Source organism: Pezoporus flaviventris, unplaced genomic scaffold, assembly GCF_033815535.1.
Source record: "Pezoporus flaviventris isolate CSIRO_AGI_PZ_B2104156 unplaced genomic scaffold, CSIRO_AGI_Pfla_v1 ptg000025l, whole genome shotgun sequence".
In the NCBI taxonomy this organism is placed as follows: domain Eukaryota; kingdom Metazoa; phylum Chordata; class Aves; order Psittaciformes; family Psittacidae; genus Pezoporus; species Pezoporus flaviventris.
In genome coordinates this window covers 17,659,021-17,780,916 of record NW_026892573.1, presented here as the reverse complement: position 1 = coordinate 17,780,916, position 121,896 = coordinate 17,659,021, and the positions used below count along the sequence as shown (strand labels likewise).

Sequence of the window (121,896 nt, the reverse complement as noted above, 5' to 3'; positions counted from 1 at the left end):
GGTTGTGCAAAACAGACTCCATCTCCAGAAGCCACACTGCAGGTACGTGTTTCCAGCACCATTTAAGCCCTGATTTTGTGTTTATCATTCTGGAATTAATATTAAAATTCCTGAATAAAGTGTTGGCAAATGCAACAGGACTGCTATTATATTAGTTTGTTTGTATTTTTATCTTGGAGGGAAGCAGTATTAAACCTAGGAAAATGCTAATGCTCTTGAGGAACTGACTCATGAGCTATTTTAGATTGTATTATGAAAAATGTATCAGTCACAATATTAAACAGTCCTCAGTTAATCTCTCAGACCTGGGATATTCTGTGAGTCTTCTCCAGCATGCACTGGATTCAGTTAGATGCAAAGGGATCTTTCTCTTCACATGTATGAAAAATGTCTCTTTGTACAGTCATGACCCTATGAGTCACTGTCATTTTACAAAACAGAGAGAAATTCAGTTTCCTTGGATAAAGGTGGAAAGTAATCCCGGTAATTCTATCCCTTGACACAGACATTTGTCTTGATTCTCTCTAGAGTTTTCTGCGTCTATTACTGCTTCAAAAGTGGATGGGGGAATAATTCCTTTGAGAATAACCTCTTAGAGCAGCAGCTTTGGAGGCTAGTTGGTTACCCTGGTGATGACCAACTTGGCAGCATAAGTAGCCAAATTTAACTGACTACCTGGGTAGTAGTTTGTTTATTTCTAAACAAGGCTAACTGCCTAGTATCAAAGCATTCTTATTCACACATTGCATGTTTCACACTGGACTTCCTTCACTACACACTGCATAACTCATTACTTCCAAAACAAAGCTATTGTAGAGTAACATGGAAATTGAAAGCTGTACAAAGAAACGGTAAATAGTTCTGAGAGTCTTGTGACAGACTGTTTCTTTTCTTGGTTCCTTTGAAAGTGTAGTATGAGGCCATAAGAAATTTATCTAATTTCCTAAGATTTGATTGGTCTTGATTTCCAAGGCTCAGATGCTTAACTTTTCAATGGGAAGGCTGTTTTTAACCTGTTTGCTCCTCAGTTTCCTCCTTTGCAAAGTGAAGGTCATTAAGGACTCTCCACTTTGCAAGAATTCAATTTTGAAAAGCTAAATGGCCTAAAAGCTGTAAAATATGCTGAGGTCATGCTGTAAAAGATGCTATGCTGTGGAAGCTGCTATGTGCTTCCACTGCAAAAAAAACAGTACAATGCTCACAAATGCAGGGAGAGGGAATGGGAACAGAATCAGCAGTTTGGGTGACAGTTTGTCTGCAAACAGAATGTGAGGGAGAAGGACATCTTCGGGGAGTAATTTAATTCTCTGCCTGAAGATTTATACCTGCTGGTGATGCCAACTGAATGTTTGTTTCATACAACAATATGAGTTGTTCATCCTGAAGGTCTATACAATGATTTTTAAATGTTTTTCACATCATCATTTGCAATAGAGATGGTTTCTCATTAATGTACACGCTGCTGTAGCAGGATGGGGATGAACATTTGGAATACGCCAGTTTAGGGCAATAGTATCATTGCTGTGACAAGCACATTACTGTGGCGTCATTCATAATGCTTGTCACGATAATGTGCTTTATTTATGTGTGAACCATAGTATCTGGAACTGGCTGTCATGCCAGGGCAGCTGTGGAAGACAACAACCCCAACCAAGAGAAAGTCCTGACAAGGTTGCTTGTTGGTGTCTGGGGAGGACTACATTCCTGCTGTCAGAAATGGCGACTACCTGCTGTAAAATCGCACCTGAAACAACATGGTGGTCCCTGTTGTGGGAGGGTCTTCCTGCTCTGAGGTCCCTGTAGGGCTGGCGTGAAGGGATGGATGGCTGGTGTGAAGAAACGGCCATGAGCCAATCACAGAGCACATGAAAATGAGTGGGTCACATTTTACAAAATGGCACTCGGTGCCATTACAAAATAGCAAAGACTTACGTCCTTTGGTCAGCAGGATGAGGCACGACACTGTCTGTGGGCTCCATGCTGACCTCACCACCAGGTCAGCTGTTGTCAAGGGCACAGGAGGGGTGTTCTGTGCTCTGTCACTGGGAATTTTCACATGAGGCCATCAAAGGAAAATATCTCATTGGCTTGTCTGTTTTCTCTTAGAAAGAGAAATTCCCTATAGATTCACATAAAGGTGCATGTGGCTGCTATTCTGAATTTATTGATTGGAATACTATAATATATTACATCAAATCCAGGACAGACTTTTTATTCTGAAAGATTTTTTTCCCCAGTATTTCATTATACAGGTATTTTAAACCCCCTCTAATTCTGAGAAATTTATAAATCAAAGTCAATGACAATGATACTGGTAGTTTAGTAATATCATAGTAACTTCTCAAGCCATGGAAGAACCTTTGTTTTGCCAAAGTGTAAAAATGTATTTTTTATGATTCAGATGTCTTTGCCATGAGAACTGGCATAGCTCTCTTTCAACTCCCATGTAATGGAATCTTTGCTGCCCTTCTGTGATTCTTATTGTTATTTGAATCCATGAGATAGCTAATCAGACAATATGATGCGACTAATGTACAGAATGAGAATGTTGTCTAGATGAGGCTCAAAGCCTTAAACTCACTGACAATTCGATGTCTGTGCCACTGTTTCCTTCTGATGTGATTTTTTGAGGTGGACCACTCCCAGTAATGTCCATGCATATGAAGGAAGTTCATAAAAGTCATGTTTTGCAAAGCCAAGTGTGACATCCTCACAGTACTCTGAAAGCACTAAGGAAAGATATCATAGGAAGAGTAATATAAAAAGATCTGTCATGATAAATATTAGTCATGTTGCCACACATATCACTTTAAGGTGTTGAAGTAATACATGACCAGATGTAGCGCAGAGCTCAGGGGTGAGCCTGGACTGAGCTAAATGGACAACTACCTTGCCCCAGCCTGAGAATACAACTGCAAAGGAGAGTTCCGAATTCAATTTTAAACAAAATCCTCCCTCAGAGTTGAAACCTGATTCGAATCCCATACAGTTCAAGTTTAAGATACTGCTCATGAGTGATACTGACTTGTGATGAATAAGGTACCAAACCCACTAAAAATCACAGTTAGATTCAACTTCATCACTTTTCAGAAATCATGAAATCATGTCAGTTCATCACATGGTGAATACCAGGTCATTCTGTTTTAATTCCAGCCTGGTCTGTGAAACTGATGTCCTCTATTTCTGTGGTACCAAGCTGGGGTTTCACAGTCCTTGTATGACTTATGAAGCTATTTCCCCCTTATTCCTGACTAGTATTTTCATATTTAACTATCCTTATACTAAATGCCTCAATGGACATGCAGGGCTTGTCTCTTGAGGCATTTAGTTTAGATACAAAGAAGTTCTTCCTGGTAGGGTGGTGAGGCACTGGCACACGTTGCACAGAGAAGCTGTGGCTGCCCCTGGATGGGGCTTTGAACAACCTGCTCTAGTGGAAGGTGTCCCTGCCCATGGCAGGGGGCTGGAACTGGATGAGCTTTAAGGTCCCTTCCAACCAAAACTATTCTGTGCTTCTGTAAAATATTTGATTCAAGTGATAAAGCCTGGTTTTAGTGCAAACAGTTTCAGTGAGGCACATCTTTTATGGCGCAGAGTACTACAGATGCTTATTTTTGTGGGTTGCGTCATAGACCCTGAATACATTGCATTATGTGTCTGTTAAAAGTGCCAGTAAACCAGCCCAGAATGGATGGAGCAGTCATCAGAATTGAGACGGCAGTTTCATTTAGATATGTACAAGTTTCTCTTGTTCTAAAGTAGACTTTATTTTTAGGCAGCAGAGTGACACTGCAGTGGGTGCCTGTGGTAGGCCACCTCAGCAGGAATAACGAGTGCATGGGGCCTTCTACAGGCAGCTGGAAGCCACCTCATGTTCACCAGCCTGTGTCTTCCTATGGAACTTCAACCACCTCTGTGTCTACTGGAGAAACAACACAGCAGGGCTGTTTCTGGAGAACCAGACCAGAGGTGCTACCTGGTCTGTGATCCCAACCCCTTACAAGGGACAGTGCCAGTTTCTCCACAGTGATCGAAAGAGCCCGGACTGTAGCAGTTCCCTCCTCAGCTGCAGTTACACAGCCACAGTTACGCTGTTTTCAGCTGTAAATCACATCATTTTTTCCTCATCATCCTTGACACTTTAGCTCCGACGGGGAGGCTTTGCCTCAATCCCGTGCCCTAGCCCCGTGAGTCCCACTCGACACGGCTCGTCTCCGACCCACGGATGCTGTGAAAGGGAGCGTCCGCTTCCTGACAAAGCCCCGGCAGCCGCAAACCCGCAGGGAGGGCCGGGCGGGTGGCTCCGCGGGGCAGGAGAGCGCCTGGTGTGGGACCGAGCCGTCCCGTGCCCGAGGTCCGTCCTAGCGGCGGGGGGCAGGGTGGTGGGACCGTGCGAGTGCGGGACCGGCCAGCTCAGCGCTGAGCGCTCTCCTCCTGCGTGAGCGCCTAAAATGTTCCTGGCATGCGAGGCCAGGGGAGATGCAGTGAGAAGCGGGGCACTTTTCCAACAGCTCCTCCGCCGAGAGAACCAGTGGCACGGCACGGCTCCGCAGCCCGCTGCTCTCCTCGGCTTCCTCAGGCAACCTGACCGCCATGCAGCGAGTCAGGGTAAGGGGCTGCGGGCTGGGGCCGGGCAGGGCGGCCCGGGAAAGCGCCCTGACAGCGGGCCGGGGACTGCGGGGTACTTGGGGGGGCGCCCGGTCCCTTCCCCGCTGACGCCGGCGTCGTTGCAGGTGCTGGCGGCGCTGCTGTGCGCAGCTCTGCTCCCGCTCCGCCCGGAGGCCGTCAAGGCGCACAAGCGGCCGACGCGGACCCGGACCTGCGGCGAGCGGCCCGAAGAGCTGCTGGAGCAGCTGTATGGGCGGCTGGCGGCCGGCATGCTCAGCGCCTTCCACCACACCCTGCAGCCCGAGCCCGCGGGCCGCCCGCACAACGCCAGCTGTCCCGCCGGGAGCCGGCACGCTGGCGACAAGAGGTTCCGGCTCCCCGTCAACCTGCGAAGCGCCTCGCCCTGGGCTTACAGGTGACTGCGAGACACCGGGGGAAGGAAGGAGGGAGGAGGTCCAGCCACGTCAGGGGGCGAAGCGGTGTCGGGTCCCCGCGGGCTGAGGAGAGCCGGGTGTGCTGTGCGGGGCGCCCCGTGCCGCCCTTCCCCGCGCGGTGCCCGGGAGGCGCCGGTCCTGGGGGAGACTGCCGCAGCGGGCAGCAGCCGGGGGGAAGCGCGTTACAGCGGGCGTCCTGACAGGCAGAGCTAACGTAAATGTGTAAAAACTTGTGTGGGGAATGCAGTTAAAGGGCAGAAAGAGAAGCGACCGAGGTGGAGCAAGGTGTGAGATGGGGCGCGCACGCACCCGGGAGAGCACACCGCCCCTCAGAAAGTCACTTATGGCAAACTGTCATATGTGAAGTGCACTCACAAGACCCTCAGCAAAGGACCATCACCAAGAAAGCGCTCCTGGCTCCATAGCACCCCAGAGGACTCGGTTGCTTTTCACGAGATGTGATTCCAGACACGGTGCTGGTTTCTAAAGTATATCCGAGTACAGTGTGTGTGTCGTTACATACCAGCAGAACCGTGTCTTCACTTACCCGCCACAGACACACCTAAGGGCTTGCTGTTCGCTTTGCTGTGGGATAGGCAGGAATAAGCACTGCAATTCTCTACATCAGCTCTTTCAGCCTACACTTTGGAAACCTGCCTCCCCTCCCCAGGGGCTGACAGGCTGTTTTTAAGGGGGCATAAAAACAACTAAATAAGGCAGATCTGTTACTAGGCTGGTTAATACACAACAGAGCACATTATCTGTTATTAGGCTGGTTAATACACAACACAAGGGTCTGCACTTACATAGGGAGCTCTGGAAAAGCTTGGAAATCATTGGTTTAGCACACTAAATGCAGGGTGTGATCACATTCTCACTATCAAGTCTGCTGGTAGTTCTGTCTGAACACCGGCAGAATTGGGTTTTCTGTTTTCAGCTTTCTATAAAGACTCTGCAGACAACAGGAAGCTAAAAAAATGTACAAACTTAAAAGGAACTGACTTCCTTGCTGCTTTATGTGTATTATCTTTTGTATATACCTTGATGCAGTTACTGTGTATTCATCAAACTTAAATATCTCCTTGTTAGTGATCTCCAGTAAACATTTATTTTGTGGCATGGGTTTTGCCCACTTTTAGCTTAAGAAGTAATCTTACTGAGAGAAAAATCGTTTATTTGCTCAATAAGCCTTTCATAAACTAAGTATTTTTAGAAATAGTATTTTTAGTAATACCTTTTTTGTAAGCAGACTGAGGGTTTCTAAGCTACCTAAGTGTACAACAAGCAAGTATGATGAATGGAACACCTACTGTTAGGCTCCGTTATTTGCTATGTTGGTCTTGCCAAATACTAGTGCTATCAGACAATTGTTCTCTTGGTCTATACCAGTGCCTGCCGTGCTCACATCTTGTTGGGCAGGTACTTATTTTCAGTGGGAGCTCCGCAGAGGCTTGCTTCTTAACTGAGAACCAGGTGCTATTTGGAGCCTGGCTCACAGAAAGTTCATTAAAAAACTTTGAATCACTGTTCTTTTCATCAGAATGTTTTCAAACAGAGCACAAACCATTCACATACACGTGTCTTGGTGACATCTCCAAGCAGAAATTTTAAAAGGTAGTGCAAAAAGTTACTACATCGTTAAAGGCAAAATCTAAAATTACATTTAGGGGAAAAATTATTTCTGTAGGATGAAGAGGCCTGAGTAAACTGTCTAGTGAACAGATCTCATTTACAGCTTTTTTCTTGATTGCTTTTTTACTGTATCAGTAGTGTGCAATGGGACAGCAACAGACAGGCAAGATGCATAATAACAGTGTAAAACTTTCATAAAATTGCTCATTATGAAGGGTAATGTGCATTTGCTATTACAACTTGCTGTTTCATAGATTTTGAAGCCAGGTAAAAGCAACATGAACATCTCATCTGACCTGTGGTGTTCCACCCCTTTACCCCGGAAGCAAGCTCCCAAACCCAGTGAGAGCTACTGCCTGTCTATAAAAAGGATACACAGCTCTCCATTAAAGATTGCAAGTAGTGGCACGTTACGTCCTACCAGTGGTTAACTATCGGGTTAACATCCTCAAATCATGAGTTTGACTCTGTGAAACCTGTGCCAAGATCTTGCCTGCCCCGTTTCAGCATCTCACAGACGTCCTGCTCTCCAACTTGTTTTCTGCCCCTAAAGAGTTACAGTGCAATTGATTTCTGCTGTGTGCATAAAGGGTCTTTTTTGTTCTTGACTTGAATTTTAATGTCTGTGATACCTCATGCTGTTTCTTTGTCTTCATTGGTGTTGCAGCAGTTCCCATTGTTACCATCTGCAGATTTCATTAACATACTATTTATACTCCCTATTCCAAGTCATTAATAATAAAGATATTAAGTCTGGCTCTACTTACCTTACCCTGTATATCTCCCTAGGCACCTGCTCCCAGCTGCTTAACACTGCTCCTTGTAATTCTGCTTATATGACCGTTCAGATCAAGTTAACTGAAATTTTTTCATATCAGCATTTGTGAGAAAGAATCAAATACATTACTTAGAGATCTGTGTATAACATTCACACGTCACGTATATCCAAGTTTGTTGTTCTGTTTATTCATGGAAGAATGGATTGATTCAGACCTTGTGTGGCTACTTTCCTTGTCTTTGTTCTGTGCTTACTATTCATTTTCTATTACTTGGTCTTTAATTTGGTTATACAAAAATCAAGACTTACATCATTTTTGGCTTGCTACAACCCGGAGATACAGTAGTTGCACATGTATTGCACCACAGATCCATCTGGTCCACGATCCTGCTGTTGGCAGCAACCGACAGGTGGTATTTGAGGCAAAAGTTAAGGGAAAAATATTAGTTCATCTGTCTGATCCTGAAATTCCATCCTGATGGCCACAGGAGATCAGTATATAACTCAGGGCACAAAGTTCAATCGTATGAATCGCTCTTTACTCTGCAGAGCTATAAAGAGACAGCAGAGTTCCCTGAAGTCAGTTGAGCGGAGTGGAATCTCCAGCATACTGGATTTGCTCAGCACTGCAGGAAGTTGGTCCAAGAATTACCCAGTTTTTTTTAAAAACAGGGCCAGCAGCAGAAGCTCTGCTGTGAAATCATCGGGCTGACTGTGTGCCAGGGTCTGACATCCATCCAGGAGCTGCTTGTCCTTTCTAGCATTATTACGTGAACAGCCAAACCCAGAAGGCATGGAGGCTGTGTACATGGAGGTACTGGCAAGGGCTGTGGTCCTTGGATGCCTCTGTGGTTCACAGTTTCTTCACAGGAGTTAGTGATACGGCTTGTCCTGTCACCTAAAGATCCCTGCCAACAGCACAGGGTGGGTGCTGTATGGTAAAAATTAGAGAAGCCATAATAATGGTGAAAGTTTAACAGCTCCAGAGGTGCACACACAAGCTGCTCGTGGACAGAAGCCATGATAAAAAGGATTAATTTTAAATGCGTGCCTAAGTGTTTGCAGGGTCTGATCATAAAACTCTTGAGTAATGCTTGAAAAATCTGATCCCACCAAACTCAACAGCACATTTACAGGTTGTGTGATTTGGTGTTAAAGGCCAGGTCGGACGGGGCTTTGAGCAACCCTGCTTCGTGGGAGGTGCCCCTGCCCATGGCAGGGGGGTTGGACCTGGATGAGCTTTAAAGGTCCATTCCAACCCAAACCATTCTGTGATTCTGTAATTCTGTGATTGGTGATTCTACTTGTGGTGCTCCAGAACATAGGTACCATTCATTAATCAGCTGTATACACTAGCTTTATTTTTATTCTCTGTTGTTTTAAGGTTATAATAACATTTGTAGCTAGTTTGTAGGAATATTCAGACTTCTGCAAACACACTTTGCACAAATTTAGCAAAAAGTCTTCATGTGTATTCAAGAAGTCATTCTGGTTTTGAATTTTCAAATCTCATGGCTTCTGTGTTTGTCTCTGGGGCCTAATCCTGCATTTACTAAGGCTTAATTTAAAGAGATCGTGTCAGTGTTGATCTGATAGTGAAATCCCATGTTAGCCAGTCCTTCTCTCAAACACTGCCCAGCTTGTTTTTTCTACTTTTCAAAACCCAGTTTCTTTGGTTTAGTGCTCATCTACATAAAATCTTAGTAATACAGGCAAGTCTTTTATTACTGATAAAAGCCAAGCTTGTCTGCAGTGCTTTTGAAAAAAGTTACTCAAGAGGGGGGCTTTCCTTTAAAGGATACTCCAGTGATTTTCAGGAACCTTACCCAACATATTTTCCAGGACTTAACATTATCATGTGGCACAGTATGCATATCCCAAATATGCAGCCAAGGGAAAGAACAAGGGGATACAGAGCTGCCATCATTTGAGTACTTTTCATTTGAGTACCTATTAATACAGCTCTTCAGAAAATGACTGTTAGCACTAGGTTATTTTATGCAAGCATTGTACTTACTACCTGTATATTAAACAAAGTAAGCAGAATATGAACAAAAGAACACCTGCTATGGAGAAATAAATGTCTTGCCAAGAGGGAAAAGAAAGTTGTTAGCTCTTAATCCTGTAAGTATTTCAGTGTTAAGTAAAGGGCTGATGATCAACTTGTCAGACTTCTGATAACATCCAGCTGTTAGCCTAGCACTCACAATCATTTTCTGAAGGGTTGGCTGTATCTGCCTGCCCTAGCTCAGCATCTGACCCACAGGATTTAGAAGCTTGGAAACTATGGAGTGATAATAAAAAAACTACATATGAAGGTAGCGGTACAGGGCAAGACAGATTAAGTCTTTCCAAGAGTTTTACTTCTGACAGAAACTTTTCTCTTGACTTTCCAGGCTTGGTAAGTAAAAGGCAGGAAGTTTGTTTTTAACTGAGAGCTCTCAAAGCACTCGTAGGGCCATAAGAAAAAGCAGCCTAGAAGCAGTCACACTTCATAAGCAGTTCCAGTTCAGTACAAAGCCGTTGCTTGTTCCAGCAGCCTGGCACAGCTCACTTCTATCATTTGTAAATCAGTGCCTTGCCAGTGCAAGGCAGAGTTAGCCCTCTATACTAGTGACCTCAGTTCTCAGGACAAGGGTAACCCTCATCAAAGTGGCTGAGCTGTCTAGTTTGCAGCAGTGGCCACAGCAAATGACACCACATGCAGGGGACACTTAGGTTCCAGTGGAAAGTTGCTCTTCTCTGGTCTTTCACCACTCTTCCCAGCTACTTCTGTGAAACTATCTTTCACTACACATAGGAGAGCGTCAGTGAAAACTTGGAGCATGCATTTTACCCAGTTCATTAACCTGATTAAACATGTTTGCCCTGTTCTAGGAGAAGATGTAAGAACATGACATGTAGTGCTTTGGCATAATGGAGATGCACCAACCTACAGAAGCTGAGGCTGTGGTCATTATAAGCACAGAGTGATTATGTGCAATACATGCAAATAGAGGAAACGTGTATTTACATGGCTGATATTTGTTAGTGGTTCAGATCCAAATCAGTCTGGGTTGCCCAGAAAGTTAAACATGAGACTTCAGTTATATGGCCTTTCGTAACAGGTGTAAACTGAAGAACCTTGGATACAGCTCCAAATTCCAGTGACTTTTGAGTTAAGCATTTAATTTCAGGAGGCATTACTTAAAGCCTTTAGCCTTAAATTCTGGTATGAATGCAAACCCATGCCTGTATTTTTGTCCCATCTTTGGGTTTGGATTCCTTCCAGTCCTCACATGATAGAGTAGAGGTATCTGCATCAAACTTAGTAATATAAGGTGTTTTTCTATGGAAAGTAGAAAACCACACCACACCATCCTTCCAAAACCCCCTCATTTATACCTGACTTTTGCCATGTGAGAATTTGGAGGGGGAAGTTTGTTGTGGACCATGATTCCAGTGACAGTGTGCTCTTGTTTTTAGTGAAATCTCTTATGTTTGCATTCAGAAGTGTGTTCATGCTTTCCAGTAACATCATAAACCAGGTGCTAGAGATAATACAGTAGAGGAAATACCAGTGACTTGACATATGGTGTGTTTAACAATCCACCACTGAAATTCTTCACACTTGACTTTGAAATGGGAATGTATCACGGTAGAAAAGCCTGTATTTCACATTCTTCCCTTCTGCTGGCTACCAGACGTTTTATTTCACATTGGTGTGAGATCCTGTAACATGAAGGTATTTCCTGGAGAAAGTAAGTGAGTATAAATGGGACAGAGAAGCTTTGCAAAAAAATACCTGCGACATCGCAGATGTCTGGCTGTAAGAGAACTGGTCGGATTTTTATGAGAGGAAAGCAGATTTCTGAGAAAGACAATACAGATTGAATGGTCACTGGGAGAAGAAAAAGTCTCTTTTCTTTGATGACAGGATGATCAAGTTTGTGTTTGACCAAAGCTGTGATTTCCAGGTTTGTTTTAACCTGATGAACTTGTGATACTTCTGAAAAGGGCAGCTCCTTTCTTCCCCGATCTACAGGTGCTTGTTCACACTGCTTGTTTGTCTGAGGCTCTGTGTATACGTGGCAAGACAGCTGAAGGACCAAAATGCAGCTTTTGATGAAGTTACCGTTCAGCTGAATGAATTCCCTGGTCAATCATGTGAGCAGAACATCAGTATCAACCCAGGCAGGAGGGAGAGTCAGGCTGCCTCATTTGGCAAGCGCACATGTTGTTGACTCTTAAGTGACTGCAATCACAGCTCGAGGCAGACTATTGCAGTCTCTCCCTCAGCTGAAACCTCTTCTCATCTCCGGGACCACCTGAAGAGATAAAAGGCTATCTACTACTTTGGTACCTAAGGGAGAGGTACAAGCCCTGGGAAACACAATGTAGGGATCACTTTTAATCTATTGTGGTTTTCAAATGCAGTTATTTTGAAACTTCTGTGGGAAGAGGGGGTTGTGTACCCTGTAGTTTGTATCATCCCGTAAATAATTATACTGATGACAGGTATTCAATTTATTCTTTTTTCTTCTGTAGTTGCCCCACTTGATCGGTGGTCCTATCCTGATCCCCAGTAGAGGATGGCTTAAAACCCAGTGCAAGAGTTTTTACTGTTTTCGCAGCACTTCACATCACAGTAAATATTACAGGCTTGAACATTCTCTGGCATTGCATATCTGTTACTTGGGTTTTTAGCCTCAGCTGCTGTAATTTCCCATCTCAACATGGGAAATGATTTAGTGTGCAAGAAAAAGGATGTTCCACTTCACTGTTAGGAAAGCTTACCAAAGTAAAGAGGGGGAGAAGTGCTGCAACAGAGCCTTTGGTAGGCTGGCCATCTCCTCTGGAGGTTCTCAAGAACAGGCTGGGCAGACATGGGCAAGGACATCTGAGCTTTTGGAGGCATTTGGACTGGGTGACCTCACAAGGTACCTTCATGCTCTCTGCCTGCCAGTAACAGCCTGTAAGATACTTCTGCTGTGCACCATGTGTAGTTCTGACCATCTGCTGTGTGGAAGTAGGAGCGGGGGGAAAGGGCAGAAAAGGCTTTTATGTTACCTGACAGGTGGGTAAGTGCTTCTGATAACATATAGGGGGATGTCAGAATCCTCCCAGGGAGGGGAAGCACCAAGAGGCAGGCGGAGGTGCTTCTGGGCTGAATGCTTCTCCAGCCAGAGAGCTGTCATCCTGCTCTGGATGGACAGTGAAGCAGGGCTAGGTTTGTAACAAGTCTGAGAGCAGAAGGTCATCTGGATGAAGCTTAGAGGTACAAAGAGGACAGCTGGCATAGACTTGAAATCCTCTTTTTCTGGAGGTGCAAACATCATTTCTAGAAAATTGACACACAGCTGTAATAACGTACAAGTTACAGCCATGCCCAGCAATTGCTTCCAGTATATAAGCAGGGAAAGAACAAACCAACAGATACATCCCCACCACAATAAGCAGTGTGGCTCTGTACTGCAGTACCTACACTCCTTGTGTACTTACTCTTTTATTGCCAAAAAGAAAAAAAAAGAAAAAGCAAAATTTATCAGCTTTTACTCTCTTTGCTAAAAACAATGGCTGTAGGTCAGCCAGGATCTGTGTGACTTGAGACCATGTATCACATCTTCATTCTGCATCCAACAACATCCAGAGAGGAATGATGGAACTTGGACTTTGTTGGTCCAAGCTGTACTTATGTAACAAGACAGGCCATTGGTGAGTAAAGAGAAAGGGTAAAGCAAACTGTAAGACAACAAAAAAGAGAGGCAATACTGCTGAAGCTTTGGGGCAATGCTTTACTTCAAAATGTAGCAGGTGAAGGCAGAACGTTGACCTCAGTGTGGGCATGGAAATGTTACTATTCTCTGGTTAGAGAGAAAGACAGTGAAGATGAACTACAGAAGGAAATACTGGTTCTGCTTTCAGAAGGAAGGCACCTTTATAACCCTGAGTATACTAGGGAGCAGAAGCTATTGCAGAAATAACAGTACAATGTAATTTTAAAAACATGATGTCAGAGCTTCAACAATAATAATGTTAACAAGGATTTGTACCAATTTTTTAAGAAGGCAGATCAAAAGTTTGGAAATGCCCAAGTGTCCTTCTTGATGCCCTGTTTACCCATTCAGTCCAAAATGCAAAACTTAACTCTGCTGCAGCCCCTGAATCACAGTGTTAGAAAGCCAGTCACTTCGTATTTCAGTGTGCGCTGCAGGACCTGATCAGTTCTACAAGTTGTCTGTGGTTTTTATTTTTATTTACAAATAAGAAGGCAGACAGCAACAGCAACAGCTATTTTTCCTAGCAGAGAAACTGAACATTATATAAATGTTTTTGGTCAAGTCACATAATAATAATGTTTTCCAGATGAATATATCTATTTTTAGGGACACTAATGAATCTTTATTATTTGCTTCCCTATAGAATTTCTTATGATCCCACGAGATACCCTAAATACATTCCTGAAGCATACTGTCTGTGCAAGGGCTGCCTCATGGGGATCTTTGGTGAGGAGAGTTTCCACTTCCGCAGCACCCCTGTGTACATGCCGACAGTGATCCTCCGCCGCACCTCCTCCTGCGCAGGGGGCCGCTATGTCTACACAGAGGATTATGTCACTATCCCAGTGGGCTGCACCTGTGTACCTGAGCAAGAGAAAGAGGCTGAAAGCGTAAATTCCAGCATAGACAAGCAAGAAATGAAGTTGCTGGTAAGCCAGAACAAGCCGTCATCAGAATGAAGAATATATAAAGTGTCACATTGCAGTAGTGGCTTCATATCATTTCACCACGTCAGGAAACTGCACCACAGCAGCAAACACACTGACTTACATTCTTTTTCTACTTACAGTTATAAGATGGAAAGTTTTGTCCAGTCACATCATTAGAGATGACAATTCATGTTAAGAACTTCTTTAGTTCATGTAAGTATTTGTTGCAAATTTCAAAGTTTTTTGGTTTTTCTTAGAGCAGAACACTTTCACTTTATCCTTGCTTATTCACAGTATGTTTTAGAATATGATGCAGCAGTAAGACACATTTGCTATTACTTTAGCAGACTACTGGTTGTACATATTTTTAAGGAGTCTCTTATACTTTACTTCTGAATACTCTTATATGAAGATCATATAGCTGCCATACACATGCCAGTTCAGGAAGTAAAAGGGTATTTTTCATGCTGGGAGAGCCTCCCTTTATGTTGCATATCTCAACTCCAAGCAGTGTTCTTGGCTGTTACATCCTTGGCTGTTTATACCCTACAGCAAGGAAACCTTTGCTGATTTTTAGCCATTCATGAAACAATATTCTATCAGTTTGCTATTTCTAAACTTGCCAAATTTCTAAGGGTATTAAAGCATTGAGAAAAAGCATGCTAGAATCTTGGAAAACTGCAGTGGACTTTTTGGATGTGGACTAAGTCTCATTACACAGAAAACATTAATTGGAAAAAACACAGTTTGGGTCCCAAAGACTCTGTATTAGATTTTATTAATCATTAACTGCCTGTTTCTTGTGACAGAACTGTATTCTGAACCCAGGACAACAGTTGAAAAGCCAAAACCTGTTTCCTGTTAGGAGATTCCCTATTAAAAAAAAAAAACAAGTTAGAAGGATCAGGCTTCATTGCAGGTCCACTGCAGATGAGTGAACAGCCTAGGTCTGGACTTTGAATGCTACAGAAGTCATTGAGGTAACTCCCAGCCAATCCAAACTCATATCCAAGTGATTGATACAATGAGCGTTGCTCAGTTTTCTTTATGCTACACATAATAGACAGTTGCCTGCAAATGATGCTAGTCCTGCAGAAGAGCAGTCATCTATCCTTGCAGCTTGTAGGAACTTGATGGCTAGCCCTAAACAGAGCCCCTAAATACAAAAAAACTTGCATTTCCAGATCAAGAGACTGAAAGTTGGCTCAGTCTAGTGCTTGAGGATCAGGAGTAACCAGGCATACCTTGCACAAACAGAACTCCTCAGAGGGCCATATTTGTCAAAGTTGATAAATCTCAGAATACACAGCAGAGAATGTCTTTTACAGCTGAAGGATCATGACTGCAATACCATTACAAAAACCAACAAACACCATATGCAGCAATGTATCTGCTACATCAAGAATCTCAAAATTGGGCTTAATGCATTGCAGCTAAAGTCCCTACACAAACACAAACTCCTTTGGAATGTCATTGGATGAAGAATGGAAAGACTAAGAGCTAACCAGAATTAGCAAGTTATATAGAGAATGAAAATCATATGATAACTCCTTGTCTTGGTGCCTTATTATTGACTCTGCTTTTTATGACTCAGTCTAGTACAACAGTATTTTTACAGTGCAATCTGTATAGCTTCTTACAAAGCCTAAAACAACTTTAACTCCAGAATCCAATAAAAGATTCCCATCACAATGTCAGATTGAAGTTTATAACTGCGTTTCTTCTGCAAATGCTTTTCCACAATTCTCCTTGTCATTAGATCTGTGTTTCCTCAAATTGTGATGCTTCTATCTCAAGGGTCTCCTCAAAGGAGAGTTCAAAGAAGGTCATAAAGTGTTTATACTGCTCAGAGAACAGCTAATTGCCTAGCTGCTGCCAGGAGTGGTAGGTAGTTACCTGGTCTCTGGAGAATGTAAATACTTGCAGCAATTACATCCACTTTTCCTTCCTCCTAATGTGGAAGAGCTTCTCACCCTCTGAAGAGAGGAAAATGGTAATCAAAGACAGAGGGGCTGAGAAGTGAAATAGACGCACAAACCTGGAGGAACACTGCAAGAGATGATGCTTGCTTAGGCAGTCTGACTTTAGGGGTTCATTATTGCGGGTTTTTTCTACACACACTTCAGACAGGATAAAGTTGGACTTTCAGACTCCACAGCATAGAAAGCAAAGTCTTCACAGTAAAAAAAAAACCAAACAACAACAAAAAAAGTCAGGGCACACAGCCCTTAACCTGTAGTAAATACGCAGAAGGGCTACCAGCTACAGCTCTGGATAAACACTGTCCTCCAGCAAAATGCATCCCTCTGCCCACACACTTACCTTATACAAATTTGTCTGCAATATATGAGTTGCCAGAGCACATGGACTCATTTGCATGATATGAAGAAAAAGAATCTTTCTGTGGCAACTCCTGTCCTTCAGGCATAAATTATGGAATCATTTTGAGGTTTCCCAAGTAACAAGAGCATGTTCTGGGAATTCGTGGGAGCTGCAGGCTAAGATCAGGTAAATGGAACATAATTGGTCTTGCCAATCCAGAAAAACAGATGCTTTAGTTTACATATAACTTCAGGAATTGGATGACTGAAAGGAAAGTACTAGAGAACTACAAAACCTCAGTGGATCAATAGATTATGTTGGCGACCTCCTTCTCGTCATACTGCAACAAGTGCAGAAAGCTTCCTGTGGTTACAAGCAACCTCATGTTATCTTACTTAGAAGCCCATTTTCCTTTTTTAATCCTTGCTCTTGTCTGTGGCAGACTCTTTAGCTGAGCTAATTTGCTTCCAGCTTTCCAGTTAGGTGTCTGTTGAAGCCTGTGTTTGTGTTCTAGCCTGAGCAACTGTTTGATAAAAATTTGTTGGTGAACAACTGTTCGTTAATACTTAACATCAAGAACTATTAGCTACACAAACATTTGTTAACCTTCAAAATACCCCTCCATATATAAACCCTTTCTACATTACTCATGTGGAAAACGTTGAGTATCAAATGTAGTTTGCTTTTGTTTGGATTTTTTTTTTAAAGAGATCATCACATCATGGATTTATATCAGTTTCACTTCAACTGTGGTGTGACATTTCCCAGCTTCTAGTCCTCTGGTTACAGCTGCTGCAGCCTTGCCTTTAATTTGCATGGGGGGAGGGAGGGTTCACTGGAGTTGCTTCAAGGCTTCACAAACTGTTGACAGAAGGCAGACATGAAATGCCTCATTGAACCAACTCCAGGCCCAATAAATGCAAACAATTCAAAGCTGAAACTATCTGGCAGCTGCAGCTGATTTCAGAAATTTTTTGTTGTGCCAGGAAAATCTTTTCCTTCAATGAGGTTGTCACTGGAATACATTAGGAGACACAAAATACAGAACAATATGCTTGCTATTTTCTTCTCTGTAGTATCACTTAAGGTAGGTTGGAAAATTCCTGTTATTTAGGAAGGCTGAGAAAAGACTGAGATGTTAGTTTTGGTTTACCAGACAGTCATTATGTGAAGGTGTTTGTCTGAACAGGGAGACATCTACAGCTGCAAGTAAACAAGAAATTGCATGGAGGAATATTAAAACAGGGAAGAAGGGAACACGGCTGTGGTGTGCTCAGAAAGTATGAACACCCATTAATCTCACTGGGATTAGGAAACAGCCACAACTACCTGGACTAGGGCACAAGAGGGAGATCTAGTTAATCCTATGTGTTTTGCTGAGTTGTGGCATGAGATACCACTTGGTTTTGCTGTGCTTCTGTCTGAGGGGGCTGCAGACCATAAGCAGACCCAGAGCAGCAGCAGAGCTCTGACACTGCTGAGGAGAGACTTCTGCAACCTAAACCCCAAACCCACTGGACCTGTTTCCCACCTGCCTGCATGGCACTGGGTATGCACCATGTAGGGAACCAGTGTGGAGTGACAAGATCAACCATCAGAGATACCTCCCACTGGTACAGGGGGGTATGGACAGAGCAGTGAGGACAGTTGTGCAGTACAGAGATCGGCTAACTGTGCACTTTGGAGGTGAGAGGCTGAGAGCAACACTATTCCTGTCAGGAAGCACAGATCAGACATCAGTGTAAGCAGTACCTTGGACTTCATGCAATAGCAGCTCTAGAAATGCTTCAGTTGTCATCTGGGGTGGGGTGCAGGCAGCTGCAGTACATCCTCTTCCACCATCAAGATGTCCTGCTGCTGCATGATGCCCATTACTGCAGCCATGCAACTCTGCAGTCATAAATGCCAGTGGAAAAGCAGCACCGTGGTAACACTTCCCCACAGCCTGTTCCAATAGAAGGTACATCCATAAGACACCCACAACAAAGCGAGCCAAGCATTAGTTGATACTGAAGGTTTGTTTTCATTCTTCTATTACAGAAGAGAAGATTCTGCTGTCACGTATTTCTTAAAAGTTACTGCAGTGGCGTAAAGTACAAACTCACTATGCATTTGTGTGACTTGCAGGCTTCTCAGAAACACAGCTACTTCCTTGGAAACAAGCATGGTAAAACCACTTTACCTCCTATCACTGATGAAGGCTGTGAATGGCACCACTCAAGCTGTGCTTGGGCAGCTGCCGGCACTCACAAGGCTGTTTAAGCAGGAGGCCGGTGAACAGCAGCCTCCTCTGTTGAGCACATCTACAGTTTTACATGTACCCTCATTTTCAGAACTGTGCATCTTCACAGTGCCTCTTTTCAAAACTGTCTGACCTACATGTGAGAAGCAGCAGTTACTTGCTTGGTAAACTGAAATTCTTGGTCTAACTGAACGGTGTACTTTTCATTTGTTTAAGAAGGGTCTCTGATGCAGTTAGCAAAGCTGTCTTGCAATTCTGATACAGGGCCTAATACACATTTACCAAAATGAAGCAATTGAAGCAATTAAAGCAGCAACATAAGCGAAGCTTGTATTTGAACAGCACATTCTAATTTAGGTGTGTGGCAGAGGAAGAGTATCGTCCCTTCTGACAGTCATACCTGTTCCTCTTGAAGTCCCTGCATATAGTTAAAAATATAGTTTCAGTAGTTCCTTCATTGTCTCCATCTGCTTGGTGTGCAAGACATTGAGGTAATAAACATAAAACAGTTTATGACTGTGAAGGATAGATTTGTGCCAATAGCTATGCATTTAATTCTGGTTTGCTTTATTTTGAAGCTGCCTAAGTAAAAGTAATGGTGTAGCCTCCTGGAAAACACCTAAACCCAGCTGTACATCACCTGTGGACAGTCATTTGGGGGGAGTGTTCTGGCTTCATCTGGCTCAGCAACAAGGCTGGCTGCTGGTCTGAAAAGTATCAGATATGGGCTCTCAGAGACTTGTCAGCAGAGCCTGGTCTTCATTCTCCCTGACAGCTCTCCCTCTACAGCACCTTTCCCATTTTAACAATACCTATCACTAGTCTGATAGATACGAAGGCACATGAAAGAGAAAGAAAACTGGTATGATGAAACTCAGGAACATTGTATGGGGGAAAGAGGGCAGGAAGCATCAGGTATAAAATGTGAGGAGGGGAAAAGCCTTAGGAAGTAAACATCTCATAGAAAATGGGGAAGAGCAGTGGTGGGTTGGATGGGTATTTATAAAACAGTGTTGTCTCCAGCTCAGAAAGCATGATTCTCTGAGCACTGACAGAGGATTATATCCCATCTATGTTATTCCTGCTCATTTATTTACTCCATCAGACAGGAAAATCTGCATTCAAACAGCAGAAAAGCACAGAAACATGAGTATATACTTCTGCCTTCTTAAAAGTCTTGTCTCACATGCTTAATTAGGTTTATTCCCACCACAAAGTAAATTTCTTAATACTTCATTTTACGTGATTTATTTTGTAGATGCAGCATTTCTGTAGTCTTTTACATAATCCCAACAGATACCTATGATATACAAGTACATATGTTTTATATAGTATATTTATAGCTGATAAAACTGTTGAGAGCCTTGGAATTTATGAACCAGCTTTCACCCAAAAATACATTAGAAGTGTAGTCAATAGGATAGCCAAAACTGGCTTTAAAAATTCCCAGTTACCAAAAATCTCTACTGTCCCAAAGCAGGGTTTTTCCAAGTATCATCTATTTTGACTGACATACAGCCCAAACCTTGGGCAATATAAAATTTAACATTTATTAGAAAGAGTGTGAGTTTATCAATACACTGTTATACCTCAGTGGCCTTGTATGATTCAGCAATTCCCAAGATGCTCCTATACTACTGCTCTGCAGCCATCTGTGGAACAGGAGGCAAAGATAAAACTGAGCAATTGGAAAAAAGGCCTGTTCTTGTAACTACAAACTTGACATACTTGTAAATCATCTTAGCTTGATATTGAAATCCACTAAAAAGCAGGCACTGTATTTAATCAGATTACGATTCAAGATTTAAGGGACTAGTGTATATGGGTCACATTGCTACAGAAGTATCTCATAACCAACAGTAACTCAAAGGAAGAATCAAGGAACACACAGCCTGAAGCACTAACGCAAGGACTGGCTCATGTGTTGTATTTTTATTTAGCAATTAGTTCATATTCCAGTTGATTTGGCCTGACTAATGTATAGGATTCTTAACGCCAGTAAAGCTCTCTCTAATGGGGAAATCCTTACTGTGCTTTTTTCAAGGAGACATTTGGTTTATACCACCTCAGGAGATAAGCTTAACTAGTCAATAGAACAACCCAGTTGTGTGAGGGTTTTTAAAGTTTAAAAGACTTTGTGTTGCACTAACACATAAACAACACAAAATAAATGCACTGTACTTCTGCAAGGAGATGTGTAACGACTTAGTACAGCATGCATACGTACACGAGTTTGTATGGTGTAAGTGATGACAAAATAGATCTTTTCACAAAAAGAAAGTCTGGGTTTGTGACAAAGCAAGGTGAAATAATAATCACAATATTTTAAAAAGCCAATCTGGCAACAATAGCGAGAGAGTAATTCTTATCTTACTTGGCAACTTACTTACTAGTAAGTAGTAAGTACTTGGTAGTTCTGATGATTATTAAGAGCAACTGGAGCGGCCTCTCCAGAAGGAGACCTATTTTCTCTTCCAGTTATCCTTTATAAAAACATCAGCCTGCTGGCTAATGAATCTGAAAACATATGACACATTCAGAACAAACATCTCTCAAGCCTTTTACTCAGGGAGCATCTCTCAAGATTGAAAGGAGACCACTGGTCATGCTTTTTCAACCATCCACTAGCTAGGAAGTCATCAGTTCTGATGCAGTGATGATTCTGGTGTCTGTGAGGCAAGCACCTGTGTGTTGTTATACACCAACCAGCTAAAATCACTTTGCAGGGGTCACTGAAGAGTCCTTGAATGGTAAAACCTGACAGTTTGAATGAACCTCTAACAGAGAAGCTTCCATTGTCTAGCACCTGAGCTGTTTGGTCCCCATTTACCAAAAATGTACAATACAAAACACATTTAAAAGAGAGAGGCTATCATGATTAGAGCTGGCCCAGAAAACAGTACTTGGAGCTGAGTATTTCAGCACTGAGAAATATGGAGTCACTGCTAAAAAACAGAAAGGAGCATGACTGAGAAATCTGTAGACCTTCTCAGGAGGCTCACTTCAGCCCAGAAGCATAATTCACGTAACACCGAAATTCATTGGCTAAATTTCGTGCGTGTTTTGGAATAAACTTGCAAATCTTCACACCAAGATTCTTTGCTGCCTGTTCCTCCATGACTGCACCTGCAGCAAAAATAATTAGCATTTGATGAGAAAAACAGTAACAGAATGTCTGGGTATTTTAATAGCTCCTCCCAAATGCATATAAAGCAAGCCTGCTTTTTTTAAGGAAGCAAGGCTTAAAGCAGCTCTACTGTCAGCCCTCTTTGACAACTGAATCTATTTCGAAATGAGAATAAATCTGAAAGAATGGAAGATGCCCCAAGGAAATGAATGTAAATGAAGTTTCATGGAAGTAGGTAGAGGGTAAGCTCTGTATAGAAAACAGAGATGAACTCCATCTTCTTGCTACATGCCAAACAAATTACATGGTAGGGAGGCATGGGAAAGGCAAACAGATTACATATACTCTTCCACTTAAATAAACGCAATGCGGTATTTACAGCTACACACTGAGAAATCACTTCCTTGAGCAGCATTTCTCAAACTCTGTAAACTTAAGGACCACCTACCCATTTTAGGGAAGAAATTCTGAGAACCATCCTTGTGCGTGATTGCCATGTGCAATTAAGCAAAGGTTTTCCGTGACCACATTCTTCTTCATTTCAGCTGCTTGGTTGACTTCCCTCACATTATATTTATAGAGGGGTTTTGTCCTTCTTTTCTTTTTTTTTTTTGCAAAAGTTTCCCAGATGTCTTGTAGTAAGATTACAGTTTAAGCTTAAACACCATGGGTAAAGCAGATATAGCAAATGCACCTCCATAAAGAAGGCCCTACAAGTACAGCTGGTAAATTACCTAGTTTCACTGCACTTATCACTGGTTTTCAATTCCTCCTGCTGTATTTCAGTGCCCAGAATCTCCTTGCTTGAATCACAGTGGCAGAATCTCCCTCACACATTCATTCACATTACAACTCCTGTGCTTACCAGTACGGACAGGTAATGTGGAGTGGGGGCAAGTTTACTTTGCTTTTCTTTTCAAGACTTTGCTAAAATCATCCCACTTTACTCAGCAAAGGCCATTCCAACCTCTTTGTCATTCTTTCTACTTAGATGACCTTAGACGCTAAGTACTACATGGCAGCTGAAGTCCTGTAGCTACTGACATGTTTAAAAACTCACAAATTCTTATTCAGTAAGACATTAACAGTAAGTTGCACCTGTCTTTGTCATACCCAGATTATAGAGAGTGGTCTTTTACAAGAAAAAAATACTTCTGGAGATCTAGAGGATGATCTTACAATTCTTCAAAGATTTAGTAGAACTCAAAATGCTGTATGAAGAAAGCACTGACTTCAACTCTTAAAAAACACATACCTGCAGTTCAAAATAAAGGTTGAACTAAAGTATTCCAATGAAAAGCTTAGGATACATATTCCTCTTTGAAGTAATGATAAATTAGTGTTACTGAGTTAGTATTTTTCACACCTAAGAAAGTTTCATCTTCTGAGAGAGAGGAAAAGATGCTTAATGGTGACATTTTTATTAACCATACCTGTGCAAAGTAGAATCTTTCCTTTTGTTAAATATTTGATGGTCTCTGCAGTTTTTTGAAGACATTCCTCAGACAGATAGGGTGGATCTGCTATAACAATGTCAAAACTGTGTGGCAAGAGATTTTCAGGTAAGTTCAAAGGGTGGTTGTAATCATAGAAGATAAATTCTTCTCCATATACAGAAAACCTTCTGTCGTACTCCAGTATACAGACTGAAAAATCTTTACCATCCTGTTCTTTCAGTTTCTGGTATACACTGGGTGCACTAACACATGCTATCCTGAAAAAGAGACAACAACTGAGAATATTCTTTTAAAAGGCAAACAACAGCAAAAAAAACCAAAACATCCTACAGCAGTCCTCAGGGCTGCTTTGGGAAAACATTTTAAATATTAGTCCCAGAATGTAAGCTATACATCCTCCACTCTAACGAATAATTAATTTAATAGTAGAGTTTTAAGCATTAAAGCCATTTATTCAGCATCCATGCTGCATCACTTAAGCTTAACTACAGAGAAAATCTTGTTTCAGAACAGCAAGGAAATATACTTGAAAACTTAAACCCAACTCCTTACAGAAATAGGAAGAAAACCAAGTTTCTCCACCTGTTCTGCAGAAACATTGTATGAAAACAGAAAAGAATTACTAATCATTGATATGCTCTGGAGCTCTCTCAAAAAAGAAAACATTCACAGTAAACTTGTACAAGGCAGAGCCTACAACATTCGATGAAATGCTAAAAGATAAGATCAGGATGAACTATTATTTATACAAATAATAGCAAAGCATTTGTGCAATATCTCAACTGAAGAAAGATGAAGTACAATGAGTAATGAATTACACTGCATGCTCTGCCTACAGAGTGGAAACAAAGTATTTACAGAAAAGACATGTTGAATCTCTGATGTAATTATTGAAACCTACCTGCCACCCTTCCCAGCTGCCACAACTGCTTCATCAGCCAGGCGTGATGCGGTTTCATCACTGTACCAAAACTGGCTCAGTTGCTGGAACACACAATTACAAATAATCTTTGGACTGTGCTATGTACTGTTAGGTGTGGTGAGTTGCATTTGAAGAAAAACAAAATCCACAACAACTTCTCAGTTCACCAATTGTTAAGCTGGAAAAGTGAGTATTTTCCTGACAGTCTTTTTACCTCTGTAATCCAGGGACACGCAGCAGGTAGCTTACACAGTGTGTTTCCAAAGCATTTACTGCGGTATCAGGAAAACCAAGTAATGCAAGATCACTGATTACTGGGTTAGTTCAAACCCACTTTGCAGATGCACAGTATTTATGTGTTCTTAAATTTTTAGTGGAAGAGGAAAAAGGAACTTGAAAAGTGACAGTACAGAAGGAAATAAAGGGTAAAAGTAATGAATCAGAAGAGATCAGAAAAAGGATGAGTAAAAAAAAACAAACCCAAAGAAAACAGAGGCAAACCAAAAATCAGTCTGTCAGAAAAAAATCAGAAAAAATAAAAGCAGCAAAGCAACCATCCACAAAAGCAAAGGCATAAACCACAGAATGCAGTACAATGTGAAAGAAAGATCACTTGATCTTGTTACTTGCTGCTTGTCTCAGACTCTGAGACTCTGAGAAGAATCTTTTCTACCTTCACATAGCAGGCTGGAATTAAAATCTCCAGAAGGGATAGATGTTTCTGTTAGCGGCTTTATTCCCTCTCCATGTTGTACCCCTTTCCCTGCCCCCACCCCATGTAGGACAGACAAATATATCCAGATTTAACATTAAAGCAAATATCCCTAGAGTGTTGCTGTCCATGAACAGTTTGATTTTGCTACTCTAAGAACACCTTTTAGTGTTCCCTTTTTAAATTTCATTTCATTATCCAGCCACAAAAAAGCTCAGTAAAGGCTACTCCTTCATGCACTGAAGTTCATAGTTTCTTACCCAGTCTTCTTCTATTGAGCCAATGGAATATTGATTAAACCCTTGGGAGGTCTTCATGCCCTCTCTCTGCTGCTGTTCCAAATAGAACTCCTGGAGGGCGGCCAATGTATGGGATGAAAGCTGGGGAATGTCATCACCATCATCATCCATTTTTCTAGACGCCAACTAGAGAAAAAAATTTAATTAAATTAACCCTTTTCAGTGGTGAACACTTTAATAATGGCACAGTCCCCTGTACAACGACCTTCACTGACAATACAGACTCAGGCTAACAGCTACCGAGGAGAAACTCTGGACAAGAGAAGACACATTCACTTTACTTATGAGATCTTAAACAAGTGAGAGGATGATTAGAAATAACACATCTCCAGAGAGAATTCAGGAACAGCGGCAATATTGTTCCCTTTCTATACAACACAGATTTGGCTTGTATTCTTGGAGGGAAGTTGTCATTGCAGTTCTTAATTTCCTGAATCTGGACAACTTTTCTGTATCGGGGGGGGGGGGGGGGGGGGGGGAATGTGGGGGTGGGGGCAAAAAGCTTCAGTGGATCTGGCAAATCATATAGAAACTGTTCCCTCCCATAAATAATGATAGATACTGGTCATTCCTTTCCATGCTCAAAAGTCACACAATTCTGACTCAAAATGAAGAAACCTGGCTTTAACTTCTATGCCATAAAAAGATTTGTCTGAATGCCAGAAACCTTCTTACAAGCAAAAGCAGGCAAGAAACTTAAGATGTTTTCCTTAGACAACGCTATTTGACCAAACTTGTGTATTTTGTGTGTGAGAACATGGGGATAACTCGTATCAAAAAGACACGGTATTTACTACCATGAAAGTACAGCCCCATTGCATACACAGTGCACACAGAAGTACAGCACAGAGACCTCTTGTGCTGGGATACACCGCAAAAGGTCACTTCACCCTGCTCACCCGGACTGCTGAACAGCATCCGGGGGAAAGCTGTGGGTCCTTTCCAGAAGAGACAGTGCCACCGCGTGGAGCGAAGGTGATGAAAACAGGAAACTTGCATGGGAAAACTACTAGAGAAAACTGGAAAAGATGCTTCTCTCAAGAAACCCATTTTCTCTGCTTCTGATCTAAGAACTAGTAAGTCCACGAGCAATGACTTTAACAGAACCTGGAACCAGGCAGACGCCTGCCTTTGTGCAGAAGTCACTGGGAGAATCACATGCCATCTGAACTGTGTGCAACTTCAGAAGCCAACTATGACTTCAAGTACAGCTGCTCAGAGTTTTTCTTCTCCCATTCCCTGTATAACAAGAACTCCAGAATCCACAACCTCCTCCCTTCCCACCCTTCCCTCTGTGCTGCTCACCCTAGCACAGCTTTCAAGACTTTTCCTGAAACACAGGTGTTCCCTACTTGTTGGAAAAATGGTACCATCAACCTGTTAGATAACCCACCAGAATTCACTGATTATTGTGCTGTTCCACTGACACAGTACACACCTACACGTGTTAAGAGTAAAGCTCTTGGCTTTTCCAGAGTATCATTTATCTTCCATGAAGACAGGCTTAGGGAGTTGGGCTTGTTGATCCCAGAGAAGAGAAGGCTCCAGGGAGACCTTAGTACCTAAAGGGGCCCACAAGAAAGCTGCAGAAGGACTTCTGCAAGGACATGCACAAATAGGACAAAGGTAATGGCTTAAAACTGAAAGAAGGTAGATTTAAATTAGATATAAGGAAGAAATTCTTTACTATGAGGGTGGTGAGGCACTGGCACAGGTTTCCCAGAGAAGCTGTGGCTGCCCCATCCCTGGCAGTGTTCAAGGCCAAGATGGATAGAGCTTTGAGCAACCTGGTCAAGTGGAAAGTGTCCCTGCCTGTAGCAGTGGGGTTGGAACTGGATGAGCTTTAAGGTCTCTTGCAACCCAAACCATTCTATGATTCTATGACTTGCTAGTCAACCTTAAAACAAGGGAGGTACTGCGCTCTGCTCAAGCTTCAGCTCCTGAATGCTTACATGGATCCAAATCCCTCATCTCCAGACGATTGGAGGGGTGACAAAACTAATCCACACAGAGGTGTGGGGGAGTCCGTCCCAACCATAGTAAAAGAATAGACAGAGAAAGGATCTTTCCTACTGGAAACAAGTTTTCAGATCTTTAAATCCTAAGGAGAGTTGATTGTCTGACAAGATACTGGGATTATTGCCGAATGCACTTTCACAGGAATGACTGATAGGACAAGGTGTATGAAATACATTAGTCTAAAGTAATTTAGACACCTACATCTGGTTTGTAGAATCTTCCAATGCAAATCAAAACTTCTCAAACATCCAAGAGGTCATCCTCAAGTACAGGCAGCATCAGCAGCTTGTTCCCTGGCAGTCAACTGGGAAAACCTAAACAAATTCAAGTTTTGAGGCCCAGGTGCCATAAACCAGAATGGCCTCTGAGCATGACAGCCAAGCCAGGGAATGTCAGAAAAGCAGAACTGACAAAACCTGCACACTAACCTGAAGCTGTTTTCTTACGTACCCATGGTTTTGTGGAGTAGGGAAACAGGGACAAGGCAGGATTTGTGGACCAGGACCAGCTTGACCACAGATCTGAGAACAGCTCCATTTCAGGATTAAGTCTGGAGAACTTTCTGTTAACATCCATGGCAAATGGTTCAAGAAGAAAGCTGTACTAGTTCAGAGAAAGGGTTGATGCTGGTCATTCTTCTACCCTGAAGCATTGATACTGCTTCCTACCCTGAATTATTTTAATTAATATCGTATCCTGAAGGCAGCCAAAAGCTGCTGTCCTGGAAGGAATAAGATTAGGCAAGTATATGTGATACCTCCCTCCTCTATCCTCTAACAGACTTTAACCATTTTCCACTATGGGAGTTGTTTCTGCACTTGAAGTGATTCTGTGAATGCAGTTCTCTTAGAGACACCTGTCCGGTATCCCTTAAATTCACGTGAAGTTTTTAAACCTAGAATGTCAGCTGGTAAGAAGTTTGGGTTTATGAATAGTTACCTTTTGTTGCTGTGAAAATGGCTACTAACTTCATGCAAATACTTTGTGTATCAGAAAACAAAAGGTTGAGCTCTTAGACACTCTCTCCACACCACTCTGTGTCATTTCACAGACAGCTGTAGGTCTAGGTGTTGCTGAGCTACAAGGATCTCTGTCAGTGATGAGATTTCATGGTGCTTCAAAGTGACACAGAAGCGTTTGCAGACGAGAGTCTTTCAGAGGATTAATGAATGCACAGAACTGCACTGGAATAAAAAAAATAAAGTCTGGAGGCTAGTGGTTACTTGAAGGAGAAGAGGAGCATGATGTGCTCTCCTTTCCAATAAGCACGGGCAGAGGAGAGTAAGCTGGTACTCGACCGCTGTTACCTCTGGCATATGAATGAGGGAACGCTGTCGGCTTCTGAAAAATGCTCCTTCTTCCTGCTCCCTCTTGTGTTTAACTGCTTTGAACACCCACTGCCGGCACCTGCCGCTCGCGCTCTCCTGCTATGCAGGCTCCGCTCCGCGCCAGGCGCACCCACCGCCCCCACCCCAGCGCGGCTGGAGGGGAGCGGAGCGGAGCAGAGCGCAGCCGGTCGGCATGAGGCCCAACGCCGCTGAGGGATCCGCTCCCGCCTCAACGCTCCCGCCGCAGCTGGGCTGCCCGGCCGCAGACGCCACCCGCCCGCCCTGAGAGGGCGGACAGCCGGGCGGACTTACGCGCGACCCTGCGGATCCCCCGCACTGCTGACACAGAGCCCGCCTCTCTCCCCACTCACCGGCCGCCAGCCACCTCCGCGCACGCGGGCCTCTCCCAGCCAGCCCCGGCGCCGCGCGCCCCCTGCTGGTGACACGGGGCAGGGCGGGGCCGGGGATTCCGGCGGTGGCTCCGCCTTTGCCGCAGGCGGGGCCGTGCAGGCGCGTTCCTAACCCGCGGTGCCGCTGGCCGCCGGTAGTGGGGAGCCCGGGCAGAGATGGATCCGTGCGGGCCTCCCCCCGCTGCAGCAGCCCCACCGGTCCCTTGCGGCCTATGGCGGATGTCCGCCTGCCCGGGCTTAGCCGCTGGAGCGTGTTGCCGGCGGGAACCCGCCGTTTCGCTGTGCCTTCACCACTGCGGTGGTTCGGGTTGTGTAGAGCGACCCCCAGAACGGTTTTTCAGCGTAAATAAGAGCTTCCTAAAGCAGGCCGTCTGCGCAGAGAGCAGGCGCCGCGCTCCCTCGGCCGGGTCGTGCCCCGGGATTTGGAGTAGGTACTTCAGCAGATACGGAAACTGTGGGTAGGGTATACCTCCAGTCTGGCATCCATCGGTCGCCAGCTACGTTAGACTTGGAAATCACGGATATATCTCCGGTTAGATGCCCAATGTTTAAAAGCCATGAGCTGCTGATTTCAGTGCAAGGAGGCACAAAAGTACAAAATGTAATCAGTTCTAAGTAATGTTGTTTGATGGCTTTGTAATGGAAAATAACTGCGGTGCTTGAAGGTAGTTGACATAGTTTCAGGACCTCAGTACAAAAGGTGTGAGAAAAGCAGAATAGAAGGACAGGACCTGGGGATGGGGAGTATCTGGGACTAGCAGATGTCCAGGGTGGGCACAGATAAACTAACTGATAAGTAAAAGGACAGGATGATTGCTATGTTTGGGGTGTAATAAACCCATTAAGCTGCTGTAAGCATCTACTAGGGAGTATCCCAGACTAGCAGATGTCCAGGATGAGAGCAGTTAAACTAACTGATAAGTAGGAGGCCAGGATGATCTATGTCTGTAATGTTAATGAAGCTTGTTGGGAAAAGTAAAGGACCCTTAAAGACCACCACATTTTTGTATGCATGCCGGAAACTTTTTGGAAAATGATGTAACATGCTCAGTGACCATATAAGGATGACCTGTATAGCAATTCGGGGACACACGTTAGGAGGAGCTATCCCCCGTGTCTCCCGGCGCCGCAATAAAGAATACCTGCTTGTCAACTTGAAACTCTGTTGGCGAGTTTGTTCCTGGAGTTTTCTCCGAATCAGGGTGTACAACTGATCTCAGTTTCTCATACTGTGCAGACACAACACACTTGTCTGGCATTCTGTATCATCTGTTGCTCCAAAACCTCAAGAACTTCCTGTTTTTGTCATTCCTCCTTTATAAAGCCTGGTAAAAAGCATTTTCATAACATCATCTTTTCATGGTTCGGTTACTCTTTTATAAACCAACTCATCAAAGGCTGCCCATTGGGTTATTTAACCCAACAGCAGACTCCCGTGTCATGTTTTCCAGTTCCCTCAGCAGCAAGTTGAACAAGAAACTGCTATTTTACCTACAATCTGTTGAATCTTGATCTGTTGCAATACTTGCAAAGTCCTAGGCTCAGCACTAGGAGCCTACAGCGAGAGAGAACTATTTCCTTGGAAGGCAGAAACACAAAATTCTGGTAACACATATTTGCAGCACAGCTTCTGTAGGCAGCAGAGAATCAAATTTTCTTGCTACTGCAGGATGTGGGGATAGGCCCGTTTTTCCTTCAGATCCCCATACATTTTACCTCTCTCTCCCCTAAAGAAACAGGGGTTTGCTTGCATGACAGTGGAGAACTGTGGGCATTTCCTTCTGGTTTTAAAAGACTTCCAAGTAGTCTGAATCAGGCATTCAGCCCCCCTTTGTCTTCAAACGGTCTTGCCAAAAGTTGTCTTATGTGGAGCACACCCCTATCCATTCATGTTACCACCACTGCTGCAGGTTAAAACAACCAACCCTTTTTACCTGTGTGGCTGCAGAGTGACAGTTATCTGACACCTGCATATTAGTGAGTGCAGTAAGAAATCTGGTTTAGATTCTACAAAGTGACATTTCAGTCTGTTTCATGCCTTTTGTAAAGCTTTTGACATGAAAAAATGTTCTGCACAGGGCTGACAACGTAAGGATGAAGGAGACTGGGGAGACACAGTGCAAGTCCAAACTTCCCAGAGTAACAACAGCCTCCTCACAAGAGGGTTACAGAGGTCATGTAACGGCACATGGCTGCACGGAGGCTTGGCCAACATTGCTAACCTTATGACACCAGATACTACTTGGCAGCACACAGACAGTTCCAGACCTCGCCTGAATCCATGTCACAAGACAGTTCTAGAAGGAAAGCCCAGGAGGAGCTCAAGTGACCCTGTAGGAAGGAAAACAGGTTATATCTTGCAGTGCAGCTGCTTTGGAATGTGAGGAGAAACGAACCACAGGTACAGGAACACCTGCAAAGTGCAAAGTGCACCCTGCAGGAAATTTATTATTAATTATTAGTTTGTTTCCTTTTTTTATTTTTTTTTTTTTTTACCCGGAAAGGTATTTCTAGTTAAGCTGTCTCCTCTATCCTTTGACTGACAGACCCATGTCACACAGCAGTGACACCGATGTCTCCAAGATGAACCTGACAACACAGACCACTGGCACTTTACCAATATATTTGTTAGTACTCTCTGTCCAACCAGATCAGGAACAGAGCATGGACATAAGAGTTTTAAAAAGCACAGTTCTACCCTGGAAAGCAAGAGCAACTTGTTACTTATAAGGCTTTTATGTTTTGGCGTTTTTTTATTTTACAGTCTTGTATTTTATCTTTCCTAACAAAAGTCTATACTTTTCAGTTCTCCTGCTGTTGCACAAGCCATAGCCATATGAAGTACAATACATTTTAACTAATATGAAAATAGCTTATACTATTGGAATTTAATAATCTGTTGCTATTAAGTATAAAAAAATTCTTAATCTTGACACTTTTAGGGCTGCAAACCAACTACATGCTCATTGGGAAGACAGCCAAGCATGTCTACAACCATCCAAGGATTACTTCTAATTATTATCAACATAACCCTACTTCTGAAGATGGAAAATAATATTAGTAGAAATGATTCTACTTGCAGAACATCTTGCAAGTTGTTCTTACCTCATCTTGGTAAGAGAAGCTTACTGCACTTTCTTCTTTCAATACCGAGCTGTTCTCCTACAGATGCAGGATAAAAAGTGTATTACAGCCCTGTGGGGTAGCTCTGTGGGCCATGTGCATCACAGCTTCCTGAGACCTTGGCTCACACAGGAGGACAGACTATCAGTCAGCCTCTTACATCTTGCAGTCACTCTCTGAATTCAAATACAGTTGTACATTTGCATCCTCCAACGTATTATGGACTCCCAACTCTCTCTATTGCAGATGCGCATCTTCTTAGAAACATGACAGTGAGACATGATCAGAGTGACTTCCTTCTATTTTGCCAGGTCTTCTGGATCCTTGGAAATAATTTAGGGATCACAAAGAGGGCTGCAATCTTCAGACTGAAAAACACTCTACTTAAGTGACCACTAGTCACTTAATACCACCTAGTGGTGCTGACATTTTAAAAACATTAAAAAATAGCAACCCTGAAACAGAATCTTCAGTATCTTACACCTTCATACATTGTAATATCCCCATTGATTTTACTATGCCCTATTGCCCCCGATTTATGCTGTTCTCTCAAAAACTGCCCTAAGATACATGCTGACATCCAAAGTTTATGGAATTTTCTGGCCAGAGCCTACTCATGGTTCGTTTTGCTCCCCCACCCCTCCAAACAGGTAATCACTCTGCCATCACAAGAAGCAGGAAGGAAAATATATAAAATATATTTAGTAAAACCAGTAAAATTAAAGTGGAACAGAAAATGCAGTCAAGTAGCAAACATTATGTACAGCAGCAGATTATACAGTTGTTCCTACACATACCTCTGCACTTATTTCACATACGCTTTTTAAGGAGAAAGAATAGAAATAAGCTAGTGTTAAGAAAGAAAACACTTTTTTTTTCTGAACAGTAAATGGGGTTTATTACTGTTTTTGCCTTTTTTTTTCTTTTGAAACTCCAATTCAGACTATATATACCTCTAAGAAAAATAAGAGAAGGACACCATTTTCTCAGTCCCTAGAGTAGAATTACACTGTCCTTCTTTTACAGACTATACTGGTATCTTAAATAGTTACACTCACAGGATCTAGACACCATCTGGCCATTTTAGGGGATGTAGGTAACAAACATTTTAACCAAGATACAAAACAGGTATCTGATTTTTCCAGCTTTCCTGAGACTGAGTGAATTGTTTAAATACATGTGCGTTTATCAAAAACCATGTTACAGTACATTTTTAACAGTAGTTTAAGAAATCATGAAAGTGCATTAACAGCCTAAAAGCAGGCAAAAAGTACTTCAGAAGAACAGTCTTTCCTTACAGTGGCAGAAGAATGTAAGCCTTCCCCCAAAGCAGTGTTCATCTTGTGTGAAGACATCAGTGATCTTCCTAAAGACTCCACAGTGTGGTGGTGGGGTTTTGGCTTTGGGGTTGTTTTTTCCGAGTTACAACAATCATTTGAATGGACAAAATTCCATTAGAAGTGTCGGTGCAGGTCTAAAATCAAAGCAAATGTCCTGACAACCTATTAAACCAAGTTATGAATGAGGATTTCACATCAAAATTCTGCTGGAGTCTAGCAACAACTTTCATTCAGTAAACAACAGATTGGAAGCAGTCTGAATATGCCACAAACCTAAACTGCATCACCCAAAACAATAAGTTAAAGCAAATCAAACATACACACATCTTCGCCACCACAAACAGGCCAGACATAGAGAGGGGAAGAAAAAAGGAAGTACATCACACCCAAAGCTTTGCCTTACTCTAACTTGCAAAGGGAAGTTTGTCAGAAAAATAAAATCTGATCAACATCTATCTGATATTAAGGTGAAAAGAGTTTCCATAAGATTCAAATATAGGTGGGAGAAAAACTAGTAATGAGTTGTATCTGTGTCAATCAGAGTGGGTAACTTCAGTGTTCCCTTTGGAGACGTAGATTTGTCTGGAATGTTTCCCAATAAAGATTTTCTTATTTAACTAACAAAACTCACACAGATAGTATCGCATTTCACACAATTCCAAAATAGTGCCTTCTCTTTTCCCCAAAAAATGTGTTGATAAATTGGCAGGCTCTTACTAATCCTTCTCAGGATGATACGGGCTAGTAAATTACAGGATAACACTTGTATTATGGACTTTTCTTCTTACAGATTAGTCTGATTTTATTTTTTCTCCACATAAGGTTGCAAACTTTTTTCCCTCCTAACTTCCTCTCTGGTTGACCTGCCAGACAAATTCCACTTGGAATGTTGAGTTTTCCTATCTTTCTGCTTACAATACATGGCAAATCAGTGAAGGAAAAAACCCACCACCAGCTCCACCACTCATGGCTGAAGCAAATGTGAGTTTCATACAGGCAAAATGGATGGTTCTTGAGTACACTTACACAGACAAGTGTGAATAAAGGCTTTGTACCCCAAATCATTCAAGTTTATTCCATACCTTGTAATTAAAGGTAAAGCAGTATTTCCATTTTCTACATGAAAAGCTTTTGGATACGCTGCTGCTGTTAATCTTACCAGCTGCTTCAGGGCTTTCCTCAAAATTACCTTAAATATTTCTGTCCTTTGCCAAAATGTTCACTGAACTAAACCAGTGAATACATAACTGCAATAATTTTACTTCTGAAACCAATAAAATTCTAGTGATACATACAGCCAAGATGTAGAGCAAGCTGTCACCACCATCGCTGTTGCGTAGTTTTACTTTCAGGATTTGTGAAGCATTCCTTTCCTTTTTTTTTTTTTTAAGAAAAATGTGAGTGCATGAAAGTAAGAGGGGAGCAACAAAAAATAGTTGTTCTTTATCCAACTGTAGCTGTATTATAGCACATTAGTAACTCATGCCTGTAACTGAACTTTTTTGATATACATGAAGTAACAAGACTGTTAGATGACAGTTACATTGGAACACATTATGAGCTTGAAGAACTTTTCTGTGCCAGATATCATCAGAAACTGTTCAAATTAAATCTACACAAAGAAAAATTCAAGACTCAGAACTCAGTATTACTTTGGGGTAGATAAACACTACCAGTAACAGTGACCTGAAAAGTCATCATTAACTTTTTTCTTTGAGGATGGGTGAAAAGATTAATTTCATTATATATTCGAAGCCACTCTGGTAATTGTAGTCCAGTGAGAGATACTCCTCTCACACACCTAATCACTTTTTTTTTTCCTGTTGATGGATAAATTCATGCCTTGGGTGTCCATGTAAATTAAAGTTACCCCATAAATTTTAACTGAATTACTGCGCTTTTGCAGTAGCCAAAAAGCACAATGTGTGCCTGAGGTTTCATAACATTCCTACTTCTGTTTCTCCCATAAGGAGATATAACAAATGCTATTCCAGGGATAAAACACAGGTGAGATTTTAGAAAAATATTAAACAAGAATACACACAAATCACACATGGCCAAAACAAAATAAAATAAGTCTTTAGTGGAAAACAATTTTATCCTCCTCCTGCTTATGGATCTTAAAAATACACAAAGTGTTCATTTCAAAATGGAAAATTCAGTTGTGTTAAGTAAGGCTTGATCACATAGCCATTGCCAAAGTCTTATTGCAACAAATAGTGAAATATTTCTATGCAACTTCATATCTCCAACTGTACAGGTAAAACAATACTTGAAATCAACTAGCACTTCAATCCCTGCATTTTTAATATATAAACTCAACATAGTACTGAATTATACATTTAAAATATTTACACACTTGACCAACAGCAGTACTAGCATTTATTGCCTTAAAACTGCATGTTCACTGCACAAAGGCTCATTATTTTGCCCAATGGGAACAAATAAAAGAGGATAATATTTTTTTCCCAATGATTAACTCTAGAAGTTAATGGGAGACTGACATGTGCCTGGGAATGCTATTAGGAAGGACTTTATCAATTTCAAGTATCAAGCTGTAGTAGACTGAAAAATAACAAGTAGTATCTTCTTTCCCTTGAGGTTGGAAGTCTTCCAAGTCTTTTATAAGAATGGCTTAAAAGGACAGGAAAAGCAGGAAAGGGAAGAAATGGAAAAGCAGAATCTACTTTAATTCACTGATGAGAAGGGAAAGCCAGGGAAATCTTATTTCTCCATTGCTAGGGCACCAAGAAATCTCATACTTAAGAAAAAAGAGTTTTGCAAGACAGCCAAGAGCTTAAGGCTCTAAAGCAAATCGCACTTCATGATTTGCTTCCTGATTAGTGCTAGAAAGCATTAATCTCATTTACTGCAAAGAGGGCACTATCTACTCACATTAAAAGCAAACGGACAGGGGGACAGATCTGGCTTTTTACATTTTAATTGTTATCATTAGGCTTTGGTTATACTGAGTGACTGGAACTAATATGGGAAAAATGAATGGCTCCTTGCATAAAAGTGTAAAACCCCAAACCAAACTAAACAAAATCCTACGACCATAAGTGGCACATGTCACAAGTAGAGGCACCAAAGCCTGAACAACTAACTGTTCTCTAACTATGTAGACCAGAACCGAGGCACACTGGTGGGGAATCTTATTTAAGAAGCCACTGTTTCAATCAGCTGTAATTGAAATAACTACACTTTACAGCAAGCATTACTGTACTGCAGTAGAACAGTCCTGGGCAATACTGCACCACTCCTGCCTCTACTGGGCATCTACTGGTATGGAAATCTTCTGGTTTTGTTACAGTAAATCTTACACCTCACAAAACTAAAATTAAAATATTTAATATTTACATAGTATCTGAGATCCTCAATGCATTTTATAGGCATAAGATAATCCTCACAACATCCCTGTGAGGTAGGTAGGTATTATCGCTGTTGTAACAATGACACTTCTATCAACTTGCCAAAATGGCCACAAAGGATCCAGTAGAAAAACTGATACAAAACTAGAGGAGCCTGGCTCCTACTCCTGCGCTTATATTCATCAAGCTACTTCCATAACAAACACCCCTTCGTACGTATTTAACCAAAACTGAAATAACTTGAAGTGTTTTACAAGAAAAATGCTGCTAGTTGTATTTTTTACAGATCACAAATTAGAATTTGCTTTACCTTTTGAAAAATTAGATTTTAAATGGACAACTGACTGCTCTGAGGAAGCTCATTTTCTAGAACTACATGGCTTAGATATAAAGGGATTTACCCAAGTAAACACTGGGGCTTCAGTGAGTGCTACACGCTGTCACAGGGATGACTCTGATTCAAACCCCTCTCTTTCAACTACTTGGATTTGGACATGCTGAGAAAACAAGTTTCTCATTCCTGAGGAAAATGGTGAGCCCTTTATCACTAAACAGTGAAACAAACCTCTGGGCAATACTTGGCAGATTCCAGTGGTATTCAGTGAAGATACTTAAGGCATAAATGCACACAAAAGTGGAAGTTTTGTATAGTAGCCAACTTCATCCTGTCCATGTGTATCTGTGCTTTCAAGAAAGTCTTGAATTTCATGACCCAACCCAATGATTCATGTTTGCCAACAGCAAACATTCCTAGGTTGAACAACAGAAAAGTGTTATACCAGCATCAGATCTCGCTATTACAATGGGGAAGGAGCTGGCAAAATGGGAAAGAAGCTACTTGATTTCTAGTCTCAGAATGGAAACACTGGAGAAATAATGCGTTTTAGCAAAAAAAAAAAAAACAAAACAACAAACCAAAACAAACCAAACAAAAAAACCAACCAAACAAAAAAACCCTAGGCAAATGTATATTAAATTGTTACAATTTGTAAGAATTTGTTACAACTGCATCATGCAGCATTTATAATTCAGTTTGAGTTGCCCTTTTTAGTTTCTCCTTCAAAACTCCAGTGAATTCTTGGAACCATTGTTCACTTTGTACAGTGAATGGAAAAAAACAATGCAGTGATGCTGTAAAAATTACAGAACCACTTCCATGGAGCCACATCACAGTATTCACTAAAAATGGTCTGTAAGTATTTCCTATATGAGCTTTTGCATCTCGATCTACAACTGGGCATGTAGAAGTAATCTTTTTTTTTTTTTTGTAAGGGATATAGAAGTCCCATAGTCCAGCAGCCACCTCTCCAGCAGAAATATTAATTAATAAAATATATTCCCAGAGTCTTCTGCAACAATTTCATGGATGTCATTAAACAGAGACATCTTAGCATTTGCTCTAGAAGAAACAAAATGGCATGCAAAGATCCTTGTTGAATATAGGAGAACAGAAGAAGTATTAAGAATCAAGAAAGTAAGAATATTGTCTAACATAACATCAAGCAGGAAAATGACAAAAACAACCCTTACTAGGACAGTTTCCCTTTAACATGTAATATTATTAAAATGAAGGGCAAATCAAAATTTTTAGTAACCTTCAAAACTAGTTTTGGAAAGTCAGTGTTCATACTTCAGCACGTCTCAATAGTCAAAAGATGCCCCATGGCTCTGATCTCACCCACTGTGATAATGGGCCTAATAAGAAAAGTAATGGGCATGCACATTCCTTTGTCCTGGATGCTAACTCAACTTATGCTCTCATTCATCAATCACAATATGCAAGAGGATTTCAAATTTTTAAAGTTAATAGATGTTTTTTTTAACTAGTGAGCCAGCTTTAGGATTAAAAAATTTATAATGACAGAACTAGATATAAAAGAATAATATAATGGTTGAGTTTATCAGTTATTCAGTCAGATTAAAAAAAAAAATCTGAAGGTATTTACTCTGGTATCTTTGAAGACTTTGGTCTAGATATTTGACATTGAGCAAATCATTACAAACTAGTGGCAACTACTGCCACTTACATTCCCAGGCTTTAATGCTCTTCACCTGAAAAAAAGATTTCAGACCTGCTGCCATATACAATGTACAAACTCAGAGAAGCCCCCGAACCAGTTTCAAAACATAGCAGAGCCAGATGTAAAAAAATATCAGTCACCAGTACAGTTTAAAACCAGAAGGATCTGCAGGATCATCACCTTCTGTGCAAGTGCACAGCCAAGAAATCTTTTAAAGAAAAGCATTAGAGTTTGAAATAAAAATTGCCCCTATTCTAAAACACTACACAAATCATCTTAGAAATAAAATACTAGCAGGAAAAGTACAAAAGTACATTATCTACCAAGTTTTATGGTCACTGTTCAATGTTTAGATCTGCCCTAGCCCAGTTTTCACATGAATTAAAAGAGAAAAGTAGAATGAGGAGATGGCATTTTTGGCCTTGTGGATCCATGCTTGAAACACGTATGGATTTGACTTTAAAAAAAAAAAAAAAGAAAAGCCTCAGATCACTTACAGCACAGTATTACAAATTTATGTCTTAAAAAAAATCTGTCTGTTGTGACTTATTCTGAGATGAATAGCTGAAGAATGGCACAGAATTGCAAACATGATGCTATACATAGCCAAATAAAGGTGTATATTGTACATTTTATATAAATTTTAAAAACACATGGGAAATACTCAACAGCATAATTTAGCCAAGGTCTAAACAAAGGGGCCCACTTCTGCCTCATGTCCTCCCACAAAAATCAATTTTACTAGACACAAAGAAAACAATTTGTGTTTGCTTCAGTTTCCTCTGGCTCATGACTGGAGACAAACCAGGCCTTACTTTTGTATTTGTGTGCTGCTCTCCCCTGTTGGTCCACTATACTCAGGGCACGATATTCTGCTGTCTTAATAGCTAAAGTGCTGATATAAAAAATTGAGAAAGAGCCGAGCAGCTGGGAGGGCTCTGCATAAGTGAAGCTAGATTCAGCAAACCCCAAAATCTCCCACAGCACTACACATCCCAATCGAATCTTTCTTGACTCAAGTCAAAAAAATATGACCCTTGAGTAGAAGGGTTTGACTTGTCTGTTCTAGCGTAACTGCTTTAGCTAATGCCCCAACTTTAAAAAGTTTGCCAGTAATTTACACCTTTTGAGTTGTTATTGCTTAAGCAAACAGTTCAGTGTAGAAATACATTGCAGTTGTGTGCAACCTGGGTATGAATCAAAACAGATACTGAAAGTAAAACTACACATGAACCTTGCATTAGACACTCACTCCAAAATGACACATCAACATGAAGGGCTGCAAGAGGTACACAGCAGCTTAGTGCCGACATCCTAAACCACCTCTGAAGAGTCAAATTTTGCCTTAAATTTCTCATCTAAAGTATATGAGTGTTTTTTCTTTTAAATTAAGGCAATTAAATGGCTACAGTTCCTAAAGTTCATTTTAGGGGAACAAAAATATACACCTCTTTTTTGAACTTTAGGCAGCACAACATAATGTAAAAACCTGCACTGCATTAAACATGCAATGTCAGGGTGATGTAGAAAAACTTAACTAAATAGAAGTTAAAACACCATTTGTTTTTTCTTCCCCATTGGAACACAAACTCAAAGAGAGGAAAAATAAAGCTTAAAATCAGCTAAACTGTTTAGAGCTTTGTACGTATCTGCATTACACTCTAACATGATTTTGGGTAGAAATCTGTAAGTTTATCCAGCCACTCATATTTTAAACCAGTGGGGGTGAGGGGAAGGCACTGTATTTATTTTTCATTGTGCCCATATCTGTTTGCACATATATGGAAAACAAATTAAATTCAAATTTTCTGTTCATTCTCTCCCACACACAAGTATGACAGATTGCAGCTAACACATAATAGCAGAAGCTGATTCAAAAGTTGACCTCTCTTATTCCACTGTGTTATGTTCAAACTTCCAGGCTCTCTAGAATCTGAGATGGCTGCAAAGAACCCAGACAGGTACAAGATTTAGTCAGCATTCAGCATTTCTCAGTGCATTTTGCAGAAAGGGTCTACATTAGGCATAGAGTTTTGTTGTTTATTTTACACAGAGAAGTCCACCAACATTTGCCATAAATTCTTCTAAACTCTTTAAGAAGGCCATCTTCTGCTTACGGTCCAGTGTAGGAGGAGTGCTGCTTGCAGTAAGCTTGTTGAAGGCATCTGCTAACCGCTGGTAAATTACTGGATCTTGTTGAGTTGACAGCAACGTTTCAACTAGCTCTGAATATTCAGTCTGTTAAATAGACAATAATCTTATTAGCTTAAAAAAAAGGATACAATATATACAACTTCTCTCACCAGGACAAAAATCCAGAACCAGGGCTGTGATGGAAAACAATCAATACCTCTCCACCTGTTGCTCAGTTTCACTGACTAGTGTGCCAGAAGCAAGTGTGGCCCCACAGCTTTCACCTACCTCTAAATGAGCTCAAGTCCTTCAGTCAGACCAGGCTTTTTTAAAAGCTAAGGAAGCCTTCAGAGCTTTTTAAAACACAGTTGAAAAAAGTTCTGAGCAACCAGATCCAAATTCAGTATTGAGCCCACTTTGAGTAAGAGGCTGGATTACAGACCTTCTGGGAAACCCTTAAAACTTAAAGGATTCTGTGATTTCACAGATGCATGGTAACTAACCACCCTAACAAATGACTGCTTTTCAGGTTGTAAGTGACTAAATGTCATACCTGATGCAAACACACTAATGTGTAGAATGCTTCACCTGCTGCCGTTGTCATTTCTGTATTGTGCTTCTGAAGTACCAGCATATCAAAGACCATCTGAAATCACAAAAGCAAAGTAGTTACAGAAGTGTAAACTTAACTTTCTATTTTACCAACATTTGCTGCTGAACATCACCTTCACTTGAATAATGAACGTGTATTTACAAGCATGCAAGGTTGACTGTTTTGTAATTGAAAAGCCAAGTTCTTTTAGAAGTCGAGTCTTGGCTTAACAGCACTAATTCATATCTCAAAGCACTGAAACCTGTTGATTTATGTGTTGTTCGGAGAGAAATTACATGTCTTGTGTTTTATTCCAAAAGCTGCATTTATGCCAGAGAAATAATGAAAAAAACCTTTGCTCTTTCAGAATAAACCAGCATACTTCCTCCTCAAGTTTTGGAGACTCCTACAGCTCACAGAAAGCCAAACACAAAACAGATTAATAAGAACGGTATGATAATTTGAAGTGGAAATTTAGAGAAAAGGGAGAAAGCAATGTTAATAGAAAGACCAATAAGGTGATGCAAGGTGTTTCACATTCTCTCAGCTTGTCTGATGTATGTTATTAATGAGCAATCAATGTCTGTTTGGTAAGAAAAGATGTCTTAAGGAAAACTGAAGTCTTTACAAAATCAAAGACAAGCACACAAATTTCACAATTACTTTGTTCCCAGTTAGCAGGAACCTGGTTGTTACCAGGTCACTCCAAAATTCAATGAGATAGAGTGGATGTCCTAAAAGGAAAATACTAAATATGAGACTGCATTAAGAAAATGCTTAATTCATTGCCTACATTGAATAAATGACAGCATTTTCTTTCTAGTTCCCAACTATCATCTTTTTTTCTGCCTTTTGTTTTAGCATTCTACCCAGCCTCCAGTTCACACAACTCTAGAAGCATTCTATTTCACAGTTTTCACAGTAAACCTAACTGCTAAAATTGTTAATCAGGTTCATTCTAGAGCTCAAGTGCAGAGCATGGATGAATGTGAATTGCATTCCGAGACACTCAGGTCTTTTGTTGATTGACAGTAGGTAATTTCCTCCCTCCATCCTTCTTTGTACTCTCATCCAATGTCTCCAACTCCTTCATGCTCTCTTTCTTCTCAAACTGCCAGTTTTCTAGGTAACGCGTTTCTTACTGTGTGATCCTGATTAACCCAGTCAGATATGATCATTGTTTGGCCTCTTGACACTACCTATATATAAAAATCCCCCAAAGTAACACAAAACGGATGCCTTACCTTAAGAAAGTGCCTTGTTGCTAGAAAAAGGGTTGTATCTGTTTCTTGTGCTTTTGCACACTGTTCTGCTAATGGTGTTACAGCCTCCAGGCAGAGCTGGCAAACCTCTGAACTCATTCTGATAGTGAGTGTTAAAGAATCAAAGTCAGATTTGTGAGAAATTAAACTGTGGTTAAAATTCCCAGTTGCGTCACTAGAAAATGTTTTAACTGCTTGTATGTTCCAAGATTTTGTTTTACTATAAAGCTGTTAATAATTAAAAAAAAAAAAAAAAAAAAGGAAGAAAACCAGCAAAAAAATTCCAGCTTTGTTGCCTTCTTTCATTAGCTGCATGCACTAAGGTAACATAACCCCCTCTGACATAACATTTTCAGAAAGAGTCCCTTATGGTCAAGCTCATCTGTTTCTGACACGTGCCACAGATTAGTGAAAATGGTACTCCCATTATGAGAGGGAGAGCCCATTGGCACCCTGACAGGAAATGCTCTGGAGCCAGCCCAATAGAACAGCAGCAATGTTTTGTATTACCAGCTGAGAAACTAATTCAGGAATGGCTTTGAGATACCAGCTGAAGGCTTAGGAAGTTACACACTCTGAAATGAAGTAATGGAGGAGGAATGGCTGCCAGAAAAAACTTACATGCTAAACCACTTAAAGGCTGCATTCAAGCATCACAAGTGAGGCAATTCAGCTAATACTAGACTCTCAACAGACAGCAAAACTCTCAATCACCAGAGACTAAGAGTCAATTACTGATACATAATTATAGATACAGATATTGACAGAAAAGGGAAAAATGCAAGGAACACACAACCCCCCCATCCCCTGATTTCAACAGGTTATTATAAAAGCAACTCAGATTTTTAAACACTGCCAAGCTTTATAAAGGATACGATGACATCCCTAACTCCAGTGAGTACATTAGGCTCTTAAAGAGGTCCTCTGGGAGTTGTGGAATTTTCTCAGGGAATATCTCACAGATGAACGTGATTAATTTGTAATATTGATTACACAGGGATGGAAACTGTTACAAAAAAAAATGGCAATCTTAGAATCAATCACATAACTATATTTTGACATAATTTCCATCTGTACAGAGACAGAACTGATATGAAGAAGACAATTTTAGTAGACAACTTCAGAAATATTAGAAAGGCTACAACTTTATTAGCAAACACTGTCATACAACAAAAAAAGACTGCTGTAACTAAACAGTTGATAGTGGAGGTCTGGTAGCTGTTCTATACAAATTCATGCAGTTTTACTTCAGTCATAAGCAGGTCTAAGACCTGTGGGATAACAGCCTCATGAGCATTTGGAGCAGGGGCTCCTTGGGTACATCCTTCGGCTCAGTTTCATGTAAAATGGATGCAGCTCTCACACTCAGCAAATGCTACCAGATGAGAAAGCACGTTAAGAGGGGACAACTGAGATACAATTCAGAAGTGTTCCCCTGATTCGAAGTAGAACATGAACACGGTGCAACCCAATGAAACACTGCCATTCCATTGTTTCACGCTTTACTGTTCTACTGATAAGCTGCTGCTGTCTATGATATGAAATCACCTGCACTGTGAAAACAAGTAAAAGAGTTCCCAGATTATTATTTTTTTAAACTAATGTGACTGTTTCTGCTTCCAATCCTAACTATTCTACAATTCTGACACTATCAGAAAACAGATTCCACAAGCCACATTTTAGGTTTGGCTAACTGTTGACCTGCATGGACTCACTTTTAGGAGAAAAAAGTTTTGCTTAGCTCCTTTAAATACACTTTTTCTCAGCTCACAATATTTCTTTTCAAATGGTACCTAGAACTATGGAACAGTTATTTACATTTAAAAAAACACAGAAAACTCAATTTACAGAGGTGGAATGCATATAGGAAGGAATTCTGTGAGTTCATAACTATAAAGCTTTTATAATCTAGCAGCTATGTGTGAAAAATATACTTACCTTCAGCAGATCCTGGGACATTAGAGGCAGAACTAGATTAACCCCATATAAGACAACATCTGCTGCTGATACAGATCTGTTTGTACCTTGCCCAGGTTCATGTCCTCTAAATACTTCATCTGTAGAAAACATGAAAAATGTTTTATACAAAAAGAGACTTGAACATATTGAAGGAAGAATCCCATTTCTTTATTATATAGACATTTTTAAAAATAGAACTATTCCCCTCTCCCCCCCAAAAAAAACATGAGGCACTGTATTAAAATAGAAACTTAGTGAGCGGAGGCTGCCACATCACTCTATATTTATATTCATTAGGATTAAGCATTTCATTATCACATGTACCAGATGGCATGCTAAAACAGAACGCTTCAGATACTCTGAGGGTCCCTTCCATTACAGGACACTGCATTTGTTTCTAGTGATAGTTGCTTCATGCAGCATAAACACATAGTGAGCAAAACACTACTGCATTTTCATTTACATATGTGTGTGTATATATATATTTTATAAACACAAGGAAAAAATGCAGAAAATTCTGTAGTTCACACGTTGCTGAGTTTCTCCTATTACAGGCAAGACCTACATTTTCCATCAACTGTCAGTGACCTTACTTTCATAATTCTTTCACTGAGTCAGCAACAGGATGCAGGCAACTTTCAATACATTTGATCTCTGGGCATTACATTTAGGTAGTATTCACATTCCTTAGTTTTATGGGAAGTATTTTAAAGTGTTTTCCATGCAATTAACATCCAGTGTCTGACCTCAAAGAGAATATTTTACGTGGCATTGAATTGTCCATGCAAGGGACAAAGTCTAAATCTGGTTCTGTATTTATATTGAGAAAAAAAAACTAGACAGACACACTAAGTTTTGGAGTACAAGACTCTCTTCTTTCAAGAAAAAGCACTGAATAACATCAAAAGAACCTAGTCAGATTCTGTTTGTTACCAAGCAAACTGTATAGGACATGGCGAGATCTGAATAATGAAAATGTATTTCAGCTTATTCAAAAGGGTTTCAGCAGAGCTAAGCTAGAACTAGGAGATCCTACTCAGGAATATTGCAATTTTAAGTGGCAAATATATGGAAGAAAGTAATAGGCTAGGATTCAAAAAACAATCCTTAACTATAGCCACATACCATAAAGCATGTTTTGTGAATGAGGAATACAGAAAACCCTCAAATGTGATGGAATTTTAAAGTTGGATCCTGTACTAAGACAACAATCTACCTGCTCTCCCTGCAGTCCCCTTCTGACCTCTCTATGGGGTTTTTTGTTATAAAACTGCTGCTACTACATGTTCAGACTTGCAACATTCAGATTTCAAGCTGTTTCATACATGCCCTATTTATTTTATGAGAGCAGTAGTAATTTCAGATGCCAGAATACTGTAAAAAGTCCTTCCTTTGCTACTGGCACATTAAATAGTAATTTCCATATCCTGATCTAACAAAGTCTAAAGTTCAGCTTTTGCTTTACGAGGACTGAATACATGCTCCACAATGGTTCTACAGTTTAAAACACATTATGGTTCAGCAGTTATTAAACCCTTCATACCTGTATCACTGAAATCTATAAATTCTTTTGATAAAAGATTAGTGAGAAGCTCCATAATAAGAAGGAGATCCTGGTACTGGTCTTCTTCTGCTGTAACATCTATCCGTTGTCGACCTAGATTATTCTTGGAATATACCTGGAGCAGAGTTAGGCAGGCCTCATACAAGTTCATGGCTTTGGCCTAAAAAACAATGTTAAATAATAAGAAAACTTCCATCGCATAACACTTGATGATACTCAAGATTTTCATTTCAGTTATATAACCACTTTTTTAACAAGTACACACAAAATCATGGCAGAAACAGCCATCTTAAACAGTAAGAATGCTTACAGCCATTTATTGATGTGCTGGTGATTAAAACAGCAGAATATCACTTTTATCAATTCCTTAGTCTTAACAAAAAGACAAGAGTGATGGGGACAGGCTGACACATCTCACTAAATTCACAAACTAGATTACTAACAAAATCCCTTGGGGACTCATTTCAGCTGTTCAAGTTTGGAGCCACAATGCAATGTGCATACCCACTTCAGAACAGGCAGGAACTCTTCCAGGTGCAAAAGCAAAATTAGGCGATGTACAAAGATGCAAGCACACTGCAGTGATTCATGTTACCTATTAACTTCATGGTATCTCTTAATGCCTAGTTTAGGACCAAGGCAGTGTTGCTATGGTATGCATCTGCCACATGAAACAGCACTGCAATTCCTCTAGACTAGCCTTCAGGGAAGGCTGATATGGTTAAAAGACGTACTCAACATGGTCTGCACTCTTCTGCCACCCTTGCATAGAACTGGACTAGGGGTGAAGCATGGTTAAAAGTTTACTGGTATAAGAAAAGTCTAGATGTCCTGCTTTTAATCTTTGCATGTCTATAATTTTAAAACAAAGGAATGCCTCCAACATCTGGCCATACAGCATCTCTTTATAGAATCTAAAAATCCCCACACTATTCTGTTTAAGGGACAGCAATGTATACACATGTTCATGAGCACATGCATGCATGAGCACACACACACTCTCTCACTCTTCCTCTCCTGGTTGTATTTACCTCTCCAAGATAGCAAATTTGTTTATGTGCAACTTCTACAAAAACTTCTATTATGAGATTAACAGTCTCTGGTGTGTTTTTGTATACTTCCATTAATCCAATGCAGTTATTAAGGAAGTCCATTAGGAAATTGAAGAGAATTGCTACATTATCAATCTGGGTAGCCTCAGCAATGCCACAGAGTGCTTCCAATGTAGCAGTGATTTCCTGTTTCACTTCTTCCTCCTGACATATCTGTTGGAAGTTTTCTTGGTTTATTACATTCAAGAATCTCTGCTGAAGTGGCTGAAGAACCTGAAATTTTTTAGAAAAGTCACATTAAGATAAGCATACTATTATGTGAGATGTGAGGTTTAAGTGATTTAGCAAGCTCATGGGTTGCTTTTGGCATGGCAGTACAAGAATCAATCAATTCCAGTTTCTAAAGGCTCAATTATGTTATTATCTGCCACACTAAAGTAAGCTGAAGTGGTAGTGATTAGTAATTCTCATTATCCATCATCACCTGCAGGCTGGTTTCAAATGGAACACCTCCATAAATATGTTATATTATTTTGTACTGTTTAAACAAATGACAATGTCTGGCTCACAGTATTTGACTGTCTTCTAAATTCAGTACTGGGGGAAAAAACTGCTACAGTTTATCAATTAAAGCATTAAGATTCATGTTCACAATTACTTTTGTCATATTATGATTCTTGAGAGTGCAGTCTGTTTTGTAATCAGCTGTGTTTGGATTCAATATAGAAACTTCTATAAAAATAGTTAAAAGCTTTTCCTAATTACTTCCAGTGCATTATATTCTTATTTTCCATCACTAATTTCATAACTTTGCTAACAAAAGCAAGTTATTCTCACAAGGCCAATGCTTTACAAGCTCATGTAGTGCTTTCTGATCACATTTCAGGTACTTTCTAACACCAACCTTTCTAGTAGTAAAATGTCATAAATTGAGTGAGGGCAGAAAAAACTGGTCAAGGTTCTTCATTATGTTCTGCATTAGCTTCTTACTGTCATTACCATTAAGCGAATAATTCATAACACCACCAAATTAAAATATAAGCAAGAAATGACACAGATCCGATGGCAATTCATAACCTCCTATAATAGTTTCCTTCTAGCATACTGCTATACTGGCTGCTTCATGAACCTCCAGGTAATTGTTAGCTGTTTCTGTTTAGGTTGTAATGTTTTAGATAAATTTTTTGGCAGCTCATGGGTGCCATATAACTATTGACCTTCAGAGAGAATAATTTTAAAAATTTTAATTATGAGATGTTTAAAATCGAAAGTTTAGAATCACCAAATCATAGACTGGTTTGGGTCAGAAAGGACCTTAAGATCATCTAGTTCCAATCCCCCTGCCATGGGCACGGATGCCTCACACTAGACCAGGTCACTCAAGGTTCTGTCCAGCCTGTCCCTGAACACTGCCAGGGGTGGAGCATTTACCACTTCTGTGGGCAAACTGCTCCAGTATCTCACAACTCTCACAGTAAAGAACTTCTTCCTTATATCTAACCTGAACTTCCCCTGTTTAAGTTTAAACCCATTACCCCACGTCCTGTTGCTACAGTTCCTGATGAAGAGCCTCTCTCCAGCATCCTTGCAGGCCCCCTTCAGATACTGCAAGGCTGCTATGAGGTCTCCATGCAGCCTTATCCTATACATATAGAAGCCTTTCCTGTTATCTCTGACATCCCTGGCCAGACTCAATTCTAACCTGGCCTTAGCTTTCCTGACTGTTCTCAATGTCTCTGCGTTCTTCCTAGGCCACCTGTCCTCACTTCCATCTTCTATAAGCTTCTTCCCCCACCCCCACCCCCTCCAAGTTTCTCAGCAGTTCCTTATCCATCCATGGAGGCCTCCTGGCCTTCTTGCCCCATTTCCTTCTTGTTGGGACGCAATGCTCCTGAAAAGCTTCTATACAAGTTGATTTTGTGTCACCATAAAATTCTAAACAAAAAAATTCTAAAAAAATAAAATTCTAAAATTCTAAACTAACTTGTTTGTACTACTTGCTAAAATGGAGGTAACAGAAGCACCAAAATAGCTTACCTCTGTCCAGTATTGTTGCTTTGTTTCTGTATCCATATGAGCAAAACCTCCTAAAACTAAAGCTTTCATTAGTGTTCTCTGCACAGAACTGGACAAATAATGAAGAGGAGGGCTTCGCCTTGCAAATTGTTTAGCTAAATTCCACCAGTTTTCACACTGAATAACTAAGTTTGCCCTAAAAGAGGGAAAAAGTTTAATTAAAGACTTCACAAAATTATATGAACAGAACACATCAGGTTGCTTAGCAGTTGTCAGAATACTTAGGGGTTATTTTTTAAATACTTTTATTCTAAAGCTAGATCACTTTTCAATTTTCATCTTACTAATGCCTCACCCCTAAGATTTTTGAAGTACACACTCTGAAAACAGCTCAATTCACATGGGAGAAAAGCAGGGAAGTGCTGTAGTTTTATACACATACATAAAGTTAATGGACATATTGTGGATTAAAAGCTTAGTCTCATTATGTCATGATAAAATAAGGAGTTTATTCCAGAACTAGCTACAGTGGGTTTTAACTGTTTTAAAAATGTCCTAAAACATTTAAATACTCAAACTTCAGGTCACTCTTTCAGCAGACTATGAATACATGACTGCATGTCAATTCACAAAAGTAAAACATTCAAGAATTTCCTGCTTCACAGTTTGTTATACCAAAGAAAACTGAAATTTGTCTGAATCCACCAAATCCTGCATTTTTATTTTTTTTTTTTTAGTCTAGTATGTTTACAAAATATTTTATACTGGCTTAGCCAGTGCCTGAATTCTTAACCTGGAAGAACTTGTTCAACAAAACCAAACGCAAAAATCCTTGCAATAAGAGTGGAGACCAGAAGAGTTTTCCCTTCTCATTGTTTAAGAGTGAGGCACAAAGGTAAGGGAAGGAGAGTGCACTTCTAAACAATAATAAAAACTAGGTTATGTTTTGCCAAATACAGGTCTCACTCCTCACTTTGTCAGAGAATTTTTATTTATTTATTTTTATTCCTAGTATGTTACTAAAGTAATTTGACTTACAGAGACATGAATATGCCCTATACCTGCATTACTTTGGCTGAAAAAATTGAAAGGAAGCAAAAGAAATTTTTTGACTTCCAGAGGTATGGCAACTTACCGCTCTCTCCTTTCCACTAATGTTACTAGTAGTTGTACAGTATCATTTGCAAGGTCCTGCTCTGAACTCCACACTGCCAGGTTACTGATCACTTTTTCTAAAAGGTAACCCACAATCCACTGGGAACCCTCTGTATCAGCACCAAATGCTGTACTAAATGGCAGACTTATCTATAAGAAAAGCATTAAAATGAGTGAGTTTTACAGAAGCCAGAACCCCAAAGTGTACGGTAATCATTGTCAGCAAATTCTTTTCAGGCTGTCACTTCTTCCCTACTTTTAATATACATAAATGTTACATAGACAAAGGCAAAGAATACCTATAACAGAAAAATCTTTGCCAAATTTATCTTGCAATTTTAAGTACAACACTTAAAACAAAGAAAAATTTTATCTTCATTACAGAATCTGCTTAGAGTATGTCTAGCTTTGAAGGCCAATGAAAGTTCAAAAGCTTTAAAAATTAGAAGATCCTAAAATCATCTCCCAAAAGTGTTTCCACAAATTTACAATGAAATTCCTACGGTGATAAAAATTATTAGAAATAACCTCAGCTGTTGATCTAGATTACATCTTGTAAAAGTGTATCTGCATTGCAATTTTTCTGCATCTGCTTTCTGCAGATTGTTCCTTCAGTCTGTACAGCTTTGAGGAAAGATGTCACATTCTGGCCCTAGCACATTAAAATATGATTCCTTGACATTGCCTGTTCTCCTGTCCTTGAAAAAAAAAATATCTCAAGAGTGAAATCCAAGGCTTTTGCAACAGTTGTGCAGGGGTTTCCTGTCAGCACACATTTCTAACTTTAAAACTCATGATATATATACATGACTGAGCATAACATTTAAACAGGTTTCAATCACTTTCACACATCAACACAAACTAAACGTGTGCATTTCCTAGTTAATCTATTTTGTTTCTTTACATGGTTTCTTATGGATCTCCTTCTCTCTGCTTTCCACTTCTTCCCCAGCTGGTACTTCCACAGATTCTTGGCTCTGCTGTAAGTACTAGCTGAATAATATGATTCCAAATGTTTACAAGCCTATGGCATACATATTTTTGTTAAGAAGGGGCCTCCTGAAGCATTAGTATTCTTAGTTGCTTCTATAGTGAAAATAAAAGGAGGAGGAGGAGGCGGCGGCTTCTTTCTTGAAAGTTAGAGACAACAGGACCTCCTCAGGATGAGTGGCCTCCTTCAGCCAGCTGGATTACAGTTAGTTCGATAAGCAAAATCAGGATCAAGGTCTAATCATGATTAGTGTTGTTCAAATATGATAACAAGTTGCTCATTACAAGAATGCACCACTGAAATCATGATATATACAATGAGAATATATGAGAATGGGGAGAGGAAAGTAACATGACATTAGCTAATGTAATACTACCTTACTACCTTGTGATGGTGTTAAGTATCTAATTCAGAACCATGACTAGGTTACTTACTAAATCAATCAAAGGCAACCATTGTATTAGAAATATATTATAAGATCTGATGGACAGTAAGGATAGCTTATAAAATGGCTGTGGTTAGTGAGTTTCACCCACTATGCAGCCCAAGATCACACTATGCAATTCTGCTATGGCAATGGCTACAAAAAAAAAACAAACAAAAAAACCCCTAACAACAGGGAAAAAAAATAAAAAAAATCACATTTGTAATGTGCAAGATGGATCCCCTAACAACTTCTATTTCTGATTAAAAAACTGAAGAAAACCTCAAGTTTCAAACAAATTCCAAACTAAACCACAACCCATTTAACATTAAAAATGCTTTATCATTGCACATTTAAAATAGGTACACTAACATCTGCATTCACACGATATATTGCTAATACTCACCAATTAATGCATAAAAGTCATATTCTTACCTGATCATACAGCTTTTCATCTACTAGGAGGTAAGTCTTTGCCCAACGCTTGAGGAACCATACAATATCTTTGCCCATCTGAGGGCTCAGGAGGTGTGTGAGATTTGCCCTTATTGCTCTAGATTCTACTTCTGACACTCTTAAAATAGCAGATAACAACCTGCAGATTTAAAATACAGTTAAAGATGCCAAGAGTGGTTTTTGGAAAGCAAGGCAAACACTTTCATTTTTCATAAAATATGACAGAAGGAACAGGGTAACACAAAGCAGTTCAACTTGAAGTAAGAAGCACCTGAATTTATTGTTTGTTTAAATGCAAGGAGAGATAGGATAGACTGCCAAACATCATCTAAACAGTCAGAATATACATTTAAAAAAATACAGTGATTATCTTTGACATCAAAATTACTGCAACAAAGAATCCTCAAAAGCATTCTGACATTGAGGGAACAAAGATCAATGGACTACTACTCGGAATGCTTGAACAGCTTCTCTGAAAAACCGATTCTCCCTTGCATGATCAAGCTTAGTGAACAAGTGTGTCCTAATTGTGCAGGTTTTGCAGTGTGATGTATACTAAAGAACAAATACAGAAATGTCCAGTTATTTCTCTTTCATTGCTATAAAGAAACAGTCCAAAATAGACCACAATCAGAATACAATCAGTCCATAAAACCACATTAAATAGTAACTTTTGTAGTATATAAATTAAGTTTGATAAGAATGTGATATTGCACAAGGAATTTAGGAGTTGATGGTAGTCTATTTCTTGAAGATGTTTCAGGGCTATTGCCAAGAAACCTCAAATCTCTCCATATTTAGATCTGATTTTATTCCCATCACCACTGAGACTCTGCATCAAGGAATTCCATTTGATGGCCATTTCATGAAGCTTCCAATAGTATCAATGAGCAACATTCAAACTTCTAACTATTAGGCACATCATTGCTAATGACGATCCATTTTTTCCTAGCCTCTTCCAGAAGAAGAAAAGTTAAGTATATAACTGCTAATCTTGGGTAATCTTGTACTTTTCTGAAGTGTGAGGATTCAAATTGAGGAATCCTTTGTGGGCATCAGCTTTCTGGCAAAAAGAAGATAGAAATACCCCGTCCTATTCCTTTTATAGGCTGTGTATGTGACAACAATTCCTCCCTCACTGAGTACCAATTCTGCTGCTACTGCCAAGCTTGGGCAGTAACTCATCTTCAAAGAAGACAAGCTTACTGGTGCTCTGGAAAGCATTTGCTTAAGCTGTATATGTGCTGAATGAATTCCAGAGTATATTATTTAAGGATTTTGATCTACCAGCTTTATGGTAACTGAAGTAATTTTAAGGATTTTCTGTAATAAATAGATCAAAGATGGAGTTTCAGTAGAGATAGAAAAACATTTATGTTTATTTCCAAGACTTTGGCTCACGTTCTCTGTTAAGACTATTAGGTCAATCTAGTCAATTTCAGCCTTCACACATTTTGACTCAGTTTTATCCATTTTGATGCCTTACTCTCATTTTTCTTCTCAATCCTCTCTCGGCTCACCATGACTTGAATATCATCTCTATTTACCCTTACCTTTTTTTACCCCTCCCCCCCAAAAAAACACTTCTTCTTTTCTGTCTTTTCTTAATCTCTTTTACAGCATTGCCTTAATAAATATCTGTTATAAAGCCATTCTTATGACTTGTCTGAGACATTTCTCAGAGACATTTCTAAGAGACATTTCTTTTCCAATGGTCAGTGTTTACATACTGCTTTTCAATTTTTTTTTTTACTTTACTTTTTTACAATTTTTACTTTTTTTTCAAATTTACAAAAGTCCATTCACATTTTAATTTTTTTTTTTCTCTGAAAAAGCATTTAACATACTTAATAGCATGAGAAGTAACCGTACCTAATTACAGAATCAGTTCTGTTGTACCCTGGGATGGAAGAGGCTTTTTCTCCTGGAGATCCCAGAATCTGAAGTGTTGTGTTGATGTCAACCTCAGCTGAATGTTTAATGGAGTATTCCATTACTTCTGGAGGTATTAGCGGAGTCTCTCCCTGAGTATCATTAGCCAAGAGGTAGCCTTACATTAAAAAAGAAAGAGTGATCACAACTTTCTACCCTAGGTTAATGGATGGCTTTTTAATTAAGAGAATCCATTGGCTTAACTGCAGACATCACACCAGAATCAAATGTTTGTACAAACCCTGACTAATGCTGTTTATATATGTGCAACTTTACAATACTTAAAACCATTCAGTAGAGATGACCCTAAAGCGACAAGAAACCAAGACTGGAAAAAAAAAACAACTAAACTAAAAGAGAGAGAAAAAAAAAATTTAAAAGAGAAAAGGCTTTGGTTCACCTCAAAGCACTTCAGCCAATTCAACTATTCAGGGGGGGAAACAAACAAAGAAAACCCATTTTGTTGTCACTTTTTTCTTCTATTATGTGATAAAAGAGCCTTGATTTAGAGCTTTCCCCACTGAGTCCATCTCATTTGGGACTTCTGTTCCATTAACATTTCAAATCTGTTGGAGACTTTCAGACAGCAAGCACGTGTGCTGTAACAAAGTCTTCTTACCATAGCAACTACAGACCAGGTGAATCATGGGATTTTAACACTCTGGTGTCCATTCAATTAATATTAATTCCAGCTTTAGTCATAGTTTTCAGTGTCTGATCTCATACCCATCTGTGAGCTCTGTTCCACAGTTATACAAAATTGTAAACCACATTCATGTGAACATCTGAGAGCAACTAAGACAGATGTTCAAAAAGATCCTATAAAATTTCATCAAGTACACATTTTTCCTAAAAAAGTACAGACACTATCTTAGTTGTTACTATGTTCTGCAAACAGATGCAAGATAATTCCATTTAAAAATCAAAACCAAACAGGTTCTAAATTCAAGTTCCGTGAAAGAAAAAAATACCAGGACACAGATCATCAGCACTGAGAGATTCTGGAACTTAGTTCTTCATCACCTCCGAGTAATACCGTTATCCTGATCTCATGTTGATTCCCTTATAAAGTCATGTGCCCCCAGACTGGTAGCATGAACTGACTAATTTCTTAAACAGGTTGACACATGTTAAAAAAAGAAAAAAAAACAATCTATAAGAAAATTAGTTGTGGGAACTTCCAAAGGACATTACCTCATGTAAAGATTTCATCAATCTTTTAAAGATAAATGTTCAGATTACTCAAGACAGATGAAAGTAAAGACTTTGTGAGTAGTATATGTAAGATGAAGGCATCATTAGGGATAAAATTTATAGTTAGTCAGTAGTTGATACACAGGGATTTTTTTTTGGCCTGAGGTGTTCCAGCTGCAATAAGAATACCAGAATAAGTACTATTTAAAGCTGTTCACTAACCTGTGACTAAAATAAGCCAATGAATATCCTCATACAGGTCATCAAGCACTTTATTATCAATTGACCCTGATGCTGGTGAGGCAAGTAACTGCTGCTGATGCCTTTGCAACTGACCATGGAGCCTTGTCACTCGGTCTTCTAATAAACTGTGGATAAATAACAACATAACTTCACTGGTTTTAAACTATTTCGGCAAAGTCAGGCCTTTCAGACGTGATGGCTTTATTGAGTTGCATTCATGACTATTTTATTTGTACCTTGTAAGAAGAGGTATACAGTGTTCCGCAGCAATTCTCCCCAGCATGCCTACACTGGCCAACTGGTCACAGAACTGGTCTCTGTCATCTTCCTGCAGCTCACTTATTTCTTCTTCTTCCCGAGAGGCCACACCATTGGCAGTCTTTGGTTATTTCAACAAAATCAGAAGCAACCAGTTAGTATTATCCTTCTTAAATTTTATCACTGCCACAATATTCTACATTATTTTCGCATTTTCTTTCCATGTTTTCCATCCATATTTTGCATGGATGAACAGACTCATACTAAATCAGACAAAGAAAAGTTAAACAGAGGACTAAACGTAGCTTCATACTGTTTTCAAATCAGCATTTCACAAACTCACTAGCAAAATACCCTATTCAGTTAATTGTATACTTGCTACCATTCCCAATAGTGCTCTCAAGTAAAAACATTATATCTGAAAACAGTCAAAAGATAACTCAAAAGAGTTATGAAAACTGACACTTGTTATTAATAGGAAAAGCCCAAGGTGAACAGTAACAAAACCAGCTTCTTTACACCAGAGTTGTTTATAAATCAGATCTGTAGACCATCCACTGTTAGAAGTCAAGGATGTTCTCAGTTGTCTGAGATCTCACATCAGTAACGTAATAAGTATTTTTTATGATGAAATGAAAATAATCACTTTCACTAAAGACTTTCCATAACCCATGGGGGGGGGGGGGGGAGGGGAAGGGGAGCTTTATAAAGTAAATGCTGTAACTTCAGGGAAGCAGAAGACTAATAATCATAATCATTGCCATCTAATTTCTTGCTGATGCAGAAGTTGCACTGTTTGATTTCTCAAAGCTTATCTCAACTACATTATAAAAAAACAATTAAATAATAATCAGACCTTAATTCTTGAAGAGATGAACCATGATATGTAGAAACTAAGTATTGATGTTAAAAATATTTTAAAAAACAGCTCTTAGAGAATCATAAAATTTACACAACTAACAAAATAAAATACACGTGACAGTGAAAGCTATCAGTCTGTTTTGTTTCTATGAATGCTCTGGAAAACTGAATCCACACACAGCTCTTTATCCAAAGTGCTTTAAACCCATCTTTTTCTTCATGTAACCCAGCAAATCATTCTCTTCTGGCGACTTCAAAGTTGCAGCTGTTTACTGAGGGGTGAGCCTCTGGTCTCAAAGCAGAGACTGAAAGTTCCTGTTACTGCTTTGATATTGAACAAGAAGCATTCTAAAATGCCAGCTGTGGCTTTTAAAAGGTTACCCATGGGATAAATGACTTATCTCACAGAATGACATGAATTAACCTGTGTATACAAGTTATGTCAAGACCGCCTGATATGAGTTCGAAGTTCTGTTGTGAAATATTTCTCCCTGGTTTGGCACTGTTATCAGCATCTGTTACATATTGGGAGTGTAGAATTAAGTTTTATATGGTGCTTTCTCTAGAATTTAGGAATTCATTTTATCCAAAAGAACCACACAATATTGTGAGTTTCTTCTAGTCTGAACATGGTCTTTCTACATTTTTTCAGATATTTATGCATGTCAATTACACTTCAAAATTATATTTTAAAGTGTGTGAGTGCAAGGTACCAACCATATAAAAGGCTTACAATTTCATATAGGATTTTTTATAGGTCCTTCTCTAGGACCTATAGTCCAGTCTCTCTGGACCCTAGTCCAGAGAAGGACAGTCAAGAGTTTAGTCATCTTATCTGTGGAAAGAACAGTAAGACGCATGTTCGTTTGAGTAAGAGGTCTACTTTTTTCAATTTATTTTTTCAAATTATTTACAACTTTATATTCCTTTAGTTCCTCTTCAGAATGAGAGAAACAGAGTGGAAAACAGCCACTAAGGAACAAATTTGGCAAATTCTCATTTTCAAAGTCACAAATACTAATTCTACACTACTCCCTTCTGCTACATAATACAGTACACACCAAAAGACATGGGCTAGTTACTATCTATCATCATAAAAAACTACCAGAATGGGGGCTTACCAAATTCCTTGTACCATCAGGAGCGGCTAGGTGGCACTGAATGTAGGAATTAAAGACCTGAACAGCATGCTGGGTAAAGAAACCTTTGTGGAAATGTTTGTCATCTTGTACCAAAGTAAGCCAAGATTCCAGCAATTTATCATATGCTTCCATATACACCATGTCATCTTTGTCAAGCTGTAAGAGATAAAAGAAACAAAAATCTTAGTCCTAAATGACACCAGAGGAATACACTTATATTCATTATTATTTAAGCAATGTTCTTCTAATACTGAAACAATTTAAAAAAGCAGTCACAAAACCCATGTAATGATAGCCAAGAAAACAGAATGACCTGAAGCAACACATCAAAAAGGTCAGTGCAGCTTTCATGCTTGCTAGGCTTTAAAAACACAAAGTGTTTAGCTATTTCTCTTCATGTGATGTTCAAAATCAAAACAGTATTAAATTAACCCACTAATGCATGATTACCTAAACACAGAAGCTACCAAGCTTTTACCCCAAAGATGCCAAGCAGCTCAGCTCTTACTAGAAACAAAGAATTGAGCCATTATTTCTTTTTTAACTAGACAAATATGAATCATGGAAATATAGATTTGTATGTATTCCACTATTTCTGAAATAAAGATAAAAGATGATAATTCTCTGTTCCTGAGGAAATCGTTGCAACATTGCATGCGTTCAAGAAACCTTACTACAGGTAACCAGTTTTGATGGTGATACACAACTTCCCATTCTATGAACAAACAAAAAACAACAACAAAAAAAAAGCAGAATTCCACAGAGTAAGCCTGCACCTCCAACTGCTTACTCAATTTACACTAATTGTTTACCACATCATGGTTTTAGTTATTCCTATATGTTTCTATGTAGTACACAAGCTGCAAAAAGAAATAACGTATCTGAAAAACAAAGTCCCAGGTTACAGGCAAACTAAAGGACCCAAATAGCAAAGAGGCCATTTCTTTCTAAAGGTATTTTTAATGTACCTGTTAACTTTTTGATTTGATGCAAAAATTTAACTTGGTACTATACATCCAACTTCAAATAACCTAAGTGTGACTGTACATGCTGCTAAAGCTGAACATTCCTATGTTCCTATCCTCTAAGAAGTCTTCTCAAGTTTTAAACAACAGGATCACTCACAAAAGTTACTCTGAGATAGAAGAGCTCAGTAAAATGATGGCTTAATGAACTATTAAAGCCTTAATTATGCTCCAGATAGAAGAATTTCTGACTTTCAGTGAAGTTACAGACATGGCTGGATGAACAGGCAAGGAAAACACTGGCTGGAAAACTGGTATCACGTTGGAAGCATTTCAAGAAAGTTTCACAGCATCATTTTATAACTGCAAAGTGGTCATATTTACAGAAGGAAAATGTGGGATACACTGATACAAGTATGAAAACAAAAGCTGAAGATGACAAGGAGGGAGCCAAAATCGCATTTAACAGTAACATAACTCACAAATTTAGGATGGACACCATATCTTTCTAAAACTTGCCTAAAAGACACACGAATTCAAAGACTGTCATTCAATCCCAAAGTATTTTGACATGTGTATAATATATTTACATATATAATTTACATATAAGTTTTAATAATGTATAATAATCCAGAGCATAAATCAATAGAGACATGTCTTTTTATAAACAACAAAAGAACTCAAATTTATCCAATTCATACAGAAGTTAATGCCACGGAAGAAAAGTTTTTAACACTTTATGATATTTTCATAAGGAAGCTAAGATTAATAAGAGCCTCCATAAATACATGCCAAAGTAGTAGAAAGAGTTTATCCTTATTGAGCAAATTTGATCACAGAGAAACTACCAAAAATTCCCAATCCTTATTTCAGATGAGCTACAGCTGGGCTACCAAAGATGCCACACAGGCAAATTAAATGACATGCTGTAGACTGGCAAGCTAAATCGTTCTGATGGATCCAACAGAAGCAATTGCAGAGCCCAGTTCAGCACTCAGACCTTCAGGAGAGGCAGGATAAAAAAAAAAAAAAAAAAAAAAAAAAAATCAGTAAAGTCAAAGCAAAAATGTTTCATTTCTCTAGTATGGGAAACATGGGTATTTCTGCCTTTGCAGTCTGATGACTCTTAAAACTTCTAAAATTTGCCAAGCAGCAACAAGCTGGAAAGACTTGGAAGCACAGCAGAGAGGACTAAATTCAGAATGATCTCTCCCATCACATGATATGGAAAAAAAAAAATCATGAAACATGAGCAGTGCATTAAGAATATTATGAGGCCTCTAGTGAGCCCAACACACACCAGTATTTTATCTACCAAAAGTTCTTAATTAACAGACAGTACATGAGCTCACAGAAGGTTTCACTACAGGCAGTCTAAAAAAGAAGCTCAGGAACACATTAACCATGGCTGGGGCACTCCTAAGCCAAAAGATTGTTTTCAGGGATGCAAAGCAGTATATCTAAAGGCACAGCATGCAGTATCATTATGCCTCTGTAGCATGTCTTACTGCTGACACACTGCTAAGATACAAGAGTTATTTTTTTTGAAGGACCACCACCAACAGAATTCTGTATCTTCCTAGAAATCAGAGAAACAGCATGAAGTTGAGATGTCTGTAAGAGCTATGACAGAATGGAAGGCATGGAAGTGTAAATGTTCCTATTTGCAAAGAACGATTCAAAGATTCTAGGACACTGAGAAAATTCTCTCTTAAAAAAAAAAAATCTTGCATTCTCTCTGATGTTGCTGAATCTGAGAACACACTTAACACTGAAGAGACTTTCTTCAGCAAAAATTATGGGATTATGCAAGTGCAAAAAGCCACAATTTATTCGGATAAATAGCCAGCCATTTCCAAAACAAACTTAGTACCAGACAGTCGTACAAGCTACCATAAGCTTTTGCAAAGAGATGAAGTGTTTTGAATGGCTGTAAGTTAAGCACTGTTTTCATTAAATATGGTTGCATATTCTAGCTCTCAAATAACAGAGCAGAGGAAAAAACATTTATTAAAGTTATTAAAACATTAATTTAAATGATGAGTGTCTGTGGTTTTGCTGCATCTTTTCTGTAAGGGTTTCAGGAGCATTCTTAAATGTGCTAGCAAGCACCAAAACATATATTCAGTATTACGCTAGAAAGTCTCAAAAGCGGAGCAAGTTTTGACCAATAATGTGTGGAAATTAGCTGTATTATAGAATCTAAATTTAATCACCAATTTTTTGATTAAGACATGAACACACTTGAAAGTTTCAGTGAGTGCAGGGTCACATGTAACATACATTTTAACCTTGCAGCAAAGAAATGATCTAATGCTCTGCAGGAAATGCAGGAAATGCTGTGATCTCTGGTAAAGAAACACATCCACCAACTTTATAACTAAGTACTTTTATAACTGTTTTCAAATGCAGGTAATTAAGCCCAGTCAATACAGCAAAAATGGAAAAAAATCATACTTTTTAATGATAATGAGGGACATATTGGCTAGTAACTTAATAATCATACTTTTAAAAGATAGCTACTGCACATAAAAATAGTTCAAGTGCAAGACTTTTGCTTTAATTCTTATGGGCTTTTTCCCTTAAACTAGGTCTCTATAGAAGTTATCTTTACATGCAGTTTTTAGAAAACTCAGACTATCCCAACTGCTCTTAAATGTTACAACTGAAGTTTGAAAAAAGTAAACAGAAAAAGTCCTCTGAATTTCTGTGCTAGATTTGTTCACAGAATTCCCATTTGAACTGCATCAGCAATGAAGGGATGATTCAAACAGCTTAAAAATACGGGGTTATCAACAGATCTTAACAGCTACATTAACTCAAAACAGAAGTTCCTGACTCAGAACTCTTGACAGCAGTTAAGTTTCAGTCTGTCCATATGTTCATGTAGTCATTTTAAGCTTTCAAGACTAACTCATTATCTACAACAGTTTTCAGAAAAGTCCTACAAGAGCAAGTCAGCAATATTTTTAAATGAATCCAATCTTTCTAAAATGAAAAACGTAACAAGTGCTTTGAATCAAAGTCTGAATGATGCACACTGTAATTATGTCGTTTAAAACAAAAAGAAAATCCTCAGATGTGATTTCAGAAATATCTAGAACAAAACCACTGAATTCACAACAGTTATTAATAAAACAGCCAAAGTGTCATGTTACTTATGCTTATCACAAATAGGAACAAAAAAACAAACAAACAAACAAACAAAAAAAACCAAAAAACAAAAAAAACTACCTGCCATTTGAGAGTAGATACTTACCACTTCTTCCAAGGCAGCACTTCTTCCAAAAGAACAGGTGAGGTGTGCAAGGCAGTTAACAAATGAAGAGAAAAGTTCATTTGGAATGGCAGTTAAAATATTGCGAGGAAATACAGTTATCAGGTTGCTGATAATACTGGAAATTCCCACTGCTTCAGAGTCTTCTATTTCAATTCTAAGGATAGAAATAGCAGTTAGTTTTTGCCACTAAGAAAAATTCTAGAAGTTAATTGATTTCGTCAATATATATTTTCAATCAACAAATTTATTTCACGTTACTTAAGCCCCACCTACTTTAAACTGCCTTCTCTTAATTTCAGTAATCCAACAGTAAACACAAATTACATCCAGAAATAAGCAAGCCGTACCAGTTCTCCACACAGATTTTCTACACTCCAAACTAAAGATTAAAGATACCATCTAAATTTAGAGAGGAGGCATACATACCCATTGATAGTATTCAGTAATCCCTCAATGAAGTGTGCCAGGTAATCAACTTGTGAACCTTCATCGGGAAAGACTGGCCCATGCAAAGACGCCAGCTGTGCCAGACACTGTAATGAATCTTGGGCCATATCTGTATCTTCTCTGATTTTTCGATGTACCTTTCAGGAAGTGAGATAGTTAATAATACACAAAAATAGGGTGTTCTTACAACAGTCACATGGCTCTCAATCCAAAAGAGCACACACCAAAAAAAGCTTACTAGAACTTCCATTCAATCTGAAATGCAAAGGTTTCTACAGCTCTCTAAACCATAGTAAACATCAAAATCATGATTTGGCTCACAAAATCCTAGCCTCGAATTAACTCACTGAAACTAACATTTAGTTAAGTCTCACCTACATGTTGAAAATTGAACTGTCTACTGAATGTTACATCTTAAAGAGAGAAACAGATGCCAGCCAGTCAGACATACTGCTCCTTCTAAAAACAGCAATAATGACAGTCATCTCTATTATGCTAACTATGCCTAGGCTACAGAGTCTTGCTAAAGTTAGTCAACAAGTTCAATCAAGATTATATAGATGCTTCTTTAGCAGAGGTAAACACTGAAGACAGACAAAAATGAATGCATCACTTCCTTGGCAGCAACCCTTACATTATACAAGGCCAACAATAATCTTCCTGTGTATCTGCAAACTGTTATGTCATTACTTCTGCTGGTGACTCTTTCTAGATTCAAATCTTAACTTTTCAGTAATCATATTATCATGTACTTATTTTAATTGTCAATTATGGATTTAAATTATTTTCTTAGGCTCATGCCTCCCATTTTTTCACATAAGATATACTGACTAAATACACATAGGGTAGCTTTTCCTCCCAGAAGCAAAGTTAGTTAAATTATTTCAGCATTAGTACAGATAAAAGAACAGTTAAAACACTAACTATTTCTCTGTGGCATTACAGTTGCAACTTCACCCAACTCATAACTAGCTGGATTAGCTGCGTAATTAATCTCTGAAGATCAAGGTGCAGGAGAGACAAACCCCGCAACAGAAATACCCCTCCTAATATACGTCCCACACTAGGCTGAGATTAGACTTGAAGGCTCTCTCTAAAATGACAGTCCTGCCAACTTTTGCAAGGTTATTAAAATTTCTCAGATCAGATACATGCATATAAATTACTACCATTCACATTATTTCAAATAGCAAACTAATACTACAAGCCTCAACCACTGCAAATCAGGAATCTAAAACAAAAACTGATGGCGTATTGCCCTGCCTAGCATTCGTTCAAAAATAATCAAATACAGGCGAGTTTTGGTTACTATCACGTAAAATGAAAATGTATTAAAACAATTCTGCATGTTACTCAGAGTGTTATACTTAGCATGAGTAAGTAATTGTAAACCAAACCAAGAAAGAGATATCCAACTCTGACAAATTCATACTATTAAACAAGGAAGGGTTAATATATAACCCAAAAAGTTATTTGCATGTGGAGGTTCACAGCTGACAGTAGCAACTGTCTGGATAGTCTAGACAGCTGTTCAGATTGAGTGTAGCTGCTAAGAGTTCTGCCAATGATTTTTTCACCTTTTCAAAACTGCTGGAACAGAAAAACTTGCAGTCAAACCCCAAAAATATATAACTTACTGAAAAATCCCATAAAGCAAAGACATGTGTCCAAACACATATCAGACAGCTCTCAAGGAGCGCTGGAGAGTGATATCGACCTTGCCTATCCATGTTTTGAGCACATTATTTCTCTGCTTTACAAAAAATAAAATAGCCTGAGAATGCTCAATTCTGAGGTTCTAAGAAATGTAACAAGATACAATAACACAGAAAATGAATTTATAAGCAAATACATGTTGCTGCTGCAGTAACCCATAGCTCAGCAGTGACTACAAACTTCTTCCAACAGTTGTAGAAAGAACATACTGCTAATTTTATCTAGTTTAATATTTTTTTTTTAAATTACAGAAACTGAGTATTATATTACCCTTTCCCAACTCTTCCCCATCCTTCCTAACTTAATTTATCTTAACTTTTTTGGATTTACTTTGTGCTGAGGAAAGAGATGCAAAACTCTATGCTGAAACTGGCTAGAAAATTGCAAATATATTACTTATTTTCAGCTGTTTCACTGAGCAAGTGCTTTAAGATCAGCAAACACATAACATTCATTTGATCTTTTTGAGAGCCATTACACTGTATCTGAAAGATACTCTATTACTGCTCATCATGCTTCTCATTTGATGAGTACATGTAAAGAAGTATCAAATGTGTAAAAGTTTAGATCACTATACACCTTCTACTTTTGTTAATGATCATCAGTTTTAGGCAATTTATAGGCAAAATACATATTCTGTAACCTAAGAAAAATACAACACTTCTGTTTGCTTTCATAAGCAAGCTGAAGTTAACAGAATCAGTCCTACCTGTTGCAAAAGGAAGAGTCCAACAAAACCGTTTTAGAACAGGAAGGAGCTGCTTTCCCTGTGGTCTGGACTATGAAAGTTGAAGAAAGAAACTTACTGTAAAGAAAAGCTCCATAACTCTGCTGTCCAGGAGGGTCTCGCGCCAGGATTCTGTTGGCTTTAGCATCACATTTTGCGAGGATTCAAACATAGCTATATAATGTCTGCCCAGTTATCTGGTGTCAAGGTCAACAATAACATTCCTACTTGGCTTTAAAAAAATCCTAGATACAACAGGATCCATTCAGAAAGAATGTAATGGAAACAAACTTTAAGCCTCTTCACATACACAGCATAATTCATGCATGAGGCCAAGGAATAAAAGGTATTAAGTATTGAAAAAAAGAATGCTCCAGGAATGTTAGATAACAGTTTGATCATAATTATGAGACATACCATGGTGATACGATCACTTTGATAACCAGGGTGTCTAATGTGACACAGCGAGAAGGGAAAAAAGCAACCGCAATTAACAGGTGTTAAAATTTATGCAAAATAGGAAATCATTTTCTAAAAAATTTTCCTGGCAGCTTTTAAAAAGGCCTTATGAGATCTAATTATAGCTCACTGAAATCTATATCCTATTTTTCTAAATAGCCAAATATGCGTCACAGAATGCAGATAGGTTAGCCCTGCAATAATCTACATTTTCTAATCACACTGTGAAGAACAAAAGCTTAAGACACCACAAGGATTGTCATACTAAGCACGTTTGTAAGAGACACACATGTAAAACATGCACACCATGAAGCCACAATTTTCCTGCACTTGTTTCAGCTCTTACCATGTGTTCTGGCAAAACTTTAATCTACAAAATTCTGCAAATGCAAATCAGCAAAAACATTTAAACAAACAAGTTATATTCAGTCTTTCAGTCTGATCATGCAAGACATATTTATCAAAGATTTTTGAAAATGATTCCTTCTGTAACATCCCCAATCTGAGCAGCAGTAAAACTGCTTTAACTCGGCAACTTATGCCTTTTTTAAGCCCTTTATTATCCTCTTTGATCTCTTCCTAACACAACCATCAGAAGAAGTAACAGCATGCTCAGCTGCATGCAATTTAATTATTGGTAATGAACCACATTAACGTTTGTATTCTAAGTCAAAAGGTATTATAAAAAATTGTGTATCAAGATTTATTTATATGTCTAGAAGAAAATAAATTTCACAATGGTATCATTCTAGAAAGAAGACGCCTTAACTTTTTTTTTTTTATATAAAGCAAACATCTAGCTTAATACGAATTGTTGCACAAGGCAAAAAGCACAATTTTAGTTTATTTACACTTGTCTTCCGAGTTCTGCCAAAACCCAAAATTCCTAGCAACAGTGTGCAGAATCACAGTTCAAAAGCGTGACTTTCTCCATGGCACAGTACCAGGTGGACTTTCACTGGTGGTACATGTCCAGAACTGTTGCCAGCATGTTTTAACATGTAAGAACAATCAGGGATTTTCATATTAGAGTAAAACATTTCACCATTTTCAAAGTTATCAGTGTGTATTGAACTATACCAATCACAGAACTGTCTATTTTACTCATATCTGAAATATATATGTAATTTAAGCAACAGAAAATGCCTCAAGTCTCCCAGATTAAAAAAATAAAAGGATGAATTCCACATGCAAACATCCTTTTTCATTTGGAACATTTTAAAAAATACAGTATTTTAATTTTTTTTTTATTGACATGTGTATCCTTTGCTGTAATTCTCCAATAAATGACTGGCTTCGTAATACATCGACATTAGAAGATGATATTAGATAAATTACCAATCTCTGGAAATCAATTTGCTCTTTGCTAGGTTAAGTCTGCAGAGACCAGCTATATAACAATTTTCACATGGAATCAAAGAAGGGCTCCTTTGCTGTCACTATTTTAACAAGCCTCAGTATTTAGCAGCCCTATCCTGTTATTTTTAGTACCATTTCTCATACTAATGGACTGATGACACATCTGACAATAGCAGATTTGTGGGCAAAATATCTGTTCACTGAATAATACAAATTATGCCTGCAGCTATCATGAAGATCTTACACCCATTTTCCATTATGTACTGGATGTATGCAAACATTAGCAAAGTTAGCTGCGGAGATGCTTGCTTCTGTGAAACACATCAACTTACTCTGTGCTATAGTTCAGCCTTATTAACAGCGGTCCAGTTACGCCAAACCTGAAAAAAAAACTGGCACTAAATTATATAGTACATGGGTGTACGTGGGCCAAATTCAGTCTTCAAAAATTAATCTACCCCTCAATACATATAAAGAGACAGAAAGCACAGAACTAGCACAACACTTTTTTGTAACTTCTCAAGCTATAACACAGACTTAGGATAAACATAGATCAGTCTGTACTATGACGTCCTGAAGGGTTTTTTGGTTTTGTTGTTTTTTTTTTTTATTTTTATTTTTTTTTAATGAAAGACAATTGTAAACCACTTGTGGTAACAAATACCGTTTGTAACATTCTCAGTTCTGCTGAAGAATGAGTAACAGTTCACTTTAAGTGACATGAAAATTCAAGCTAGGTAACAACTACTAGAAGTACAGCAATCTTTCACACAGTTTACAAGTCTGAGGACACTGATTCTTACAAAGAAACTTCTGCTTGAATCAGAACAGATTATTCAATAACATATACCAAGCTCTACTGAAAAGCATAAAAATGTTATTAGATGCCTGTGTGAATAAGGCTGATATGCTCACTAATTAGTGCCTAGAGAACAGGAGAAAACCATACTCTTTAAGATGGATTTTATTTTCTCTTTGCCTAAATTTATGTACATAGACATTAGTTCTATGCTTGGCTTTGTTTCATGAGTTAGAGGAATAAGAGCAATCTCTTTAAAGTTCTAAATTTGTAATTTTGGAAGAAAAGAAAGTTTTATATGCTTCTTGGAGAAACACATTTTAAAAAGAAAATCAAACATAAACAAAATTACAGTTTTCCTCACACTCTTTGCCTCTGTTAAAGGAAGGGGCTGATAGCTGAAGATGAATATCAAAATATTTTTTATCCTAAGGCAGCCATGAGACATTTCACTTCAGAACTTCCCACAGATTCCAGTATCTGAGAACAGATCCCAGTCTTTATTCCTGGAAGCATCAAGGCTTGTCCTTCCACAAAGCTGTAAATTAAGAACTCAAAAAAGCAAAGCTGAGATTTCCTCTGCCAGACCCTTATTCACAAGTGTCTACAGTTGCAAAGAACTACTCAGAAATGGAGGGAAAACTCCTGGAGTGCCAAGGCCTGAATATCTTTCGTAATATTCATTTAATCACTTGACCTTTGTTGTTTGGAACATTTTCTGGAGAGCTTTGTGTCAGTCAGACTTACATTTTATAAATCAAAAAGTGCATTAGAAAGGTAACTGCCTGGAAATCTGCCATCCAGTGTTATAATGTTAACATACTGATTTTGTTCGGATTTTTAAGATCTCCTCTGGCTTGCTAGCCAGTCAGCTGAACACATGGGATAAATCTGGGAGCAACAGCCTAAACTGATGCAGAGGCTTGCTGCCCCCTATGGAGAAACAAATCTTTATATAGCTTAATGCTCCCAGCAAATATATTCAGGATTCAGGAGAAGGAATGAATGCTTAAATATTTAATTATTAAACACTATTAACTGTCATGAGAATGAAACAGCTACTTTGTGTTGGAGACACTGGACTCAGATTGCAGCAACAGGTGTAGGAAGTGCTGGAAGACCCAGCCTAATTTTAAAACTGGTCAATTCCGAAGCTGCACGCAGTGCAACCATGCTAGTACCAAGTCTCATGTTGCCCACTCAAGTGGATTCTGCAACTCCTGCTACATTTTACTGCTATGGTTATACAGCTGGTAGTGTGAAGGATAATCACTTTAAGCCCAACTTACACTTAAAAGCACATATGCAAAGTGACTGCCATGCAGATACAGCTCAGGAGTCACACCTTTCCACTATATACTCACTGCCATTTAGGAAGGTGATGACAAATCACTGCAAAACTGGAAACGTAAAACCACTGGGGCAAGAGAACAGAAGAGCAAAACACAGGTTAGATATAAGGAAGAAGCTCTTTACTGTGAGGGTGGTGAGGCACTGGAATGGGTTTTCCAAGGAAGTTGTGAATGCTCCATCCCTGACAGTGTTCAGTGCCAGCCTGGATGGAGTCTTCGGTGACATGGTTTAGTGTGAGGTGTCCCTGTCCATGGGAGGGGGGGTGGAATTAGATGATCTTAAGGTCCTTTCCAACCCTAACTATTCTATGTTTACATATATATAAACAGTTCCCCTTCGTAAAGAGGGTCATTAATGGTCTGCTTTCCTCTTCTGATTTAATGCTTTTAAGATGCTCTCTCACTGCCAACTGATTTCAGGATTCATTCAGGTAAACCCAAATGTTGAAAAATCCAATATAAATACAAATACGTTTAGTGCCAATATGATCAAATTCAGGGGATGTGTCTATCTTGGTTTTGCCCAACTTTGTCTTAAAAAGTTGCTAAGAATGATTGTCAAGAAAACACATAGCACTCTCAAAATAATTTCTAAGCTTCAGGGATTTCAAAGTTACTACTTACCTAAGAGTGGTAAGTCTGATAAATGCAGCTCTCTTTTGCACTTTCTTAAATACAACTATTTAGTTACACTGAATTTTATTTTATATCCCAAACAATAGCCAGGATGTTACCCCAACCTTTCATCTTCCAGATAAGGACAGACTGCTATAGTAAATTCAGAATAATCCCAGGCTGCTAACAAACACAAGACCTAAGGAAAGCAGCCCTGCTGCTGAGGGAAATCTGTTGTCACTCCTTGGTACAGGTTCAACCATTTCTGCAGCCATGCAACAAATCAAACTGGGGACCCCAATCGGCTAAAATAAGTTTTCAACCAGGTGGTACCCTCCTCAGTATCATGCCCACTGGAGGTGTCAAGGCAGGATGCTTTTTCAAAGGCAATGCCAACTTGAATCATTCCTCAAAACAAGCTTCAAGTTTTCTTGAGGCATTCTATGTGTTTTTCACGCATTTCCATTATGCGTAACAGATGCTACCAATATGGGTTGGACCAAGTTCAAATCTTGAAAGTCTGCAGAGCTATATGGTTCACAGGATCTCTCTGAAAGGTGTCTCATTCTTGATACACTTTCAAAAGAGAGATATGAAAAGCTTTGTTCCTTTAACTGTGTGGCCAAAGAACACACATACTTAAAGTGTTCAGATCAGACAAAAGTTTCAGTCAGTTTATGCAATTGCCATCTCACCATTAATTTCAATGGAACAGCAACGATGCATGTTAATGGAGTGCATCCATTGGCTTTATGTAACCTGTATTTTATGTCCAATACCCTATTCTTACATTTGCTTGAACACTTGACAGCTTGTCACCAAGCCAGTAGAGGCATCAAATCCAAAACAAGAAGCAGCTCAAGTTCCTTTTCATTCATATACTATAATCCATATGTTAATGCATAAAGGATAAGTAATTCTATGACAGCTCCTACTGACAGGAGTAGACACCCTTCTGTAGATGGAAGACAGCTGGACAAAAACCTAATGTTCTGTTTAAGAACTTTTGCATTTAAGGACATTTATCCAAAGTCCATTAGAATATGGCTGCCAAGAACAGATAAATCCCCAAGTCAAGGAGAAATGAGATATATCTCTGGAGGTAAAAGAATACAAATTATAATTACATCCTGACACCACAGGACATGTACGTCCATGCCAAAATGCATTAAAGCCCAGCAACATTCAGCTCCTTAACTGGAGACTTCGGACATTTGCAGTGTACGAGAAGCAGGATCCCCGAAAGCACTCTTGTGAAGCAGAAGGCTGTACTTCTCAGTAGTGATCACCTGCACTTCCTCACTTAGTCAAAACATTGATTTAAGAAAAGATGGAGTTCGAAGTAGTTCAATCCAAGTAAACAACATTTAACAGCACTGTAACAGCCCTGAAAAAAGAAACCCTACAGAAGCCAACATGCCACAACAAACTACTATGTGTTCATAGTGCAATATAGGAATCTTATGTTATTGTCACTTCCAGCAGTACTGCCAAAACCCTCTGAAGCATCTGCAAACGCCGCGTGAACTAATAGCTTGGGGTAGCAGATTAAAAAAAAACCCGTGTGTTAGAAAAACGAAATGGGAGAAACTGCACATGACTGAAAAAAGGTCTCCTAGCTCATCATACCCTGCCTTTCCCACTGCGGGCACCATAAGCCAAGACACTTGAAAAATACTGAATTCCAACTCAAAAGTAGGTAGGTCCCAGCCTCTCTTCTGATGCTCCAATGAAGTGACTATTCCAGAATGCATCTTTCATGCCAGCAATAGACAATACAGACTTACTGCAACTCTTCTATTATGACTGGTGGCAGCACTGTCCAAGACTTTAACAATGCTGTTACATTGTAACAGCACAAAAACTCTTGAGAAGTGTTATGTTTTGATACAAATCTCACAACCTCGTGATTTAAATAATGTACCTCCTGGTGACGGTCACTGTAGAGTTAATACACATTTATGCTACTTCCCTTTTTTGGAGATACAAGAATCTTGCTAAAATTACATACAAATACTGCAGGTTATTGTTATGTTGCAGGGAATATGGGAATGAATGTTATCTTGACACAGGAAATGCCAGCTAAAGGAAGAAAGATATAAGCTGTGGATGCAATGGATCATTTTACTTCATCCTTGGGGTATTAAATTTATGCCCCTGCTTCAGCAAATGTACTGTAAAGATCTGGAAAGAATACCAAGAGGATACCAACTGATCAATCAAGACAGCAGTTCTTATGTTCTTATGAAATGTGTTATCTACTTAGAAACTGCAGCAAAGTTAAGTTTCACTACCCACAAGCTATCATAGAATGATAGAACAGTCAGGATTGGAAAGGACCTTAAGATCATCTAGTTTTAACCCCCCTGCCATGGGCAGGGACACCTTGCACTAAACCATGTCATCACTTACTTTTAAATCAGTCTTCTGAAGGAAGATTTATGCCACAATACAATCAACATGGTGCTGTAAACGCCAGCAGTTCTTGAATCTTCATCAGCTAAGACGTGCATTTCTCAAGGCTGATTAAAGCCATTCCAACTTCTCTGAAAACAGGTTGCTACACAGACAAGGGAGACCCAAACTAGTGCTGTAATTCCTACAGCAAAATTAAATGTGCAGTGGTAGAAAACACAAAGATGGTATCAAGTGCAGCAGAAGTTATGAAAAGGTCTGAAATGTAGCCATGTAAGAGCAATTGTGGCTTAGACTAAAGGTCCATCTGGTCTCTAGAAGTTGTAATTGTCTAACAGCTGCAGTACTTAAAGTAGACTAAGTAGCAGAAAACACTGTTAACCTTAAGCAGCAGTATGGCTTGCTCAGCTATTTCAGTTAACACTTATTTACTAGCACCTATAGACTAAATCACTTCATGTTATACAGAGGTATAAATGAAAGCTGGAACTCCCAAGGCTCCACATCTTGCTTGTATACATCTAGCTCCACCACTTACCCTTGGCCTAGGATAAAGCATTCAGGAAGAACTAGAGCCTTCATTGTCAAACTTTAACAAGATCAGTATTTAGCACTACATCAGAGGTTTGCACAGAGCAAGACAAATTCAGAGGGAACCACCACTGTGCAACAAGAGCATTTTCCTTCTATTTAAGATTACAGCTTAGGGAAACAAAGAAAGTGTTCACATATTATTTGAATTCTTACAAATCCCAAATCATCTTCCAAAAACTTTTGTAAGATGCAATAATTCGACTCCATTTTCAGTCTTGTAGGCACATGCACTTCAATGATTGACAGGAGTGGGATATTTACTTTTAATTCATGACACTTTCCATAAAGGCAACACGTATGATATCCGGCTTTACAGATGTGAGCCAAGGAACATCCAGTTTCAAATAAATTTCATTTTTCCTGCCTGCTGCATAATGAACAGAGGCAAAGACAACAGTAACACTCAGATACCATCTTCTAACCATCCAACCAGGAAAGTAAACAAATCTTTTACCATAAATTTGAAGGCAACATCAAGATTCCTGCAGTATGTATAATTTACTAGCAATTTCAAAAGGTTTTAAGAGAAAAAGTTTATAAACCAGATGAAAAATTTGGCTCTTGGAAAGTTGGCTGAGCACCCTAGTTATTAAGAGGCACCACAATGTGTTACTGCAAGTGCTGTCTTAACCCTCTGTTACAGAATGCGACTATTTCTACAATATTTTTATAGCCCATTTTGGGGGTTGAACGTTTTTGTATCTTTTTAATTCTCCCCCTCATTAAGACTGTTTCTAATCATGGTTCATCCCCTAGTTTCCATCTCCACCTTTCTCTGGACTTTAACAATCAGCACACATCACAAAGGTGTCAAAATGGAAGCAACTGCACCTGTGTAAAAATGAGATGCCATTTCTCCTCTTAGCTAGCAAATACTTTTTCCTCATTTTGAAGTGAACCTACTGCATGTTTTACTATATGACCGTACTCTTCTACGGGGAGTCAGTAGAGCATGCACATTCCCAGATAATGGGGCATTTAGCTGCCCCTTCCTCTTCTCTGAGAGAGAAGTAGGACAGATCAGATCTCCACATAAAAATTTGACAGACCTTGGACTTCTTCACCATTTGGCTCTGCACTAAAGTACCATATTACGCTTTTCCTCTCCCCTGCACTAACCAGATAAGCCATCAACCCATAACTGGTGGCTGCTCTGCCAAACTGGTTTTGCCTTTTATATAAAATACTTTACAACTTTAACGAAGAGCAACAGCAGCTTCTGTATATAAGCATTTACTAGTAAGCATGGGGGTTACCAAGAGCACTAATGAAAGAAAACATAAATCAAGGACTAAATAAAAGGCTTATAAGTTTTACATTTTTCTCTCCTCACAAAGACTTTACCTGTCAGCCAGTAGAAGTGACTTAAGTCAGCTGTAATACAGGGTCTGACATGAAAAGGATATAATTTGGAGGAAGGAAGTTCCAGCTTAAGACCTGATTGGCTAGTGCAAGATAGCGATGAAACACTGAAGACATCTGAGCATTGAGGTTTTCCCGTCTGCTGAATTCCTGAAGTACCTCTACTGTGAGCATGAAGATCTGCCGCAGATCATCCTCCTATAGTGAGGACAAACACAATATATTGAGTCAGTCATTAATTCAGATGTTGATTAAAAAGAAATACTTTACTAAAAAGAAAACAATTCTGTTTTCACTCTATTTTTCATTAAAACACAGAAAAAAATCTGAAGTTGTAAGTCAGACTCCCCCCCCACACACATACTTTTGCCAAAATTACTAGATTGTGTTTTTAAAGAATAAGAAATAAAAACCTTCTCATAAATGCTAGTCACTAAAAGAAAAACTTAACAATATGTTTTAACAGCTGGTGGAGGAGAGGGTTGGTCTTTGGCATGAAAAAAAGTTGGTAAGTTGTTTCACAGTCAGTTTAAAGCAATGCCTTCACAAAAACATTTCTGCCTGGCCAAACAATACATCTGAGACAACCAGACTACACCATCTGCAATAATATTTTTAAATACATAGCTCTCCTTGGCTTTAAACCAAAGCTATATTTAAGACTATCATTGTTCCAGAGAGTATTCGTTTTGTTTGCAATTGGTAGCCAAGGAATTAAAGAGTCCAACCACATAAAGATCTGTAGCTCTACCATTAATAAAATGGGAAAAAAGGGATTTCACTTTTTTGATACAAGTTTTTTAAAAAATACATTATCAACTTTCCTGCAGTAGCCAACACCTGCATATATTTGTCCATTAAATGCTGTTAGGCACATACTGTACCTGAATGCACCTGGCACAAGAAAATACTTCTGCTTCCAATTGTTAAATTTTAGAAAGACGGGTAGCATATACTATACAGAACTAGTTTACCTGAAATATACGTTTACAGTTACCATGGAACTCCATGCTTAGTCCAATGTTGCTGGTTTTACTTGAACTTGAGAATTCGCTCAACAACGCCGTTAAAATGGAACAGGCCAAAGTTTGCTTTACAAAAAAAAAAGGGGGGGGGGGGGGTAACATAATTAAAATATGTCCAATAACATAATACCACCTACATTGTCCTTGAATTTTTTAATTAGCATTTTTCTACAACTAGTACTTCAGTTTCTTTTAACACAAACTAGAGTAAGTAGAACTTTCAGAAGTATAGATCCTTGGGTGAACCACCTCTGGACTCGACAAGGCTCCATCTTTACAAAAGAAATTCCAGTATTTGAGCAATACAAAAGCTAGCACCTGTGAGATCATCACTGAAAAAAATGGAAACAAACTTACTGCAATACATTTCCCAGCCTTGCTGTTCACCTTCTCTCCCTGTGCACAGGGCTTTACAGGTTGCAAGGGAGATTCAGTTTCCACTAATTTTTATTTATCAGATACTTCAGGCCACTCTGAAGTTTGCTTTAGCCCTTCTTTGCATTTGCTACACTTACCATGTTGGTATTTAATCATGGTTAAAAGTATACCACCAAAAGTGACAAAAGCTAGTCAAAAGTAACACCTACAATACACCATCAACTGCATCTTTTCCCTCTCCCCCACAAAGAAAAAGGAGAGGAATATGCAGAAGGCTTTGATGCATGAAAGCTTCTGGATACCTCCCTCCAAAGCACAACATTTAAAGGTAATTTCTGAGGCTTGTGAAGCTACTCTGCTAAAACGACATCTCTGAAGCAATATAAAAATTGGTGAGAAAAAGGCACATGATACATGATACATGAACACTGAAGATTTAAGTATCTTCTTCATTCTCAAAATTTATGGTAAGGTAAATCAAATGCTTATCCTAAAATACAACTTAAAACCTAACTTTCCTTTATGAAACACACTGCTCCAGCCTTTGTTGCTGCTTTTTGAAATTAAAATAGCTTTTTTTCCTGATGCCAAAGTCCAGTAACCATCATCACCAGCTTGAATATATTCTTTTTAAGTGATCACAACACACAAAGGGGAGTAGATACTGTACAGTGAAGATGCAAGTAGTACTTCTGAAGTGTGCTATACACTACTGTAATAAGCACTACTGAAAGTGTATACTGATATATATATATCTTGTTAAAGAGATGTTCTTAACAAAAACCTTCAAAATTACTGGCTATCTTCCCAGACTGTTTGGAGCCAAGGTGCCAGGGATGGACAGAGGGACAGGAATTGTTAAAGGGTCATGCATGCCAGCAAGTGTCCAGGGGTTAAACAGAAATATGCACACTACCTCTGAACACCCGAAAGATTAAAGTGGAGATGATACTATTTATGCAAGCTCATACAACAGCTGAGACCAGTGCCATCCACCCACCAACTGCAACATCTTTGTTCAGAAATGCCTCTGAAGTCAGTACCTTGACCCCCCAGACAACTAGTTATCTTAGCCAGTATACACTAAATTAACATTCTTACTTGCTAAATAAGTCCCAGACAGATCCAACATAGCGGCTTCATGATAATACATGGTTTTCTCTTCTATTGTATAATAAAGCTGTGCAATGGACTAGCATATTGCTCCTCGGTTGCTAAATCCATGCTTTCCCATTTTAAAGAAATAACTGTTTATTTCAAGTGACTATTTCTCATCTACAGTCACTATTGTCACGTATCACATGATAAAAAAAACATTTTTGCCAGTGAAAAACAGCATCACACTTTATTCAAGTAAAAAGTGCAATTTTGTCAGTTCTGTACTGGATTTAGAAAGATTTCTCATTAGCTCAAACATTTCAGTATCTTATTTCCAAATTTCTGTGTAAACTATTTACACAATAAGTATTTTTTATTTAGAGAAAATCCATTTGATACAATATAAAAAAATTAGTGTAGTCTAACGCTGAGTTTTTAATCCAACAGTAAAAGTTCCATATGAAAATAATTAATCTGGATTAAAAAAACCTCCAAACTAAACCTTCTCCCTCCACCATCCACCCCATCTCCCCATGTTTGGCACTAGAACAATGCTTCAGATAAGAATATGTTTTTGAAGGAATCATGTGAAGTTGCCAGAGAACACTGCCCAGTTTCATTATGTACCAGGAGATGCAGAAATCCAACAAGGCTGTCTAAATACTTTTAAATGCAGGCTTTTATTTGGCGCTTGAATTACTGGCACACTGACACTTTTCAGCTCAGAGAAGGCATGATTTACAGACATCATTAGTTGCAATTACAAATCTGTAGTTTGATGCTCTATGACATACCATAATTACCATGTGGTATTAATGACTACAACAGTAAAACAGGCTTGCTAAAGCTAAGCTGCTTCTGATTTATCATGCTGAGATATTTGCACCAAACCACCATGAAGGACAAGCAGAGCACTGATGCAGACCACCCAGCACTTGCAGTTGGCTGCCAGTCATTGGAAAATAAATCATAAATTCAAGTGACAGTTAAGGAACAACAGGGGAAAAAAGATTTATTCCCACTGTGATTACAAATAGTTAACATAAGATGAAATAATAGATCCTTTTCTCTTTCCAATTTCTCCAGTGGGTTTATGTGGCATATAATAATTTATCCCTTTCTGTTTGGACAGTAAAGTGCATTCCAGGTTTTGTTTGTGTGCTTCTCTCCTGATTTCAAGGAGAAATTTAAAAAGAAGGTTAAATTTTATGATTGATGGTAAGGAAATCTCTTCAAAGATGTAAAGAGCAATAGATACAGCTAGGCTGATTGAATCCAAGAGTCTGATAAAGCAGCTTGAGCAGTGACCTGTTCGCCTGATTTCAGTAGGAGATATTTCATGTAGTTCTGACATCGGTACCTTCTCTGAGCATGAAAGGAAAAGCATAAAATTACTACGTTTATTACTCCCTCCAGCACCCTAGCTCACAGTGAACACCAGGGAACACTGCATCCCTCTGCTCTCCCTCTTCCACGGGATTCCCAGCATCCCACCAACTCTTTCACTTTGATAACTTAATACCTGGGGTGCAAATCCTGCCCCATTCCCTCACCATCCCAAGGGTGTTGTACTCATTGCAGGCACATCCACTTCTGTCACTATCTGCATCTGCGCTTACCCCTTGAATCCACATGGAATAGTAAGTACTCCTGTGTATCCAGGTCACCAGAGCAAGAGAAGATCAAAGATTATTGGCCAATAACTTAAAATTTACTGCATCAACAGGCTGAGGGGAGATTGCTTGAGATTTATTTCCTAGAAGGTAGTGCAAATCCCCAGGAGTTGAGCTTACAGACAAGAGCAGAGGAACACATCAAGACCTGTAACCTGTCACTGCAATGTCAAGCATTTGACGAGAGCTGCATACAAAACCACCACTGCTTCTTCAAACTGCCGTAAGACCTACTGAATTCTTCCAAATACACAGTAATACTTCAGAAACTCTGGTATAAAGCTAAAGTAAACTTAAAGTAAAATTTTACATTATGAAAAGTAACTTTATTGAAGTTTAACTACTAATATTTTGAAATTCATTTTTTTAATGCACTTTTGTTTGGTATGAAGACACTAAGTACCTCAACATACATGTAAGCTACTGGAAAGATTTCCAAAATCTGAAACACGACATAATTTCAGATAAACCAATACAGTTGTGGTACATGAAATAAAATTACTTCCTTACACATAATAAAATTAAATGCACTTAATACCTGTAAAGTTTAGAGTATAAGTTTTGGGGGGTTTTGAGTTGTTGTTTGTTTGGTTTCTTTTTAAGGTTAGAAGAGATTAAAAATCCAATTTAGTAATACCATACAGTAATAAGTAGAAAATGCACATGACTCTGGGCATCATATTAAAAGTCAGATCTGAATGTCTATTGCGCAGTAATGCCATTAACCCCATACCAGTAAGAGTACACCTCTGAACCTAGTTTGACTCACTCGCTAGCAATTTCGCTAGTTCTGCCACAAGTACATACCCAAACAATAACCCCATCTAACAAAATAAAATACTTCTCTTGTTGAGAGCGGGCTGCCTCTGAGAATAGCTTGGCACTCACCCCAGTTAGCTTTATTACCAGGAATAAACTTTAAGAAAGATCGCTATACATAAAATAGACTCTCAGCTGCTCAAACAGAATATCAATGGGACTTGTGATAAGAGATTAACTTGGCAATCAGACACCCAGTAGTAACATCGTTTTAGTGGTTTTCTTTTTGAATTACTTCAGTAAAAGAGACACTACAGAAAGACCATGCACCATTTTAACCGTAAAAAAACATTTATATATCATTAATGAAATTCAGATGCAACTAAACGTAGCTTATTCCTCCAAATGGAATGTACCCTATAACAAAAGTTAAAGCCATAATGTTTGAAGGGATTTCACACTTGTGCCTGGACTGCCCATGGAATAAGTTAACAGTTTCATTTGTGAGTAGTTAGGTTACAAAGCATTTGAAAGGAAGAAGAGTTCAAATACAGCTTAGGAAAAAATGGACATGTGGTACACCAGCTCTGAGGCAGAAAAGCCAACAGACAAAGCAGAACGAACTACCTCACTGAAAATGTTTCTTCTGTTCTGGAAGTCAGAGCAGAGATACAGCGAGGTTTGATTAAATCATTCATTTTACTACAAAGCATAAATTATCATGCAACACACTCTCACCTTCTGCAAGTGTCTATCTACAGAAAAATGAGAAAGTATATTTAAAAGAATAAGTCTCACCTGAACAGAGCAAATCATAACATCTATTCTGTTACATTAGAATATGCATTTAGAGGACTTTTTATCTCCATTCATATAATGTAAACTCTGTAACTGAAACAAAAGGGAAGCCACAAGAAGCACTTAATGCTATCCCTAAACACGCTAATTTTAAGTTGCACAAGAGCAAGAAGAATCAAAGAGTAAATCTACCAGAGGCAGACTCTGCTGTTATGCTCTTAGGTGATGCAACTCTATGAGAATGTATCAAAACCAAATTTACAAAATAAATTGTCTAAAGCAAGGCTTCCTTTATAAAGGCAGTAATAGACTTCTTCCCTAACTTCCCTGAATAAGCACAGCTGTATTTGCTAACATTTTCAGAGTATCTAAATCTCCAGAATGTAAGCAGCAACTCCAAATCTAAAGGTTAACAGGATGGCCACAGGGCCAAAAGAAATACCATTATGTACAAAGAGAAACCCAGGAGCTGAAGCAGTGGTTTCCAACCAAAGAAAACCTGAGTATATTCTGAAGAAATATAAGCAAGGACCAGGAAGAACCCACTGGATTTTATGTGTTCGATCCTTCCCAAATGAGCCAACTGATGGAAAAAAGCTATAGAGCAGGGACAGGATGATAGGAATAGGACCCACAGCTGCAGTTTTGTTCTGTCAGCAGTTAAGGGACTGGCTAGACAGCGCAGCCCTTTCTTCCCATTCTTCCTCTGCCACAGCGCAAAGAAAGATGACTGGAACCACATTAACACACCAAGCCTACAACAGCACAACAGGCGAGACCCTGCTTCCCTTCCTTGGGGGGTAACCAGGCAAACCAAGACAAGGGAAACCCCCAAGGTTGAGCTGAGACAGGAAAAAAAAAAAAAAAAATTAATCAATTCCTCAGTGACTCCCTGGGGGCCACAGGAAGATGATCTTGTGGCATGTGAAGCATGCAGGCTTTGGCCAAAGACAGAAGGGAAGTAGCAGCCTCTACTAATAACAGAAAGAGGTCCAGGCAGAGTTTGCTGGAACATAGGGTATAAAACATGCTTTTCTTTGTTTCTCTCGGGACAGGTGAGGTTGTGAAGCAGAAATCGGGGGGGGGGGGGGGAGGGGGGAAGTGAAGGTCTGAAAACCATTTATCTAGGGGTAACATATCCTCCAGGTTCTTGTCTGATATGCACCAGCTGAATCTGCACTCCTACAGTAGCTGCAATCCAAGACTTCCAATTAAATTCAAAATAATTAATAGCAAGACTAGCCAGGCAGCTCACCATCAGTATTGCCCATCTTTAAATATTCATCATTCTGACAAATGCTCTTTGGTAGCAGGTGTTCCCTCTCTCTCCACTTTTCCCAGTACTCATTCCTAATCCTTCTTGCCCACCTCTGCCTGCCATATATGCCAAATGAGCTGTTATGTAGCTGTGCTGCACAGCAGATTTGCTTAAAGAAGGAAAAAAAAAAATTAAAGAAAAAAGGGAGATTAGAAGGGAGAAAGCTGTTTTTAAGTAGAGTCCCACAGATATCCAGTTTATTACTGAACATATATATTCAGAAGGACAGTACCCCTGAGACAAATTGGTGCTAAAGATGGAGCAAAGGTCAATGAACTTCTTTAAGAGGCTTTTCCCTCAAGCCTGTTTATTTCTGTGTCACCACAGTAATAAAAGAAAGGTGCAACACATGGAAAAGACATTATTTCTTCCTTCCCTGTGAGTCTCTGAGGTCTTCAGGTGAGGGCCTCAACATGTGTACATGTGCACAAGATGGCAGAACTGAGGAAATGAAGGGTCCTGGATGCCACACATAAAACAGGGGTCACACATCTCGCCTCTGGATGTCTCCTCACTTCCCAAGCTGGTCTTTGAAACTGTGCTCTACTGTTAGTGATAATACTGGGAGCTACCAGTTTCGAATATTAAGCTGTAATTTCGTTGTACTACATCTCCAGTAAGGTAGGCTCTCTTTCAAAAGAAGGATCAGAAAACTTTAAAAGGCACACTGGTTAATAAAACTACTAAAAATTACTTATGTTTTAAAGTTCTCTTACGCTTCTATTAGCGAGTTTTACCTCATATTTAGAGTAGTTTCTAGATCCCAAAGATTTCCAAACCTATCTTTAACACACTAACTTAGGCCTTTATAGAGTACTTGTCAGCATGAAGGAAACAGCTTAAATATCCTGGTTTACCATATGGTTTTTATACTCAACATGTCTCAAAGGCAGTAAGGTTCATAGGACCAGGTAATATTTTTATTAGACCAGAAGACACAGCTAAGGGTATAGGGAGAAAAACGATATATGTTTTTGTCAAAATGTGAAAGTCATGACGGCCTCTCCAAATCCTACCCTACCATATGAGACAGCAACGGCTAGACAGGGGTACAGAAGTAAAATTCCTCTTAAAGAATAAAAATAACAATAAATGCTAAATAACTGTAAGTAGTTATCTGTGCAGCCATTACTGACATTTCAATGAAGATCAATGCCTACAGTTCTGCTTATTAACATTTCCTACTGTTAGAGTAAAATCCATCCACAGCACATTCTTCAGCAGTTTCAGGTAACCTGATGCATCAGAATCTCTACTCTAGCCGAACCATGAACACTGGGAAATAGAACAACAGATTTACAGATTTTAAGATAGATGGAACTTCTAGGATCTCAGAGCAACTCCAGTAATTCCTGACAAGTCTTGCATTTACAGAAAAATTTAGGCTTCAGGTATGCAGCTTTATACTAGACTACATTTTACTATATGCACTGTAGATCTTAAAAAACACAGCTTTTGCTGCTTCCCAGTCCAGTGTCAGGACTACAACTGGACCCCTCTGCATTCGCCTACCTATAATCCAGAAGAAATAGAGGTGTGACCTGTATCCTAGCCCAGTTTCAAACAAAATACATTTGATGGTTGTTCCAGTTCCTCCTCATGGAAATCAATCACTTTGGTGGCCAGAATTCTTATCCTTCTGGCATGGATGACAGACAAATTAAATCAGTTATGCAAATGCAAAATATTCTAATGAAAAAGCAAATACCAAGAAATTAAAGGCATTTATAGTTGAGAAGAACTTGGCCTACAAAGTTCTCCAAAATTTTTAAATTGCTGATAGAAAATACGTATTTGGCATTTTAAGATTCACCTATGATACTGTGTCTACTTCCAGAAGCTGTGTCCCCCAGAGATGAACATTTTTTTTAAAGAGATCCTAAAATTGCTATTGGAAGGAGATCAGACTCTCCTTCATGAGCAGCAGGATGGCTTGTACTGATGTTACAGTAGGAGCCAGGAAAAACAAAACCAAGAACTACAAAGCTAATCCTTGTCCTCCCAGAGGCTTACCACCTAAACTCATTTATAAATGATCAGACAACTAGACTCTCTCTAGTTTGCTTTCCCTTCTCAGACAAGGGTTTTGTCCTTGAGATCCATAAAGCTCCATATGGCAGAGAAGTGGCAGCAAGATCCAGTGCTCCAGGTTCAAACCCCGGCTCTAACCACACATCCTTCTCATCCCTGTAGTATTACCTCTCCTTAGTGCCCTGTTATTTCCTTAACATGTACACTGTGTTCCACTATTAAGAGACTGTTTGATACCAAAGCCATCTTTTTCATCTCCTGCCCGCTTTCTTCTCATCACTATTCCTCTCCTCCCTCTTCCTTCCAATCTCCTTTGTGTTCTTTTGTTTTGGGTTTGTTTCCCCCCTCACCCCCCAATCTCCTGTGTTTTTTTCATTCTCAATTGTTCATCCATCAGTTTTGCTCCCATGTCAGTTTGCCACAGCATTATTCAACATACCTTCAGGTTCCACCCTCAAAGTACATCCATTTCTAAAGGTATTCTAAACTAATACTTGAGAAGTTAAGGTATTAAGCACATCAAATCCTGCAAAAGGACACATGCAAAAGTACCACCTACATTCTCTGCTGTCATTACACCAGTCTTCCTGACTTGACCAGGAAAAGATGTTACTGAAAAGTCCTGAAGATTTCACGGAGCAGGAGTGCCTAACACACGTAAAACTAGTACAGATGTCTGACAGGAACTGGGTGGAGGGTTGCAGGGACTGGAAAAGATTAAATACCTATTTTATTCTTATAAGCTAAGGGCCAGAAAGCTTCAGAGACAGCAGAGAGCAGAAAGCAAGTGGGAAGCAGGTGAGAGACTACTTTGCTTTTTTAAAAAGGACTTTCTCTCAACTATAAACTCCTGTAGAAAGTCATTATCGATAGCTAAGAGCCATGTTCGAGAGTTTTAAATATTTTTAAATATGAAGTGATCTGCTGCTGACTCCGTATGTTACTTGGCAGCTGCCAAGTCCTCAGGCAGGAGGATACAAATGGGTAGGCAGTAGGTCAGAGGGAACATGGAGCAGAAGCCTGTGAAGAATACAAAAACCAACCAAGAGACTTGGCAGAGAATCAGGAGTCACAGGTATGACAGACTTCTGAAATTTGGGTATACAAGGCTGAAGGGAAGAGTACACATCACATCACAGGGAAGACATGTTAAGAAACTGGAAGGAGTCAGGCACAGAGGGCTGGAAAACATCTGCTGTTTTCTCCTAACACCCATACCCTAGCCTCCACCCTGACGTGGATGGAGGCCTGTTTCTATAAATAACTAATGCAAACATGCCTCCAGTGAAGTGCAGAAACACCTGTGACATGTACATGGCACTGTCCTGGTGGCATCTCGAATCTTTAGCTTCATACCATACCCTGAAGCACCCTTACCTGAGACTTCACACAGCAGCAAGGCAGCCACAGCACCATGGTTCCATCTAGCCTGATGGGCATGGCTGTACATTATAGGGACACAAATACAAAACACACCCAACCATATTTGAAAAGGTAAGTGGATATTTCATTGTACTACTTATTTTATACAACCTTTCAAAGTTGTTATATATTTATATAAAAGGCATGCCCTGAACCCCTAGTGCTCAGTTGTGGCAGACACTGTGTTAACACACAATTTTATTACCACTTATTATTGCATACGCGAAGACCTGTGTCACATGAAGCTGTGCAAGTACCCGTTTCTCTTATATTAAAGTCTCAGAAGATTACAAGAAAATTTTTATTAATAACTATTTTATAATTTAAAAACCTCATACATACATGTTTATAATCTGCCTGCCAAAGACTAACAAATACTCTGTGCCTTACAGAAAAGGTGATTCAGCATCAACACGTCATTTTTTGCTACCGAGATATATTAGAGTACCACAGTAGAAAACATCTTTGTATACTCAAGACATTTTCAATACCATTCTTCAAGCTTGAGCACAAATACTCTGAAAAAACTATGACGAAATTAAAACTTGTGAAGAAAGGAGGTGGATAAAAGAAAATTAAAAACTGAGTCTAAATTGGTCTCTGTATGGTGGCAGTCAGTGGAACTTGGAGAGTGAAATACTACTCCTTCACCCAGCCAGAGCTCGTCTGCAACACGCCCTGTTCTGCAGTAAGGCTGGGATGATGCACTTACAACAGGCAGTCTTAGGTTGATGTATGCTGCTCAGTGTAGTGTGCCTGTGTATTACTGCATGGACAGAATACAACTGTTGAACAGAATACAATGTAACTATGCAAGAGTTAGTTCAAAAAGGACTTCTCTGTCAACATCCAGGTTTGTATCTACTCCAGGTAGATACAGGTTTGTATCTTCATGGAAAGATCATATAAACTGGCATGCATAAAAATCTAAAACCTTAGCTGTAAACTGCATTTAACAACAAGGCTATATTTCCTGGGGGAAAAAAAAACAAACATGAACTCAGCATTGTTCTAAACAGATACCCATTTCTATCAAGAGTTACACACAACCAAAAGGCTAAAATGTTCACCTTAAGCTAAATAACTGTGAAATTAAAGTTTACAAGTGTAACTGTAATTTCCATACCACAGAGGGGTATCACTTGTGCTCAAGAGGTGATGCACTATTTTTAGGACCATGACATGAGCTGCATTACTGCTGGTACACTTTGATGGAATTTTCAGAGTTAAACATTTGCCACTCACATCTTGTACAACTGCTGCTCTAAACACTCAACAGTGTGATGGGTTGGTTCCCTCTATTTTTTTTTTTTTTGTTTGAAAAAAGCTTCAGTTAAAGTTTCAGCATGGAATCTACACACACTTCAATTTTCGTTTGGTAGGAGAAAAATCACCTCTCTTTAATCTCTAGTTACATGCCTCTATTATGACCTATTCTAAACTTATCTCCTGGCATAGCAAACGGAATTTCACTAAATGCATATATAGATATTGGACACTTTGTTTCCACTTTGAGCTCAGTATGGAAGTTAACACTTAGCCCTAGAAGTATGACATTAAATCAAGAGTAAGTTTTGTATTTCCATTCCACATTTTAGTTCCTCACGCCCCTTTCCCTCCACCTACCCGTCACCCAGAGAACAGCAGAGGCCCATGCCTCTTGCTCACAGCCTGTTCCAACAGCTGAGCTACAGGAGGGTGCAGTACTATACAGAAGGAAAGGGAACAGTGTGTGAAAAGCTGTTAGCTAATGGAAAATCCATTCTAGATCACACTATCTGATTTATTAAAGAAACCCAGAGAAACCACAAAAATCCAGGGGCACTTAAAGCAGCTACTCAGAGAAACCTATTCCCTAAGAAAATGTGGTGTAATTGTGTACCAAAAAGCTACACATACTACTCCTAGTCCCAAAACATTCAAAAATGATTGCTTGAATAGCTATCAACTTCACTACTAATTTTAATTCTTAGGTAAGAGAAGCATACAAGACTTTACCATCACTAAGTATGTAACTTATGCTGCTGATACAGACTGCTTAAATTTTGAAAAAAAAAAACAAAAACAAAACCAAAGCCAAAACAAACCAACAAACCAAAATACTTACCACAGTGGGGTTCCCACTGCTGATCAATTGGCTGACTTCATGGAAAATGCTTTTGCAGTCGATTGATTTGTCTAATGATCCCCGTTTCACTATCACTGCTACTGCTAATAGAATCTGCTCCCGAACATACTTTTGAAGGCTGCAAACACATTGCAAAAATATATTTGCAAATAATTCTGAATATAAGTGCTCAATAACATTTTCAACACAATTCTTTTTCAAACATTTTTCATGAATTGGTAAGTGAAAGCTGATATCCCTACAGAAATCAACCGAGTGTTAAGAATGGAAGATAAATTATTGTTGAAATGGTCTTCTACCACTTCCCTGGGAAACCAAAGACTACCTTGGGAAAACCCAGACTTTATGCAAATCCTTTATGTTCAGAGGTATATTTTCTATACTTACTTAGGCCTTTGTAAGACGTACGTTAGAAGGAATGTTCGCAGTGACTCAATGCTAGTTTTTTCTAAGAGAATCCATTCTCTTACAACTGCTTCCATTATTGCTGTAGCTGCTTGAAAAAGGACATAGTCCACTTTACTAGTTTCTGTGGAGAAAAACAAAGGCAACTTGGGTATGAGAAAACATACATGTATTTAGCTGGTATGTATTTCCAGCAAAAAATTAATGGCGTTTACCGTTCTTTATTATTAAATGGACTTTTGTTGCTAAGAGCACAAATAATTTACAACTCAAAAGAGGAGAAAATAATCAACCCAATTATCAAATGGTCCAACATTATGAATCAGTGACTCGGGAAGAAAAGTTGGCTGCACAAGGAGACTAGGCCAAAGATCAGGAATAAGAATGCTAAACCAACTGTGGAACAAAATAAAAATTATGATGGATTTAGTCCTGATACATTAAAATAGGATTAATTTGACATGCATGCCAGAACTGAAGACACCTCTATCATTTGCATGCTTGCCTTTGGAACCATCAGTGCATAAAATTCTGTGTATTTCACAGATGATAATGAGAAACACTTACATCCAAAGAAAACATTTACGTTTTATGATCACAGCAAAAGTTTTACAGACTGGTGCACTTAAGGTTTACTACATCATGCTCAAGCTCCTATATTTATCTTGAGGCAATGAAAATATAACTCCCAACCACAGTGTAGGAATCATTAGCTCTTCTTATCCGAATATCTGATTAATTTGTATATAGATGCACTACAGAAAATAGAAAAAGATGTTGCAAAAGAAGGTAACACTCTGTAGAAAAACTTAAGAATATTCAGAAAGGATGCATCCACCAGATGTCAAAAGCATAAAATACGAAATGGTGAAACAAAATTCCTGAACAAGAAGTAGAGTTTGAGCTATGATGGGCAATGTGCCAGGGCTAAAACTGGGTTTGTTTCAGAAATCCTCACTCATGAGATGATGGGCTTTAAATGACTACAAAACAAACTTTCTTTCCCCAATTATATACACACAAGTTTGTAATATACATTTCCTTTATATAAAAGTTCTATACCCAAAATAGCAGCAAATTTGCTAAAATGTTTTTAAGTAACTTGATCAGGTTCCAAACCTAAACCCTCCACAGGTAAACATCCTTAAATCAAAATAAACCACTTTTAAATCTACTCAGCTAAATCTGGAAAACTAACTAACCACTTAATTAAGATTAATGCATATGTCCAACACATACAAAGTGAGCCAAATTATTCCTGGATAGGAATTTTAATTCTGGCAGTTGTTAACTTCTGGCTTTTCAAACTAGACAAAGCTGACACAAAAGGAGAATGCTATTAAAAAAGAAGAGGATGAAATTCCTCCTTCAAGAACAAATCATTACCAACTGCAGTCATTAACAGTGCAGGCCTCCAGCACCCAGTATAAGCTTATAATTAGTCAGAGTGCCACTATCCTCTACATGAAGTTACTGAAGAAAGGCAGGACAAGTTTTGCCAGTACATTTAACAGCTACAAACTTACAAGAAAAAGAACATAGAGCCTCATGCTTCCGGGGTTCTACTCCAGGTTTTCAAAGAAACTGCATGGTTGTGGCTGTTCCCCTTTTCCTTATGCTCATCCTCATCACTGCTCTCCCTGTATTGCTCATACACTCTTCTTTCCATGAACACCACCAAGATCCTTGTTATCTCCCTCTATCTACATTCTAATTCTTGTCTTGACCTTTTTTTTTTTCCTCTATTTCTTTATAAAGCCATCTGGTTCCTGCCCATCCTTACCTGCACACAGCCCATTAGCACACTTCAACTCTTTTATTCTTCAGCATGAGCAGCTTGTTTCTCTTCCCTGGTTCCTAATTTCATAATCCCTGCCTCTCCCTTCTCAATTCCCAAGTCTTAACTAGCTGTTCTTTTTGTCCAGGCTGTATAGACACTCAAGAAGCACAGAGTTTTGGGAACAGTCTCTCAGTTCCAGGCCTCAGTGTCACAACTGCCTGCACTGCCAGGAAAATCTTGTCCCATGCAGAAGTATACTGTTTTCTCAATGGTGGTAGCATATGAGCAGTTTAAGGATTTCTAGACTAGACATCCAAAAGGTGTTATAAACAGGATTCCTCCAACCAGCCACATTTCAGAAATAAAACTGTCTGCAATGTAGCATTCATTATTAATGCTACACTGAATTCCCTCTTCTGAGACAACGATGTGGTGATTTAATGAACTTTCATTATTTCTGATTAGCGACATATCATGACAGATCAAAATGGTCTGCAAACAAAGTTACTCAGCATGCTCTTTTGCCCACCTAAAAATCTCCAAAAATTAATGTGGAAATAAAAAGCATTGATTTTGCTGACCCATAAAGCAAAAAGTGTGATTCCAGACTTCAAGACCAGATGAAGTAGTGCTATAATATATTAAAACCAGAAGAAACTAATTTGTAGAAAAAAATGCGTTTGGGAAGTGGGTGCAGGAAAGGAAGCATACCCTGCTCTATATATCACAGTGTAATCTAACAACACAGTCATAGGCCTGCAATACTGACATCCTAATATTCATGAACTGTATGTTCTCCTTTGCTTTCCCCCCAACACTCACATGTAGTGATACTGATTAAGAATCTTGGAAGCTTACTGCTCCTGCAATTTCCAGATTATTTAGCTGCCAAACTCTAATAAGTCCACCTATAAAAACATTTCTTTTAAATCTTGTAACACAACCACACTTACAGCATTTCCATTAAACCCCAAGAAATTTCTGATAAAAAATGATGCATACCCATCTCTCTCCCTCCTCCACAGGTATAATTACACAGAACTTCAAACCAATACTCTATTGCTTCTACCAGGTGACAAAGTTAAGTTTTTCTTTTTTTTTTTAAACACAGCAGCTGGCTGTTAACAGCAACTTACTAGAACATTCTAATAAATTGCCACCATGGAAAATTTCAGCACCAGTGTAAAATCTGGTGTGTAAAATTGCCCTGTTGGCTGATTTAACAGGAAGCTTCAAGCCAAGCGATCACACTACAGGCAGTCCTGTGAATTCCACAGTTTAGACAGTATTACAATAATCAAGTCACAGAGGAAACCTGAATTTATGAAATCAGTTTAGGAACTTAGCTACACACCTTATAGCTTTAAAGCTACCAGAAACAAAACCAGAAAGGGCAGCAACAGGCTTCACCTTCTGTCAAAAGTACCCCTCATCAAAATCAAAACTGATGCTCATATTCCCGGCCACAGAACAGCAGCAAAATTGCAGTTATAAAAACAGGTACATGTTCAACTTCCTGATGAAAACTTACCCAAAATGTGTTTGCAAACAGCAAATGGTGATTTTGATTTTCTAAATGATAAGAATATGTGCTCAGCATGTTGGCGTTGCTCATTATTGACCATGGAAGGTGGTGCCTGAGAGAAAAAAGGGGAAAAAAATAAGTTATTTAAGCACTAAAACCCAATCCCAGTTGTAAATGTATGAGCAATGTCATGAACTTAAAAATATCTGCCTTGTTGAACATCAAAACCTAGTATCTCCTAGTAAAATCACCTGCTCTCTCTCGGTCATGGCCTCTTATTACCACTGTGTACTTATATCATGCACATAAGGGTCAATATTGAGACATAAGGCAGAGAATGAATAATTCTAAGTATTGTGCTCCTAGTAACACTTCTGGAGACAGATAAAAGACCTAAATTCAATCCAAATATTTTTCTACTCAAAAGATCTCTTTACACACCACTAAATTCTGCTACACACTCCCACAGTTGTGGAAATAAAGCACTATTTTTTCTGCTGTTCTACATTTTTTTTAAATATTGAACTGTAGAATAAATTGAAGGGATTAAAAAAAAAGTCTCGACTATGGAAATGACAGTAACTGACTACGCATATGTTCTAAAATAAAGTATTGGCAGTAACATGCTACCCTCTAGCGTTTAACATTAAAGTTGACAACCTAAAGACAGCGAGGAATCTGGCTGAAGACGGGTCAGCCCATTTGGGAATGACTACAGTGGTTCCCCAGGTGCTTATGCCCATTCTTTTATATACCCATCCCCTTGCATTATGAGCAACTTGGCTGCCCGGTTAACACCTGCTGCTCCACTGCTGCTGAAAGCCAGCTCCATGGTGGTTTCTACCTGAAAATAAACCACATGTAAAGCATAAAACTATGCAGCAACGTGGATCATTGTAAGGTGGGATACTGCCTACAGAGCTCAAATGAGAGATAACTGCCTGCACTACAGCCCTGCTTCATTGGGCAACCCCAATATTCCCTCTGCTGCCCAAGGTAAAAACCCTGCAGAAAACATCAGCTGCTCACAACACCACACTGCTCTCCACTTTTGCTGCTAATATCCTCTGATTCCTGCTATTTGGGATTTATCTGAGCAAGCACACAGCACAAAATATTCTGACAGCGGACTGATACCACAAAGCTGCATAAGACAAACTGGTGTGCCTTTGAGAAAGGAACATGCAAACATAGACTCGTTGCATACAAGCTGCAGAACCAGACCAAGGTGAGAGCATAGGTTACTGAACTTCAGCTGAACTCCAAACTCCAAATTCCAGTCCTGGTTTGATTTATACCTACTGCTTTGGGAAAAAAGCACAAAGGCCTCAGCAAAAAGATCAAGAGTTTTGTAAATAAAACATATAAAATCTGATTTAATTCTCTCATCCGCGATAAAAAATAAGACAGCAGAAGATTTAAATATAAGCACATAACACCACAGATTGAAAGTCACTAATCTGAATAAATGAAGCAAGGGAAAGCAGGCTGCTGATTCCTGGATCAAGAAGGTCCTATTGAACAGCTGTGCTCCTCCTTGCACAGCAAACTTCTGATGCTCAGAACTTTTCCTGTGTAGATATGATGAATGCCTGTGAGGGGAACAAAATAAGTAGCACAGGAAAGTGGCTGCAAAGAGACCCAGAATACATGCTCTGTCCCTTCACAAATCTGCTCTTCTGCTCCACAGTTAGTTTGGGGGCAGAACTCCCCAGGACAGCCCTTAACAGCTCTGTGGGCAACATCACAGTGTTTGCCCGTACACCCCTGTGGGCAGGCAGCAGCTTGTGTTAGGTTGTGCACACACACAGACAGCAGCATGCTTTCAGCTCATGCCTGTCTTTGCGTGCTGGGAGCAGCATCTCAAGGGCTAAGTCAGCAGGTTGCAGGCAGATGCATGCAGAGAAAAGCTTTTAGATGTTTGGGGCATTATGCACTGCTGAACAACTGAGACAGAAGTAAGCTGCGTGGCAGCACCTGAGTCCTTCCAGGACACTGAGGTTCAGTGAACTCCAACCCAATGCAGAAATCCAAACTTTAATAACTTTTTAAGCAAATTTAAACTTGTAAAGAAGCAGCTTCACCAAATCTGGGCATGCGACACTTCCGAGATAAAATCTCAGTTCTGCATGCAGCCAGCCATCAGCAGGAACTGTTCCCAACCTCCTTCTGCAGTTTGAAGGACAGTACTTCTGTGTGGACTCTAGCTACATTCACTGCAACAGAGCCAGCAGCTGTACTAAATGCCAGGAGAGTAGCTGGAGCAGGTTATCAAAAGTGCAGGAATGATCTACACAGGAACACCTTCACATGCACTTCAGTCAGCACTATCACAAATAAACCAGACCAAACAAAAAAGCAGTCCCCACTTTTCCCCCATTGTATGGGCAAGCATTGGTGCAAATGCACAGAGAACAAGACTGGGGAAGCAATCACTGAAAAGCATCCCACCAAAGGCAGGTTATTTTCTTCTGGATCAGTTCCCCAGCCTGGCTCACCAGAAGCCAGCACAGAAGGCTGTGCTAGCATTATATAGGACATAGCAGCTAGTGATATGCTGCTTTTCTCAGAGCCAATTACCATTTAAAGTGCATTTAATCTACAGCCTCTCCTGCAGTGCAATAACGGGAATACTCTGAAGTCTCTGGGACACACAGCTTTAGTCAGTGAAGTTTCATGAGAACTAAGAAGCAAATTTCTTGAGTTATTTTAGTAACTCTCTGCTATCAAAAGGAGAGATCCCACTCTCTTCCTGCTCTCACCTGCAGGGTCCTGTCACCTCCTTGCTTTATCCCATCTAATAACTAGCCCACCCCCCCCCCAAAAAAAAAAGGCGGGGGGGGGGGGAAGAGAAGACAAACGCAATGAACACTCTTTTGTTACTTTAATCTTCAAGAAGTCAGACAAGTGCCAGAGCCAGTGCAACAGTGAGAAAAGGAGTGGAGTGATGCTGCCCTCTCAGCAGCACTGACCTTGCAGCTCACAGCTCTGCAGTCTCATAAAGCCTCACTAATCACAGCCACATTAGAAGGAATCCTTTGGGTGTGACAAAGCAAAACATTTTGGAAGTCTGAGGTCATTTATAGTCACACTCCTAGAGCAAGAGCAGCAAATCATGGCTACCTCATCTTGAGCTAATTTTGAATTAACAAAGAATATTTCAGTTTGTCATACAGAGATCATATCTATTTTCAGTGTTCTGTAATACTTAAGGGTACTCTCAGGGACATCAACAGCCACCCTTAAAAGAAGAAAAGTAAAATTTTACAGGAAATATCCCCTTATGCTTACAATAACTAGAAGAGAACTCTAACTTTTCTACTTCTCTGAAGTCTGATTACAGGAGACCTCTGGCACCCTGGAAACACACGACACATCATATTCCTGTATTAATTTTTTAAATTACAATAATTTTTATTTTACTTATTTTAACTGTGCACAACAATACATTATGCACTTAGACCCTCAAAACTGTCCAGAGCAGGCAAGTGCAGCAGGTGAGCTTTAAACTATATAGCCACCAGAGGGAGCTTACAGCTTACAGTACACTGCCTTCACTGCATTCCAGCAGTGGTTATCTAGTACACTGGAAGTAAAGTACTACTAATATAAAGCTTTAAAGGAAAGCGCAGCATAGAATCATAGACTGGTCTGGGTTGGAAATATACATATACATATTCTGTGTACACTTTTTGCACCTAAAAAACCACCAACAAATAAATCAGCCCACTCTCAGGAGATAACCTGTCTCAGCTTACTAACAGCAAAGTGTATTATTTTGGAAGGACAGGAACTGTTGTGTAAAACTAATTCTAAGTCAGGTTTTGCCTTCCTTGACTATTTGACCAGATACTTTCTTAAAAAAAAAAACAAAAAACAAAAACAACCCCACATAACTTCCATGCAAATACCTTTTCTTTCCAGTATGGAACACGATAAAAAGTGGTTTCAGCTTTCCATCAGAAATAAGCCTCTCCCAATGAGTTCAAGGTCAGCATACCCTCTTAAAACCTCCTTTCCCCCTTTCTCCCCAGTATGAGAATGTTACAAGTAACCATATCACAGATGAAGCTCCATCTTCCACCCTTCCCTACTAACAAAACAGGAGGTGCACCAACATTGTAGCCACTGTTTACCAACCTTAGCTAAGTGGCAATCCACTGATCTGAAAAATGCAGAATCTTTTTGTGCCTGCAACCATCCTTTTGTACTATGGGAAAATAAAGAAGAGCACCTGAAACAGCAGCACCATTTAATTCCATAAGTTTATTTACTGCCACTTATATATAAATGGCGATACTTCCTCTCCAAAATAAACCATCTTTGTTTCTTTCTGATATAACACAGTTTTCTAATTTCTAACTTTGTCTTTTTCTCTGCTCCTCCCTTGATGGTACACCATCAATTATTCACTGATGCTACAAGAAAGGACAAAACAACTGGAAATGATTAAAAAGGCTAAAAATGTGGCATATGTTACCCAGGAAGAAACTGATTAACGCAAACATATAAATTCATAGTGACAGAACAGAAAAGAAGTAGATATGAGAAAGGGTTGGACCAACTGTCATTTGAAAAACACACACAGAGCTAGAAGATACCTGGTGAATGTACATATGGAAAAATAAGGGATAAAAATAAGAGGCCTGAGGGCTCAGTTTTGTCTTAAATTGAATCAGTAATTAGATGCATTTAGCGAATCTGAAGTTACACATACATATTCAGAACAACATGCTTAGTACAAGCATTTATTACCTCAGTAATATACCTTTTAAAAAATATATCTGTAATTCGACTTGTCACAATGGAGAGTGCCAAGCAGTGAAGATAATTCAGCCATAAGAAAGGCAGCAAATGGGTTGCAAATAATCAGATTCTCTCCTCATAAGACTACAGCTGAAGTCACCATGCATACGCCAATAACAGGCCGAAGAACTACCACCACATCCATATTTGAAGTGGTGTCTGCTTTTTTTGCTCCTTCCCCCAACTTCTAAACACAGTTTTTGCTTTAAAAAAAACAATCAGAAGTATCAAATCCCTCCCCCAGGTGATTCTGTTTGGGCAGTTTCATGTTGATGATCACACACATACAAAATATAATATTTTTTTATTATATACTAGAAGTGACAATATTTTCTTAATGGTTTTAGGTGCCAGAAAATATTACTTATTGGTCACTTGTAGACAGTGACAGTATCTTAAAATTAACTTCTAACATTCACGTGATATTACTATTAAAATCAATAATGGGTTAGGTTTTTCTATATAAATAAGATTTAGTCAGCTAGTTTACACTGTTATCTCTGCATCTGGTTTTATTAAGAAAAATCCTCCCCATCATGGTGTATAAACATAATGAAGGATGGGATAAACGGCATTCCCATTTGCTTGCAGAGACGTTTGCTAGAGGCAAAGTCTAATTTTTCATAGATTTTTGCTATGGCAAGACAGCACTGAACAAACAGAACCCAGCATATTCCTACAATTATACTGGAGAAAATCTGCTTATTAGCAAGTCACAAACAATAGTTATGCACTTTGCTGGAGTCTGCACCAGAGTGTTTTCAGCTGACACCCACACTATTCCCACCTACAAAAAGAAGTCCCCTATGAACAGTACAGTCCAAACACCAGTAGGATTATGGAAAGGCAAACATGCCTGCTAAGAGAATTTTCTTGGGTTTAAAAAAAGAAGATCGAATTGCTTGTACCTGCTACTACTAAAGCCAAGAAGGAACTTTCTTGCCAAAGGCAATGTTTATGTCTACAAGTAAAGTAGATTACAAACTTGACAAGGATAGAAACAAAAATCCGAGATTTCTACTGAAGTGTGACTCAAAATCCACCACAAACTCTCCAAACCAAGCCTCACCAAATATGTAGGGGACTGTTGCCTTCCCTGCAATCAAGAGGTAAAATAAAACTATTCTAGAACTCTGGTCTGTGAGCTGTTACCAGCTTATGAAAAAACAATTCAACACATCAGTTGTTCGTCAGAACGGTGTCTAGACTGCAGAGAGCCTTGAAGCCCAACAGAGACAAGAATAAGAAACTGAATCTCTATCAATATACAAGGATGAGCACAAGCCACCACAGATGGCAATGGCACCATTGGGCCTGGACCTTGCTGACAGCCACCATCAGGCAAAACATGCTCAGAGAAGCAAGGAAGAAAGGAAGCCCAGATGGTTTGCCAACATGTCCCAGGAGGTAGGGAAGCCAAGAAACAGTGAGGCATATGCAGAGAAGAAAGATCATGAGTGAACTTGAGAAGCATGTGCAGGGGAACACCATGTGATGGTGATAACATGGCTGAGGAGTAAGGGGGGGGGGGGGGGGGGAATCAGAGAAAGAGGAAAAAAAAAATGTTATCAAACACAAGCCCAAGCAATAATTTTTAACTAGGGCACATACTACATTTAGGACAGCAAAACATATTACTCTACCCACATAAGCAATTGTTTTAGCTGCAACATCCTTGAATAATCAAAAGTTATGAAATTTTAACTTACTGTGCTCTTCTACTAAGATGCATTCTACTAAGATGCAGAAGCCCTAAAACCAGATTTCTGTATCTTAAATAACAATACCCGAAGAGAATTACTCTGCAGCAAATTCTGCTATATAGGCAAGTTATACAAAAGAATCAGATTCTCAGAATAAGGAGATTCCAACTTTACCAAAGTCACATCAAGCAACACACCCAAAAACCACATTTCCCTGACTTCTGTGGAAGTCATGGGCCTCCATTGCAGTTTTAGCAGTAACACTTTTCAAGAGTTTAAGTAAGTTTTTTTCCTACAGTGTATCACAGCACATCCAATAGCTAATAAAATAAACTATCTAATCAAAGAGATCGAATACAGGGGTCAGACACAGACAGCTGAATGATTATCCACACTTTTGTTCTCAGCTATTCACTCTACTTCTCTAGCAGATGTTGATACCTAACAATGAAAGGATCCACTCATGAAGCAGATGCCAGCAGCCGACAAAATTCAGGCTACACGAAGATGCTCAGCTCTGCAGCATTCAGTAACTGCTTTACAAGTGGATCAGATGTTCCTGCCTTGGGCACCAGGCCAGAAGGCAGTTTAGACAACTGATATCGACAGAAGCTTCTGCAATCCAGATCTCTCGTTACATGACTGCCAGAGCCTACTTAGCTTGAGTAATAGCTAAGTTACTACAGAAAACCTAGCTAGTGTAATAAACAACTTCAACTATGTGCCCATTACTTCCTTTGCACTTGTTTTTCAAATAATCATTTAAGCTAGAACAGTAACTCATCTTCCAGCTTAAAAGATACTCAAAGAACATGTCTAAAGATCCATAAGAAAGATGCAGCAGACAGCATCTGACCAGACCTGCAGTAGAGACAACATGGTGGAGATTTAAGTCTTCCTGAACAAAAACTTCTCTTAAAAAACTATCTTTCACAAGAGTAATTATGAATTATTTAAACCGCCAGGTGCCCAGTATTTTTCAGTGTATATTTGGAACAAATGCGTGACTACTGGAGGAATTGCCTCCTACACATCTACTCACTCACATCTTGCTTTCATGCAGAGACTTAATCGGGGAAAAAAATACTTCTTTTTTTTTAAATCAGTTTTTGCTTTGTATTTTGGAGCTGAAGTACTTTTTAGTCTTTTGTAAGTAAACCAGGAGATAAACTGTGGTCTAAGGTAAGATCTATTCTCAGTTCTGAAATGGTCTCATCTAAGATACTATGCATATACGTATATATATATATATATATATATCTTTATATATATCTACACACACATTAATTGACTAGGGAGCCAGAGAAAATCATTACCATCAATACGTTTTCTGAGGTAAGACTTCCAAGACAAACAACAAAAACTATCAAGATTTTATTTCTCCACTAAACAATTTAACCCTCAAATATAGACTGGTACGGCTTCTCCACTGACATGACCACTCATTTATACGTACAATACATTGTGTTCACTACACATGTGTACGTACACATACAGATACATCATTTGTGGCAACCAGTCTGCAGAGGAACTGCCTCCACTGCTCATGTCTGCTTCTCCATACCAAAACAGGCACCCAAGACCTGCTACTTGAAGAAAAGAGGGTAGAACTTGAAAAGCAAAAGGGAGGAAGATGGAGTCTTTTTTTAAGAAAGCAGGATCATAGAGATGCAAGAAGAAAGAATAGAGGATAATGAAGCCCTCAGGTGTACCTGTAGTACAACATTGACAAACAGATGTCCATAGCTGGTCTACGTACCTATGTACCTAATGGAAAGTCCCTCTCCAGCATCCCTATAGGCCCCCTTCAGATACTGGAAGGCTGCTATGAGGTCTCCATGCAGCCTTCTCTTCTCCAGGATGAACAGCCCCAACTTCCTCAGCCTGTCTTCATGCAGGAGGTGCTCCAGTCCCCTGATCATCCTCGTGGCCCTTCTCTGGACTTGTTCCAACAGTTCCATGTCCTTTTTATGTTGAGGACACCAGAACTGCACACAATACCCCAGGTGAGGTCTCACAAGAGCAGAATAGAGGGGCAGGATCACCTCCTGCTGGTCACGCTCCATTTGATGCAGCCCAGGATATGGTTGGCTTTCTGGCCTGCAAGCGCACACAGAAGCCAGCTCATGGTCATTTTCTCATCGATCAGCACCCATAGGTCCTCCTCCACAGGGCTGCTCTGAATCTCTTCTCTGCCCAACCTGTAGCTGTGCCTGGGATTGCTCCAACCCAGGTGTAGGACCTTGCACTTGGCATGGTTAAACTTCATGAGGTTGGCATCAGCCCACCTCACAAGAGTGTCAAGGTCCCTCTGGATGGCATTCCTTCCCTCCAGCCTATCAACCGAACCACACAGCTTGGTGTCATCAGCAAACTTGCTGAGGGCACACTCAATCCCACTGTCCATGTCACCGACAAAGATGTTGAACAAGACCGGTCCCAACACCGATCCCTGAGGGACACCACTCGTTACTGGTCTCCAGCCGGACATTGAGTCATTGTCCACAACTTTGTATGCGGCCATCCAGCCAGTTCTTTATCCACCGAGTGGTCCATCCATCAAATTGATGTCGCTCCAATTTAGAGACAAGGATGTCGTGTGGGACAGTGTCGAATGCTTTACACAAGTCCAGGTAGATGACATCAACTGCTCTACCCCAGTCCATCAGTTCTGTAGCCCCATCATAGAAGGCCACCAAATTGGTCTGGCAGGATTTCCCCTTAGTGAAGCCATGCTGGCTGTCACCAAGCACCTTGTTGTTTTTCATGTGCCTTAGCATGCCTTCCAGGAGAATTTGCTCCAAGATTTTGCCAGACACAGAAGTGAGACTGACTGTAGTTCCCTGGGTCATCCATTTTCCCCTTCTTGAAAATGGGGGTTATATTTCCCTTTTTCCAGTTGTCAGGAACTTCATCTGACTGCCATGATTTTTCAAATATGATGGCCAGTGGCTTAGCAACTTCATTTGCCAGCTCCTTCAGGACCCGCAGATGGATCTCATCAGGTCCCATGGACTTGTGCACGTTCAGATTTTTAAGATGGTCTCAAACCAGACCCTCTCCTACAGTGGCCCAAAGTCTTCATTCTCACAGTCCCTGCGTCTGCCTTCCAAGACTTGGGTGGTTTGGTCAGAGCCCTTGCCAGTGAAGACCGAGGCAAAGAAGTCATTCAGAACCTCAGCCTTCTCCAAATCGAGGGTAGCCACTTCTCCCGAGAGCTTCCTGAGGGGGCCTACGTTGTCCCTAGTCTGTTTTTTATTTGCTATGTACCTGCAGAATCCCTCCCTGTTTTCTTTAGCATCCCTAGCTAAGTTTAATTCTAACTGAGCCTTAGTTTTCCTAACCTGGTCCCCAGCTTCCCGGACAACATCCCTGTATTCTTCCCAGGCTGCCTGTCCTTGCTTCCACCTATTATAAGCCTCTTTTTTCAATTGAATTTTCCTCAGCAGCTCCTTATCCATCCAAGGAGGTCTCCTGGCCCTCCTGCTGCACTTCCTTCTAGTTGGGATGCAACACTCCTGAGCTTGTAGCAGGTGATCCTTGAATATCAACCAAGAGTCTTGGGTCCCCCTGCCCTCAAGGGCTATATCCCATGAAACCTTATTAAGCAGGCTCCTGAAGAGGCCAAAGTCTGCCCTCTTGAAGTCCAGGGCAGTGAAACTACAGTGACTACAATGACTACAGCGCATATTGCTCAACAAGAAAATCCACAAATTCAACTAAGGTAACAGGACATTGACTCATGCCATTGAAAATGCTCTTCTGGAAGAATGAGGTGATCAGGATTGGCTCAGACTTCATACACCCAACAAATGACTGTTCCAACAGAATTTGGAAAAATTATTTAATTCTTTGTATCCCAAGAGCTACAAGTCAAACTTGTCAGTGCTGGACCAAACTCACAAAGACTCATATGAAGTAATCACAAAACCAGCACACAGACTTATCTCAAAACTTACATATACTACAATCAAAATCTGGTTTTCTTCTTAAACTTTAATGCTTTCTTTATAATTTCTGGGTCGAGAAAAGGTTTTGAATTGGTTTCAAGATGATTCAGTGTAAAGTTAAATAGTCTTACACTTCTGTAAGTTTAGACAATGAAAATCAGGATACAGCAATAACACAGCAGTGAACACAAAATGCTTTAGAAAATAATTTGCGTGCTTCATACCCATTTGTTACTGTTTCCTCCATAGCTGCAGTTAGGACATCAGTTTAAGCACACTAACAACCAATAAATCTGAGAACTGTCCTGTAACTTAGCTTATGGTAGCCTTCTGGCTGTGGACAGCCAGAGGATGAATGCTGACACAAGGTTACAGTTCAGACCCTTAACTTACATGTTATTTATTTGCTAATCTCCACATGCACTGTTCTAATGTTTCAAAGCACAAGCAAGGTCTGACCCACAGTTCTGTTGAGCAGAGTAATGTGAAACACCTGGCTGATGGCAATGGGCAAATCCATGCAGAGTCCCTTGAAGTCAGTAAGATCCTACAAAGCAACATGCCGTCAATAGGAATGACATATCATTACTCTGGTTGCACAGGAACCCTAAAAGGATTTCTATCCTATTACTAAAGGATAGAAAAAGAATACAAAAAGCCATAAAGTGCCCTTACTGCAACTGCATTCACTCAAGTCCTGCTCTCCTGCTTCCTTCCCCTGTCTCCTGGAGCTGAACTTGAGCTCCTCATCCTGCAGCAAGAAAGGTTGGTGGAAATGGACCAAACTGTCCCCCCAGCTGCCACCAACTACAGGTGCTTCTCTTTTTTCCCCTGCAAGGAGGCATAGAAGAAATATGGATCCTAAGTTCAGGCCAAGAGCCTGCAGAGGCTGAGAAGGAGAATTCTGAATCTCAGCATCAACACATATCGCAGCCTCTGCTGCAGGGTGGATCATCCCCCATGACAGGTCCTGGTTCTCCAAAGACTGAACTCTAGCCCATCCACAGCCCTTGAAATCCTAATTTGCAACTTGATCATAAGATTCAGGTAGTTCATCTCTGTAACTATAAAACATAGCTTAACAAAAAATGCCAGGATTGTAACAGTGAATTTCAAGACAAAGTTTTAAGTAAAGAACCATTGTGACCCCCCCCCCCCCTTCTACTAGACAACAGATCATAATAATCCTGGTAGTGGCAATACTCATTTTCCAAAGTGCACAAGTTTGGATGGTCATGATATACAAACTATTTTCAGGCCCACTGTACATGAAATATAGTCAGCAACAGCTCTCCTCTAGCAAGAGAAACTTCAATATTATTAGTTTGTGAAGAAGTGCCTTACAGTATGTTTTTTCTTGATGTCCAATTTCAAATTATACTTGCTGAAAGAGCAACTATAACCACCCATTGCTGCAAGGGTGGAATTATTTTTACTCACATCTAGCCTTCTACAGTAAGCATGTCACAGACAAAACAGGACATCACATGGGTAACCCCCTATCTGCCTCATCTACAACCTCAACAAAGAAGTCATCACTCAATGACAGATTTAAACAAATGCATTTTGTTTTCTGAGAGTTTAGGCTTTGCCTGTTATCACAGAAGGGTTTCCTCTAACCAAACTAAGAAAGGCAGGCACGACAGCCAGATTCTCTGCCAACATCCAGGTTTCAGCACCTCCTCCTCCATCAACCTTGCTAAAATTTCGTAACTATTTTGTCCCATCATAGTTATTTAGAAGGAGGAGATTAAAGGCAAGATAAGGGAGATCTTAGCGTTTTCAAAGTTTATCTAACTTTGATATGGAAAACTTCTTTGGCTTAGTGTGCTTTCAAAATGGCATGGCCTAAACCACATTTACTAATGGCTTTTAACTGTTGGGGCATTAATGAAAACTTACAGGAAGACGTAAGTAAACTACATGCAAAACAATACCTGAATCATGTAAGCAAACCGAAATGTAGCTCCAGAGAGATGAAATCAAAGTTTAGTAAAAACAGAGAAACCGATTAGAGGCCAGTGGAGGAAGCTCATCACCTAAGCCAGCCTGGAAGATAAGGAAGCCAAGAGAAATTGTGAAACTGAAAATTATTTTATGAAGTGAATAACTTCTTTCACTCAAAACCAGGAAAAAATCTGGCCTTTTCTAAATACACCTGGAAAAAGCACCTTTCCCTAACATTTTACCCATTACTGGAACATGGCAAAAATGTATCTAGAATTGTACATACTTGAGAAGGTAGGATGTCATTTACTTGTACCTTGGTTTACTACTTTGTTCTGTTCTTGCAGATACAGACTGAACCAGGTTACCAAAGAAGTCACATATCTCTGTGTTCATCCTTCAATATACAGAGGAGCAGACATACAATACGTATTTTGAGAAATCCTCTTCCAAAAAGCATATTTTTTTAATGAAAATTTTTTTATTCCACATACACACATTTTGGGGTTGTATTTAGAAGTGATAATTCTGAGACTCCCTTAAAGTTGAGTGCCTGAGTTCAGTCTAAGAAACCTGCATAAATTAACAAAGTCTTAAATTCTGAACAGTCACAAGGCTCTACATACTTACCGAAAAATGACTGTGAAGAAATGTGGTCACAATTATATATTTTATTGTCAGCACTGTTAGAGGGAATGTTATTGTAACATGAACAGGAGAACAGCTCCAGAAACCATACTGCCATTTCTCATATAAATATTAAATTTTAATATCACATTCTCCACTAAACAATTTATTATCCTGAAGCTACCCAACATCTGTTCTTAATCACACTTTAAACAACCTCACAAAATAAAGGCTAAGCCTCCCTAATTCTCTCAGGGCAAAGCATGTTTGGTTTTTGGGTTGGGCTTTTGCTGTTGCTGTTGATGGGTAAGGAGAGTACTATTCATGTTTTCTTCACTAGGGAGACCTGTATGTGTTTTGTAAACCTATTTGCACATTTCCTCAATAACAACGCAAGATGTACCCATATGGGAAGCTATCAAAAAATAATGGTTGAAAGAAAAGTTAAATAGCAGCATTATTAGCAGAGCAAACAGTAGAAGTCAGTGACTGAAGAGATTATAAAACTAAACTAAACGTGAACAGTTAACACCTTAATTAAAGAAATAAAAAAAAAAAGCAAAAAACAACAACAAAACATAATTATGATCAGTGCAGAAAATACCCAAAGTTCTGGTTGCACATAAGATCAGTGAAGTTTAAAGTAATGCTTTTCAGCCACTGCTTAGCAACACACAAATTCAGCTTTAAGGCACCTCATATCAAACCAGCATCTGTAGCTGCAAAGGTGAACATACATCTCCCCTTTTTCCCTGTCAGGGCTGCAGTCCTGTTGCAACTGAGATACAGACTCGGTCTCCCATTTGGGCATCTCCAGTTCCTATATACACATCTATATAGAGAGATGTTGTGGAGGAGTCCCCATGAAATCCACCAGTCACAAACGTGCAAAATGTAGCTTTAAGATGAGGAGTGTAACTTAAGAGGAAACTTAACAGAGTTGTAAGGTGAAACCCACAGCAGGCAGGGTCTGCCAGTGCCAACGATGTCTGGGTAACATCACAGCAAGACAACTGAGGAACTGACTTATGGGTTCACGTGATGCCAAGACCACTGACACAAGCTCAAGCTATGGTAGATCAAGTTTTGGGAAGTTCATTCCAAAACCTTGAGTACCACCTATTTGCAGAGCCAGATAAAATCAGCAAAACCAGAACAGTCTTCACTGTGTGGCCGAGGCAGAGAAATTACACATGTAGATCCTCGTCCAGAGAGGATGATGCTTGTCCCCACATCACCACCATGGGAACCTTCCTTCTGTCCCCAGCCACATGGCATGGAGGTATGATATCTTTTGTGCTGCCATGTGACAGAAAAGTGGCAGTTCTGCAGTAATCCATCAAAAAGTGCTTAATTGAGCCAGTGTGGTTTGTGTTTGTACAATTGTTTCTGCTGTTTGTTAGCTTTGATACTGTTTGCACATCATCACTAATGCCACAATAGTTGCAATAGTTTTATAATAATAAAGGATGGTATAATTCAATTACAGTTTTCATCCAACTGCACCACTGATCTCTGTACAAACAGATGCCTATATCCAGAGCCACAGATGTCCTGTGGCACAGGCCAATGCACCAGCCTCTGCAGTACGCCCAGCTACTGGATTTTCAGACTCTTGTGTTAATGAGGCTGTAACCTTGTTTTTGAATTCTACAAACTGCCTCTGCCCTCCTTCACTCCAATACAGCCTTAACATCATTCTACAGCAACACCCTTAGAACGCCAGCACTCTAAGTATTACTGTCCTCTCTTACCAAGAAAACAGAATACTTCACGAAAGTACACAGATAGACAACTATCATGTTAACTTTTCTGCAGCTCTTCCCATTAACAGGTTTCAAAACGCATTTAGGAAGAATGCTGGTATTCTTTTCCTTTGTTACAATAGGACCCTAAGCCTAGTGTTGAGATAGATCCTATCACTAAGTTGATATTAGTGGCCAGGGGCTGCCTCTCCAGAGCTCCAAGACTGTGGCTCTTTGAGAGGCAATGCAGTGACGGATAGTTTCTTCCTCTCCTTCCAACCATGTTAATTCCTCTCCACTCCTAGACACACATTATTACTTCATGCTAGCTTTGGCAGCTGGCAGGTCCTTTCATTAGCTAGTCCAGCTCACTAAACTAGCAGATAGATAATCAATGCAGTAAAAAGACAAGTAATGTTTTTCCTCAGCCACTCACTATTAGGCTTCTGCGAAAACTTAGCCTATATCCATGTCACACTTGCAAGCCTTGGAATCCAGATATGCCTCACTTTGGCCAAACCTTTTGAAATCCCAGGAACACCTGTCATAAACAGTAAAATTCCATGGCAAAATACCTTTCAATGCTTTTATTTCACAGCCACAAATTACTTCAAGAAAGCCTTCAGGAGACAATGGCATAAGGCATATTTTCAACACTACTACAGCTGTGCCTCCACCATTTCCACAGCTTGCACATAACACAGCTCTACTACATGATGGTAAATACTGACATTCATAATTTCAGCACAAACCATGATAAATCTTTATCCTTTCTTCACATTCACTTTTATAGTTCTGTAAATTTTCAATCTGATAGGTATTACTAAACAAGTTTACCTAATTTCTAGAGTAACAAAAGCAATAAAATGTTCATTCACCTGCTCCTATATTAATCCAAATTACTTTAAGTGTATTTTCCATTAAAAATCTAAAGAAACAAACAAAATCCCTATTAAAATCCCTATTTGAACAGCTAGTCATTCAACAGATGTTTTGGCAGACTTTAACTGGATGAAGAACTGAAGATTCCTATCAACATCTCCTACAGCTCAGATCTGGCACCCTCCTTTCTACGACACCTTTCCCAGCATGTATGTGTTTTTATGCTACCCATACACTCCACTATGCATCAAAATTACTCCAAATGTTACCCCATTCCATCTATCAGTTCACTGCCCCAACACTGGCATCAGTTCCGCTTTGGTTTGTTCTGGGGAAGCTGAGGAAAGCAGAAAAGAAGGTAAGTACAAAAAACACCATTTTCCTCTGGAAAAATGGAAAAGGACATGGTCATCCAAACCCCGAATTCCACCCCTACATCAAATCAGGACACAGAAGGGGAGATCTTATATATACCTCATCCAAACATACTTTTTATTACCAAGACAATGTCAGAAATTGATGAAAAGGAGTATTTTACTTAGCTGCTTGTGACAGCATCAGCTCAACTTAATAATCAGGAGGATTTATTCTACCTCTCCATAGGGAAAGCTGTTAACTAACTAATGAACACAGATTAGCATAACAACGATAAGACTCTTAGGAAGCAGGTTAAAGGGAAGATAGCAGTAGGTAGTGCCAGAAGAATTATCCAGATGGAGTTACAGACTAATGAAGCTCCCCAGCAGGCAAATCTAGCAGCAGACACACAGTATTTCCATTGACGACTCAGAACAAAATACAGAAATATGCCAATGAAACAGTGATATGTCAAATGAGTGTGAAACAACACCCTGATTCAAAAAGATGAATATTCCCTCTATGAAACAGCCACAGGAAACAAGCTCTAAGCATGAAGAATCCCATTTAATCAGATGCTATGTTTACTTTCCAAAGACATCAGAATCTCCATCAAACCTCATATTCTTATTCCCAGCTCCTCACCCTTAGTCTGGGTATCCTCCATGCACATTTGTTCTCAGCTCCCAAATAAAAGTTTCATTAGCATACTGCACACTGCACATACTTATCTCCCAACCTTTAATCTGAAGTTCAGATTAAGTCAGGCCTAGTCCTCTGAAAACATCACCTTGCTGCTCTGAATAAAAGAAAATCACAGTGTTAAGTACTATTAGGAAAAAAATACAGAAGAATACCAAAAATTTACAACCATCTAAAATCCTCAAGTACCCACATAACAAAAGAATGCAGTTCCGATCAGCCCATTTCAAAAATGGTATCGTGAAAAGCTATAGAGGAGTACAGAGATGATTAGGTATGTGGGGAATCTACCACACAAAAAAAATGACAAGAGCCTTCAGTTTAACTAACAGTTGACTGAACAATGCAGTATCATAGAAGAAAAATCAGAACAATGATCAGGCATTTCTTGTAATTCAAGAAGGAATTAAATTATCAAACAGCAGGCTTCTCTCAAAGAACATAATGTGGGGTTTTTTTCCAAAATCACCTGTGAAACTCGTTGCTATCAGACAAGTATAATATAAATACTAAGAAAACATAAAATATAAATGCATTACAGAAACAACTGGGCAAATTCATGGAAGAAAAGTTGACCAAGAATTATTAAACACAATGATGCTACCTCGAGTTCCTGAAATTGCTAATTCAAGTAAGGTAAAGTGTACACTAGTGAAAGGATTATTTTTCAGGCCCTTTCTCCAAATCAGCAGTTAGAGACCATCACTAGAAACAGAACTCAGCTGGGCAGACATCTGGCCTCATCCAAAACTGTAACAGCAGAGAGCTTGTTTTGCTGGGTATTGACGTGGAGGACTTCCAACAAATCTCAGCATTAGAATGATTTATTTGTCTGATTTCTTCCAACAGGTAACCTGCCATAACAAATCAGAGCTAGTCCATCTCTCCCTTTCACCCTTCATGCTTCACAGGCTGGAAAAACTGTCTCACAAGACAGGTGGCAATGAGAAACTGAAATTCCTCATGGAATGAGGATTGTCATGACCCTTAAGTCCAAGAAAGACATGTCAAAAAAAGCCAACCATACAAATTTTTGGGGTAGATGATATAAACAATTTGGTCTTGGAAATTAGGGATACTAATGTGCTCCCTTATGCTCTTATTCTATAAACTTATTTCAACATCTGAGAGGTTTGTATGACCATTGTCAGACTCCCCTGAAACCTCCCCAGAAGAGCAGAATAAGCCACAAACTAAGTAGTACCCAGAGAACTTACCACCACTCCCCAAACAGATGAGAGTTTACAAACTTAAAAAAAGAAAAAAAAAAAATCTGCTCAAATATTCTTGAACCTGTTAATGTACCCAGCCATATCACATAGAACAGTTTAGGATGACAGGGCCCTCTGGACCTTGCTTCATTCAACCCTGCCACCATCCAAAAGAGAACTTGCTTCAAAGTTAGATCAGGCTCTTCAGGGCCTTGTTCAGTCAAGAGTTAAACACCTCCAAAGCTGGGAGATCCCACAGCCTCTCCAGGCAGCCTGCACCATTGCATTCACCAACCACACTTACTAAGGTGTTGTTCATTTCTTTTTTGCCTTCTCTCCAGCTGGAATTTCCCTTTCTGAAACTTATAACTTCTTGCTTTTTCACTGTACACCTCTAAGAAAATTGTACAAGTAGATTGTACAGTGAAGGTATATGATACACCTGAGCCAACCTTACAGCTCACCACTACTAACAGTAGCGGACCAGCCCTGTACATGTTCAACAATCTAATTTCAGGCCCTCCCCTCCTGGGCTAGCCCTGCAACCTAAATGGCTGCACAGACAGCCAATTTGTCTTGCTAACCTGACAGAAATCCATTCCCTTCTTTAATTCCTATGTCATTTCAGCAATATTAATATGTTCAGCACAAGGGAAAAAGTGAAGCTGTAGGTAGGAACAGAGCACTCCTTTTTGGAGGGGTGAGAACAATAACCTATAACCTGTGAATTTACACTTAGGTGTCACAGCACATCACCTGCTATAAAATTTCAACCTGCTCTAATACACTCTAATCAAAAACTGAACAGTCTTACGCTTCCTACTTCATCCTCTCACCTATGGGATGACATTTACACTTCTTTCCTTAATAATGCAACCTATGTCTTCTGTGATTCATGAAGACAGCTATTAAGACAGTGCTTAACTAATTATATTCAGCATTAATTAGCACCTGAGCTACACAGAACATAATACATAGAAACCCTATACATTTGGTTGGGGGATGCCTTGCCAGTTGGAAATGGAGGAGCAGTAAATTCATGTGATTCATACAGATGCTGGTGTATGATCTTCACCAAGCCAAAGTCACAAAGATCAAAGGTGTACATCAGCCTGTGGCACTGAAATGCCACACACCATTTTATGATTTAAGTTACAATGCACCATGGGGACCTTACTTGAAGTAAACATCATTTAGCTTTGATGGAGAGGAATTAAGAACCCCAAAAGCACATACTCTTTCATATAGGAAATGCTTTTAAACACACCAGAGAAAACTGTCACAGGACCAGCATTCAAAGTCATATTTGACAGCTAATGACAACTCAAGTTTCACCTTTTATAACAATTCAACTTACAGCAAATTTCAGTAATTTCCCAAGCTAAGGTTTTTGAACGTTTTGAACTTTTTAACAAAAAACTTTTTAAAAGGTGTTACTGGTAACAAAGGTAAGTGGTACTGGTAACTGCACTTTATGAGAGAACAGACTGACTCTTTCCAGTTTTCATACACTGAACACCATGGTTTGTAGAGTCCATAAAGATTAGCAATTTATGAGGTCAGAGCTAGCTTATCTCTTATCTGACGTATAAAAAGCAGTTTTCCAAAGGAAAATTTAACTAATCCAAAGCAACAGGAAAAAAACAAAACCAAACCAAAAAACACTTACCAAAGGTACAGAGAGCTCACAGTAACCTATACTTACCCTAAAAGAACACATTCAGGTTTTTTTATTAGCATGTCTGAATTCCTCTAGTCCATTAGTCTCCTCAAGGCTCAGTATTTCAGTTTGAAATCAAGACAAGTATCACATGAACCACCACCACTCCCTGCTCCATCCTCAGATACACTGCACCACCTTTGATGCCTCCCCAGCCATCTGTATTTTGCAAGAATTGCTACTGTCTCAGCTGCCACAGATCTGCCACGAGAAAACCTCCCTGAATCCCTGCACAACTCCCTGCCCAGTTGAAACCTGCTGCCACCTATTGTCAGACAATTCACAGCTCTGCCCTCAGCCATCACTTCAGATATGGCTCCACTGCAAGGCGCCAGGCTCTACCCAGGACCCCCATTACTTGCACAACTCTCCCCCAGGTACTCATATTTTCACATAAATACCTTTCCAAGTGATCCCACCAGATCGCTTCATCAGTTCACACCTTCAAACTGCCTCATACAGCTACTTCCTACCCTCAGCCCAAAGCAGACCTTTTACCAGATTTTACCAAACAGTGTAAATTAAATTAAGATCACTACTGTTCAGGTTCTTTCATAGTTGCTAGTGAGAAAGAACAGGAGCAGTGCACATAACCCTTTCAGTCTCTGTAGTCTCACATCTGCCTTTGTAAAGCACGCAGTTAGCTGCACTCCTCCTCTCCTCCATCACTCCAAAGACTTGATGATTTTTGAGAAGGAGCACAGTGCAATAACCCTAAACAGTTTTCACAGCTCTTCTACAGCCAGCCCAGTTCAAAGCCCAATTCTGGGTCTTTAGCCTCAGTGATAGCTTTACTAAATATCCGTTTCCTCCGGAAGAGCCATCTAACTAATTCTTGTCAGTTCAGTGCTGCCTATGAAATTTCCAAGAGCATTTGTGGAAAATGGAAAAGAACAAGAAAAAGCTAATGATTGCAGAAGTCAGTTTTCATTCTATCAGAGACTGGAGGGAGAGAGGAAGCTAGGAATTCAACAAGGATCCCAACAACCACATGCCTGCAGAACCAAGACATGTTTTTACCAGCAAGTTTAGTAGCTACTCTTCAACAGAAGCACAAATGTTAGTGTAAGAGGCTCACATCTTTTCATTGTATTAGCACTCTTATTTAACTCCACATTAAGTTGCTTTTCCCTCTATGCTAGCAAGGATATGCTAGGGAGATGATGCCAACACAAGTAATGTTAACTTTTCTAGCACAGCTACAAAACTTTGGAGGTGCCACCTCACGTGCTATCAGCTCGATAGTGAAAACTACCTAACCGCCAGCTTCCTTCCACACACGTGTTGTGTCTCATAATAATACTCATTACAGATTTCCCCTACGCAGTCAAACATTGATGGTAATTTCAGCAACTGCGTTATTTTTAAAACTGAGATACACAGACCTTACAAGAAGGTGCAATAATGTGCGCAGTTATGTTTTGCCAAGGTATGCATGAACCAAAGGCAGTTTACAGCTTAAAACTTATCACTGTTCATATACTTTTGAGAAGCTTTTTTCTAAAAAGGCTAGTGCTTGTTGCTAAGCTATCCAACTTTACTTTCCCATTTGGAAACAGTCGGTGATTTTCTGGCTTTGATTTCACAAGGAGCAACACGCATGTATTTTGATGAGAACACTCATGAGCAGAGCTAATCACCTGTCACTTCTGTGAGGCTGCTTCAGCCAGACATCAAACACAATCATCCAGGCTCTTGCCACTGATCAATTACAGATACCAGGCAAACTTTCCTACTGGTTGCCTGGTTCTTCTGAAGTTCTTTTGATGCGAACAACTTGCAAACTTTCTTTCTGCTGGAATCACAGTTTGATAAGATAAATTTTGTGGGGAAGGTTTTCAGCTGAACATTTTTAGAAGATCTAAATCTGTTAACGACTAACCTGTAAACGACATAGCTCAGTATACAGCTTTTCATGCAAACAACTTTTACAAGGATGTGTGACTAGGATGTTTTAACACCAGTGGTCACTACATGCATTCAACTCCATCCCATTTCTGCTCTTTGCCGCACGGACTTTCTTCTCCACGCAGTCATGGAAAGCGGCACACAACACACTCACAGTGGCACGGACAGTTAACTGCTAATAAGCAGACCAGGACGCCAAGTGCCACTATCCGCTCCGAGGCGGCATCACCGTGAGCTCTGGTCGCCCCGCGCTGCTCTGCTGAAAGGAAAACTGGAAGCGAGAGGCGCTGGGCGGCACGGCCGAGGTGGCCTCCGCGCTGCCGCTGGTGTCTCACTGCCCTCGTCGGGCCGGGACCGCGCAGCTGGCAGGACCCCCTCCGCCCTGCCGTCGCCGCCGCGGGAAGCGCCCCAGGGCCCAGCTCCTGTGCCAGGAGACAGTTACCCGCAAGCAACTTCGGCAAAGGTTTCTGCGGCGGACAATGGTGGTGCAGGGGCTCGGGGCGTGAGGGGACGGGACACCCCGCCGGGGCGGGAAACCAGCAACCTGCCCGAGACGGGGGCAGCGCGGGCAGCACATGGAGGACCGGCAAGCCGTGCGCGGCTGTGGCCAGCCCCGGCTGCGGGGCAACAAGGACGAGCAGGTACAGCGCAAGGGATTCCTGAAGAGGGAGAAGGCGCGGATGGGGCAGCGGCGAAGGTTCCGCGCCCCGGCGGTCTGCTCCCGAGCCCCGCGCCTGAGGGGCGAGGGCGGCGGGAGGCTCCACGGGCGGCGTGATCGGAGACGGGAAAGGGAGAGGGGAGCGGCGCGGACTGTCCTGGCGCTGCGCGCGCCGCCTCACCATGAGCACTTTGGCCGCGTTCTCCAGCTGGGCGATCACCTCGGGGGCCCCCGCCGCCGATGCGGCCGCCGCCATCATGGTCTCTCTTCAATGACGCGCCATGCGCTGCATTCTGGGACGAGGCGACCGCGCAGCCAATCCCAGGCTAGGCTAGGCTAGGCTCGGCTCGGCTCGGCTCGGCTCGGCTCGGCCAGGCTCGGCCCGGCCCGGCCCGGCCCGGCTCGGCCCGGGCGGGGAGGTGTGGCGGTGGCGGCGCCGCAGCGTGTCCGCCCGCCACCAGCCGGGGAAGCGCCGCGTCGCTGCCAAAGGCAGCCCCCACCCTGCGCACCACCGGCCTTCCTCCTCCTCTCACCCGCGCACCCGCCCGCCCCGCCTCCGGGGCGGACCTGGGGCACGCGGCGGGACCCGCGGAGCCCCGGGGCGGGGCCCGACACCGCCCATCGCCGGTTCGAGGCTGCCGCGCACTGCCGGGGCCTACGGGTGTGTGTGCCGCCCGTGGAGGCTGAGGACCTGCCACCCGCGCTCGGCCAGGGCTGAGGCGGCAGCGGCGGAGGGCAGGGCGGGAGCCTTGTTCGGGTGCCGCCCGGTTCGGTCGTGTTTCCGAGGGCGGGCCGGTGAACTCGGGCGTTAGCGAGACCGCGGGCGCCAGTCGCTTAGAGGTGCTGGCGAGTTTTCAGTAGGGTGAGCGGGATTAGTCTTTAAATACAGTTTAGAAAGTGATGGGGAGTGGAGAAGTTGGCCAGTGTCTTTACAAATGGAACTGCCAAGGCTTAAAACTGATCTGAAATGCATTTTTCTCCACGTAACTCCATCTTGGGGTCATGTCACGTTACTAGATGTGAGTTACAAGACAGTGTCACCTCTGAAAAATACACTGTTGTACACCTGTAGGAGCAAATGAGCTCTGTGCTTGTGCCTGTGTTTCAGTTTGGTTTAGGAGTTTGCCTTTTAATAAAATCTGATGGTTTCCACTTCAGTTTGTGCACTGGGGCAGGCTTGGAGCCTTGATACCTTCAGATGAAACTAAATCAGAAGATCTGCAAATACCAGTGTGTAGGGTCAGGCTGGATCTCCACAGTTAGCCCTGTACAGCACAGACCACTGAGCAGCATCAGATCCACTACACTACTCCACTAGCAATAGGTCTTTCGAGTGAGGTTTCTCATCCTGCCAGTGTCAGCCTTGAGGTGACATTGATCTCTAGTACTGAACTTATGCAAAGAGTGGGACATACCAGCTGACTGAGCAGTCTGATTAAAGTCTTAAACGCTCACAGATTGTTCACATAAGTTGAGTGTAAATGTGCAATGTTTCCATGGAGGTGACACATATGTAATAGCCAAAGGCAGAGGAGAGGATCAAGGAAATGGAATGACAGCAAGAAATACATCTTTCGTACTCAAAAGAAGAACGCAAGTATTTTTTTCCCAAGAAATGACAGCTTTCAATGCTGAAAAGGGTATGGCAGTGCCCACTACTAGACAAGATTACAAGTATCAACAGAACCGTGTAAAAGATTGATTTTGTGGTTTACCTAGGAGGTAATGTAATTCTTGTTAAAACATAAAATGTATTTCAGGGTAACATTCAATTCACAGCTGAAGCAGGTGGGGAGATCAGGAAAGGAGAGCTGAGTATGAAGAAAATTGAACCAACAGTCAGAGATGGAGGGGTTCAAAGGTAGTGAAAGTGTGACAACACACAAATTCTGAAGTGTGTTTATTGGGCAAACAATACAATGTATAATGAGTCTTGCTTTCAAGAACAGTAAGACAAGCTAAAGACTTAGAAGTTTGTGTACAAAGAGGTAATGTCTAAGAAACCTGAAGAGTATGAAAAACACTGTTTTAAAGAATTCTGTGTTCTGTAAAGGACTATTTCAGTGGAAGATTTCTGTGCTTGTAGCTTGCATTCAAAATGAGATTCTTCAACAACTTCTTCCATATTCTCAGAGGTCCTTCATTCTCCTGTGGACTCGTGTGTTCAGCAGCACTCTCAAATAGCCATGCAAGTAATAAAAATAAAATAGTGCTCAGGTTGGGGGGACTCAAGAGGTCTCTAGACCAACCTTCTGACCAAGTTGTTTAAAGGTTAGTCCAGCAGCGTCTTAAAAGCCTCCAAGAATGAAGAGTGCACAGCACAATCTGTGCCAATACTTGATTGTTGTTATGGCGAAGTTTCTTGACCCTAAATCAGAACCTCCCCATGTGAATATTGCCTCTTATCCTGCTGCCATGCACATTAGTAGGGTTTTGCTCCATTTTCTTGATGGAGAAGAAGTACCTTCAGGTACTGGAAGGAAGCTCCTGGGTTCTCCTTCAAGCCTTCTGACTGGATGCAGTTCCCTCAGCCTTTCCACCCCCTCACCATCTTCTTTGCACTCAGGGCAATTTGTCAATGTCTTTCTCATACTGGGAAGCCCAAAGTGTGATGTGTTTTTATAGATGTGATCTAACAAGTACTGAGTGAAGGTGACTAATAATTCTCTCAATCTGCTGGCTTCATGCCTGTAAAAACAACCTAGTATGTCTTTGTAAAAGTTAGCCTTGCTCACTGCTGTGGCATTCTGCTCATTCATGTTTAGCTTGGTATCTGTCAGGGTCAAATAAAGAGCGTGACTGGGCCTTAATTGCTGTGACACTCTGATCTGGGACTTTGTATGTGCAGAACTGTAGGTTTACCTGTGCCAAGTGCAGTCTCCTGTTGTCTTGGGTTATCAGTTAGCCTTCCTGGATGGGCCTATATAACATATAGCCTTGTCTCCAGCACTTTCTCCCATGTGGACCTTGTCTCTGATTCTGTCTTCTGCTGTTCATGGCTGGACTTTCTGGCTGGACCTCACTCATTATCTTACTTTGTCTTGGCCTCTCAAGAAGACCTATCACCAATCCAGTCCTGCTCAAATCCTATGGAACTGCACCCTGGCTGGTGAGGGCACTGCCCTGCCTGTCCTGTGGTCAGGCTTGGTTCCCAGCTTATCAGCCCTCATGGATGGGCCCTACTCTTGTTGTCCATCACACAGTAGACCAGGACCTCCAGTTTTCCTTCTCGGTCAGTCCTCGGCCTGTACTGCCATGGTGGTTGTTCCATCTCTGGTAAGGTATGACACCTTAGGATCCATCCCTCAGTTCTCTGAATAGGCATAGTGGTTTGATCAATCTGTATCTTTCCCTTCTCCCCCTGAAGTTGTCTGTCTGAGCATACTTCAGAAGTAACATGTTCATTAAATCCACTCTTTTTTTCACAAATGTCTACACTATGTGTAGACAAAATCTTGCATTTTATCATATCATCATCAGGTGCATCTTGCCCTCATTTCCAGTGGAAGGACTGAGTAATCTGCAGTAAAAATGAACATGTTCAAGTAGTCACATTTTCTCTCAGCTATATATACAATTTTAATGTTCTTTTGGCTAGCCTTAGAAAAGCTGATTGTTCATTTATCTTGTCAGGGTGAATGCTGAAGCTATTTCTGCTGTTGGCTAAAAAAGATGTATCACATTCTTCCTTAGTGCTTCCCTCTTTTGTGGTGTTAATACTCTTAAAATAGTTCAAAGCTTTTGCTGCCAGAAAGAGTGTTGTAGGTAGTGGAGCCTATGCTTCCTGCTCTAGCAGTCTTTCTCTAGCTTGCTTTCTTCCACAGCTGAAAACAGCCAGCTACTGCTAATTTTGGCTAAATATTAAAATGTTAAGGAAAATAGCTGAAGATTAAAATGTTAAGGAAAATGACCTGGTGGTAAATTAGTCATGCATTAGGGTTTGGGGTGTTGTTTGGTTTTTTTTGTTTTTTTTTGTTTTGTTTGAGATATGTGTTAATTGGTCCTATGCACACACACAGTTACACTGTATCTGTTGTAGTCAGGAGCATCTGACAAAGTCTGAGGTAAGTAAATAGAAGTGACTGAGTACTAAGTAAGTTAGACCAGCTAAGGAAATCAAAGTCAGTAGGCAACTGGATCAATAGTATGAAAGCACAATGACAATTGGGAACTTGCAAGTGGTGATCTTGAGAGAAATTTATCTTTTAGCATTGGTTAGATAGAATCTTTTGAAACCATTCTCTCCCATAAGGACATGCAGCTTGATTTATTTCCTGTTCTTAATTTCTTAGTGCTCTTAAGACTGTTTCCCAAATGGTTTCAAGAGATCTCTTCCCACATAGCCTGCACTTATTATTTCGGTAGATCTCATTTCTCTGGCCAAGACATTCAGTTTGCTTCCTTTTCCAAGCACCTTTTTCCTAACATCTATCTTCACTGGCTGGATTTCTGCAACAAAACCTGCAATAAATTCTGCAAATAAATTGGAAATAAATTCCTTCAATGCTTTCTGATTAATTATTGGCTTTTTACCAGTGCCTAGAAGTCTGTTCAGAGTAGTGGCTCCAGTACTAGCTGCTCCAGTTGTGGTAGTTTGTGATGCTCACCTCCAGTGACACAGATTTCCTACCAGCATGAACTACTTGACAGGGTCACTTCAAACAATTCTGCTAAATTCCTTCAGACGCCCTGTCTAGATTTCCATACAAATGGTCTCAGTCAAGTTACATACGCTCATAAGTCACTGTTTCCCTCTTGAGGAAAACCTTCCACCAAAATTATTGTAAGCAAGTCTGGTAGCACTGTTCAGTGCTGTTGGTCAGTACTTCCTATTATGAAGCCAGTTTTCCGTTGCCTTGCTCCAAGTTGGACAAAGTTTAACATTTTGGGAATATAGGTTTCTGTGCAAGGTAGCTATGACAAGCTTGGAGAATACTGCTCCTTGTGCTAAAATGGTAGTTGCTTCTGAGAACAAAGCTAGAGAAAAATAAAGTTGAAAGATTGAATTGAGGCTTTTGCAGAAAGCCACTTTTTGTTTTTAAATAGGCTTAAAGTTTGAGAAAGAGCAAAATTTTTATTGGAAAGTGTCTCTTCCCATTCCTGATAATCAGTTTGTGTTTGGCCACATTTAAACTGGTAAACCAAGAAGGCTTGTACGTACTTGATTTGATAAAGCAAATATAGCCTTCAATTTCCCTTCTCAGTGACAATTCATCTTAATGTTCACAGAGCATCTCTGAACAGTCCTTTCCCTCACAGCCCTCACATGTGACTGGACTGCATGTCTCATCCTCCAGAGCATGGCCTGGCCCCTCACAGCTTTTGCTTCTGGCTGAGGTCTCTGTGATCACCATTCATTTCTCCCTTGCTCCTGCTTTCCTTCAGCATGCAGCTTGTCCATAGTAGGAACCTTACCTTTCCTGTTGAGGAAGTGCAAGATGTATGAAAATGATTAAGCAGATTCTAGGAACTCTGGGAAAGTACCTGTCTGCCTGGCCATTCTTGCATTGCTCTGGTGAGGGGCTTAATCAGGCTTCATATTTTTGAAGTGTGTCCTATTTTATGGGTCTTGACTTGATTTCTGGGGTGTATATGTAGCATCTCTGAAGGTCTGCAGCTGCAAGTAAAGACAATGAGAGCTTCATTGGAGTAATGAAAAATACACTTATTTGGTACAATTTGAGTTTCTTCAGGTTGCTCATGCTCTTAATTAGACATTGGCTCTTCAGTTTATTTCTTACAAAGCAACAATATGCAATGCTGCAAATCTAGATTAGTCATTGGAGTAATTCAAGTTCTCAGTTTCATTAAGAATGGAGTTCTGCTAGGAATTGAATGTGTTGTAAGTGAGGTTAACTGGAAAGAGGTAAAATATTAGGTATTAAAGTGAACAATCTGCATATTGTAAAACTGAATGTTACTGAAAGGACAGTACAAACCATATTAACCAGTGCTACACAGAGATACAGGGGCTAAGAATGAGTGTATAGAGAATCAGTGCATGTGCAGTTGTGTGTGTGCATTACCTGTGACACACAGCAGTGAACAGTGACAGTGGCGCGGAGCAGCCACGGCACACCCAGAGCAGCGGTTGAGTTGCCACAGCAGCAGCCTGCAGAAGGAGAATTCAGGAGGATGGCAGGCAGGCAGATGACTGAGTCACACTCAGTATTTATTAAACTAATATTCTGCCCAAGAATTGAAGCACGCACCTCTTGCTCTCAACCTGGCTTTTCACAAGCAAGAATTTGCATTGGCGAAAATGGGATTGTCTCCAGGGGACAAAATGTCAGTAGAAGGAAAAAAAATGTAGGCTAGGTGGATTAGAATCATAGAATCATAGAATCGTTAGGGTTGGAAAGGACCTTAAGATCATCTAGTTCCAACCACCCTGCCATGGGCAGGGACACCTCACACTAAACCGTATGACCCAAAGCCTCGTCCAACCTGGCCTTGAACACTGCCAGGGATGGAGCATTCACAGCCTCCCTGGGCAACCTATTCCAGTGCCTCACCACCCTAAGAGGAAAGAATTTCCTTCTTCTATCCAACCTAAACTTCCCCTGTTTAAGTTTTAACCTGTTACCCCTTGTCCTATCACTACAGTCTCTAATGAAGAGTCCTTAACCGGCATTCCTATAGGCCCCCTTCAGATACTGGAAGGCTGCTATGAGGTTTCCACACAGCCTTCTCTTCTCCAGGATGAACAGCCCCAACTTCCTCAGCCTGTCTTCATACGGGAGGTGCTCCAGTCCCCTGATCATCCTCGTGGCCCTTCTCTGGACTTGTTCCAACAGTTCCATGTCCTTTTTATGTTGAGGACACCAGAACTGCACACAATACTCCACGTGAGGTCTCACAAGAGCAGAGTAGAGGGGCAGGATCACCTCCTTCGACCTGTTGGTCACGCTCCTTTTGATTCAGCCCAGGATACGGTTGGCTTTCTGGGCTGCAAGCGCACACTGCCAGCTCATGTTCATTTTCTCATTGACCAACACCCCCAAGTCCTTCTCTGCAGGGCTGCTCTGAATCTCTTCTCTGCCCAACCTGTAGCTGTGCCTGGGATTGCTCCAACCCAAGTGTAGGACCTTGCACTTGGAATGGTTCATCTTCATAAGGTTGGCATCAGCCCACCTCACAAGCATGTCAAGGTCCCTCTGGATGGCATTCCTTCCCTCCAGCCTATCAACCGAACCACACAGCTTGGTGTCATCAGCAAACTTGCTGAGGGCGCACTCAATCCCACTGTCCATGTCAGCAACAAAGATGTTGAACAAGACCGGTCCCAACACCGATCCCTGAGGGACACCACTCGTTACTGGTCTCCAGCTGGACATTGAGCCATTGACCACAACTCTTTGCATGCAGCCATCCAGCCAGTTCTTTATCCACCAAGTGGTCCATCCATCAAATTGATGTCGCTCCAATTTAGAGACAAGGATGTCATGTGGGACAGTGTCGAATGCTTTACACAAGTCCAGGTAGATGACATCAACTGCTCTGCCCCTGTCCATCAGTTCTATAGCCCCATCATAGAAGGCCACCAATTGGTCAGGCAGGATTTCCCCTTAGTGAAGCCATGCTGGCTGTCACCAAGCACCTCGTTGTTTTTCATGTGCCTTAGCATGCCTTCCAGGAGAATCTGCTCCAAGATTTTGCCAGACACAGAGGTGAGACTGACTGGTCTGTAGTTCCCCAGGTCATCCATTTTCCCCTTCTTGAAAATGGGGGTTATATTTCCCTTTTTCCAGTTGTCGGGAACTTCACCTGACTGCCATGATTTCTCAAATATGATGGACAGTGGCTTAGCAACTTCATTTGCCAGCTCCTTCAGGACCCGCAGATGGATCTCATCAGGTCCCATGGACTTGTGCACGTTCAGATTTTTAAGATGGTCTCAAACCAGATCCCTAGTTTCCCGGACAACATCCCTGTACTCTTCCCAGGCTGCCTGTCCTTGCTTCCACTTATTATAAGCCTCTTTTTTCAATTGAATTTTCCTCAGCAGCTCCTTATCCATCCAAGGAGGTCTCCTGGCCCTCCTGCTGCACTTCCTTCTAGTTGGGATGCAACACTCCTGAGCTTGTAGCAGGTGATCCTTGAATATCAACCGACAGTCTTGGGCCCCCCTGCCCTCTAGGGCTATATCCCATGGAACCTTCCTAAGCAGGTTCCTGAAGAGGCCAGAGTCTGCTCTCTTGAAGTCCAGGGCACTGAGCTTGCTGCACGCTCTTCTCACTGTCCTGAGGATCTCAAATTCGACCATTTGTGATCGCTGCATCCAAGGCTGCCCTGGAGTGTCACATTTCCAATGAGCCCTTCCCTGTTGGTGAGCACGAGGTCAAGCATGGCGCCTCTCCTTGTCGGCTCCTCTATTACTTGCAGAAGGAAGTTGTCTTCCACACAATAGAGGAACCTCCTGGATTGTTTGTGCTGGGCCGTACCGCCCTTCCAACAGATGTCAGGGTGGTTGAAGTCACCCATGAGAACAAGGGCCTGCGTGCGTGAGGCTTTTCCTATCTGTCTATGGATTGTTTCATCTGCAGGTTCTCCTTGATCAGGTGGATCTTGTATTACTAGATCTAGACTTTTGATACCTTGTGAAACTTACTCCTTCATATTTGAAGCTGTAATAGTAAGACCTTAAGCATCGTTTGAAACAAGTGAGTGAATTGTTTTACAGGAAACCTGCTGTATTTGGTTTTGTATCTGCTTATGTTCCATTTCTTCCTGGCTCTGCTTGTCTAGCAATCACCATGTTGGGTAGCACTTCAGTGTCCCAAGAAAGGGGAGGCTGAATATAACGGTCACTAAGTTTAGCTATTTTGACCTTCAGAGTTATCTTTAGGATTTATGACTGGTTTACCAGAACATGTTGCTTATGATTCACATTTGGAAGTTTATCAGCAATAACTTACACTAAGTATTAGGAAAATATGCTTTCCTTCATACAGCCTCTGTGCTACCTCTACCATGGTCTTCTGGGGTGTTTGGGAACACTTTACTATACTCCATGGTAGGATGATAGCTTAAGCTAGCCTGTTTCATCTTATCTGTATCAAACACTTAAAAATCTTCATGCAGCAGGTATCTATGTTCAAGCACACAAAAGGCCAACTCAGATTGTCAGCTTACTGCCTCTTTCATCTCAAGACTGCTGTGAAGGCAAGTTTACCAACCCAA

The 121,896-nt window shown here is 40.1% G+C and overlaps 3 protein-coding genes across 5 annotated transcripts; 1 reads left to right on the top strand and 2 right to left on the bottom strand.

Annotated features, from left to right (window-relative positions):
• Positions 1-4,342: 4,342 nt before the first annotated feature.
• Positions 4,343-15,837, top strand: IL17D (interleukin 17D). The gene is made up of 3 exons (XM_061457654.1): positions 4,343-4,608; positions 4,734-5,023; positions 13,855-15,837. The coding sequence occupies exons 1-3, from the start codon at positions 4,594-4,596 to the stop codon at positions 14,168-14,170; spliced, it is 621 nt and encodes a 206-aa protein (XP_061313638.1). The 5' UTR covers positions 4,343-4,593; the 3' UTR covers positions 14,171-15,837.
• Positions 15,838-21,239: 5,402 nt separating this feature from the next.
• EEF1AKMT1 (EEF1A lysine methyltransferase 1) lies at positions 21,240-28,993 on the bottom strand. Of its 2 annotated transcripts, XM_061457651.1 has the most exons (5): positions 28,940-28,993; positions 25,183-25,347; positions 24,190-24,272; positions 23,265-23,545; positions 21,240-21,830 (listed from the first exon to the last, which is right to left on the bottom strand). In XM_061457651.1, exons 2-5 carry the CDS (start codon positions 25,330-25,332, stop codon positions 21,703-21,705), a joined length of 642 nt encoding a protein of 213 aa, XP_061313635.1. In that variant the 5' UTR covers positions 25,333-25,347; positions 28,940-28,993; the 3' UTR covers positions 21,240-21,702. The 2 variants fall into 2 exon arrangements, with proteins under 2 accessions (XP_061313635.1, XP_061313636.1); XM_061457652.1 differs by lacking the exons at positions 21,240-21,830; positions 28,940-28,993 and adding an exon at positions 22,457-22,541 and having other exon boundaries at positions 25,183-25,671.
• Positions 28,994-40,859: 11,866 nt separating this feature from the next.
• XPO4 (exportin 4) lies at positions 40,860-113,053 on the bottom strand. Of its 2 annotated transcripts, none has more exons than XM_061457649.1 (23): positions 112,895-113,053; positions 90,504-90,609; positions 87,175-87,316; positions 86,767-86,905; positions 75,132-75,248; positions 74,202-74,355; positions 65,282-65,394; positions 62,739-62,896; positions 62,292-62,466; positions 58,047-58,223; positions 56,043-56,185; positions 55,786-55,958; positions 54,310-54,487; positions 52,417-52,576; positions 50,547-50,716; positions 49,433-49,607; positions 47,375-47,668; positions 46,323-46,503; positions 44,759-44,877; positions 43,696-43,826; positions 42,803-42,920; positions 41,520-41,612; positions 40,860-41,071 (listed from the first exon to the last, which is right to left on the bottom strand). In XM_061457649.1, the coding sequence occupies exons 1-23, from the start codon at positions 112,970-112,972 to the stop codon at positions 40,874-40,876; spliced, it is 3,492 nt and encodes a 1,163-aa protein (XP_061313633.1). In that variant the 5' UTR covers positions 112,973-113,053; the 3' UTR covers positions 40,860-40,873. The 2 variants fall into 2 exon arrangements, with proteins under 2 accessions (XP_061313633.1, XP_061313634.1); XM_061457650.1 differs by having other exon boundaries at positions 55,786-55,931.
• Between the last annotated feature and the right edge of the window lie 8,843 nt (positions 113,054-121,896).

Coding starts and splice junctions, on each gene's coding strand:
- IL17D (XM_061457654.1), top strand. Junction 5,024..13,854: donor GCCTCGCCCTGGGCTTACAG/GTGACTGCGAGA, acceptor GCTTCCCTATAG/AATTTCTTATGATCCCACGA.
- EEF1AKMT1 (XM_061457651.1), bottom strand. CDS start 25,332: ATGGATGATGATGGTGATGACATTCCCCAGCTTTCATCCCATACATTG. Junction 24,273..25,182: donor GCTCAATAGAAGAAGACTGG/GTAAGAAACTAT, acceptor TGTGTGTTCCAG/CAACTGAGCCAGTTTTGGTA. Junction 23,546..24,189: donor GCAGCTGGGAAGGGTGGCAG/GTAGGTTTCAAT, acceptor TCTCTTTTTCAG/GATAGCATGTGTTAGTGCAC.
- XPO4 (XM_061457649.1), bottom strand. CDS start 112,972: ATGATGGCGGCGGCCGCATCGGCGGCGGGGGCCCCCGAGGTGATCGCC. Junction 52,577..54,309: donor AGAACTGATTCTGTAATTAG/GTACGGTTACTT, acceptor TTAAATCTGCAG/GTTGTTATCTGCTATTTTAA. Junction 49,608..50,546: donor TTAGTGGAAAGGAGAGAGCG/GTAAGTTGCCAT, acceptor TCCCTCTTTTAG/GGCAAACTTAGTTATTCAGT.